This window comes from Gymnoscopelus microlampas, assembly GCF_963454915.1.
Source record: "Gymnoscopelus microlampas genome assembly, chromosome: 3".
Classification (NCBI taxonomy): domain Eukaryota; kingdom Metazoa; phylum Chordata; class Actinopteri; order Myctophiformes; family Myctophidae; genus Gymnoscopelus; species Gymnoscopelus microlampas.
In genome coordinates this window covers 3,975,014-4,119,192 of record NC_139940.1, presented here as the reverse complement: position 1 = coordinate 4,119,192, position 144,179 = coordinate 3,975,014, and the positions used below count along the sequence as shown (strand labels likewise).

The 144,179-nt window shown below is 41.4% G+C and overlaps 4 protein-coding genes across 8 annotated transcripts in view; 3 read left to right on the top strand and 1 right to left on the bottom strand.

The window, feature by feature from the left end:
• LOC311039231 (hyaluronan-binding protein 2-like) overlaps nt 1-2,570 on the top strand; it is a gene marked incomplete at both ends in the record, with an annotated part of 7,527 nt that extends 4,957 nt beyond the window's left edge. Inside the window, 3 exons of the mRNA XM_084048911.1 lie at nt 1,568-1,716; nt 2,340-2,465; nt 2,553-2,570. Coding sequence (XP_083905037.1) covers nt 1,568-1,716; nt 2,340-2,465; nt 2,553-2,570 — 293 coding nt within the window. The remainder of the gene's footprint in view (nt 1-1,567; nt 1,717-2,339; nt 2,466-2,552) is intronic.
• A 25,054-nt stretch (nt 2,571-27,624) lies between these two features.
• Nucleotides 27,625-92,484, bottom strand: LOC311042326 (uncharacterized protein). 5 transcript variants are annotated; one of them, XM_084053002.1, is made up of 14 exons: nt 92,350-92,484; nt 91,001-91,129; nt 58,087-58,218; nt 57,433-57,543; nt 56,692-56,799; nt 51,747-51,861; nt 47,363-47,468; nt 39,539-39,605; nt 37,878-37,976; nt 36,614-36,730; nt 35,663-35,758; nt 28,813-28,976; nt 28,623-28,723; nt 27,625-28,468 (listed from the first exon to the last, which is right to left on the bottom strand). In XM_084053002.1, the coding sequence occupies exons 1-14, from the start codon at nt 92,393-92,395 to the stop codon at nt 28,339-28,341; spliced, it is 1,521 nt and encodes a 506-aa protein (XP_083909128.1). In that variant the 5' UTR covers nt 92,396-92,484; the 3' UTR covers nt 27,625-28,338. The 5 variants fall into 5 exon arrangements, with proteins under 5 accessions (XP_083909128.1, XP_083909127.1, XP_083909126.1 ...); XM_084053001.1 differs by lacking the exons at nt 91,001-91,129; nt 92,350-92,484 and adding exons at nt 59,456-59,584; nt 82,082-82,357 and having other exon boundaries at nt 58,087-58,215; XM_084053000.1 differs by lacking the exons at nt 91,001-91,129; nt 92,350-92,484 and adding exons at nt 59,456-59,584; nt 82,082-82,355 and having other exon boundaries at nt 27,626-28,468.
• A 6,953-nt stretch (nt 92,485-99,437) lies between these two features.
• Nucleotides 99,438-115,322, top strand: LOC311041419 (C-type lectin domain family 6 member A-like). The gene is made up of 7 exons (XM_084051788.1): nt 99,438-99,508; nt 104,542-104,608; nt 110,462-110,572; nt 113,037-113,153; nt 113,529-113,674; nt 113,762-113,862; nt 114,673-115,322. The coding sequence occupies exons 1-7, from the start codon at nt 99,503-99,505 to the stop codon at nt 114,818-114,820; spliced, it is 696 nt and encodes a 231-aa protein (XP_083907914.1). The 5' UTR covers nt 99,438-99,502; the 3' UTR covers nt 114,821-115,322.
• A 16,408-nt stretch (nt 115,323-131,730) lies between these two features.
• On the top strand, nt 131,731-138,723 carry LOC311042294 (uncharacterized protein). The gene is made up of 7 exons (XM_084052941.1): nt 131,731-131,787; nt 132,418-132,540; nt 133,617-133,748; nt 134,901-135,020; nt 135,703-135,813; nt 136,240-136,330; nt 138,596-138,723. The coding sequence occupies exons 1-7, from the start codon at nt 131,736-131,738 to the stop codon at nt 138,648-138,650; spliced, it is 684 nt and encodes a 227-aa protein (XP_083909067.1). The 5' UTR covers nt 131,731-131,735; the 3' UTR covers nt 138,651-138,723.
• Nucleotides 138,724-144,179: the final 5,456 nt, after the last annotated feature.

Here is a 144,179-nt window from a genome sequence, read left to right as displayed (position 1 = left end):
CTAGAGAGTTTTAAAATCACGTAGCAGACTATGGAGTCAGGTCAGTCTCAAAATAAGGTTGGGCATGTGTCTCAGTTTTTCGGTTTAATACGGTTTTATGAAATCTTGACGGTTTGTAAGAAAAATCGTGTCACATGACGTCACGTGATTATTGTTTACGGAAGCAAAAGAGAGAGAGAATATCAGCGAGAACAGCCGGAGACGTCTCAAAAATACATGCTACAGGCCCAACTAGAAAAAGTGCTCCTCGGAGCACAGGTCTCCGCCAGGTCAGTTAGGTTATTGTGGGCCAGCAATGTTGGGAAGTCGCCAATCAGGATGGAATATAAAAAATCGGACAGAACGGTCTTGATCACTTGACTAGAGATAATGTGTACCGATTTGCGTGATGTTTGGACCAAATTTGTAGGAGTTATATGTAAAAAAAGGTTTAGCAATAATAATAGGGCAATGTTAAAAGGGTGGCATTTGTTCCTCAACGTAGTGCAAATGTGTGTGCAAAGTTTCACCGCAATCGGAGGCTTCCATCTAAACTGCTCACAAAATGTAAGGAAACTTGAATTTGGGCCATTATTATTATATCTTATATCCTTTTAATCGTTAAATTCGTCACCTTTACAACGAGGTACAGCTTCTAAACATTGGGAATTCGTGGAATGAGCAACACAGGAAAATGTGTGGGTAGCGCCAAACAAAAATGTGCCAAAATGGCCTGTTAGACTTTTCTGGTGGAATTCACTCTCGTTTTGTCACTGTTCAGTTGGTATTCACCTTTGTTGCTTGGAGCATTTAAGATTGCACTCTCCCACAGTACTAAGGACAAAATAAGGATAAGAAAAAGAAACATGTTGGCCATACACTTCACTAATTTTACACTCAGTTTCAGGGTCCTCAGTGCGGCAAGAGTGAATAACCGGTCTTCCTGGGGTGTTGTCTTCTTGGGGGGCCCACTTTTGGGTCGGTCTTTGACTTCACCAGTCTCACGGAACTTAGTCCTAAGTTTGGATATGGTACCAGGACTGACACCAAATGATGCTGCCACTCTGAATGCTGGAACACCAGCCTCAAGTTGCCCTATCGCACGGGCCCGATCCTGAAGGGACAAACGTGGCATCTTTCCACCAGTTTTGCTTTTTGGAGAATCCACAAACCCAACAACCTGCAGAAATCATGCTCAGGTGCTAATTTTAATTAGGCACACATCTGTGACTGGCACACACCTGAAGCCCATTGAATGTCAGGAATGTCACGACATTGAATGTCAGCAGAAAAGTCTAACAGGCCATTTTGGCACATTTTTGCTCGGCGCTACCCACACGTTTGCCTGTGTTGCTCATTCCATGAATGCCCGATGCTTACAAGCTGTACCTCGTTGTAAAGACTAATCACCGATAAAAATGATATATAACACTTTACTAATTGGTATTAGTAAAGGGGAGATATAATGGCCCAAATTCAAGTTTCCTTACATTTTGTGAGCAGTTTATTTTAGGTTTACATGTATTTCATAAGTAACATCTTGCAGTGTTTCTCTCATTGTCTCTTCTCTGTGTTCTTCACCCTTCAGGGAATAGCAAACTTTCAAACAGGCTGTTGGAAGCCAAGGTTTCTTTGATCTCTAAGCAGAGCTGCATGGCTCCACATGTCTATGGAGACAAACTGGATGATACCATGATCTGTGCAGGAGACCTGGAGGGAGGAGTTGACACCTGCCAAGTATGTGTGCGTGCGTGCGTGTGTGTGCGTGCGTTTGTGCGTGCGTGTGTGTGTGTCAGGGGCGCCTAAGTATGTAGCACTAGCAGTTAAACCATTGCTTCTCAAAATGAGGTGACCTTGAGGTGGTTCCAGGGGACCCTCAGTTAATTGAGTGCCAAACACGTAGATCTACCTGTTTGCAAATACACCCATCGAGTGCCATAACCGTAGATCGTGTTCTCTTTTTTTTCCACATGGGGCGCTCTAACGCAAACTAGGAATAGGATATATATATATATATATATATATATATATATATATATATATATATATATATACACACACACACATATTTTCACAGATCTCACAAAAATTGGTACGCATGGTCTCTGGACCTATGCGGTAAATATATGTAGGCAGAATTTTTTGTTTATTTGTTGCAAAAAACACGATTTTTGAGGGATCAATCCCCTCCGAATTACTCACACTAACAGAACGTCTTCGGGCGGACTCCTCGGGTCCCGATGGGCATCGGTATGATTGAGGCAACCACACTTGCAATTTCCCAGAATTGCACCTTTCTAGTTATTATTATTAATATTATTTTGTAATGACTGTACTAAACTGGTTCTTTGTGCTTCCAGGGTGATTCAGGCGGTCCTCTGATGTGTGAACTGGATGGAATTCACTACATCACTGGTGTAGTGAGCTGGGGAGCTGGATGTGCTCACAGTAACAAGCCTGGTGTCTACGCCAATGTCCTCAGATATGTGTTCTGGATTAATCAAACAATGTCTAATAATCATATAGATTATGATTACTCTAATGATGATTAAATTACCTCCATTCTGTGATAGGTGATAGGCAAGTTGTAAGACAGGTTTAAGGTTCACCTTCCAGCAGAAATGACACGACATACAGAGGTTATCTTGATTGATTGATTGATTGAATACCTTATCAGCAATTTGCAAAAAAAAAAGGACAGGAAAGTACAGTTTATAGGATACCGATAACCTGATGAAGGTCTAACAGACCGACACATGGTTATACTCCCATTAAACGTTTTGTTTTAAAGTTGGTAATAATGCATAATACAATGTTATTAGAGAGATTAAGTTGATCATAATGCATAATACCATGCTACTAGATGGATTAAGTTGATAATAATGCATATTACAATGTTAGAGAGATAGGATATAGGAAATGAATAGTTTTTAGCTTAGTTTTACTCTTTGTAAATCTTCTCAAGGAATACCTTGAATTATAGGAGCTGAAAATAAAGGTTTGCTTTGAACGAGTATCTTCTCACGGTGGCTTCGCTGCTGTTGCGTGCAGATAGGATACTGACAGCAGATAGGATACTGAAGCCAACATGCTGTGTTGTTTACCGTGTGGCCTATAGATATGTGTATGTGTGTGTGTGTGTGTGTGTGTGTGTGTGTGTGTGTGTGTGTGTGTGTGTGTGTGTGTGTGTGTGTGTGTGTGTGTGTGTGTGTGTGTGTGTGTGTGTGTGTGTGTGTGTGTGTGTGTGCGTGCGCGTATATATATATATATACACACACACACACACACACACACATATACACACACACACACACACACACACACACACACACACACACACACACACACACACACACACACACACACACACACACACACACACACACACACACACACGGTGTAGCCTATAGATGCAAGCATATATATATATATAGACACACACACACACACACACACACACACACACACACACACACACACACACACACACACACACACACACACACACACACACACACACACACACACACACACACACACACACACACACACACACACACACACACACACACACACACGGTGTAGCCTATAGATACAAGCCTATACACAAATCCACGGAGCGCTACCCTGTAGGTGGCCATTGCTGCGGTGTCTGTCAGCTGGAGTCACTTTTTACTACACACACACACACACACACACACTTTACAAAGATGTACAGAAAATCGTGACGAGCCACCTACAGTATACGTCAGGTGCCAGTAGTATATGGCTGCTCTGCTAACGTCAACAGACGGACATAACCGCAGCAGCAGCTGACTGACACCGCAGCAATGGCGGCGCCACCTACAGGGCAGCGCTCCGTGGATTTGTGTATAGATGTGAGGAGTGAGGATGCTTTTGCACACACACTAGTGAACCTGTTATGCAAAGCAAGCATTTGAGTAGCTACTTGGCTCATGAACAGTGGTGTTTTGGTCATGAAAACAAGACCAGGAGACCTGGTTCTGCCAGACCCAGAAATAACAAATTCCTAGTAGGCAACGCACCTACAAACCACTTTATAAGTGAAAAGTATAAATCATTTTAGGCATTTTGTGTGTGTGTAGCATTTTGTGTATAGGGGTATTTGGTTGTAGATTTGTGTATAGGCTAGAACAGCAAACCTTCCAGTCTGATTACATTCAGCTGTCCCTTGTCGGGCTCTATGCACAGCAGCCATATTGTGAAGACATTCACACGCGTTACCAATGATACTAATGAAGGCTCTATTCCATTTAGAGTAGCACAATGGTTCTCAGATTTTTCTATTTCCCCGACCCCCAAAACTCTGAGAGTTACGGGTCCATTTGGTTCCATTAGTACACTCTCAGAGTTACACACTCGTAAGGGGCCATTTGGAAACCCCTTAAGGAACCATGAGGGTCCCTGGACCCAAATTGTAGAGCCACTTGGTGTAGGAGAGTGTTTCCGGTGAGCCAACATGCACAATAACAGCACCCTGACTCTGTTTGACCAGAATGGAACAGAGCCTTCATTAGTATCATTGGTAACGCCTGTGAATGTCTTCACAATATGGCTGTTGTGCATAGAGCCTATTTGTTGCCCCTGGTGGTTGTGTTTTGTGAGGTCTACTCCACCAAGTGGTACATTTTTAGAAGAATTAGACGGAGTGCCACTACAGTTCCTGAATGGCTGAGGGAGGAAAAGAGGGACCGACAGACAAAGCCTCCTGTAGGCCGCCCCCCCTGGGTCTGGCAAAAATAACCACTTACACCACTGCTCACGAATTGAATGTGTGCACTAGAGAAGGGGTCTTCAACGTTTTCTGGCCAAGGACCCCCTAGCTGAGAGAGAGATGAAGCAGGGACCCCCCCCTCTATATTGTATAAAATTGTGTTTCAGATTATACTTTTTTTTGTTTACTTGGCCTGCTCTTTTTGCCCTCTACACCTATACCACTTTGCTCACAGCGCCTCGCGCTGCGAGGCGCTGTGAGCTTGTAGATCGGCTATTTTTTGGCTAAAGTTCTCCTCAGAAAAGGGATGCTAGTGTTCGAGTGGTTTAGGTAAAAAAGAAAAGAAATCATATCGCACAAAGATTTGGCGGACCCCCTGTAGTAACTCTGAGGACCCCCTAGGGGTCCCGGACCCCCTGTTGAAGACCCCTGCACTAGAGCGCACACACAGTACCGTGCCGTGAAGAAATTAATGACACCACGTGGTGTCGCCTGAAGCGACCAGTAAACCCCTGTTAAAGGACGACTTCACCGATTTTCAACCTATCTTCATATAATAGGCCACCTCACTAATACTCATGATAAAATGGTACCATTTTTTTCTACTCGGTCTGTGTCTCAGAGGAGGGCTGTGGACACTTCTGAGTCCCGTCTACCAGTGACATCATCGATGGGGAATCCAAGCTAATCAGACCATGAGCCAGAGCCCCAAAATTGAGCAATGATTATCGAAAGAGTGGGCAAAACCATACCTATATTAAATTGTTCATAGGGTCAATACGAGTAAATAAATATATGATAACCTTTCCACAGGAGTAGCTTTTTCATGGTTATCACACATTTTTTTATTTTCCCCATTCGTACATGACAGGTGAAAAAATGACAAAATTTAAAAAAGAGTTATCATAATGAAACTTCCTGAGTTGATTACTTACATGAAGACAATAATTTATCGTATTACACGTTTTCTGAAATTGTATATTTAAATATGCAAATTAGGCATTTAGTCCATGAGCCAGAGCCACAAAATTGAGCCAGATATTGAATATTACCTCGTTAAAAACCTTTGACTCCAACATCTTACCAAAATTATAAGAATGTTGACTCTGGCTTTGTCCAATGTTCCAATGTTGATTCTGGAAAGTTATGCAAATTCGGGCATATTTTCCTAATGCCCAATTTGCATATTTAAATATACAATTTCAGAAAACTTGTAATACGATAAAGCATTGTGTTCATGTAAGTAATCAACTCAGGAAGTTTCATTATGATAACTCTTTTTTAAATTTTGTAATTTTTTCACCTGTCATGTACGTATGGGGAAAATAACAAAATGTGTGATAACCATGAAGAAGCTACTCCTGTAGAAAGGTTATCATATATTTATTTACTCGTATTGACCCTATGAAGTCGTCCTATGAAGTCGTCCTTTAACACAATGCATTGATTGAGTCCTTCTGCTTATGGGTGAATTGTTGGGTAAATGGTGGGTGATCTTGACCTGCCGCTTTATATGTTAAGTGTCATTAGAAAACTGTTTTGATTTGGTATTGCATCAATAAAATTGACTTGATTGACTTCCTTGACTCTTTCACTGCCAGAGTAATAGTGTAATAGTGTGAATAGTGTGACCAGCAAAAACGAGTCCCTGGAACAAGATATTTTGATGTGGATCGGTGGCCAAACACATAATTATGGGGGTCCTTGACATGAAAAAAACACCACTGATATAGCAACAATAGTTTTTTCAGAAAAATTAAGACATTTGTTGAGACATTTGACAGTTACAAATATTCGCTTTAAAATTAAAATATTTTCAAAGATTTGCACACATGTTCACGATATATATATTTTTGCAGATCTACAAGCTCATAGCGCGCACTGAGAGCCGCGCTATGAGCTTGTAGATCTGCTATTTTTGAATAGCCAAAGAAATCTTAAAATGACACAGATGCCTTCCCGATCTTAATGGATTCAATCAGCCATCGCCCACTCTACAGTGATGTAATTGTTGTCGGGCAGAAACCTCTCCATACATCTCCATCCATTTTTTGTATATTAACGCCCGACTTGATGATAGTGTACAGGATCACACAAAAGCATCAAAAGTAGCAGAGCTTGTGTATCTGCTATACTTTTGAATTTGAATTCTGAAAAGTTTGACATATGAGGTTTTATTTAAATGAGATGACTATGTTCATTCCCTGTGTTAACTAAGAAAAGAACACGACCAAGGGATACAACCATGGCCATCATTATATGGTATTGTGTCACTCAATGAGCAATTATCACTTTTGACATCATTGCTAATTTAATTAACATGAATTCCTCCTGATCCTCCTCAGGCACGGAACTGTATTCATATTCAACTTTATTTATATTTAAAGTTAAAGAGTCCATTTCTTTAAATGCAGCTGAAATGACTGAGGACTTTTTTTTTTAATCCAACACAGAGGCATGCATAATAATTCATACTTCAGTGAGATGTGTTTTATTGACTCAAAACATGTCCATGTGGTCAGTCATCAGCATAATGGAGGAAGTGATGCATCCCATGTATAGTGGAACGCAGTGCGCTGGGATTGAACCCGAGGCTCCCACTCGCCAGTCCGACGTGTTACCAGTCATAGGGCATAGCAGTGGCGGCCTTTTTCTGGTTCCACTTCAAAATAATCAATGCATTTTTCCCATTGACATTTCCAAAAATATTTATATCAATTAATGTAAGCCTAGAATCAAGCCATCCAGGGTCCTGGTGAATCATGACCATAAAACTTTTTTTTTTGTTAGATTTTTATTTTATTTTATATTTAATTATATGATATACTATATTTAATAAATACCCTTTGTTTTGCCATTTTCAAAAAAGTTTTTTCACAGAATCAAACATTTTATGGTCTTGATTCACCAGGACCCTGGATGGCTTGATTCTAGGCTTAAAATAATTTATATAAATATTGTTGGAAATGTCAATGGGAAAAATGCATTGACTATTTTGAAGTGGAACCAGAAAATGGCCGCCACTGCTACAGTATGCCCTATAGGGCTGAGCCCGATTGGCAGGTCTGTTGCACGCCAGTTCTGGCTAATTTGACTGTGGGGGCTACACATGCAATGTGTTTGTCTGTTGTATTTGATGAGATTCCCAGCAGGCTACAGACCCCCGTGAAAACCGTCCACCACCCATACAACCTCCTTATATAGAACAAAAACTGACAAAAACGTCTCCTCTGTCTCATTTAAAGGTACTGTATGCAAAAATTGATTTCAGGCACGATGCATTCACCAAAGGCACAGCTTGCCACTGACAAACATGCAGGTACACTGAGGAGAGGATGGGTTGAGTGGTAATTCATTCCTTAAATGTTTAAATGCTCCCCTTCTGAAGAGAGTGACACTCAGGCTCAAACTGTCTATCCTATTGGGATTTGTACATTTACTCAATTTTAAGGTACTTTTACTTTACTGGAGTATTTCCAATTGTCTATACTTTTACTTCTACTCCACTACATCTCAGAGGCAAATATCGTACTTTTACTCCACTACAATTATTTGAAAACTTTAGTTACTAGTTACTTTGCAGATATACATTATTACATTATAACATATATTATTAACCACTTTAGCCCTATTTTATACCTAGGCTATTTGAAAATAGCGGATCTACAAGCTCACAACGCGTCGCATCGCGACACGTTGTGAGCTTGTAGATCTGCAATTTTCAAACATGTTACTACTTTTACTTTTGGTACTTTAAGTACATTTTGATACCAATACTTTTGTACTTTTGCTCAAGTAGATGTTTAATTTGGGACTCTTACTTGTAACAGGGTACTACTACAGTGTATTGCAGTGTTGATACTTTTACTTAAGTAAAACATTTGAGTACTTTTTCCACCACTGTCAGCAGCAGTGGTGTAAACCAAAAGGGCACTTTTGGTCAAGAGGGCAAAGGGCAGGTTCTCTAGCACCACCTAGAGTCTATCTGTGCACGTCCCTGGTCAGCAGGACACCGTCCTAGTGTCTTTTACCTCTTGACTCATTTACAGGTTCAAGAAACCACACTAATTCAAGTCAATAAATATATTATTCAGTTAGGCTTAAACATGAGGAGTTTATGTGAATATTGGAATTATAATTATAAACACTTAGAATAATTTTCTAATTTTTAATTTCTAAAATCGAAGATCTACAAGTGAAAAGCTTCCCTTTTGGCGGCCGGGGGTCCCCGGTCAACGGGGGTCAACGGGGGTCCAGGGGTACACGGGGCCGGGGGTCAACGGGGGTTCGGGAGTACCCTGCCCCCCGTGTACTCCCGGACCCCCGTTGACCCCCGACGGGGGGCCGGGGGTACCACGGGGACCCCCGTGGACCCCCGGCCACCATGGGGACCCCCGTGGACCCCCGGCCGTCACGGGGACCCCCGTGGGCCCCCGGCCGCCATAAGACATTTTTTTTCCGACCTTGTAGATCTTCGATTTTCGCATAAGAATTGAATAAGTGTGGAAAAACTCATTGGTTTACGATTGGAGTCATTGGACTAACAGCTATTTCACAAAAAACTGAAGAACAAGGCACTGGATTAATAAAGCTTGGCTGTTAGCCTGGTCCGGACCAGGCTAAATTCACAGCTAAATTGCCATGGTAACTAAGGCAGGATTGCTTCAATTTTCTTTCGTGAAACTGGATCATGGATAAACATATCCAGGTTTACTGGCTAAGTTAATCTGCCAAGCTAACTCAGCTTTCGTGAAACCGCTTCCTGGATAATTTAAGCCAGGATAGCCGATTAAACCCGGGTTAAACCCGGTTTATCCCTAATCCAGGTTTCGTGGAACGGGCCCCAGGTCCAGGCCCGGATTTACACAGTTCCCCCACCCGGACTTTACACCAGAAAAAAAAGTGACCTTGTGGGACCTACCAAAAAGTGACCTTTCAAATGACCAGGCCTTTTGGACCTTTTCAAATAACCAGGTCCAGGCCCGGATTTACAAAGGCTAAATGTCTAAAAACATATTGAATGCAAATTCTCACAGACACACACACACACACACACACACACACACACACACACACACACACACACACACACACACACACACACACACACACACACACACACACACACACACACACACACATCATTTATTTATGTCCACATAAGAGATACAATACAAGGACACAAATATTACAAGGTGCTGTCAAAAATGTACAGTCAGCAAAACATGGACAAATATCCCCACACCGTTTAGGGGTACAAATAACAGCGTCTTCGCCATATTTGGCGGCTACCGATAGTAGAAGAGATTCCACAGGATTTTGCAAGCCGTTTAGCTGCTTTTTTTGGCATCCCAAGTTGTTGGAAGCCTCTTACAACCAACCTATGTACATGTCCTAGCCTCTTACAACCAACCTATGTACATGTCCTAGGCTGCCAAAGATTACACAAATAGATTGCACCTATAACCTAGCTCTGTGATGGTATGGAGGAGCGGCTGGTATTTAATGACTTTGGTCATAAAAGCTTCCTCTAAACTAGAATCAAAGGTGCAGGCCATTTCAAGAATGGATACTGATCTGTTTCCTTCATTGACAACAACAACATCTGGTGTATTAGCAGAGAGATGTGCAAAGATTTCAGGATTTTCAGTACAGAGTTGAAACAAGGAGGGTTTGACACAGGAATGTTTGTACATTCTCACTGACGGTGTAAAATGTTTAGATATGTCCTTAGTTATGAGATCAACTATTCTGTCGTGGTGTGCTATGTAAAGCCCTTTATAGGCATAGCAGACATTCAGAATGTGTGACATGGTTTCTGTAACAGGCCCTGTGGTGTGATGCAAACAATGAGGTACATGAGTGGTGGGGAAACCAGATGGAAAGGTTGAGTCTGGTGGGAAGGATCTGTAACCTGGCTTTTACTGTAACACACACACACACACACACACACACACACACACACACACACACACACACACACACACACACACACACACACACACACACACACACACACACACACACACACACACACACACACACTAGAACATGAAGGAGAAAACTACCTCGTAGATTCAACCTGAAAACAAAACCTACACTACCAACATAGTCGTAGAGTCAACGTCGGCCTCCACAACCTGAAAAAAAAAACTGAAAAAAAGCAGCGGAGCAACATCTTTAACCACATCAGCACACATACACCACAAGCATCATACACCACAAGCATCATCCAACAGCATACACCACAAGCATCATCCAACAAACTGCAGCATGAAGCAGCTGCAGCATCCAGCAAAGGAGAAGGAAAAATTAGGCCTGTCACGATTATTACATAATCACAATATTTTTTATTTTTTTTGGGGGGGGGGTAATGGTCATTATCGTTTCCATGCTGGAAAATGTTCATATATTTTTGAACATTTAAAAAAGAAAAAGTGGAAACAGCCAATCTACGAGCTCAAAATGCAATTTTGAGCTTGTAGATTGCATGGCTATTTCCACTATTCACGTTTTTTTTAAAGTATAGTTATTGAATTATGCAATATATCTGCATCATATCTGCCCTGTGCAGCTTTTGTTTACGAAGTCTAAAAAAGACAGACAAAGTTGTATTCATAATGTCAGTATGACGCACTTAAATCGTTTATCACAATTACTTGAGCGACAATTAATCGTCAAGTTAAACGTCATAATCGTGACTGCCCTAAAGAGGTTCCTACTTTGAGCAGTCTTCAGAGGAAATCCCCGGAGGACCGAGGTCTTTGGCAGAGACCACCGGCGGAGACCACCGAAGACACATACACACCGTCGTGGAATTCTGCATCAATCAGCAATCGACCACCGGCGGAGACCAACCGAAGGCCAGGGCCATCGGCACGGAGGAATCCCCCATGAAGACAAATCCATGGATAGAGAGAAATCTCCAGATCTCCATCACTAAGGGCATCCTTGGGTTGAGCCTTCCAGTGGTGTCTGGGAGGGTGTTATCATACTGTGAGAACCTCAGTCTTCTGGTGTCTGGGAGGGTGTTAGCCTACTGTAGGTGAGAACCTCAGTCTTCTGGTGTCTGGGAGGGTGTTATCATACTGTAGGTGAGAACCACTCTGTGAAAGAAAAGAGAGAGAGAGAGAGAGAGAGAGAGAGAGAGAGAGAGAGAGAGAGAGAGAGAGAGAGAGAGAGAGAGAGAGAGAGAGAGAGAGAGAGAGAGACAGACAGACAGACAGACAGACAGAAAGGAAACACATTAATTCTATGACCGAGGATATTGTATCCTGTCACAACATACACAGCCTAGTATATCAAATCAAACTTTATTTATAGAGCACATTTAAAAACAACAGAAGCTGGCCAAAGTAATGCACAAGGTTGAGACAAACAAAGCATCAACAGGCAAACACGTTAAGAGGATCAAGTGCAATTAAAAGCCAAAGAGAACAGGTGGGTTTTAAGTAAGGATCTGAAAACCTCAATGGACTGGGCAGATGGGATGGGGAGAGGCCGGTTGTTCCAGAGCGTGGGGGGGTAACTAGTCTTTGGTACGACCAGTAAAAGCTGATCGGCAGACCTCTGAGCCCTGGCTGGGGTGTAATGGTTCCAGGGGCTCAGCGAGGTACAGCGGAGCTATACTAGCCCGTTTACAGATTAAAAAGCAAATAAAAGGACCTTAAAATCTATTCTTAAATGGACAGGGAGCCAGTGAAGTGAGGCTATACGTATACTGTATCCTGTCACAACTATGGATGGGACGCTAATAGTTGTCATTAAAAACGCTCACAATAATCGTATCGCAGAGATTTTAATTTATGGTGAAATTGTCCGCCATCATACACTAGGATGAATTAGCTTTTGTTGAGCTGCAAATTCCATACCACTTAAACCCTCTATACTTGATAAAACAGACGTGTAAAGAGCATATTTCCTACGCTCTTATTTCACTCTACACAAATCGATTCGCCAAAAATAAATAAAGCATCTTCAAGCTCACAACACGTTGCTTGAAGATTGCCTATTTTTGCCGAACGTTCCCCCCAGAATAGGGATGCTGGGGGCTCACGTGAATTAACAAAAGTGGCATTAAGTCTTAAGCTTTTGATTATCTTGGAGAGCTGACAGATATTCAACCACAGTGCCACTAGGGGGCGTCAACATTATTTGTAATTTGTATTTTCAATAGCTTCTAAAAGCAGATGAGATATTGACTCTCAACAAAAGCTATTGTGCAGCTAGGGGCATTTAGATTTATCATAACATGTTTTAAATATTGCATTTTTAAATTTTCTTAAACGTTTCTGTTAGTGTAAATGATTCCATACCACTGTCATAACAGTAGAAAAGCAGTTACAAAATACAATGATAATGCCTAGATTGAATGGCCTTGACACACTGTACACTTATTTAGGCTACTACTATGTTGGTTTGTTTACTGTTGAGTAAGAAAACAATGTTCCACATTAAGCTAATCATCTGGGAACCACTGCTTTACAGCATATAACCTACACATTTAACCACAACAGACAGACACTAACTTATGTGTGTAAAGTGATTGACTATGCCCAGTGGTGCAAAACATACTCAGCATATTTACTTGAGTACTTAAAAGTACCAATACAGCAATTTAGAAATACAGTTATAAGTAAAAGTGTGGTATTAAAAATGTACTTGAGTAAAAGTACGTATTGGTATCAAAATATACTTAAAGTACCAAAAGTAAAAGCACTCATTATGCATCACACGTTTTTAAATGTATAAAATGTATACACATCATTTGAAAATAGCAGATCTACAAACTCACAATGCGTCACATTGTCTGCTTGTAGATAGTCTATTTTCAAACAGTCAAACTATATATATATATATATATATATATATATATATATATATAGGGCTGAAGTGGTTAATGTATGTTTTGTAAAAAATAATCCAAATCTACAAAGTGAAAAGTCACTAAAGTTTAAAAATAATTGTGTAGAGTAGGAGTAAAATAATTGTCTCTGAGATTTACTGGACTAGAAGTAAATATATTGACAATTTAAATTACTACAGTAAAGTAAAAGTGTACTTAAGTACAGTACTTGAGTACATGTACTTAGTTACTTTACACCACCGACTAGGCCCTGCATAGCCTGTCTCAGCATCACACAATCAAACATAGCTCAATAATACAACCTATTCACTCTACATCACACAACATAGGGCTCCTGACTAGTTGCTGCTTTAATAAGGAACATCAAAGTGAAATTACACACAATTCCATCAATTCCTTAATGCTAAGCAACTAATTAGCTAAGCTAACACACCTGCAGAAACTCACCTCAGTTTAATCAGAATGGATATAATTAATTCACTTCCTTTTCCAAAGTCAGTTTGCACCACCCTGGTAAACACTGACAACTGAACTCAACGTTCATGTGGCGTAACGTTACATCATGAGTGGTTTATGTATCTCTTTTCACCCCCAAACAAAGCAGAGCTTTTACCAAACAGTGTGTCTGTGTGTGTTGGTGTGTGTGAGAGAGGGGGCGCGGCCGACAATCGAAGGACTCAAATAGCCCGCCGCCCCCTCCCTGCTTCCTAGGGAGTGTGGAGCAACTACCTGGCTTCTAGGGCAGGGTTTCTCAAAGTGGTGACACACACACACACACACACACACACACACACACACACACACACACACACACACACACACACACACACACACACACACACACACACACACACACACACACACACACACACACACACACACAAAACAATAGACCCTCCACCGCATAATGTATGAGTAAACTTGAGGTGTTGTGACAACCAATTGTTAAATAATTATTGCCAGGGAAAGCTTAATGGAAAATTTGGCCCCAGTAACTGGAGCAACTGGCAAAAAAGGTGATTCTGATTTAGAATGTATAGAATGTAATACAAAAAAAGAGAAAAGGTTTATTGTTGTTGTGTCCATAATAGTGGTGACAATATTGTACATAATGATATTGTCTCTGTCAGGTGGAAACCTCAATATGTCCAAAACTATTACTTTTCAGAAATTCACAAATAGCAAAAGTAACAGATCAGTAAGCTGAAAACGCGAGTGTAGATCTACTAAGTTTGATGATTTTGTGTGACACTGTAGTATGATCAAGTAGGCCCTACTTGTTAGGGCATTCTTTTTTTTGAAAAAACATTAAAATATTATTTAAAATATTGAGATACGATACGTGCGCGTGCGTGCGTGCGTGCGTGCGTGCGTGCGTGCGTGCGTGCGTGCGTGCGTGCGTGCGTGTGTGTGTGTGTGTGTGTGTGAGAGAGTGTGTGTGAGCTCAAACAGCAGGCCTATGTGGAGAAAGTACAGCTCTTATGCCACGACTGCCACAAGAGGGAGCCCTTGGCCAGAATATGTAGCAGTGTCAGGCCCAGACAGAACCATGGAAACACAAGAGGTGAAATACAAATACTGGCAAATGATGAGGACAGTATGAATACTACACTATACTCAATGATGAGGACAGTGAATACTACACTATACTCAATGATGAGGACAGTGAATACTACACTATACTCAATGATGAGGACAGTGAATACTACACTATACTCAATGATGAGGACAGTGAATAATCGCTATCTGGGTGATGAAGAGACAGGGATAAGTTGAAGTTGAAGTTCATCCATGACTGTCACGATAGACAGTCATGTTTCAGGGCTATAAGCTTGTGCATGATCGGATTTGCTGTTCTCAAATAGATCACCCACAATAAATACAATACTGGAGCACTTGGGTCTGCACGTTTTATTACTTTGCAATTGCAGGGGTGATGTTTCAACCAGTGTTTTACTCAGTCAGACTAAGATGCAATGATAAAGGCATTCCATCAACATAATTAAAGGTATTGGCTGTAATTTTATGCGTTATGATCAGATCAGATCAATCAAATTGGATATTAAAGAAAGGAGGCCCACAGTCCGTGTAGTTTGGCAGGTCCGGTGCAGGAGCTGGACAATGAAAACAAAACAAGGCAGTAAGCTACTCAAAGCTTATCTTTTCTAATTTAATTAGAAAAGATTGTAATGAAGATTTCCTTGTTGCAATGAACCGATTTCCAAATGGACGTGGGGGTCATGTAAAAAAAAAAAACTACTACAATTACTAGATCATGACATGCCAGGTGCCATAGAATGACAAAAGAACAAGATGACAAAGTGTACAAATAAATCAAAGGGGGCATGACATAATGTAGCCTTTTTATTCCAAATGTTCAGTTGGAATTGAAGGCTTTTGTGAATCTACAATAGGATAGATGGCAACAGTCAATCAACCTGTCAATCATAATGATGGATACTAGGTGATTGACATGTGGGTGTCATGTGTGTATGATTGTTGTTATGTATCACATACCAGAGCTATTTGTGTTGTTGTTATTGTCATCTGCAGGGGTTGTAGTCCCCTCTCCCTCCTCCCTATCCTGTCTTAGCTTATGTCATTATATATAGTTGCATATAGCTGCAGCCACGTGCACAGACAGGTGATCCTCAGCCCTTTTGCCTGAGGTACCTACAATGACATTGGAATATAATGGAATAAACTCCCATTACACCTAAGACAGGCAGCCTCTGTCGATAGCTTTAAAGCACAGCTCAAGACCTACTTCTTCACTCTTGCTTTTAGCTGATTTTTTGGTTGATTGTTGAATCTCTGTGCTGTTATCCATGTCCTCACTGTATTGCCTGTACCATTCTACTGTGTGACCACATCCTCTCATCTCTGTCTGCTGTCCTCTACAACCTGAACACACACACACACACACACACACACACACACACACACACACACACACACACACACACACACACACACACACACACACACACACACACACACACACACACACACACACACACACACACACACACACACACACACACACACACACACACACACATCATCATCATCATCATCATTTGTCTATAAAATATAAATATAGAAAAAACACTGTTTGACTACAGCAGCAGATGTATGTTAGAGGATGAAGACTAATGTTTGGCATATGTATATTTATTTGCAAACAAAACCAAACAATCAGTGCATGTACACTGGTCATTGTAGGAACCGGTATCACAATCTATGCAATCTACTGTATCTAGGCAATGTATACATGGAGCATAAACAGTTTTACATAATGTGCTGAACAAACGACAAAGCTTTATAGTAACCTTGATATTGACCATTGTGAGAACCTGATCAATCAATGTAATCCTGATTTATAATTCATCGTTTGACAAAATGATTACATTAGACATTTGTCTGACCTGCAAAGCTAACATAGAAGCTTTGAAGCAAGACCTGTCAGCCTTATTGCCTGATAACTGTGTCAACATTCAAACCTGACATTGCTATGACAACTTTCAGCCATTAGATGTCACTCTACACCTCCCCTCTCCACATCTCTCTCTGATCATCTCTGGACAGACGAGACAGTTTCAAGTCAAAATCCTGCTCTCTTCATTCATACACATTTGGAAATGCATGTAATTAAGATTAGTATTCACAATCTACATGAATAGCTTTACATAATGCAGAGTGCATCCTGTGTCGTGTTTTCAAAAAACAATTCAAAATGATTAAAACTTTACACGTCTACGAGTTCTATAACAAAATAAAAGATTACTGTAGATATTCCAGTTATAGCCTATATTAATTATGATAGTAACAATTTACAGTATAAAACATTTCAAAAGGTTTTGGTGTGCTCCACCCCTCTTCTCACATAAATAGAATGAATGGGGAAGCTGACACTCATGTGGCTCAGACTGTAAATAATTTAACATTTTCTACACACACCAACACAACCTCTCTGATTCTATTTCAGGGGCCAGCCCGTAACTATATCAGTGGTGGAAAGTAACTAAGTACATTTACTCAAGTACTGTACTTCAGTACAATTTTGAGGAATTTTTACTCCCATTCCCATTTTCACTACTTTTACTTCTACTCCACTACATCTCAGTGGCAAATATTATACTTTTACTCCACTACAATTATTTGAAAACTTTAGTTACTAGTTAATTTGAGATATAAATGATTATATTATAAAACATACATTAACCACTTCAGCCCTATTTTATACCTAGGCTAAAATAGCCAATCTACAAGCTCACAACGCGTTGCAATGTGACGCGTTGTGAACTTGTAGATCGGCTATTTTCAAACATTTTAGTACTTTTACTTTGGCACTTTGGCTCACAATGCTTGCAGATCGGCTATTTTCAAAATACTTTTACACACTTTATACATTTGAAAACTTATGAGAAATAATTAGTACTTTCTACTTGTGGTACTTTAAGTACATTTTGTACTTAAAGTACCAATACTTTTGTACTTTTACTCAAGTAAATGTTTTATTCCGGACTTCTACGTAACAGAGTATTTCTACATTGCAGTATGAGACAGACAGACAGACAGACAGACAGACAGACAGACAGACAGACAGACAGACAGACAGACAGACAGACAGACAGACAGACAGATAGATAGATAGATAGATAGATAGATAGATAGATAGATAGATAGATAGATAGATAGATGATCTATATGGGAGGGGGAGGCCTGATTAATCCTCCAGGCAAAATTCAGTTTTCAGCTTCACCCTGCTGATGGCTGCTCAGATGGTTCTGATGAGCACTCTTCGGGGTGGAGCAGCAGTTAAGGGGTTAAGTGTCTTGCTCATGGGCCCGTCGACACACAGCAAAGACCCGGGAATCCAAGCTACGATCTTCTGTTTCCCACGCGGCCGCTCTACCCATTCAGCTAGCGAGCCCCATCTTAGACCTTATAATTAGTCCCACAGTTTCAGCTTCACCCAGCTGACGGCTGATCAGGTGATCATATAAACCACTCCGTGGGCAGCAGTTAGGGCTTTAAGTGTCTTGCTCATGGACACCTCGGCTAAGGATGAACGGTTGGGTGGGGGTGGGTGGAGGATGGGGATTCTGTTCCCAGGCGGCCTTCATTCAGAGACCGCCCTAAGATGGATGGATGGATGGATGGATGGATGGATGGAGAACAATATTCAGAGGTCAAAGGTTCTATAACTGCAGTTTATCAACTGCATCAGTGAGGCTCCCTTCAGGTGTACAGTCCAACACAGACCACTGGAGGAGTGTACAGGGAAGGGGTAAGCTGTTGTGGCCCTGCCTGGAACATGTTTAACATTAACATTATCTTTAGCAATAACGGCAGTGCCTGTAGAACTTGTAGCACTAACAGGAGTGCCTGTAGAACGTGTAGCACTAACAGTTAGAACGTGTAGTACTAACAGTGCTTATAGAACTTGTAGCACTAACAAGAGTGCCAGTAGAAAGTGTAGTACTAACTGCTTATAGAATGTGTAGCACTAATGCTTAGGCATTTTGGGGGGAGGCTTTGAGCGGGCAGTCCTGTGAGTCTGTCGATCTGTGAGTACTGTCCAAGGTAGTGCTGTAGTTATCAGCAGTCTGTAATCCCATCATCTGCGTTCACTTTAGCCTTTTAATCCATCTTCTAGCGTTTAATTTCTTTCTTCTGTATTCTGAATGTATTTCTACTCGTGCTATTGAGGCGCAGCCCGAATGTGAACTCAATGCCTTTGTGTGGTGTGACGTGTGTGAATCAATGCATTTGTTTGTCCCTGTAATACTACAAAAAAATCACTCACTCACTCACTCACTCACTCACTCACTCACTCACTCACTCACTCACTCACTCACTCACTCACTCACTCACTCACTCACACACACACACACACACACACACACACACTCTCACACACACACACACACACACACACACACACACACACACACACACACACACACACACACACACACACACACACACACACACACACACACACACACACACACGGAATTTGAAGATATATGTGAATATGACTTCGCAAAATACAAATAAAACATGACACGTTTTTAGATATTGAGATATCCACAATATGTGTACACATTGTGGATTGTCTTGTGTGGATCAAACCTAATATAGTCAATAATTTCAATGAAGCCTTGTAAGTTATAAACATATCTGCTTATAACACTGTATGTTTAGTTATATACCCATAATTATTCATAATGCTTTATAACAATAATCATAAGACATACATCATTTAATAATTACTTATACGGTCAAGTATCATAATACCTCATAATCTCTGGACAGACCTTTTTTGCAAAGATCAAAATGCATTATAATTCTCAGTTGTAATACATCATAATAATTAAATTAAGAGTAATGATAATGCATTATAAAATCATAATAATGTATTACTCATTATTACAACATGAGCATTATAGTGTAGAAAAAGAACAAGAAGGAATACAAAAAAGAGACAAGAACGCATCTACATTTTTACATGTAGATTTTCGAAGAAATAAGGTGCATGAGCATAGCAGCTGGTATCTGTTCCTAGACATTAGTGCAAGAACAGTATCAGTGCATGTACATAAAGATTAAGGTGCAGTTTAATACACTGGAGTCTCATATGACACCGGTGCAGAGTGGTCATTTGTATTTGAAAGCGAAATGCCAGACGCCAGAGGGCAAGGCACTGAGGGTTACAGAGAGGGCTCATCTACCTGTTTGGCCTGGGCTCTGGTCACTGCGACACTTCCAGGATTTCCCAGGCCTCCTGAATTATCCTATACTAAAATTGCCTAGTGGAGGTCAATGTTTAACACTTCAAATGAACATAACTCAGTGACCATTGCTCTGATCAGCGCAATATAGGGCTGATTTGGAGGCAGCGTAGGGACCTGAAAATCTAGTATTATAACATACTTTAAGTGTTCTAATGCTTATGAGTACTTATAACTACATTTTTTTTTGTTATGAGCAGATAGCATATTTTATATGTTTATAAGGCACAGTAGACATGGGCTTCATAGACAGTGTTAACGGACATTCTTCTGAGCTGAGGAATGTGCAATATTTGAGTAAACAGGAGAGGCAGTTGTATGAATTCACCAGCTTATTACCTTTTCCTTTGAAGCAACGATCCTCATCACCAGAACATTGTAGAACGGAGGGTCTGCAAACGAAGGTTGCATTACCTTCGCAAGAGTTGCACATATTCTTTTCATTGTCAGTATGTTTTCTAGGAGCTGTAAGGTAAACATTTTGAAAGTGTCACATTGATTACTTTTTCTATCTCCGAACCCTGAGAAGTTTATTTTATAAACAAAATGGCAGAAATCATGTCCGATCTACCCCCAATTTGAATCACACATTGGGGGGCCTCTAAACAACGCAGAGCCCAAATTATTTCACTTAGGGCGGATTCAGACTATTGTCCAGGGTGCGCACCCCGGACCACTTGGCAGATCTTGTGATAGTGTGACACGTAACGGCAAAAGAACTTCCGAACACACAGCATTTGCAGCGGTAAATAAACCCTATTAATAAGTATGGCGGATTACAATAAGTGTTTTGCCATTACATGGCAGGCACACTTAATAAGCCAAGTGCTTTTATGAGCGATCCAGTTTAGAGGACCTCGTATTGTGAATTGTACTTCCATGTACGTTTACCATCTTTCTAAATTAAGTATTCAATCAATCAATCAAAGTATATTTATAATGATACATTTCTAATCAATGGAGCAATTATTTTTTATTTCTTGGCAAGGTAAATACACAACCCAAACCTCTACCAAAGTGGTCTTGTCCTTTAAATGCATACATGCTACAAATGTCACTGTTTGTTGCAAAAACATGACTATCGTTAAAATTGATAACTTACGTTTGAAGTCGTTGCAGAGGTCGGTGGTGCAACAGTGGATGAATACAATTATACCTACACCTCCACCTTTATAATGCACTGAGCCATTAACACATGGCTGATTATCTGCCAGGCAACTCTTCTTATTCTTGTTTGTGTTTCTCTTTTGATCTAAACAACAAACAAACAAACACACAAACAAGCAAGATATTAGTCTCTGTCAAATAACATCTTAGCAGTGGTGTAAAGTAACTAAGTACATTTACTCAAGTACTGTACTTAAATTTCGGGGTACTTTCACTTTACTGGAGTATTTCCAATTGTCTATACTTTTACTTCTACTCCAATACATCTCAGAGGCAAATATTGTACTTTTACTCCACTACAATTATTTGAAAACTGTAGTTACTGTTACTGCACTTTGCAGATATAAATTATTACATTATAAAACATACATTAACCACTTTAGCCCTATTCAATACATAGGCTATTTGAAAATAGCCGATCTACAAGCTCACAATGCATCACATCTTGACGCGTTGTGAGCTTGTAGATCTGCTATTTTCAATAATTTTAGTACTTTTACTTTTGGTACTTTAAGTACATTTTGATACCAATACTTTTGTACTTTTACTCAAGTAAATGTTTAATTCTGGACTTTTACTTGTAACAGAGTATACTTCTACATTGAAGTATTGATACTTTTACTTAAGTAAAACATTTGAGTACTTTTTCCACCACTGCATCTTAGTCGCACTAGAAAGTGACTGTGATGATAGTTTTACTAGGTTATACCTCTATCACATACCCGGATATGTCCTGAGTGTCCATGCACCACATTTATTGGATCCACATTCCTCCGGCTGTGGTTCAGCGCAGTCTAGTTGACCTGTTGGGATGCACCTGTGACATTTCAAGGCATATCCTAAGACGACAGTTAGAAGACAGGTTACAAATGAAGACTTCTGTAAACATTAAACACATTTCCATCATGCATGTGTATTAGGAGCAGTGTGTTAGTTTAACTTTAACAAACCAGTTAACTTGTCGCATCAACCAGCCTCACTGTGGATCATGTTGATGTGGAGTACAACTCTCTCAATCACTTCTATATGTTTATTCCGTGGATAGTTTAGTGAAATCACACGTTTTTCTTTGCCGACAGTAAATGTTATTTGAAGTTTATCACTCACTGATCTCTAGTGTTTCAGTGTTGTTGGAGCATTCACTTACTAACACAATTAATAATTGATGTGGTGGCTTTTGAGTCGACAGGCTTGTAGTTTGAAAGTGTCTTTCTCCATTCTCCTCAGAACTGGTAAAACTGCAGGGTTCATATATTTATTTATTGAAATTATGTATTTTATTTTAAATGTGTCTACGTGGTATTTCAAAACATTAGTGTGCCCAGAGCACTGCCGTCGCGATCAGGGCTTTTTTCTTTTCTTTTTTTTCAAATTCAAATGTCCTTTTATAATGTGTTTTCTGTGCTTAATGTTTTATATAAAGCACATTGAATTGCCTTGTTATGTATGTACTATACAAACTTGCCTGCCTTTCTCTCACTGGGCTTCTAGTGACTTCTAGTGAAATTAAACATTTTGCTGGGGACACCATGGAACCCGCTCAAGGACCCCTGGTGGTCCCCGGACCCCACTTTGAAAACATACAACTATGTAAACGCTATAAATAGATGCAGATGGAGAATTCTCTGCTTGATGAAATGCATTGAAGTCAATGAGATCCAGCTGGACAAGCGCACGAATAAACACTGACTTTGAATGATTGTGACCGAGATAAATGAAGTCATACCACACATTGTTTACTGATTTCTTCTATTTCAAAGTCTCTTCTCCTCTCCCCTCCCCTCCTCCCCAACAACAGACTGTGGCTCACTGGCACTGAAAAAATGCCCCTCAAGTTTCCGTGCCCTTGAGCCCCTCTGTAACCTGACTCTTGATTGAGTTCACAGGCTGTGAAACAATAAGTGACTGAAGCAAACTTCTGGTAGAGTCAGGTTACCTCGATTGTGTAGCTTAGTGTTTCTCAAACGTTAAGGACCCCAGTTTGATATAGGTTTTGTTTCTTTGCCCCTAATCTACACTGGAAAAATGTTAATGTCAATTTAACTCTGACAAGTTACAAATGTAACCGAATGGACCCGCAAGGGTCAATTTGATTCCATTTGGTTCCTAACTAAAATAAATAATTTAGCTGGCTCCCCCGACTTCCATTTAGTCTTTGCAGTCATGTGCATTTGTTTGATTTAACTGTGCCTTCCTGTGATCTATTCTATTATTTTCTTCTCTATCCCCTCTTCCCCTTTCCTGTAATTGCCATGTCCAGAGCTCATAGACAACATTATTTCACACTCTGTTACATCTGATGGTTTATTATGTTTACCAGCATGTCAGTCAAGACATGCAGTTGAAATCAACTGACGTCCCTTTTCAGTGTATCCATTAAAAGTATGGTTTATTCAAATAAACCCCTACAATTTGTCTTTGTTATATTTACTATTCTCAAATGTATAGCAACAGCATTCTGTTGACATTCTGTTCTGTTCAAATGTTGTGAATAAAGCAGACAGACAGACAGACAGACAGACAGACAGACAGACAGACAGACAGACAGACAGACAGACATGGAGTTTAATACTATGTAGATCATCTAGTGTGAATGTGTGTGGATTTCACTGTCACACTGAAATGACCTCAACATCGTGCCATTCATTCACATTATCATTATCACTTTTCTCAAAGGATAATAAAGTGTTGTGAAAGACAGAAAGAAAACAATAAATAAAACAAAGGAGAAGAAAAAGAAAAGAAAGCATAGAAAGGAAAATAAACATTACACTGCCCAAAAGACAGAAATGTTAATACATAAAAAAAGTCTTACCTTTTGTGAAAAGCATAATCCCAAGTATGAGTATGATCAGATGCATAGTGTTGGACAGAGAGGTTCAAATTACAGGCAGAGCAGAGTTACAGCTTCTTCGTACCACAGGGGGCGTTCCACATCTGCTGGATGTTTACAACAACAGATACTTGAATGCTTGAGGAGGGGAACAAAGGCAGGCGGACGGACCATGTCGTCACACTCATGTCACCAGTGGTGTAAAGTAACTGTGTAAAGTACATTTACTCAAGTACTATATAGTAACCTTTTTACTTTAGTGGAGTATTTCCAGTTTTCAATAAGACTTTTACACATTTTAGGACGGAACATTCTGCATAACTAGTACTTTTACTTTTATTTATATTTTGATGCCAATACTTTTGTACTTTTACTCAAGTAAATTTTGATTACTGGACTTTGACTTGCAAAAGAGTATTTCTGCATTGCAGTATTGATACTTTTATTTAAGTAAACATTTTTTGTATTTTTTTCCACCACTGCATGTCACCATGACTCAGCCGTAAGCATGTAAGGGGGGGGGGGGTCCTGCGGTAGTCGCGCATAAGATGTGATGTTAATATTATAGATTCATTGGATAATAATAATAGGCCGATGTTGGATGCATTTATCCAACACGATAAGTGTGCGGCTTCTGTTACTTCTCACACAGTGCAGTTCAGCCTGTCAATCACTGGGACAGAGCGCAGCTGAGCGGACGGCACATCAGAGGCAGAGGCACGGCTGTAAAGAGCTACTTAATTAATGGTTGCCAATGGAACACAGTTGGAAAGGGAAAGAATCACTTCTGTCGTTGACAATAAACCAATCCTACATTTTGAATTATGTACACACGCACATATGGAGCAAATATATAGCATTTAAAAATATATATAATATATATATTTCTTTTTTATTAAAACTTTTTTTTTTAGACTTTCAACTTCTCCTGACCTGGTGGGAGTCGACTTAAGTCAAAGTCGACTTTTTAGTGATAGTGAATGCCCTAGGGTGTGGTAGCCTATGATGTCAGACTTCGGTACGTTTAAACATGAAGATGGCACATTTTCATTTAAGATATTTGCACATTCACAAATGTCTTCTAAGTTCGTTCATGAGTTATTTTTCCTTTTCAGGAAGTGCAATGTACAGTATCTGGGAATGATTATGTCTAGACCGCTGGCATTCATTACGAAACAGCTCTTAGAAGGGATTGGAGAGTGCTTGTCCGCTACAGCTTGTTCATTGGCAGACAAAAGGAGTGCGTGAGAACAAGCTGAATGGACACTTGGAAACAATTAAAAGTTTAGGTCCCAAGATGTGCAGTGTAAATGCCACCCTTTTCACTTTGGCCTGCTATACTGTAGCACCACCAGCAGGTCTAATTTAGCAATTTTAGGACGGAACATTCTGCATAACTAGTACTTTTACTTTTGGTACTTTAAGTAAGTATATTTTGATGCAGCTAATTTAGCACAAAAAAAAGCCTCAAATCATGAATGCAGTGTCCAATTGAAAGACCTACAGTAAGAAGAAATCGCACCCTGTGGCAGGCAATGTGTTAAAAGTTGATACAAAGAGTACAAATAGTACAAAGAGTACAAAAAAAGAGTACAAGAGTATAAAAAACTTTAATGTGAATAAAGTGAGTAAAAAATACTTTAATGTAAATAAAGTGAGTAAAGAATACTTTAATGTAAATAAAGTGAGTAAAATACTTGAGACTTAAATTGAGTTAAAATGAGTACTTAAAAGTTGATAAAAAAGAGTAACAATACCTCAAAGTAATTAACACTTGTAAAAACAAAATCCACAATTAACAATTTCTAATCAGTGCAAATACAGTAGTAGCCTACCAGCAGCACCCATCAAATAGAGTACCATCTGAAAACCAGCGCACACACATCAAACAGAGTAGGCACCGCTTACTCACACTGGGTGTGAATTTTTATGTCATTGAAGGCACCTCTAGCAGGGCAGCACTTGAAGACCTGAGGGGCCGGTTTGGAACATATCTAGGCAGGCTGTCATAGGGGTAGGAAGGCAATGGTCATTATTGAAAAGTACAAATCATAATGACTGCTGAATTCAGTGATTGACCATTCAGAATCAAGCAGTCATGTATTAATACTATTTTAATTCACAAAGCAGAACAGTTTCTACCCGGCTACCGTCAGACTGCAGAAAAAAAACATGTATAAACACATCAAAGTACCATGGGTATTGGGTATGTATATCCATAATATTGAACCCTTAAACATGCGATACATACAGGTACATGTTTTACAAAGGGAACACATGCATGTGTTCTTGAATCTCATCCAAGTCCTAAAGATGGACAGTTTTGGTAATACATTTTCATGATATTTTTCACTAAAGGATATGTTAAGACCAACAATAATATTTAACAGTTCTACTATAAATGTCACATTAGTGAAGTTACTTTTACATGAAACAAACATTATGTTCTGTATGTTCCTCTTCTACCAAGCAAACAGCACAAGTAGTCAGGGGATATTAAAAATATCTTGGAATACATTCCTTACCAAAAAAAATCTTCACCAATGTGTTTGTAAAGGTTTTGCACCAAAACCACTCCTTGGGCTAAAAACGTCCCAATCTCAATGGGCTCTTTACACAAAAAGTATACCTGGAAAAGGATGGCTATGGCCGTTTTTAGCCCAAGGAGTGGTTTTGGTGCAAAACAAATGCTTGCAATGGATTCAGAATCATAAAAACACCCTAGTTTGACCCCTCAAATGCTACTGTACTTAAAACAGGGATTTTTTTTAACCAAGGTTATGGTGGGTACCCCAACTTTAAGGAGATGTCAAGAATTCTCCTAGGGAAATTGCATTTCAGTCTTTGTGAGATGTGTTACTAGACACCTTTACAAACACATTGGTGAAGATTATTTTTGGTAAGGAATTTATTCCAAGATTGGAAAATATTCTGCTAATATCCCCTGACTAAAGGAGGAGTAGGACTGCTATTTTCAATAGATTGCTATACATTTTAAAAAAAAACTTGTGAAACAGGACATTCTGCATATTGACTACTTCTACTTTTGGTACATTTTGATACCAATACTTTTGTACTTTTCATCAAGTACATTTTGAATTCCGGACTTTCACTTGTAACAGAGTATTTCTACATTGCAGTATTGATACTTTTACTTAAAGACGGGTGCCATGATTTCAGCGATCCCCCCCCCCCCCCCCCCCCCTCCTAAAACATAACCATCAGGTATTATGTATTATGGTTATACTAGGAGGAAGATTTTTTTCAAAAAAGTGTACAGAAATTGTTAAAATTATGTTTTTATGTGGACACGCCTCCAGTTCATTAAGTATACCTGGTTCTCACCTTAGCACCTCCTCCACCACCTTAGCACCACCTACCTGTCCTAGTCCCTCCTCCTCCTCATGCCCACACCTGTTGTGTTATGATAATGAGGGGGGGGGGGGGGGTATGTTTTTACTATGTCACTAAAGGGCTGTTTTTCTATTGGCACGTTTGACCCTCAAGGTTTCAGCCTCCAGGTAGAAACTCAAAATAGTCAGAGAAGACATAACACACCATAAAAACACCACCAGGGGGCTTAATGAAGTTCTATCAACCTCATAGACACATGAAAAACAAAAAAAAGTGCAAAACCATCTCTTTAAGTAAAAAAAAAAGCACCACTGGTTATTTGTTTCTTTTAACAACAGTACAGTACTTTAAGTAAAAAAAAGCACCACTGGTTATTTGTTTCTTTTAGCAAAAGTACAGTATATCCTGTCACAGCCACGTGTGCATCATCAGTATGGTTATCTTTGGGCTTTGTAGCCTACTGTTATTTAGAAGTAGGAGCCATTTATTGTTTTGTGTTAATTGCCTTTCTAATAATTCATTCATCCTGTTTTGGTTATCCTGAAGCTTGGGTGCATCTTTAACAGATAGATCTGCTAAAGATAAATCCAATGTTTATAGAACATCACTTCTTCTCACAGATCGATTTTACAGTAACTGAACAGACCCCACTGCTCCATTTTCCATTGCTGTGCCAGTATCGTGCACAGTTCCAGTTACCTTGGTTCTCGTCAGGATATCCTCTGTCCCAGTACCTGCAGAATAAACAACGCAATGTATTTGAATCACATCCACTCAGTCAGTCAGTCAGTCAGTCAGTCAGTCAGTCAGTCAGTCAGTCAGTCAGTCAGTCACCCACTACAGTGACTTTGATGGAATTACAATATAAAAACGTATAAAATGTCTCACTGTGTTGTCAGTGGAGTTCCATTCAGCCAGGTCCATCTGCCCTGAGTCCTCTTCAGTCCAATCCAGGATGATGATTCATCATTCAATCCTCTGATGAATTCCTGATCGATTGTAAATGGTTGAATCATTAATTCTCTCTAATGTATTCATGTTTTCACTGTAAACACAGAATTATCTCGGATACACTAACCTGTTCTTCTTTACTGTCAATGACCACCAGATCTGCTCCTGGTGTCTTCTGACATTGCTGTCTGCTTTCCTCCCAGGTTTTCCATGTTGTAGATCTGTAATAACAGCTGCCTCCAAACTGCTGCCATCCACTGGGACACGACTTCACTGACTCACACAACAGATCTGGGAAAGAGGAAAATATGTTTTGTTTTATATGGAGTTGGTACAACTGAGGTTCAGGAGGTTGACCAAGGAGAAGACAACCAATCACTTCTCTGCCCATGCCAACCAGTGCCAGCCACTCACCTATCTCCAACCAAGCAGACAACCACTCCCCTGCCAACTACCGGGGTATTTAAACCCAGCTTTCAAAAATGGCGGCGTGCTAGTTTCTTGTAAACAAGCACACTCTACGTTACGTGAGAGCTAGTTGCTACTTTCTCTCATTTATACTAGTTGAATACTCCAGCTACTTGCTACAATGGCACACATTATCAGTGTAAACGCCTCCGACGACGAGGATTTATTCATCGGGGCCGGCCAGGCGGCCGCCCTAGTACCGGTAACAACTCACCAGATCCATCTACCCCAAGACGCGGATCCCGTCTTCCCGGACTCGGCCCAGTATGTTCCAGAAACGCCACCAAACAGACGCCAGGTCAGATCCACCATCGCCATCCCTCCTCCCGGCTCCGCATCTTCGCTCACCAGAACACCACGGGAGTTCCGCATCACCCCACCTCACAACCGGACCAGCCGCAGGCTCACCCCACATCAGCGGGAACCGTCACAATCCACCCACCGATCCGGAAAACCCGTCGCCACCCTCCAACTCCTGCTTTCTGACTGGAATAAAACCGGAATCCAGAGGGCTTTGCTAGCCAAAGGGGTCAGGTTCTCCCGTTCTGCCTCTAAACAGGCGCTGTTTAACCTGCTTGAAACCACCACTACACAGCCGGACCGGAGCAGCAGCACCACAGCACAAAACAGCAACAGTAACAACAACAACAACAACAACGCCGGTCCGTCGCGTGGCCGTGACGTCGCGCAGCCAGCTGCTTCGTCGCGTAGCGGTGACGTGGCACAGCTGGTTGCTCCATCGCGCGGCGTCAACGCGGCGCGGCGGGCCGTTTCACCGACAACAAGCGGTAGAGCCACAGAGCGGGAGGTCGCTCCGTCGCGTGGTGGTGACATCGCGCGGCGGGTGGTCTTGTCGCGAGGCGGTAACGCTGCGCGACGGGCCACTTCGTCGCGCGGTGGTGACGTCACGCGGCCAGCGGCTCCGTCGCGGGCCGATGACACCACCTTCCAACGCCAGGCTTTCCTACCAAGCCATCCAGCCACACCGTTGGTGGTAACAAGCGTCTTACCAACCAAAACAGGGACGGGTAGTATCAATCCATTTATTAATTATTCTACTCACGTTCCATATGTGTCTGCTCCCATCCCCACTGCTCCCCTCCCTAATGTGTCGTTTGTCCCTGTTTCCCACCACCCGCAGCAAGCTGCACCTCCCTCCCACCCCCCCCACCCATCTCACGTGCCCCACATGCCTGCTCCTCTCTCTTCTGCTTCGGTTATCCCTCCATCTCATTACCTACAGCAGGCGGCACCTCCTCCCCACTTCCCCCCGCTTTATTCAGCGTACCAACCCCACCAAACCGGTGTTTTCCAGAATTTTCCACTTTTCGGGGGCCACCCCCACGATGCACTTGGTGCCCCTGTACCTAACCCCACTGTGACGTCTTGTCCTCCCAACCCAGTGTTTTCCAACCCCCCTCCCCCCTCCCCCCGCCCCCCTTTTTGTCTTGCTACAGCCACGCCAGCACCCATGCCTCCATCAGCCGTCGCCCTTAACGCCCCCATGGTCTCCTCTACACTCAGAAACCAGATCCTGTTAGGTATGGACGTCGACCTATCTTCACTCATCCGCCCATCCGCCAGCAGTTTCCACCCACGGTCCGTAGAAGTAGGAGGAGTGACAATAACCCTCCGCGACCTCACCCCATCCACTTCATCCATCCTCACCCCAACCGAATTCATTCTGGCATTCTCCATTTTTCGTGATACCCTCTGCTCCACCTACCCATCTCGGCGCCAGGAATTAGATGACTACCTTTATCTATGCATGGACCTCTCCGCCCGGTTCGGAGGAACCCTTTTCTACGAGTACCACAGGCAATTCTCCGCCAGAGCAGCATCACGATTACAATTACTCAACGCATCTACATACTGGGGCAGCATGGATTTAGAGCTATATTGCCGTATATTTGCAGGGAAAACCGCCACAGCTTGCAGCCTGTGCAATTGCCCCGCCCATCCAACCACCCTCTGCACTTACATCGCACCCGCTCCAAGCAATCCCACTCCACGCCCTTCCACTTCACACCAAACCAGCCCCGCCATTCCGTCACTGTTCAGCATTCCCAGTCACCCTCCAAAATCCAACAGCAACAACTACCCCGCGGCTACAAAGGCCAAGGACAGACGTGGCCGTCCTCTGGTCTTCCTGGGAAACAGGATGTTGTGCAACAACTTTAACGAGGGCGGCTGCGAACTGTCATCTTGCAAGTTACTCCACGTGTGCACTTTCTGCGGCGGCGCCCACTCCCGCCCCACCTGCCCCCAGAAACCTGCTAAGCCATCCCGGAGTTGACTGTCCAACCACCTCAATACACCCGTCATAATTCCCGCTTTAGCCAAGGAACTCTCCAATCATCCCAATCCCCCATTCATCCGTTTTTTCATTGACGGTCTCAACTTCGGTTTTTCTCCCGGACTCATCACCTCACCCTCATCCAACCACACCTGCAAGAACCTCCTTTCAGCCACCACCGACCCAGAGACAGTCACAACCCTCCTCCAAAAAGAGGTTAAAAACAGCTTCATGATCGGTCCATTCTCTTCTCCTCCCTTCCCCACCTGCCGCATCAGCCCCATCGGCGTAGCCACCCGCAAATACTCCGGAAAGAAAAGACTGATCATCGACCTCTCCTCACCCCATGGCACTTCCGTCCCCAGCATAAACAGTCTCATCCCCAGCGATGTTTACTCTCTCCAGTACGCCACCGTGGACAATGCAATAACCCTCATCCGCCTCGCAGGCCGCGGGGCCTGGCTATCTAAAGCCGATATCACCTCCGCTTTCAAAGTTTTGCCCCTCCATCCCGACTCATGGCACCTCTTCGGAGTCCTCTGGGAGGAAGCTTATTATTTTGCAGTGCGCCTCACGTTCGGCTGCAAAAGCAGTCCAAAACTGTTTGACAATCTATCCGAACTCCTCTGCTGGATCCTCACTAACAATTACAAACTCCCTCACCTGGTCCACCTCCTCGACGACTTCTTCACGGTCGATCCCCCATCAGCACCACCAGCAAGGAGCCTCACAATACTAAAAACTGTTTTCCAGCAGCTTGGAATACCACTCGCGGCCGAGAAAACGGAAGGTCCCTCCACCACCCTTGAGTTCCTTGGCATCACCCTCAACTCTACTACTTTCCAAGCATCACTTCCCCCGGACAAACTCAACCGGTTATCTCTGCTCATCTCCAACTATCTAGACGTCCCCCAGTGCACAAAGCAGCTTTTACTCTCTCTCCTCGGGCATCTCAACTATGCAATCCGAATCATTCCCCAAGGCCGCTCTTTCATTTCCCACCTCCTCCTCCTGGCATCTTCAGTCCCATCACTTCACCACCAAGTCACATTCACACCCGCTTGCCTTTCTGAGCTGAGACTGTGGCACCAGCTCCTTTCTCATTGGAATGGCATTTCATTTTTCTACCATGATTACTCATCTTCACCAGAGGACTTACAGCTTTTCACGGACGCAGCACCTTCCGTCGGGTACGGCGGCTACTACGGTGGTCGTTGGTTTGCCGCCGAGTGGCCAGAGGAGTTGAATTCTCTATCAACGGACGACGTCCACTCCTCGGCGCTCTACGAACTTTACCCCATTGTGGTGGCGGCGTCCCTTTGGGGCTCAGAATGGACAAGCCGCTCCGTCCTAATCCATTCAGACAACCTCACCACAGTGCACATAATCAATAAAGGCCGTTCTTCCTCACTCCCCATCATGGCCCTTCTCCGTAGACTAACTTGGATCACCGTCACCAAAAACTTCATTTTACGTGCAGCTCACATTCCCGGCCTCCACAACACAATTGCTGACTCTCTTTCCCGTTTCCAATTTCAGAAATTCAGAGGATTGGCCCCCCTAGCAGACCAGACACCAACCCCGGTTCCACCCTATTCGGAGATGATCTTCAATTAAATCACCCACTCCACCACTTCGTCACCATATCCCGGCATACCATTCTGCAAGGCGTCGCCCCTTCCACCCTCTCCTCCTACTGGACAGCATGGAACAGCTATAAATCTTTCCACACACTTTTCAACATCTATTTTCCATCCATGGACCTCATCACCCTCTCCTCTTATGTCAGTTACCTCCACACAACGGCCATCAGGACATCAACCATCAGAGTCTACTTGTGTGGTATCAACTTCTTCGTCAAACTGATAACCGGCACTTCACATCCATTCATCCAACACCCCCAGATCACCCTGCTTCTCAAAGGGCTCCAGAGGAACGAACCAAAGATTACCCCACAACGCCAACCTCTCACCGTGGAAATCCTAACAAGTTGCATCCACATCTTACGCTCCGGATACTCAGATCCACATACAGACACGACGCTCGAAGCCATGTTCCTCCTGGCCTTTTTTGGCTTTTTAAGATGTTCGGAGTTCACTGCCTCCAACTCCAGGTTCGACCCGGCTCTCCATCCTCGACTGGCCGACCTGACGATACACACATCATCCTCCCTCATATTCACCATCAAATACAGTAAAACTGACCAGTTCGGTAACACCACCCCTATCTACATCTACAAACTCAACTCCTACCTCAGCCCCTACGAGCCCCTCCTCAACTACACTCTCTCCCGACGCGCCCAGCACGCGGCTACATCGGACCCCCTCTTCACCACTAACACCGGTTCCGTAGCCACCCGCACCTGGTTCCATTCCCACCTCCGACTGGTCCTCACCAAAGCCGGATACTCCCCAGAACGCTTCTCCGGCCATTCTTTCCGAATCGGAGCAGCTTCCACGGCATCTAGCAAGGGAGTACCGGACCACACCATCCAAATACTTGGCCGTTGGTCCTCTCAAGCCTACCACAGCTACATCCGTACAAACTCCGTGGACCTCCATAACGCCCACTTCTCCATGATCTCGTAACACAATTCCGATACTTTTGGGGTCCCTAATCTACCTCTGCACGGCTAACGCCTCGGACCCCTAAGCCAAAGTATCTGGGTCCACGACCCCCCGGAACCTCCTCCCAATCACGCCTGCCTTCCCATGACCAATGCTCTTGACCATCTAAGCCGCACACTACACGCTTGCGTGTAGTGATGACCTTAGATGATCACGCCAGCACCCTAATGCCATTCTCGGGCCCTTGACCATCTAAGCCGCACACTCCACGCTTGCGTGTTGTGATGACCTTAGATGACCACGTGCTCCAGAACGTCATATCCCCGCCCGTTGCCATCTAAGCCGCACACTCCACGCTTGCGTGTAGTGATGACCTTAGATGACCACGCTGGCCCCCCATGCTGTTCGTGCTCTTGGCCACCTAAGCCACACACTCCACGCTTGCGTGGAGTGATGACCTTAGATGACCATTTCGCACTCAGCTTATTGGCCGTTTATGCCGCACATCCCATACTGCCCGTGCGACGCTCACATAAACAACAATACCACAACAGCGTAAGATGTTGTTCGTGCCCGTGGCCATCTAAGCCGCACACTCCACGCTTGCGTGTAGTGATGACCTTAGATGACCATTCCGCACTCTGCATCCATGACCGTTTATGCCGCACGTCCCATGCAACGCATGCGACGCGCCCATAAACGATCATACTCCTGGGTTTTCAATAAACAACCTAAACCTATTTTTGTCTTATGTTTGGTCTTTCCTAGTGAAACACCTACTGCATGGAACACACCGCATGGTTCTGTGTACACATGTTATATCTGATTGACCTCAGTGAGACAAACTCATTAAGTAAGGATTCAAAAGGAGATTTAGTGACGGATTTGCAATGCACTGATAATCAATTCTAACACGTAGACTAGAGTATTTATACGAATAGTAATAATAGTAGTCAGGGAGGTAGAGGAGGGTAAACATATTTATTTAATATATAAATAGTGTTTCTGCACCTCATTTAGAAGATATTTGTTTAGCATCATGTAAACTCTAAATGACACTCAGACTCATTGCCCCAGAACTCTGCTACTCATGCTTTCATGATAAACAGTTAAACACTGCCCCCTTGTGTCTCAACATGACACGACAGGAGTGAAAAAAACAAGCATTACTTTATGTGACACTGATCGTGTCCAGGGCCGCATTAAGACCCCTCAGGGCCGTGGAACACCACAAAATCAAAGGCCCCCCCAGCGTTTCACGTGTTAATTGCCTTTCTAATAATTCATTTATCCTGTTTTGGTTATCCTGAAGCTTGGGTGCATCTTTAACAGATAGATCTGCTAAAGATAAATCCAATATTTATAGAACATAACTCACATTGAACTTGTTTCTACCTCTCTCCTTCCCTTCTGCTCTCTTCTTTATAACTGTAAACATGTGATGTAACTAATTAAACTCATTCTGATGAAGTTAAGAGAAACAGTCAGTCAGTCACCCACTACACTGCTGCCCCCTTGCGTGCACAACCTGCCACGCACCAGCGAGATTTTTTTCGGGTCTAATTCGGGTCTATTTGACCAATATAAATCAACTTTTTCTCTTTTTTTTGCTGTAAAAATATTCTAATGGTGGGCATTTTACTTACTTGGGGATCGGGGGAGTTGGATGTCTGCCTGGACGACGACCGTCTCAGACTCCGCCTCGCCGCTGGCATCAGCACCACCGCCGGCGGCTAGAAATTCTGTTGTTGTTTTGCGGGTAAAATATGTTGTAAGTCTAGGTATACTTTCTTTAAGCTCCTGTTCTCTTTTAAGTTTTTCAGCCCTTTGCTTCCTTTTTGCATGGCCACTGTCGCCTTTCTTGTACATTCTGTAGCGATATTAGTCTAACGAAACAACAGTGTGCCAAAAATAAACAGCCGACTCATTCTCCCCCGTCGTGTTTGTTTGTTAACCTACACAGCTGCTGAGGTCTTAACTACTGAAGGACTCTCTATGCGTCATGACGTCACTGACTTCAGAAAAGACGAAGGAATGTATTGGACCTAAATAAACAACCCTAATCATCTCATTGTTCCTTTTTTATAGCGTATCGCAACACATGAGCAACGATATATATATATATATATACATATATATATATATATATACATATATATATATATATATATATATATATACATATATATATATATATACATATATATATATATATATATACATATATATATATATATATATACATATATATATACATATATATATATACATATATATATATACATATATATATATATATATATATATATATATATATATATATATATATATATATATATATATATATATATATATAACATTATTATAATGAAATACAAATTTAAATTTTTATTTTTTTTATTTAAAAAAATATATAATAATAGATACAATTCTCACAGGGCCCTGCAGGCTGCGGGCCGTGGAACACAAGTTCCACTACGTTCCACGGTTAATGCGGCCCTGATCGTGTCTGTCTGTCTGTCTGTCTGTCTGTCTGTATGTCTGTCTGTCTGTCAACACATTCTGGCAATGATGGCAAAAGGTTTGTAACGTCTCACCTTTCTCTTTCTTAAGTTCATGTTGTAGTTGGTTTCGTTGGAGCATCAGGTTGGTGTAGTCGGCCTTCAACAGATTAATCTCCAGGGTCAGGGCGGTCCGGTTATTGGCTGAATGATCTGTAAAGAACCAAAAGTAAAAAATAAACACAGCTGTTGTTACTGTCCAATGATGAGATCAAACATCTGTGTGAAAATAACATAAAAATAGAAAAAGTGCTCCTCGGAGCACAGGTCTCCGCCAGGTCAGGTAGGTTATTGTGGGCCAGCAATATTTGCAATTCGCCATTCGGCATGGAATATGAAAAATCGGAGGGAACCATCTTGTTCACTTGACTATAGAAATAATGTGTACCGATTTGCATGATGTTTGGACAAAGTAATATAAAAAAGAAAAGTGTTGCAAAAATCGGCCTCCTGGTGGCGCTATTGTAGGGCAATGTTAAAAGGGTGGCATTTGTACCTCAACGTAGTGCGAATGTGCGTGCAAAGTTTCACCACAATCGGACGCTGCGTTTATGATTTGCGGCATTTTGTTCAAGACAGGCCACTCCTGCATACTTCAGATGTCAATTTTAGCCAATCAGGATGGAATATGAAAAATCAAAGACATCCGTTTTGATTATATGATGCGCGAGAAATTTTTCGGGTCTAATTCGGTCTAATTCGGGTCTAATTCGGTTCTATTTGACCAATATAAATCAACTTTTTCTCTTTTTTTTGCTGTAAAAATATTTTACTTACTTGGGGATCGGGGGAGTTGGATGTCTGCCTGGACGACGACCGTCGGAATGTGAAAAATCAAAGACATCCGTTTTGATTACATGACTATAGACATCATGTGTACCGATTTGCGTGAAATTTGGATAAAATCTGAAGGCTTAATAAATATATATATTTCTTTACATAAGTCGTTCTCCTGGTGGCGCTATAACAGGCCCATGTGAAAAATATGGGACAGAGGTTCTGAATTGGCATCCAGGGAGTGTGTGGCAACAGTGCGGGTGATTAGCTGTTCACAGCCAGGCGGACGGACACATACGGACACACGGACGGACGGACAGGGTGTAAAACATACTCTCGCCATGCATTTCGGCCTGGCGGAGACAATTAACTCAATGTTCCTGATCAGGTATGTTTTAATGTGAATAGTTCTCAACATGTATAATACAGTACTAGATAACCCAGACACTAGATAACCCAGACACAAACTGGTCTCAGTTTGTTGATGTAAGTGCATGAATTTGACCTTTGAGCTGGTACTCACAATACAGGGTTATCAACACCAGTAGAAAACACAGCAGCACCAGACACACTGCAGCCGCACTGAGGGTGGATCTCTGGATGTTCAGCTCTCTGTGGACACCTGGAGGTGATTGACATCTTTATTGATGACTCCCAACACATACTGTATGCAACAATAACATCTACAGTAGGTCTATGCATGGCCCATACATGCATATACTTCACAACATGAAGAACCAGAATACGACCCAAAAAAAGCATGAAAAGCCAATAAGAAAGAGTTTCCCCCGCTCGCCTCGCCACAGACGCGCACGCACGCACGCACGCACGCACGCACGCACGCACGCACGCACACACACACACACACACACACACACACACACACACACACACACACACACACACACACACACACACACACACACACACACACACACACACACACACACACACACACACACACACACACACACACACACACACACACACACACACACACTTATTTAACCCATACCGAGCAGTGTATGTTCGAGTTACACTAAATAAAGCAGTCATGAGACTCGGGCAGAATGCAGTGATCCCGTGCCGACACGTTAATATTGGAGCGTCGGGTTTATATCCTTAACCCAGCCAGGTTGTGTAGCCTACATAACTCTCTATGACATAACTCCATAACAAGCTACTGTAAGTTTGTACACCTCACTGTCCATGAAAAGATGGTCGGGAGTCCCGAATATGCACTCGCAGAAGTGCTCGTATATTTTGAAAATAGCAGATCTACAAGCTCACAACGTGTTGTGATGCGACCCGTTTTGAGCTTGCAGATCTGCTATTTTCAAATAGCCAATGCAGCCAGATCTGCAAGCTTAACCGAATGACTGTTAAATCAGTTTGTTTAAATTACTTAATAAAATGTTACATTTTCACAGGGATTATTTATTAGTGTAGATATACATTTAGGAGTGGTTTATGTGTCCAGATGCCTGTCAGACAGTCAGACAATGTTGCTTTGCTGGTCTAGAATGGAATAAACGGGCGCAGCCTAAGTCAACAACTGGTTTCTACCAGACGTGAGATCTCAGCGTATGGTAGGATGAATCCAACGTCAGGATGTATAGATAAATGCCGAAAGTTGCAGTGATCTCGCCGTACGCCCATTATTTTGTCTGCACCGCATTGATAAATGAAGGCCGATGTGTTCATTTAAAAAATGCTATTCCGTGCGAAAAATCGCAAACTGTCTGCAAAGGCCTTAAGACTAAACAATTTCGGAAGACTAACATAGGACTAAAACTAAATGGTGTGTTATTCAAAAGACTAAGACTAAATCAGAATTTGCTGTTAAAATTAACACTGTTACAGAACCACTGTACTATGATAATGGGTATTATATAACCCTTCTCAACATCTGGCCTGGGGTCCGCCAGGGGTCCAAATGGACCTTTACGGGTCTGTAACTCCATTTTCTCACACTGATTTAAATTAACACTTTTTTTCAGTGTAGATTAGGCTCCCAAAGATGACAAAAAAAGGTTCCTATTAGTACACTAATGAACTCTAACGTTCATAATTTACTATCATCATTATTATCATCATCATCATCACCCTTATTATTATTATTACTATTATTATTATTATTATTATTATTATTATTATTATTATTATTATTATTATTATTATTACCTTGATCTCCTGTAGTCTCCTGTGAGCCAGAGCCTTGGTCTCTGGAAACTCCTTTAGTCATGACTGGCTGAAATGACACAAACACTCAAGTTAATCAGTACAAGTTAATATACATATATTATGCATTAACCGACTACACAGTAAGTACTGTATAAATATACTTAAATATTATTGTCTCCGCCAGGCCGAAAGGCATGGCGAGAGAGTATGTTTTGCCCCCTGTCCGTCCGTCTGTCCGTCTGTGTGTGTGTGTGTGTGTTTGTCCATCCTGTCTGTGTGTTAGCAGCTAATCTCCGGCACCGTTGGCCCGGTCGCTCTGAAACTGTGCACACCACCTGATTCGGACGCTATCAATGCATTGAATGGGACATTATCACCTTTTATTAGACCATTGAATGGGCGAAGTAGGCGACCTACAGGGTTGGGAAGTAACGGATTACATGTAACGCCGTTACGTAACGGAGTAAAAAAAAACGGAACGGTAACGTCCTAGAGTACATTTTAAAATGTGTAATCTGGATTACAGTAACGGGGGTGTTGTAACGGGCGTTACAGGAGGGTTACATTCTCCCCTTCCCCTCATTCATTTTACAAACAAGTTATATTATAACACCAAACAACCAACCACCTGCAAGAGTGCACACTAGTCCGCACAGACCGCAATGGATTGGAGTTGAGCACAGCGAGCCGCGCAGCTCTCTGTGTAAAATCACAGTGAGACTGTTGTTGCGTCAAGAGCGGTGTTGCCAGACTTTGCGAGAGAAATAAGCAAATAGGTCTATGAAAACAAGCCCAAAAGAAGCGACTATAAAAGGCCACATGAGCACTTCAAAGCTATATATGTCGTCCATTAAACAATGTACATATTTATATATGTTGGCTATTTGGAAATAGACGATCTACAAGCTCACAACCGTTCTACCATTATTTACAAGCAACTTCAGAAAAATAAGCCCAATGTGGCTTATAATAATCAGACCAGGCAACACTGCAAACGGGGAGATAGATAGGAGAGCATACAGTATATTGGATTGGGGATAAATAATCGGTAGCACAGTCTTCTTTTAGGTCAAATAAAATGAGGCTTTTTATTTAAAGAGTAGCCTATGGGGTATGAATATAATTTTATAGGGCCGAGTTCTTTGTAGACTATATAAATAAAATAAGTCTTTACTGTCTAGTCAATGTTTACAGGGTCACAGGCAGATTACATTCTTCCCTTCCCCTCATCAATTTAAAATAAAAACAAGTTATACATTATTATATCACCGTCACCAAACAATAAAATAATAATAAGTCGAAATAACAGCATGCATGTCGCATGCGACGACCCGTAGGGTGCCTGCGCTGTGTCGCTTCCTAGTGGCTGCTTCAAAAATCTTCCTTGGTGGCTGCCCACTGGAACTGTGCACTGACGGTGAGCAGCACTGAACATGTAAGGGAAACTTCCAGAAGCACAACAATTTTCATCGTGATGGCAGAGACACCGGTGCCAGTGCCACAAATTCCACAATGTGCATTTAAAAAGTGGAAGTATCAGAAGTTTTTCACGTTCCAGGCGGAGAACGTGAAAAACGTCACAGTCCTGTGTAAACTTTGCCTCCCTGCCCAGAAAAGTTTCTCCACAGCCAAAGATTCAACGGCGAATCTGAAAAAGCATCTCCAGGTAACTTCTTCCTAGTTAACGACCACGTTTGCAAGCTAAAACTTGTTTAAAATGTTTGCACTACGTTAGTAAGTGTGCTCACATTTATATGATATATCCTCCATGAGGTTGGAGGTGGTATTGCATAAACATTACCACAAGTGCAGTGTATTGATTGATACGTTTACTTAAGTAAAACATTTGAGTACTTTTTCCACCACTGCACGAGTGTTTCTTGTGGTAACTTGGCGCCCTCTATAGGACAGTCAAATTGCACCTCAATGGCAAAATAAATTAATAATAATAATGATAATAATAATAATAATAATAAAACGAATACATTGCTGCTGATTTTACTACATAATAATGGACTATTTCACAAAACCACACGCATACATCAGAGACAAGATTTATGGCTCTGATGTGAGTTGTTTATGGTGTATGTATGTGTGAGTGAATGTGTGATGTTCACTCAAAAAAGATAATTTAAATATGTGAATATATAATTATTTATTATGAAATGGCTTAGGGTGTCTGAAAAATAAATTATAAAAGTGCTATATAAATGCAAATAATAATTAGTTCATTTTGTATTTTTATTTGCTCTATTTTTAATTTGCTTTATATTTCTCAGAGGAAGCATCAACGTCATCTGCAGATTGAAGATGCAAAGGGAAAAAGAGCCAATGATGATGACACCACCACCGGAAGTGACAGTGGGCAGACGAGTACAGCTGAGCAAGGGTAGCCTCGCGTAGCCAGACAATATCACACGACACACTGCGTGGATATTAGTCTGGTCCCTATCAACGGTAGATTTTCTTCCAAGGGGCGGTTACAAAAAGATCCAAACGGACTCTATTGGTTAGACCTAAACCAATCAGAGCAGTGCTTCCTTGAACGAACCAATCAGAGCAGTGCTTCCTTGTACGTCATTGCTCCAAATAAGGTGATAGGCCCGCCCACATTTGGATACTGGGCCCTGGTTGGTTCCGCGCAACTGCGGAGGGAGAGAATTTAAATCTCTATGGAGGGGGGCCAGACCTAATCTGCCGAGGGCTAAAGTGCATGCAATTTTGCAAAGGCAGATTCGTCTGGAACCAGGCTAGAGCAAGGGGCCACCGCTCATCGATCTCCCACCAAACAACCAAAGCTCCAGCTTGGGCAAGGCGTGTCCCAAAAAAAAGTCAGCCAACTTATATGTGAATTTGTGATCGATACTGTTCAGCCATTTTCCTTGGTTGAGGAACCTTCCTTTAAGAAGCTTATAGAGGGAGTCAGTGGAGGGAAAAAAGCCATGTGCAGAAAGACACTCACCAGTCGCATTGAGAGGGAATTTGGCAAGTTGAAACAAAGCTTAACCACAACATTTCAGAAAGCTACATATGTGTGCACAACAGCAGACCTATGGTCTGCACAACATCGAAGTTTTTTCGGCATGACATGCCACTGGATTGACGAAACCACATTGGAGAGGAGGTCTGCAGCACTGGCCTGTGCAGGAATGCGTGGACAGCATACTTATGATGTCCTTGCTAAGAAGATCACTGAAGTCCATGCAGCCTACAAACTGGAACACAAGGTACGAGCCACGGTTACCGACAATGGGAGCAACTTTGTTAAAGCTTTCCGGGAATTCAGCACACCAGAAGAGCAGGCAGAAGCAGGTGATCAGGATGATGGAGTAAGGTAAGACGCAGCCGCTTTTATAAGCCAGTCAATCTTTTGTTTATTGTGTTCAGTGTGTTGTTACACTCAAAGCCTGTAGCTGTAGTGTAGCCTATAGGAAAGATGTAGCCTTTACACTATTAATTTTACTTGTTGTGTCATTTGTTGCAAGGTTCTTGGATATGGAAGCAGCACTGACAATGGAGGGAGGCGAAGAGGGAGATGATGAGGAAGAGGATGTACCTCAATATCTCCTACCAGCTCATCAAAGATGTGCGGCCCACACAGCAAACCTGGTTGCCACTAATGAAGTGCCAAAGGCTGCAGCTCAAGGTGCATCCAGAAAAGTGTACCGAAGTGCAATGGGAAAGTGTGCCTCTATATGGAACAAGGCACACCGTTCAACTTTAGCTTCAGAAAAAGTGAAAGAAATTGCTGGCATGATGCTTGATGTTCCGTGTGTCACAAGATGGAGCTCTGAATTTAGAGCTATCACTAAACTGACTTCCCTTAAAGACGATCAGCTAAGTGATATCTGTGAACAACTCGGTGTGCCCAGGCTACACACACAGGAGATGACTTTTCTCAGGGAATATGTTGATGTGTTAGAGCCACTTGCTAAGGCTATTGATATGCTACAGGGGGAGAAGAACTGCTATCTCGGCTTCCTCAATCCAACCATCACAAGTCTCAAGACCCTTCTGTCTAACAAATTGGCACATGTCACCTATACTGCTCACATCATTAATGCAGTCATTACGGCACTGGACCGTCGCTTTGGTCAGATGCTGAGCAGCCATGAGGCAGAAATGGCAGCAACCACTACCCCGAAATTCCGGTTGACTTGGCTCCCTCAGGAGAGGAAAGAGCAAATGCTCCTGACCATGATCCGAGAGGCAGAGGAGCTACAGGAACCTCAAAGCACACCGTCTGCAGAAGAATCTCCTAGCCCAAGCTCTGAATTGGAGGACGAGGATTTTTTTGTGTGTGTGAAGAAAACGAGCAAAGGACCAGGAACAGCAGAGGAGGAGATGCGGAAGTTCCTTGATGAAACAACGCTCAAGACCATGGATAGCCTACATGACTTCCCTTTGGCTAAGCGACTTTTCATCAAATATAACACAACCCTCCCCTCTAGTGCTCCTGTTGAGCGTCTCTTTAGTTATGCTGGAACCATTCTAACTTCATCTCGCAACAGGCTGTCTGATGAGCACATGGAGCAACTTCTCCTTCTTCGTTACAACAGAAAGTTTTGCCCAGACTGCCCACAGCTTACTTTTGATTGACTTTTTCTAATATTATTTGTGGCTCTCTTTTTCGTCCTCTTTACAGTGATGTTGTTCCTGCATAAAAGCCTTTACTCTTAACCTTAAACTGATCAGATGGTTTGGTTAAAGGGACTATAATCTAAAGTGTCTTTCTTTCGTTCTGATTGTTACTAGGTTCTGATAGTAACTTGGTATATTCTATTTATTTTATCTAGCCTGCCTATGTATAGCCGTAGGGAATATAGTCTGTGCCTGTAATTTTATTTATTTTGTCTTATCTATTTTATTGGTTTTATTTATTTTTTGTAAAGGTCAAGTTAAAATGAGGATTTCTATTTAAAGAGTAGCCTACGATATAAATATAATTGTATAGAGCTGAGTTCTTTGTAGACTATAATGAGTCTTTACTGTCTAGTCAATGTTTTAAACTCATGCCATGTCTATCTAAATGAGTGTCAGCCAGGAATGTCAAAAAGAGATTTTATTTGCCACTTTGACCACACATGGATGGAGTTGTTGGTTGTCAAAGTTGTTGGTTGTCTAACAATCAAAATGGTTCTGTAGGTTAAGATGCATTTTCTTATGATCTTATCTATTACTAGTTGACACAATGAGTCAATGACTAATGTAACTGTTCAGAGAGGTCAAATTCTTAACAATTAAATGACCTTAACCATATTTCTGTTGTCCTTATCTTAATTTCATAGGCTCAACATTCTTGTCTATCAATGGTAAAACTTGTATTATCTAATTAAATAGAGTTTTGCTTAAAAGTAATCCAAAAGTAACTTAAAGTAACTATTAGTTACTTTTTAAATTGAGTAACGGGATTACGTTACTGACTACATTTTTTAGCAAGTAACTTGTAACTGTAGGGGATTCCTTTTTAAAAGTAACCTTCCCAACCCTGGCGACCTACTTACCTACCCACGATGTATCAGACCATTGGGTGTTATCAAGACATACTGACCTACCAACGGAGATGACTTAAATAGTTCAGTTTCGGTTTTGGTTTTGGTTGTTTTGGTTTCGGACCATGACAGAGGCGCGCAGTCTCAGGCGAGCTGGAGCTCGCCTGAGACTGCGCGCCTGAGCCTACTCAGCGCCGTTGGAGTTATGTACCGATAGGCACAGAATCGTAAATATTGTTGTGGGGACTGCTCCGCCTCCAAAGTAGGTCAGTAGCTCCTGATTACGCCCAATGAATGGTCTGACAAATCGTGGGTAGGTCCATGTATCGCCTACTCGTCACCATTCAATGGTCTGATAAAACGTGATAATCTCCCATTCAATGCATTGATAGCATTCGAAGCCGGTGTGCACACACACTCCCTGAATGCCAATTCAGAACCTCTGCCCCAATCTTTCCCATGGGCCTGTTATAGCGCCACCAGGAGGCCGATTTGTGCAAAACCCATTTTTTCACATTACTTCTACAGATTATATCCAAATCGGTACACAGTATCTCTATAGTCATGTGATCAACACGGATCTGTCCGATTTCCCATATGCCATCCTCATTGCCTATGGTTGGCTTCCAAAGTTTGCAGGATTGGTCCGTTTTGAACAAAGACCCTCAAATTATGCACGCAGCTTGCGATTTCTGTGACATTTCACACTCACATTCCCACTAAGCCGAGGAAGAAATGACACCTTTTTCACATTGGCCTGTTATAGCGCCACCAGCAGGTCTAATTTAGCAAAACACATTTTTGGAAAAAATACCATGTCCAATATCCGTGTGGTCCTACATCGCTCTTCACCGTTGGCGTTGCACAATAGATTCTGAACTGTGGTCTGTTTTAAGATGACTTTAACTTGTTGTCTCCGCCAGGCAGAAAGGCATGGCGAGAGAGTATGTTTTGCCCCCTGTCCGTCTGTCCGCGTGTGTGTGTCCGTCCGTGTGTGTATCCGTCCTGTCTTTGTGTTAGCAGCTAATCTCCGGCACCTTTGGCCCGGTCGCTGCAAAACTGTGCACACCCAGTCCCTGGATGCCAATTCAGAACCTCTGCCCCACATTTTTCACATGGGTCTGTTATAGCGCCACCTGGAGGCCGATGTGTGCAAACCCATTTTTTTCCTATTACTCCTACAGCTTTTAACTAAACGTCATGCAAATCGGTACACAGCATCTCTATAGTCATGTGATCAACCCGGATCTGTTCAATTTCCATATTCCATCCTCATTGGCTAAGGTTGGCTTCCAAAGTTTGCAGGATTGGTGAGTTTTGAACAAACTGCCTCAAATCATGAACGCAGCTTCTTGCCATTTCCATAAAATTGCACACGCGCATTCCCACTGGGCCGAGGAAGAAATGCCACTTAAAACCTTTCAAATGAGCTTCATGGTGGCTCTATAACAGGCTGATTTGCATTTTAACTATAACTGCACCGATCTGCGTGAAACTTTGCACGCACATGCATGTGTTGATGTTACTGGCACGCACTTACAGAGACCTGAAGTGCGTGTGCATTTGTGTGTGCATATGCACTGTTTCGACCTGTATGAAATTGATTTTTTGCAATTGTTTTGCATTGTTACAATAGACACAGGGAGCTGTGTCTATTGTAACAATGAACAGAGAACAATGCCTCACAGGAAGTCTGTTTTTATGTCCTGCAAACAACTTCCTGCAGCCACATATCATTGTTGCCGGGCAGAAACCTCATATCTCCATATTTCAACTCTTTACGTTTAGTCTTTTTGTAAATGAATGCCCTACTTCATCACACTACAGCGTCACATGAAAGTGGCCAAAATATCTGATCTACAAGCTCATAGTGCGTCATGATGCGACGCGTTATGAGCTTGTGGATCGGCTGTTTTAGATTTTTTTTGCGCGTGTGCGTGCGTGTGCGTGTGCGTGTGTGTTAGTAACAATTTTGGATTTACAAGGTTTCCACCCATCAGCAAAAATATGCTCATGACTAGAAATTGCATGTTCACGAATTGACTTTGACTGAGCTGTTAACTAAAGATCCTCCAGCCATAATGAACCTCTTTAAAATTAAGTCATTTAATATTATCCTCAGCAGACCTTATGAATGTCATATATCTCAAAAAGTCATTTAGTGCATTCTATAAATGTAATGATTTGACAATAAGATGTGTTCATGCTTCAGTATCAGAACATAATACCAGAGCATTACAAGTACCCTATCACTGTCTCTCATTAAATCTTATCTTATTAAATCTGGATGTTGTGTGGGTATATTCAAGTGTTAAAAATGTGACTCACTGACCTGCATGTCACTGACCTGCATATCTTTATATGTGTGAGGGAGGATGTATTCTGGAGGGAACTTCTTCTCGTTGTCGTTGTTGAAGAGGTGGTCCAGAATGGAGCGGCTAAAGAAACAGAAAATAAAGTCACATAAACCTGAAGAGGTTATACATTTTAAATGACTTCTTGTTACGACCCTTTAGGTCTAGGGTAAAGATCGCAACATAATTATGGAAACAACAGCACTTTGATGCATAAATTGTATTTATTATCCCAACGTGGCAGGAATAATGAGGATGCAATCGTTTTTAGTGAGTAACAATAAGAATAAATAACAAAAGGAATGAATTATCCAAAACAATAGTACAAATGGCTTAGCAAATAATCAAACAAAACAAAAGACAACGGACAAAGCAGGCTAACCAATAACAGAACTATAACTAAACATAAAGGAAGATTCCCCGAAGGGTTCTCAAGGCACCATAGTCATTGGTTTGTTCTTAGAGTAAGTGGCGGGGCAAAGGCGGGACAGAACTCCGCTCGCACTAGTGAGTGCTTGTTGTTTCCCCACCGGCTGTCAGAGGTGGACTGAGGCTTTATAGACAAGCACCGGCAGCTCAGCTGATCGTTGTCATGGCGACGGGTGAGAAGACCAATCCGTGTGGGCGATCACTTGACACGTGACCCCACGTGACGACCTGATGACAGACCACGCCCCCATGCCGAGGATGAAATGAATGGGGCAATCAAGCCAGCGCCCAGCGCTGAGCGCTCCCATTCATGATGCTGAGACCTTATATAGAATGTAGTAGACAGACAGACATAGTGACAGCACAGTACCTTAATCCAAATAATAAACTAATAACAATTATAATAACAATACCAACGGCCACCGGCCGTAACACTTCTACAGACAAAATGATTCATACATAAATAAACACATGCATAAGAAAGAGGCTGTAGTATGCCTGCTGTGGCCAGTAATGCATGGCTGTACACACAACACTTATTCAGTGATAAACAAGTGAAATTGGATGTGATGGCACACAAAGAAATGAGGAGACAAAATTGGAATTGGAATACTATAGAATCAAAGCTGATAAATGGGCACTTTCTCCTGATTGGCTGAAATCTGTGCTAAATCTGGCACTATTGAGACCTTCTACAGCTACCTTTGAGATGTTGATCATCTCTCTCTCTCTCTCTCTCTCTCTCTCTCTCTCTCTCTCTCTCTCTCTCTCTCTCTCTCTCTCTCTCTCTCTCTCTCTCTCTCTCTCCAAATTTTTGGCTGACCTTCTCCTTTAAGTCTCGAGCTATACAGTATATTGTTGTACAGTATATTTCTATACAGTATATTGCTATAAATAGACTCTTGCCACATGTGAATGTGAATCCTGTTTTGCTCAGGGTTTATGTAATGAAAATGTCATTAATATGACCCTTTCAACATGTCATTGTTCTACACTAACACAGCAAACTACTGTTTATAATGCAGGACTTGTTTCTCTATTTCTAAACTAGATCTGGGCCCTGTGTCAAAGTAGACCTCAGATTATATAGGTTATGTATGTACACATACACCAAAGAGTGGGTTACTGAGAAGTCTGGTCACCTCAATGTTAAGTTGACTATTTTCTCCCAAAATGTAAACAAATTAAGAACTAAATGTGAGCTTTGGGAAATGGTCTGAAATAAGGTAAAGTGGGCTACACGTGATTCAAGGTCTAATATTTCAACAATTGCTACAAAACGAAACCTGTCAATATCCGGTCATTATGTGTATATAAACAAGTTGAGGGGTAAAATTAGGTCTGATGTACCGTCCGTGTTAAATCGCATAGAGTATACTTTACATTATTTCAGACCATTTTCCAATGATGCTTTTATTCTTTACGTTTTCAATGTGTTGAAAATAAATACATACTGATAATATTCAGCATACACACACACGCGTGCACGCACGCAAGCGCACACACAGGGGCGGATTAACCCTTCGTGGTGCCCAGTGCTTGGACCCGGTTCGGTGCCCCCTCGGGACCATTTTGTCACCGGGGGGGGGGGGGTGCTGCACGGAAGAAACGGACGCTTCAACGGCGCGTTTCAATGTTGTAGCGCTCCTTTAGCAGCCATGCTTCTAAATTTCGCTGTTTTCCGCCGTTTCTTTTTTTTTCTTCACGCCGTTTGGTACCCCCCCCCCCCCAAGGTTGGTGACCTGTGCTTCAGCACCTCAAGCCTGTTGGATAAGCCACCACTGCACACACACACACACACACACACACACACACCGAGTCATTAAGCCACGCCCAGTTCTGTGACGGCCTCTCAAACGAGCGGACACATTTTTTTGTTTTTTGTTTCTACAACTTTGTTCTCAACCTTTGTAATCAAGGACCTCCAGTTTAATATCCATTAGGCCATGGACCCCCATTTTATACCTGGGACCCTTCACCTACACTGGAACAAACATGATATTCATATACGTCCCTGGACCCCACTTTGAGAACAAGTGCTATACAGGGCCGTTTGCTGATGAGGCCATTACACTTACTGACACGTGACACATAATCATCTTTACACATAATTCTTTATTTCAGACTCGTGGGTCCATATAAAAGAAGACGGCACATGTATAAAAAGAGACAGCAGTATATCAATATATACTATATATATATATATATATATATATATATATATATATATATGGATCTTGCAACAGCGCCGTGTCTTCTTCTCTTCTTCCTACTGAGAACCAACACACTTGATCTTGTGTGTATTCTGATTGGTCTAATTCCACACCCTTACATGTTCTGTTTATTGTTTTCATTGTTGTTACTGTGAGGTGACTACACATCAGGACTAGATCTTTGCTTTAACTACAATGACGTGTGATAGCTTTATTTTTCCTAGTAAATACCGGTCTATATCTATCGGTGAGATAAGAATTAATTACATCAATAAACGGAGGAAAGAAATGTTTTACAATAATATTTGGGTTTATTCCAGAGAAGAGATCTTACAAGCGTCGGAAAAGCATGGTTCCAGATATATTCTTCTGACGTTAAAACAGAGATACAGAGTAATTATACACATAACGTGGGGTAACTCCTTTCGTCATCATGTCAGCCGTCAGTAAACTGACGCGGCCAGATCCAAGAAGCTTGCTTCACACATTTGTTTCGCTGTCTTGGGGAACCTGGTTACTCAATACCGCCGCCATCTTGCAGAGGCAGGTTAACCATTTCCTGGGTAACCAAGGTTGGGGTATCATTTATGCACAGTGGCGTACGCAACATAGAGGCAGGGCAGGCGGCCACCTGCCCAACTAAGATGTTGCTCCCCTAGAAAATAAAGTAAAAGACTGACTGAGAAACAGGCAGTGAAAAAAGATCCAAACAAAAAACTGGCCGTCGGGCCATTAGCCCGCCAGACAGTCAATACACTATCCATTCAGCAGAACGACCCTCGCCTATAGTGATGCAAATGTCTTCATGGGGTGCCAGGGGTGGGGGTCTGGGCCATCACCTGTACTCACCTGCATTAAAAGGGGCTCTGAGAGCAGCTTGAGCCATTCATTACTAAACTACAACATGAAGAGACCACCGCTGAAGAAGAGATTCATCCAGAGGAAGCTACCTTTCACCACCGCTGCCAAGACCTTGGCGGCGCCAGGGCTAGCGCAATACAGACATTGATTATATTTGCATATTGTTTTTATTAGCATTTTTCAGTTTTGTAGTCAGTGTAGTGTTGTTGTTAACTTTGTTTGTTAACCTGCGATTTTTCCCCGAGTCCCCGAATTCCTGGGAACGCCACTGTTTATGCACAGAGTTTATAACAACAAATCCGTGTGGCAACAAAGTTAACCCGCTATCTAATATTGTTGACATAGCTGAAGGAGCCCATCAGACCAAAACAACGTCGCAGGCTGCCTGAGAAGCTGAGACACTTTTAACCATATTAACACATACAAATGGAAAATGGTACACTTTAGATCCATAAGAAAATGGTACAAAATTACACTCATCAACGTGATATTTCTGTCATAAAGTGGTTCATGTGTTGCTGAATTGACACATTTGAGTATGTTTAATTACTGTATTGTTTCTGTATTGCTCTCATAGTGTGATTGTTTTCTTTGACTATTTTCTAGTACATTGATTGAAGGAAATTCCTACTTGTGGCAGGAGAATACTGTTAGCATACATTATGTTCCTTTATTTCACTTTCACTATTTTCTTTTTACATTTACATGTGTATCATTTTAGTTGTTTTTCAGGCCTAACAGTTGTTTGTTCCTTTTTATGGAGAGTTGCTCAGTGATTGTAATCTAGATGTAATCAGTCCAATATAGTAGTACTTTGTATCTAGAGGTGATCCTATCCATCTAATGTGGTAGTACTCACCTCAGGTAGTAGGCGATCCCAATCCCAATCCCAATCACTGCAATGATCACAGCCAGTATCAGAGACACACGCAGCGCCACATTCCGCCCGGATGTGTCTCCAGTGGGGTGTATTCCTGAAACAAAGATCAACAAACATGTACTAAGGTATCACACCAGTGTATGTAAATAAAGTAAAAGGCTTTTATTTGTATTTGCAGAGCAGTCAGATCACACAACTAATGACATGATCAAACCATTATAGTCATCAATTTCATACTACAACCTCATTGAATTTATAGGCTTACTGTATGTATAGACTTGTATATATTGTTAATAGGCTACTACTGTTGGGCAGCAGTCTGCTTGAGAATGATGCAAGTTGTGAATGCCCCACCCGGTTGTGGAGTACCCTGTGCGTAGCACGCTGATGCTGTTGTGATTGACTATAGTGCTATTTATCTTTTTACCCAATCATCAACATTAGATAAAAATAAATACACAAACCAAAATAGTCTAAATAGCATTTAGATAACTTGTACAGTATACAGTAGCTTTGTGTGCCTCTGTCCTTTAAGCCCTATGTGCTGTGTAGGGGTCATCTGTGTGTTTTGTGATGATTTCTAAAATGATTAGATTTCATGTGTATGTACAGTATCCATGCTTGTAAGCCCTGTAGCTAAGCATGCAGGCATATTCATGTGTTTGCTGTTAAACCAACATCTAGCTCATCTATGTTTTGCAGTATAGTGTCATGCATTACATGACATGCCTAAAGTTAACATAATGTATAACTAAATGCATTTGAAATTACATTTAAAAAAAACTTTTCAGGATTCCAATTCAAAAATAGCAAAAAATAGCAGATATACAAGCTCAAAACGTGTCACACTACGTTTTGAGCTTGTAGATCTGCTATTTTTGCTACTTGTGTGTGACATAGAATGGCCTGAGAGTATATGGAATGTGGCCCTCTGCAGTGAGTGTGGAAATATAGGGTAACGTGGCACTGGTTCGACCTCCCATTAGTTCGACCTCCCATTAGTTCGACCTCCCATTAGTTCGACCTCAGACCGGGTCGTACTATAGAGACGTCCTACAAGTCACAATAATCCGACATCTCTTTAGTTCGACCCATCAAACTTTCAGACTAAAGGGAGGTCCTGCTGGTTCAACCTCCCGTTATTTCAACCACTGTCTGTATTATGAATAAGGGGGAAAACTTATTAAAGTTATTATTATCATTATTATTAGTATTAGTATTAGTAGTAGTATTAGTATTATTAGTATTATTATTATAACCATGTTAATTGCCCGCAGTACTCAACGCAAATCTTGCGGTATTTAAATACCCGCGGTCGGGAATGGGTGGTCAAAATAAAACCTATGGCCCCGCAAAATCTTGCATCCTACCACAATAAACCAGATATAGAGCTTATACTTCTAGCAAGATATGAATATGTCTACATGCAGGGGAGAACCTAATTTCCTACTGTGCTGCTGCGACAAGTTACAACGCAAGCGGTCTCTCTCTCTCTCTCTCTCTATCTCTCTCTCTCTCTCTCTCTCTCTCTCTGCACGTGTGTGCAACTGGTCACGGTGTCACAATATAATATAATACAATATACCTTTATAAGCGGTGTTAGTTACAACACAAGTTACAACGCAAGCGGGGTGTCTCTCTCTCTCTCTCTCTCTCTCTCTATCTCTCTCTCTCTCTCTCTCTCTCTCTCTCTCTCTCTCTCTCTCTCTCTCTCTGCACGTGTGTGCAACTGGTCACAGTGTCACAATATAATATAATACAATATACCTTTATAAGCGGTGTTAGTTACAACACAAGTTACAACGCAAGCGGGGTGTCTCTCTCTCTCTCTCTCTCTCTCTCTATCTCTCTCTCTCTCTCTCTCTCTCTCTCTCTCTCTCTCTCTCTCTCTCTCTCTCTGCACGTGTGTGCAACTGGTCACAGTGTCACAATATAATATAATACAATATACCTTTATAAGCGGTGTTAGTTACAACACAAGTTACAACACAAGTTACAACGCAAGCGGTGTCTCTCTCTCTCTCTCTCTCTCTCTCTCTCTCTCTCTCTCTCTCTCTCTCTCTCTCTCTCTCTCTCTCTCTCTCTCTCTCTCTCTCTCTCTCTCTCTCTCTCTCTGTCTCCCGTCGCAATAGAAACACTTTCCCTATATCTGTGAGAAACTCCTCCTCAGAAATAAATAGACCCTCTCTCTCGCATGGGAGTTCCGTGGGCTCCACATGACCTATATTATTATTATCATTATTATTATTATTATTATTATTATTATTATTATTACTATTATTATGCTATCATATTCTGCGCATTCACATACAATAGAAGAGTATGCTCACAGTGTTTCAGCTACTGTAGGCATAGGCCTATCCATTGCACCAACTGACAGACAAGGACAAAACGATAATAATAATCCTTCAATAGCATCAATTTCTTCACCATAATAAAGAATACGATGAACGCACACATGCTACCATTGTGGTGTCGCGCCCCGAGTTTATCTGATCTACAAGCTCACAACACGGCGATCAGCAACACCTTTGCTGTGAGCTTGTAGATCTGTAACACTCGCCTATTATAGCTAATGATGCTGTTGATACTCAAATGACAGCTGTGACTGACGGCTGTCATTTGGGTATAAAGCCCACCGTACCGCTGGAACTACTTTTGACCTGGAGGTGTTATTTGCTGTGGCACAGCGACCCGACCGTCAGAACACTATAATAGCAGCAGCAGCTGTGCCACATGTGGCCCATGATCAGAACACACAATACAGTAAATGCTATTAAACTATCCCAATGTGCTCTTGCGCTCTGGAGTTATGGTGAGGAATTCCCTCATCAGAGCATGTGTCCAAGGTGTCCAGCTCCAGAATGTCACTAATATTAGTTTCTGAGCCATGCTCTAACTAGACAACCTGCATGTCTGACTGTTCAGAGCGTGCGCGCCCCGCGCGTAAAGTATAAACACGGGAAACAGGTTGGGAAACAGGTCGCAGACGCTGACGCTGATTCGTGATGACAATAAAAAATAAAATGTTATTTTTATAAATAGGCCTATTTTATTTTATTCCCCAACCCAGTCACAAACTTTAAAATTAACTAGTTCAGTTTTTAGTTAATAATTCAAAGTTTTGAACTAAATGAAGTTTAGGCTAGTTATTTTTCTTTAATACGCTGCTGCAAGCTATTATTTATCAAAATGATTTCTACAGCCTACAGCCCATATAGAACCACAGACAGCAATGATTTTAACCGTTTTAACACTGAAACTATGCAAGTGTCAGATTCATCTTTGCTATCTGAGGAGGAGTTTCTCACAGATATAGGGAAAGTGTTTCTATTGCGAGGGACATACTATGAAGGAATATTATATTAATTTGTGACGAGAGATCAGAGAGAGAGAGAGAGAGAGAGAGAGAGAGAGAGAGAGAGAGAGAGAGAGAGAGACCGCTTGCGTTGTAACTTGTGTTGTAACTAACACCGCTTATAAAGGTATATTATATTATATTGTGACACCGTGACGAGCTGCACACACGTGCAGAGAGAGAGAGAGAGAGAGAGAGAGAGAGAGAGAGAGAGAGAGAGAGAGCGAGCGAGAGAGCGAGAGAGAGAGAGAAACCGACCGCTTGCGTTGTAACTCCGCAGCAGCACACTAGGAAATTACGTTCTCCCCTGCATGTAGACATATTCATATCTTGCTAGAAGTAGGCCTATAAGCTCTATATCTGGTCTATTGTGGTAGGATGCAAGATTTTGCGGGGCCATAGGTTTTATTTTGACCACCTATTCCCGACCGCGGGTCTTTAAATACGCAAGATTTGCGTTGGGTACTGCGGGCAATTAACATGGTTATAATAATACTACTAGTACTACTACTAATAATACTAATAATAATAATAATACTAATACTAATAATAATAAGTTAATTAAGTTTTCCCCCTTATTCAGAATACAGACAGTGGTTGAAATAACGGGAGGTTGAACCAGCAGGACCTCCCTTTAGTCTGAAAGTTTGATGGGTCGAACTAAAGAGATGTCGGATTATTGTGACTTGTAGGACGTCTCTATAGTACGACCCGGTCTGAGGTCGAACTAATGGGAGGTCGAACTAATGGGCAGTCCCCGAAATATAGTGGCCCTCTCCATAATCAAAGTTGTATCACCCCTGCTCTACACATACCTACAAAGCATGTTTTATTCAATTGAAAATGCAAATGTTAAAGTACATGCGGAAAATCAGTCAGATGGAGAAAGGAGTGCTCGATTTCCGGCGGGCGCGTGGCGGAGCGAGCGGGAGACTTCGATGTTGTCGCCCGTGCTACAAACGGGCGCTCCCCGACCGTTCTCTCGTGAGCGCACCACAGCAACTGTCCCCCGAACGCCAACGGCGAAATAAAATAGACCGCGGATCTGCGAGCTCTTAATGTTTGATTTTCCTCCATACTCTCCCACTCCCTGTCCCCCTTCCTATTCCCTCTTCTCCCTTCCTGAAAGAAATACAACAAAATGATGGAGCTTGCGCAAAAGCAAATTCCACTAAAGTTGTTGAACCCAAAGTGTCCCACTGAGCATTTTTCGGGCTATTAGACGTCAAAAATACGTCTACGGGCTAGGCTAAAACGGGGTTATAATTGGTCTAACAGTGAAAGTTTTTTAGCGGTCTAGGCTTAGCCTAGACGTTGATTAGCTGTTTTTTAAGCGTCTATTTGTAGACCGTCTATCTATATTATAGCCGTTGAAATGACGTCTATAATATAGACGGTCTAAACATAGACGTTTAAAAAACAGCTAATCAACATCTAGGCTAAGCCTTTCACTGTTAGACCAATTATAACCCGGTTTTAGACGGAGGTCTAATAGCCGACTATGGCTCAGTGGGGTAGAGATAATCCTACCAAAGGTGTAAAGAACAACAACAATGTTTTACTTACTCTCACCGTTGCACCAGTTCTCTTTACAGCAGGTTGCTCCATTTAGATCTACACACATGTTCTCAGAGGCACAGCCCTTCCCTGTCAGCACCACGCCTCCGATTTTCACTGTGAACACAAATACATAGAACAGTCATGGCTGCTCCATTCATCATTTAACCCATTAAGACCTGAGGCCGATTCTACAGTTTATGAAAAACTATTGTTTCTATATCAGTGGTGCTCAAAGTTTTTGAATGTCAAGAACCACCAAAAATTACATGTATTTGACACGGACCCCCATCTCAAAATATTTTGTTCCAGGGACCCCCAGAAGCAAAGATTTGAGTTAAAAATGTTCGCTTTAAAAATATATATTCAAAGATTTGCACAAATGTTCATTTCATTTCAGCATAGTTAGTAAATACCATAACGGGGGAGGGAAGTCAGATTTCACCTCTGAGAGGTCAAATCCAAGATGGCCGCCAGTCCACTGGGTCTAAATGTTAAAAACATATCATTTTGGAACTAAATACTGCAGAAAAACATATAAGGAGTTCTTTACAACTAAGTTGGGGTTGCCCATTCATTTGATGATACTTTGGAGATTGCCATAACCTTGAAGGCCAAGTTTGAATCAGCAGGAGAACAGAGGACTCCACTTCCATTGGTTGCCAAAAAATTGATGACCAGCGGACCGGTAGGCAGTGGTTCCAGTAGTAGACACAAAGGAGTAACAGGTAATAAAAATATGTTTATTACCTGTTCCATTGATGCAGTGATCGTCATGCCCAGTACATTGTAGAACGTTGGTGCAGTTGTTGTCTTTGCAAGTGTAGCACTCCAGCCCGTTGGCAGGAAGCTTGTCAGGAGCTGTAAGGTACATCAAGTTCATATTGAACATGCTCAAAACTCGTGTACATAAACAAAAAACATTCATAAAGTTTATAAAAATATTTCCAAACTTTTCACCTGCGTATAATGACATGCCCAAATGGCCATTAATTTGATTAAATTAATTGTTTTAATTATTATAATGCGCTTATAAGGAATTACAGCACTCGTTATGAATGTTTATAATTATGCATAACAACCTATAACAAAGACACTTTATAACTAGCTAATTTAAGGTAGAAAATGTGCTGTTCCATAGAGCTTATAATGCATCATGACCAGAACTTATAATAATATTATAAAAAATATATACGTTGTTATAAGTTGTCATACATGATTATAAACATTTATATCAAGTGTTATAATGTCTTATAAGCTGACTATAATGCATTATAAATGTGATAATAATGAATTATAGACCCAATCTTTAAGTAAAGTGTTATCATATTATTAATGATCAATTCAATCTATTAGTTTGATTAACTGTTGCAGCCCTACACAACACACGGTACAGATACTTACGTTGGGTGAAATTGAGATTGCATTTGTCAGTGCTGCAGCAGTCTTCTCTGTAATATATCACTCCCATGTTCACTGACCCACATGGTTCATCTGCGTCGATGCAGTACTTAGAACATTCCATCTCTTTTGCTTCTGAAATCAAACAAGACAATGTCTTAGTCATACTAGAAAGCGACTAATCTATGACAGTTTTACATAACAATCTGTTTGTATTAGGGCTGGGACTCGATTAAAAAAAAAATCTAATTAATTATAGGCTTTGTAATCAATTAATCGCAATCGCAACCCCCCTCGTAGGTGTGTGTGTGTGTGATGCTTGATAATGTTGGCTGGGCAAATCAGAAAACTACTATAAAACAATAGTAACAACACACTCTACCAGCCTCCATTGGTGGAAAATAGCAGATCTACAAGCTCACAATGCCTTGCGCTTGTAGATCTGCTATTTTCACATGGTTACTGTATGTTTTATAATTATAATCGAAATCTACAAAGTAACTAGTAACTACAAATAATTGTAGTGGAGTAAAAGTACAATATTTGGCTCTGAGATATAGTGGAGTTACTGCAGTAGAAGTAAAAGTATTAGAAATTGTAAATACTCGAGAGTCAAGTGCAAATACCTCAAAATTGTACTTTAGTACAGTTCTTGAGTACATGTACTTAAATTAATTAGATTATTTTTTATATCGAGTCCCATCATATATATATATATATATATATATATATATATATATATATATATATATATATATATATATATATATATATATATATATATATATATATATATATATATATATATATATGAATCAACTAGCTTTTTAGGACCAAAGGAACATTCTTGGCTGAAATTAGGCCAAAAATATAATACCAAAACATTGAATGTGATTTGTTTTATTACCATTGCCATGTCTATGACTCTGTTGTGTGTTAACTAACCTAACAGTCACTGTTGTCCAACCAGCAATGTCACGTTTTTGTCGCATTCCTGAGACAATAATTTGATGACCAGTGGTGGCTCCGGTATAGGAGACATTAGCATTTTTCCGTCGATCATCAAATTATTGGCTCAGGAATGCGACAAAAACGGAGAAAAAATCTTTATGAATTCAAGGCTTCATGGCGTTTGTAATTGATAGAAAATAAGTAGTTTTGGGTGAACTATCCCTTTAAGTTGTCCACCGAACAGCCATACATTTATATAAAATACATTTTGATGCCATATTAACTTATTTTGCTGGGGATCCCCTGGGAACCCCTCAAGGACCCCTGCGGGTCCTCTGAACCCAGTTTGGGAACCACTGACATGTGTACTGAGTTTTATATCACAAATATTAAATGCTGAGGTTATACCTCTATCACATACCCAACTTGACTGTTAGTGCATGACACTTCTGCTGTTCATCACATGAAATTAATTCACAATTATTGCAGTCCGAGCGCTCTCCTGTTTGGCCCATCTCTGGATGGCACCCGTAACAGACCAAGGCATGGCCTAAGACAGGAGATAACATACAGTCAGGTTACAGGTACAATAGAAAACTAATGTAAACCTTAAACACATACATATACAATACACATGCATGATGCATGTGTATTAGGAGCATGTGCAGTTTAACTCTTCATCATGTTGCCAACGTCTGATTTATCAAACCAAACAAGTTGTAGCATCAACCAGCCTCACTGTGGATCAGGTTGACAGTAGAGGTGTTTGTGTAAATAGAAGTAAAACCCTCATCACTTCTAAGGAGCAATTTGTTGATCCTGTGTGGATGGTGCAGTGAAATCGCTAATGTCAAATCAGTGCATCCTGGACGTTGTCCTGTATACAGATGTGCCACTTCAAAACTTCACACGTTACTGTTCTTTCCCTGAAAGTGGCCTGAAAGTGCCCTGTTTCTTCCCTGTTTTGCCCTTGAAACTGCACTGTTTTGCCCCTGAAAAGACATTGTCACTCCTCGACACTACCAGCAGAGGTGCTCATGTTCAGAGAATGGGTGAACACTAACTAAAAGAGAGAGAGGGAGAGATAGAGAGAGAGAGATGTGGGGACAGACCAGATAGACAGACAGAGACAGACAGAGACAGACAGACAGACAGACAGACAGACAGACAGACAGACAGACAGACAGACAGACAGACAGACAGACAGACAGACAGGGATTGAGAGAGAAAGGGAGACAGACAGAGAGAGGGGGGGGGGGGCAGACAGACAGACAGACAGACAGACAGACAGACAGACAGACAGACAGACAGACAGGGATTGAGAGAGAAAGGGAGACAGACAGAGAGAGGGGGGGCAGACAGACAGACAGACAGACAGACAGACAGACAGACAGACAGACAGACAGACAGACAGACAGACAGGGATTGAGAGAGAAAGGGAGACAGACAGAGAGAGGGGGGGCAGACAGACAGACAGACAGACAGACAGACAGACAGACAGACAGACAGACAGACAGACAGACAGACATACAGGGATTGAGAGAGAAATGGAGACACAGGGAGAGAGAGGGGGGGGGTCAGACAGACAGGCAGACAGACAGACAGACAGACAGGGATTGAGAGAGAAAGGGAGACACAGGGAGAGAGGGGGGGGGGGGGGGGTCAGACAGACAGACAGAGAGGGGAGATTTACCTTTTAAATTTATAATGTAAAATCTATGTCAATTTAGCTCTGAGAGTGTACAAATGGAACCAAATGGACCCCAACGGGTCCATTTGGTTCCATTTGTACACTCTCAGAGTTACAGACCCATAAGGGTCCATTTGGTGCCTAATCTATCATTTAGCTGGGGACCCCCTGGAACTCCCTCAAGGACCCCTGGGGGTCCCCGGACCCCACTTTGAGAACCAATGATATAGAGGAGAGAAGAGGAGAGGAGAGGAGAGGAACACTGTTCTTCTCCTGACATGCAAATTCACTGGTTTAACACCGTGGCCAGGGTCTTTTGTCTGTCTCTAGCCAAACTTCACGTCATCACAATGGACTCAGGAGCGGAGTTGCGCCCTACCCCCACACACACACCCAAGCACACCTTTATTTTGCAGTTGGTTTTCATTAGATTTTTAAGTGGATTTGCTAGTTTAGTTTTTAGTTTGTGAAAAGGCCTAGTTTTAGTTGAGGTTTTTGAAATTAGTTTCAGTGTTAATTTTACTTGTATTATTGTAAGGGTATTCAGGGGCAATATTCAACAAACTCAGAATAGTGAGAGAGAGAGAGAGAGAGAGAGAGAGAGAGAGAGAGAGAGAGAGAGAGAGAGAGAGAGAGAGAGAGAGAGAGAGAGAGAGAGAGAGAGAGAGAGAGAGAATGACTTAAATCAGGGGTCTTCGGCAGGAGGTCCGAGACCCCTAGAGGGTCCTCAGAGTTACTGCCAGGGGTCCGGCAGTAACGTGTGGTTCCACCGTGTGGTGGGAACAGAGGTACTGTAGGGGGGAGGGGAACCTGATAGCAGAGTTCCTCAGCTTATTTGGAATACTGTAGTGTAGGCTACACAGTATATCATTAACATAACCGGTTTTGCTAGCAGGTTCCCTCCCCCCCTACAGTCTGTCTGTCACACACACACACACACACACACACACACACACACGCGCGCTACCTGGTCTACCTGCACAGCCTTTGTGATCTACTGGCAGCAGCTAAGCTAGTGTCCCTTAACAAAGAGAAGAGAGTACATTTCTCTTAACAATGTTACCAGTTAGGTGAAATGTTCTTCTCTTTAATGGGGAAAACCACCCATTTTAACTTTGAACTATGTCATTAATATACCTTAGAGTTGTTGTGTAGAGTTGTATTGTATTTGTATTGTTGATGTTTTGTCAATGAAGAAAAATAAATAAAAATAAGGAGAAGATTCTCTTTGGCTTGCAGAGTACATCTTAATGGTGTCACTGTGATGTGATGACCCCACAATACATTTTTATTTCCACACAACAACTCTAAGGTATATTAATGACATAGTTCAAAGTTGAAAATGGGTGATATTCCCCTTTAACAACAAGAAACAAAGGTTATTATTGTTTCCATCATTAGTTTCCCATTTTCATCCCATTTTTCATAAGTAAGGCAAGTCAGAATCAGTTTGACCTTTTATTTATTTATTTATATATATAGAGACAGGAGTTTCAAGGAGAGGTCCTTATTTCCCCCACACCCATAACCCAGGTGTATCAAGTTGGCCTGATGGCCTGCTCCACTCCACTCCAGCTTCTCCTTCGCCACATGCTCCTCGTGCTCGGGACCGGGTGCGGCACCAGACAGCGTCACCCAGACTTACTGACATACCTTTTGAGACAGTTCATGCAGATGTGGAGAAAAAGGTGTATGATTCTTGTCGTGGCAAAGACACTCAGCCACGTTCCAGTGACTATGCTGCTAAGATGTTCTTGTTGATGGTGGATTTTGTGACATTCACAAGATGGGCTAGAACTGTAAGCTGGAAGGGGGGTGATGGCAAACAGGCTCTGCCAGAAAACATTATCATTGAGCTGAAAAAACATATAAGTATTCGCTTTGGTGATATCGGTTCAAATGGTTGGAAAGGAGTTCGTAATCGAATCAATGACTTGTTGAGAAATCCAAGAATGACAGATATAAGACTTGATGGGGATTACCTGAGTCACTATTAGAAATTATTAGTTAGGTTAAATGGACTATTGCACTAGCCTACTGATAATTGGTGGTTGTTTTTCTTGACAACACTGGTACTGATACTGCATGATACTGCATGGTTGTCTTATTTTGTACATAATATAGTTTTACCTTGAGTTGTGTGTGTGTGTGTGTGTGTGTGTGTGTGTGTGCAACACATTCTCACTCCCAACTAGTCACTTAATGAAGAACCGTCAGTAGCCCCTAAACGTCCGATTATGAAGGTCCTGGTTCCCCTAAAAGTCCGATTTTGCAGTCCTGGTTATTTCTCCCTAACGCCCTAAAAAGTCCAAACGGGACTATGTCGTTTGCGCATGCGCAAATGAACGTTCAACATAGTGGTGGATTGCTCCATTTACAACGCTAACGTCCAGGTCATAAACGATCAGATTTCAAATATGAAGTGCTTAACTAAAGGCCACGGATGTTATAATTGTGTACGTTCCAGCTTGAGTACCCATATCTTCCGTATTGTTCAATAAAAAGCCTTTTAATCCGATCGACGGCCATTTTCTCCGTCTTTTCATCAGCTTTCAACTATGCGATCCTATCGGTCGGGAGGTGTATTGCACATTATAACTCTATGCGAAAATGGCCGACAATCGGATTAAAATGCTTTTTATCCAAAAATACGGAAGATATGGGTACTCATGCTGAAACGTCGGCATGTATAACATCCTGGGCATTTAGGTAAGCACTTCATATTTGAAATCTGAACGTTTGTGTAGACGTTACAGTTGTAAATTGAGCAATTCATCACACCAGGTTGAAGAATGTCCATGACCGTCATCTTTCAGGCCTACCGCTGATAACCATTAGCACATTGGTTCTCAAAGTGGGGTCCGGGGACCCCCAGGGGTACTTGAGGGGGTTCCAGGGGGTCCCCAGCTAAATGATGGACAGGGACCAAATGGACCCTTATGGGTCTGTAACTCTGAGAGTGTACAAATGTAACCAAATGGACCCTAACAGGTCCATTTGGTTCCATTTGTACACTCTCAGAGTTAAATTAACATTGATTTTACAATATGAATGTGGGTCCCAGAGACCTACATGCCATTAAATGGGGGTCCGTAGCCTAATGCATGTCAAACTGGGGGTCCTTGAAATTAAAATGGTTGAAATCACTGCTAGAGAGCCGTAAAAATCTTCTCTTATGGGGGTCCCTGGCTTATCTTTTGAAATGGGGGTCCGCGGTCTAATAAGTGTCTATTTGGGGGTCCTTGGCACGAAAAAGTTTGAGAACCATTGCATTAGCACATGAAGTCAATTCATTGTTTAATTTCAAATAAGTTTAATTTCACTTATACCACTTCATTCTGTTGATGTTTCTATTTTACTGCTACAGCAATTCATCACAAGGCTTTTTCTTTACTATTTAGCATAAATATAGTCCTGGTTATTTCTCCCTGGTTATTTGCCCCCCCCCCTCCCCCTTTTTTGTACATACTTTTTATTTTATTTTGATCATGTTTTGTTTTGTATATATTTCATTATTTTCTCATGACCTTTTTTGTACATAATGGTATATATATTTTTTCCCCCTCTGTATTCTTATGTTGATTTTTGAACTGTTTGGTTGCTACTATATATGTCTATGAAATTAATTCAAGGACCCCAATGGAAACAAGCCCGCAAGGACTTTTTTGGCCGGACCTTTAAGACAAAAGCATTATAAATGTAACTGTGTTGTTTTACATTCTTTTGCCTAATAAAAATTTCAATCAATCAATTCAATCAATCAATCCCTAACGCCCTAAAAAGTCCAAACGGGACTATGTGGTTTGCGCATGTGCAAAGGAACGTTCAACATGGTGTGGTGGGTGTGGTGGGGATTGCTCCATTTACAACGCTAACGTCCAGGTCATAAACGATCAGATTTCAAATATGAAGTGCTTAACTAAAGGCCATGGATGTTAAAATGGTGTACGTTCCAGCTTGAGTACCCATATCTTCAGTATTGTTCAATAAAAAGCCTTTTAATCCGATCGACGGCCATTTTCTCCGTCTTTTCATCAGCTTTCAACTATGCGATCCTATCGGTTGGGAGGTGTATTGCACATTATAATTCTATACGAAAATGGCAGCCAATCGGATTAAAATGCTTTTTATTGAACAACACGGAATATACGGGTATTTTTGAGGGATCGTACATAATTTTAACGTCCGTGGCCATGGGGTAAGCACTTTATAGTTGAAATCTAGACGTTTATGTAGATGTACGGGCCGTAAATGGAAAAAGTGCAAACATCAGGTTGAAGTGTCATGATATGAAATCTATCTATCTACATTGGACTGACACAACGTGAGCTAAGAGACGTGGTTTAAATGCAACATAACACACATCACCACCCAAACAAACCTGGAAATATTCTGTGCATTTTCATATTTTGTTGATCATTTTTCGATAAGTGTTTGTTGAGAACGAGAGATTTGTTTAACTTTTCCAACCCCGTGACGTCACGTCAGATTACTTCCGCATTCCGCGTGTTCGTACTCATGTCTCTGTCAGTGTCAATAAAGATCTGACAAAACAAATGTTTTATGATCTATCTAAACGTTCAAATGTTTTAAAAAGGTGCTGACCCTATGGCCACGGATGTTACAATTATGTGCGGGCCCTTAAAAGTACCCGTATCTTCCGTATTGTTTAATAAAAAGCATTTTAATCTGATTGGTGGCCATTTTATCAGAGAGTTGTAATGTTGCGTGAGTGCAGTACACCTTTCAACCCATAGGGTCAGGTGAAAACATATGGAGAAAATGGCCAGCAATTGGATTAAAAGGCTTTTTATTGAACATTACAAAAGATAGAGGTACTTTTGAGAACCCATACATGATTTTAACATCTGTGGCCATGAGTTAATAATTTTATATTTAAAGTGTGAAGATTTATGTTGATGTACAGGCTGTAAATGCAGAAGTGCAAACACCAGGTTAAAGTTTCGCCATGACTGCCATAATGTATTATGGTTTCCAAGTGCTATACTGCCACCGGACATAAACATTACAACATTAAAACAGATCAAATAATTGCTGTTTGTGGTTCTATAGGGCGTTGGTGTAAAGTAACTAAGTACATTTACTCAAATACTGTACTTAAGTACAATTTTGAGGTATTTTTACTTTACTGGAGTATTTCCCAATTCTCAGTACTTTAAACGAAATGATGCAACGCTGATATCGCTTTTGTAATTCATTTTATAATATTTAAGGCACCCCGTGTGTATTGTATTCCAATAATAATAATAATAATAATAAGGGTAATAATAATCATAATAATAATAATAATAATGTAATTATAGAGCAGTAACACACTGAAATAATAAGGGTAATAATAATAATAATAAGGGTAATAATTGAATGTAGAGCAGTAACACACTGGAATAATAATGTAATGTATAGAGCAGTAACACACTGGAATAATAATAATAATAATAATAATAATAAGGGTAATAATAATAATAAGGGTAATAATAATAATAATAATAATAATAATAATAACATGTGTGAGGAAAGTTATATTGGCGCGTTTGAGCTGAAGAGCTGATAAATAATCCATGGTCCGATTCGGCGCCCCCTAGTGGCCAAGTTATTCTAGAAGGACCGTAACCCTAATTTTCAGAACCACATGTCTGTGTGAGAGGAAATTTATATTGGCGCGTTCGTGCTGAAGAGCTGATAAATAATCCATTGTCCGATCGTGTTCTCGCCCCCTAGTGGCCAAGTTAATCAACAAAGCACGTAACCCTAGCTTTCGCAACCACATGTCCGTGTGAGAGGAAACTTATATTGGCGCGTTCGCGCTGAAGAGCTGATAAATAATCCATTGTCCGATCGTGTTTTCGCCCCCTAGTGGCCAAGTTAATCGAGAAAGCGCGTAACCCTAGCTTTCGCAACCACATGTCCTCGTGTGAGGAAACTTATATTGGCGCGTTTGGGCTGATTAACAGATACGGAATCCGTTGTCCGATTGTGTTTTCGCCCCCTAGTGGCTGAGATAATAGCGAAAAACTGTTCAAAAATAGTAAAAACAAAATCGGACACCAGTATATGCATCAGCGCGCCACCCCGAACGTGCTCGTATAACTCTTCTCGCACACGGCCTTACCGTTCTCCTTAAATGGCTGGGGACTAATCTCAACTTATTTCGCAAAATAACACGACATATCTCCTTAACGATAAGTTTTTAGAATCCGTCGTTCGGATATGTTGTACAGCTCGCCGAGACGCACGTATGGATGTCTTGTTTGTGCCGCTACGACACTTCTAACGTTTGCTTCTGACAATGACATAAGGTATATGGAGTCGTAGAACGTTCACCCGTACTGAGAGCCAAATTCAGAAATTGGTAAAAATGTCGGTTAGGGACAAACAAGATATCCATGCGTGCGTCTTGGCAAGTTGAACAACATATCCAAACATTGGACTATAAGTCCTTATCGTATTTGAGATATTAAAACAAATGCAATTGTTTCGGCCGCGTCGACCTTTGCAGTCTTTTCGGTGAACTTTTGAACTTATCAGTGTCAAAAAAAATCAGGATTGGTTCCAATAAATCCGGCTTACTCTCAACATGGATGGAGAGAAGTTTCAGATTTTTAAAAAATATCTCCATTGATTTATCACAGATTAGGTGCTCGATACCGCACGTACAAATCAATGTTTGACAAAACCACTTTCCCAAAGTTTACAAAAATCGAGACCTATCTCATTCGATTCAGCGTCCTTTTTTTAGTCTGAAAAGGTGTTTTTTAATATAAAAAAAAAATATTTTAAAAAAAATGTGAGAAAAGTTAAACCTTGAACTATTTCAAAAATCGATAACTTCTTATTAAAGAATTCTAGACCATTGATGTAACCTACCATTCGACTCGAAATCATCTCAGTAAGCGGTTGGAAGGGTCAAAAAAAAAAATATATATATATATATTTTTGTGAAAAAAGCCTCACGTTTATGACAATTTAACGCTTGTTTAAACCACTTTCCCAAAAGTTAAAACAAATCGAGACCTATCCCATTCAATTCAACGTCCTTTTCTGAGTCTGAAAATGTGTTTTTTAATAAAAAAAAAGAATATTTTTGAAAAATGTGAGAAAAGCTTAACTTTATATTTCAAAAATCTATAACTTCTAATTGAAAAATTGTAGACTATTGATGTAACCCACGATTCGACTCAGCGTCATCCAATTAGTGAGGGAGGGTGTTAAAAAACAATAAAAAAAGATTTTAATTATTTGATCTGTTTTAATGTTTATGTCCGGTGGCAGTATAGCACTTGGAAACCATAATACATTATGGCAGTCATGGCGAAACTTTAACCTGGTGTTTGCACTTCTGCATTTACAGCCTGTACATCAACATAACTCTTCACACTTTAAATATAAAATTATTAACTCATGGCCACAGATGTTAAAATCATGTATGGGTTCTCAAAAGTACCTTTATCTTTTGTAATGTTCAATAAAAAGCCTTTTAATCCAATTGCTGGCCATTTTCTCCATATGTTTTCACCTGACCCTATGGGTTGAAAGGTGTACTGCACTCACGCAACATTACAACTCTCTGATAAAATGGCCACCAATCAGATTAAAATGCTTTTTATTAAACAATACGGAAGATACGGGTACTTTTAAGGGCCCGCACATAATTGTAACATCCGTGGCCATAGGGTCAGCACCTTTTTAAAACATTTGAACGTTTAGATAGATCATAAAACATTTGTTTTGTCAGATCTTTATTGACACTGACAGAGACATGAGTACGAACACGCGGAATGCGGAAGTAATCTGACGTGACGTCACGGGGTTGGAAAAGTTAAACAAATCTCTCGTTCTCAACAAACACTTATCGAAAAATGATCAACAAAATATGAAAATGCACAGAATATTTCCAGGTTTGTTTGGGTGGTGATGTGTGTTATGTTGCATTTAAACCACGTCTCTTAGCTCACGTTGTGTCAGTCCAATGTAGATAGATAGATTTCATATCATGACACTTCAACCTGATGTTTGCACTTTTTCCATTTACGGCCCGTACATCTACATAAACGTCTAGATTTCAACTATAAAGTGCTTACCCCATGGCCACGGACGTTAAAATTATGTACGATCCCTCAAAAATACCCGTATATTCCGTGTTGTTCAATAAAAAGCATTTTAATCCGATTGGCTGCCATTTTCGTATAGAGTTATAATGTGCAATACACCTCCCAACCGATAGGATCGCATAGTTGAAAGCTGATGAAAAGACGGAGAAAATGGCCGTCAATCGGATTAAAAGGCTTTTTATTGAACAATACTGAAGATATGGGTACTCAAGCTGGAACGTACACCATTTTAACATCCATGGCCTTTAGTTAAGCACTTCATATTTGAAATCTGATCGTTTATGACCTGGACGTTAGCGTTGTAAATGGAGCAATCCCCACCACACCCACCACACCATGTTGAACGTTCCTTTGCACATGCGCAAACCACATAGTCCCGTTTGGACTTTTTAGGGCGTTAGGGATTGATTGATTGAATTGATTGATTGAAATTTTTATTAGGCAAAAGAATGTAAAACAACACAGTTACATTTATAATGCTTTTGTCTAAAAGGTCCGGCCAAAAAAGTCCTTGCGGGCTTGTTTCCATTGGGGTCCTTGAATTAATTTCATAGACATATATAGTAGCAACCAAACAGTTCAAAAATCAACATAAGAATACAGAGGGGAAAAAAAAATATATACCATTATGTACAAAAAAGGTCATGAGAAAATAATGAAATATATACAAAACAAAACATGATCAAAATAAAATAAAAAGTATGTACAAAAAAGGGGGAGGGGGGGGGCAAATAACCAGGGAGAAATAACCAGGACTATATTTATGCTAAATAGTAAAGAAAAAGCCTTGTGATGAATTGCTGTAGCAGTAAAATAGAAACATCAACAGAATGAAGTGGTATAAGTGAAATTAAACTTATTTGAAATTAAACAATGAATTGACTTCATGTGCTAATGCAATGGTTCTCAAACTTTTTCGTGCCAAGGACCCCCAAATAGACACTTATTAGACCGCGGACCCCCATTTCAAAAGATAAGCCAGGGACCCCCATAAGAGAAGATTTTTACGGCTCTCTAGCAGTGATTTCAACCATTTTAATTTCAAGGACCCCCAGTTTGACATGCATTAGGCTACGGACCCCCATTTAATGGCATGTAGGTCTCTGGGACCCACATTCATATTGTAAAATCAATGTTAATTTAACTCTGAGTGTGTACAAATGGAACCAAATGGACCTGTTAGGGTCCATTTGGTTACATTTGTACACTCTCAGAGTTACAGACCCATAAGGGTCCATTTGGTCCCTGTCCATCATTTAGCTGGGGACCCCCTGGAACCCCCTCAAGTACCCCTGGGGGTCCCCGGACCCCACTTTGAGAACCAATGTGCTAATGGTTATCAGCGGTAGGCCTGAAAGATGACGGTCATGGACATTCTTCAACCTGGTGTGATGAATTGCTCAATTTACAACTGTAACGTCTACACAAACGTTCAGATTTCAAATATGAAGTGCTTACCTAAATGCCCAGGATGTTATACATGCCGACGTTTCAATATGAGTACCCATATCTTCCGTATTGTTGGATAAAAAGCATTTTAATCCGATTGTCGGCCATTTTCGCATAGAGTTATAATGTGCAATACACCTCCCGACCGATAGGATCGCATAGTTGAAAGCTGATGAAAAGACGGAGAAAATGGCCGTCGATCGGATTAAAAGGCTTTTTATTGAACAATACGGAAGATATGGGTACTCAAGCTGGAACGTACACAATTATAACATCCGTGGCCTTTAGTTAAGCACTTCATATTTGAAATCTGATCGTTTATGACCTGGACGTTAGCGTTGTAAATGGAGCAATCCACCACTATGTTGAACGTTCATTTGCGCATGTGTGACGGTGGCCAGGTTGTCACATGTAACTTGCCACTTCTTTTTAGAATGCTGACACTCTTTACTTTGTCTCAATAATAAATAAATAACAATACACATTAAACTCACAACAATAAAATATCAGTTGCACGGTAAAGTGCGGGGTGCGTAATTACTGTGAGAATAATACTGTTTGTTAGGTACTGCAAGACTACGCCACCTTTTTATTTAAGAGGTAGGGTCCTCTGTAACACTCTTTCTTAGGCTATTCACAGGTTCGAGTTTACCCAGGTAAGTACAATACTTTTAAATGAGAACAACACTTCAACACATATCCCTTGGAGAAAGCTGGACGGAAACAGGTTTGTATAAAAAGGTAATCTATTTTATTAAGCTAATACAGTGGCGTCTATAAGCCATAAAATATTGAAAAGCATAAACAAAATATAACACTAATTCTAAAACCTCAACCTCCTAATGCGCCCACTAACTAACTAAAATACAGGAATACAGACAATCACCAAACACTAAAAACAGACAGGGCTTGTGCAAACTATAGCAAATAAATAATGAATTTAGCGTTAAAGTGCCAACTATTACTGAAGCAGTAAAGTGCCAAGTGCCAATTCAATTGCTATATATCATATACTCATCACGGTTCAATGCAAAAGGTGGGAATGTCCTTATATGGGGTTTAACTGGAGCGGGGGTTTAGGCCAGGAATCACTGTCTCTTCTTGTCTTCGTGCGTATTGCCTGCAATCATAGAAACTAGAACCAGTTCATCTGTTCAGGTATATTTCACATATGAGGTTTAGGACCGTGGGTTTATAAAGGTAACGTTGCATAGAAGGACACTTACTCGCCCGCCAGACTGTACGTCTGGCTTTGAGGGTGTGAAGCGCGCAACGTTATCGCCACTGGACCTCTCCTCCGTTCCTTGGTTCGTCTGTCTGTCCTCCCCGTCTCTGCTGCTACTGCGCCGTCTGCTCACCGTCCGCTGCTGGTGGCTTGGTACGTGCCGCGATCACTGTATTCCCCACCTCTGCTCCGTGGTATGTCTGCTCCTCCTGTGCACAACCGTCCCTTCTGGCTGTCACTTCCACACTGCCCTGTATGCCTGTCTCTCTGCTGTCCAAGTGGCTCGCGCTCACTTTTGAATAAGGTGGGCCACACCCTACTCCGCCCTCATTCGCTCTGCCACCAGCGTGACCTGGGGACATTGGCCGTCCGCTGTCACAAGGCCAATGTCACACAGCCTATAGGGGAGTCCAATGTCAAGTGGCTCGGGGACCGGGGGGAAATACATTGTCAACCATAAAACATGCAGTGCAGAAATATAGTTAAGAGAATGATGTTTTTAAGTGCGTAATACAGGTTTTTCATCATCAATAAAAAATGTTACAATTTGGTTTCACCCCCCTGCTTTGACCCTGTCACATCCCCCCCCACTTTTCCGTTGCCAGTCCCTGCAACTGTCCCTAATCATGTCCATACCTCTGGGGTGGCTGGCCTATATTTGCTCTTCCCGAGCGCCGTGGCTCATCTGGTGCTCTCGGGACGGAGAGAAACCCATAATACTGCGGCGTTGTTGCTTCTACCTGCTCGGGCTGCACTACAGCTGGGGGGTCCTCGTGGGGCGACCTGGGGGCTACACACACTTTCAACGCATTTCTATGTATGGTCTTTTCTCGCCCCCCCTTCTCGGGTCTGACTCGGTACACCAACCCCGTAGCTCCCACCTGTTCCATCACTGCGTAAGGCTCGGGGTCCCACCACGTACTCAATTTCCCCTGGCCATCTCTCTTCCTATTTCGAATCCACACTCTCTCTCCTGGTAATAGGGGTGTAATACCGGCCCTACGGTCATAAACCTGCTTTCTCCTCTTGGCCGTTTCTCCCATCCTCTCCCCTGCGGTCCTATAAGCTGTCGCCATTCTCTGTTGGTGGTCCTGTACCCAGCCACCCACTCCCATGCGCTCTTGCGCTGACTGCACTCCTAACTGGACATCTATAGGGCGCCTCAAATGTCGGCCAAACATTAAGTAGGCGGGGGCATAACCCGTAGCACTATGGATCGTGTTGTTATAAGCATGAACTAACTCGGGTAAGTGCTCATTCCATCTTCCTTGTTTATCAGTGTCTAGTGATCGCAACATGTTCAGTAATGTCTGATTAAATCGTTCCACTCCACCGTTCCCAGCCGGGTGGTACGGAGTGGTGCGACTTTTTGCAATACCATAAGTCTGACATAAATGGTGCATTAACTCGGACTCGAAGTTGGGGCCTCGATCTGAGTGGAACCGGGCCGGACAGCCGAACGGCTGGATAATATGCGTCCATAACGCACGGACAGTGGTGTGCGCAGTCTGGTCTCGGGTGGCAATAGCCCAACTATAACGGGTGAATAAGTCAGTAGCTACCAGAATGTTTTGCCACGCATCAGCAGGCCTACCTAATGTGAGGAAATCAATGGCTATTACTTCTAGTGGATATGAGACTTCAAAGGGTTGTAAGGGGGCCCGAGGCTCTGACCTGTTCCTCTGCAGGCTGCAGGCGACACAACCCTGTTGTAACTGACGCACCGCTCCCTCCATGCCTGGCCAATAGAACCGACGTCGCAGCTGGGCCAAGGTCCTCTCCAACCCAGCATGCGCCGCGGCCGTGTGGATTCCTCTCCATACCTCCTCTCTGCGTGAACCTGGACAAATGATCTGTGAGTATTGTTCTTTGGTATAAGGATCGGTCACCTTCCTATATAACACATGATTTCGTATAATCAGTTTGTTCCACTGGCGTAACAGTTGCCGCGCTCCCCGAGTCCAATTCTTCCTCTCCACCATATTAGGGGCTCTCCCCCGTTCCACGCACCTCTTCACCACCTGCACATCTGGATCCCGATCCTGCGTCTCTCTCCACTCATCCTCCCGGGCTGCTGGCGTCGATTGTACAGCCGCCACATCTACAGGCTGCACTGGGAACCGCGATAGGGCATCAGCGTTGGCGTTGTTTTTGCCCGGTCGATACTTGATGTCGAAAGTAAACGACGCAAGTTGAGCAGCCCACCGTTGTTCCACAGCTCCCAATCTAGCCGTTTGGAGATGCGCAACAGGGTTATTGTCCGTGAATATTGTGAATCGAGCGCCAGTGAGATAATCTTTAAACTTCTCGGTCACGGCCCATTTAAGGGCCAAAAGCTCCAATTTGAACGAGCTATAATTTGCGTCATTCTGCTCGGTCGGGTGGAGACTGCGGCTTGCATAAGCTATTACACGTTCGTGACCGTCTTGGACCTGGGCTAGAACCGCTCCCAACCCACGGCCACTCGCATCAGTGTAAACCACAAAAGGCTGTGTATAATCCGCATACGCTAACACCGGGGCTTGTGTGAGGGCACTCTTTAACGCATCAAACGCCCGCTGGCACTCCGAAGTCCACTCGACTTTACACTGGTGGGATTTTACGTCATTTGGGATTCCTATCAATAAGTTGTTTAAGGGTCGTGCTATAGCAGCAAAAGAGGACACGAAACGCCTATAGTAACCCGCTAGACCTAGAAACGCGCGGACCTCGCGGACCGTTGAGGGTGGTGTCCAGTCCCGCACTGCCACCACTTTCTCCGGATCGGGCCGCACTCCCTCTTTGTCCACGACATGGCCCAGAAATTGCACTTCCCTCCGCAGAAGTTTGCATTTGTCTAACCGCAGCTTCAGTCCATGTCTCCACAGGCGTTGGAAGACGAGCTCGAGGTGCTGTAGATGAGAGGAGAAGTCAGGTGAATATACTATAATGTCATCAAGATATACCAGCAAGGATTCTGTCACCTGACCACTCAGACACTGCTGCATCAGCCTCTGGAACGTCGCGGGCGCATTACAAAGCCCGAACGGCATGCGTTGAAACTCGAACAGGCCCAGCGGGGTCGTAAAGGCGGTCTTCTCCCGGTCCCGGGGATCCATTCCTACTTGCCAATACCCGCTGGCCAGGTCTAACGTGGAGAACCATTGCGCCTTCGTCAGGCTGGTGAGCGTCTCTTCTATCCTGGGTAGGGGGAAGGCGTCCTTGTGCGTCACGGCGTTAAGTTTCCTGTAGTCGACGCAGAACCTCCAGCTGCCATCTTTCTTCTTGACCAGTACGATAGGTGCCGCCCACGGACTGCAACTCTCCTTGATGACTCCCTTCTCCAGCATCTCATTCAGGAGGGTCTTCATCTCCCGGTACATGGAGGGCGGCAACGGCCGGTGTTGCTCTCGTATGGGTGCCGCGTCTCCGGTCGGTATCTGGTGTTGCACGACGTCCGTCCGTCCGAAATCCTCGTCATGGATGGCGAACACCTTCTTCCACCGACACAACATCTCGTGTAACTCTCTCTTCTGCGCCTCCGGCAGGTCATCACGCTCCGTCAACACTTCCATCTCTTCGGGCAGGGTCTTCAGTGGTCCATCATCTTCCACACTGATTACGGCCACTTCCACCTCTCCGTCGGTCCCCAGGGACAGGCTCAGGTCCCTGCCGCCTCGGACATCCGCTTCTTCCACCGGGTACAGCCTCCCCAGCTTCTGGTGGCGGTCCAGGACCAGACTATATGCGTGTGGGTTGCACACTCGTATGGGAACACGTCCGTGGCGCACCGTGACGAGGGCACGGGCCACTCCCAAATCTTTTCCATCCGGCAAGGCTTCCATCAAGGCCTCGTAGTCCGCTCCATTTGGTCCTCTCCAAGCGCGGCCCCAGATCATCACTTCACTCTGCGCGGGGATTCGAATCCTCCGCCGGCCGACCGGCCACACATAACCGATGGACCCATCTTCGTTCGTCACTGCCTCCACCCTCCTACAGGTGGCGAATGCGTCCTTCCACAGCGTCCTTCCCTGCTGACATGGAAACACAGGCCTCCCAGGCCATTTAAAGAGGGCATGCCATACAGCGTTCACGACATTCATCCCAATAATCAGCGGTTGAGTACAATGTTCATCTTTCACGATTACAACTCCTCTCCCTGGGATCTTCATTCCCTCCAGCTCTAGGTCCAATATGGCATAGCCAGTGTACGGTAAGTCAAGACCATTAGCGGCGCGTAATTTAAAAACAAGGGGCCCATTTCCCAACGTTAGGTGTGAGAATTTTTCCTCAAATAAGCTTTGCTGCATTAATGTGACTTGTGACCCAGTATCCAGTAACCCCCTTAAGTGGACTCCTCCCATAGTGATCCCAATAGTCGGACAGTCCCCAATAAACACTTCATTAGCCCTTGATCTGGCGAGTGCGCGCTGCACCCCTGTCTCCCGGACCTCGGCGACAGGGCGTACTAGTTTAAATGATTGGGGTCAGATTTACAAAAGCGAGCAATGTGCCCAGACTGCCTACAGCTCCTACAGATCGGCCTACCTCCCTCATCCCACTCGTTGCGTTGGTACGGCTCCCGGCGTCGTTCAGATGGAGGCGAACCGCGAGGTCGTGTATCGGTGGTGTTGGGTCGAAGGAGCGGTCTGATCTCTTTCATGAGCTCCTGCGTAAACCCCTGCATTTGCGATTTGACGTCTTCCATAATCTCCTGTTTCAGTTTCTCTCTCCATTCAGATTCCTGTGAGGGTGTTGGGATAGAGACAGGTTTAACAGCATGGCACAAGATTTCAGCAGTCCCTTCTCTTCTATGTTCAGTGTCTAGTAGGAAGGCCTCATTTTTTAGGGCGGCGAAGTCTTCTGTGGGGTTTCGACGGGCATATATTCTTAAGGCTTGACCCAGAGGGCCTTCAGACAGTCCTACAAGTAACTGCTCTCGCAGAATGGCATCGGAGGGAGCGGTGTCTGGGTCGAGCCGCCGCAGCCCGCAGAACAACTCTCTAAGCCTCAAAATATAAGCCTGCACACTTTCGCCTGCGCGTTGCGCACAGCCATAGAACAAGGCACGAGCTTGGGAAGCAGAAACAGATGTTTTATACAACGTGTCTAAACATTTAAAGACTTTGGCCACTGTATTGCGATCTTCCTTGTCAATTACACTAATTTGTCGCTTAGCTTCCTCAGTAAGGGTCTGTACTACAAAAGCAACTTTTTTCTCCTCTGTTAAATCCTGAGTGCCCAATAATCCTTTAATCTGTTCTCTCCATTCCCTGTATTTCTCCTCACCTTCTATGCCCGAAAACTTAGGTAGCCACGGTGCCCCTGGATACACTGGCATCATCATCATTACTTTCTTGATTCAACCAAACAAAACAAAACAAAAAGCAGCAAAACAGCAAAATTTCAATACAGTTTCTCTTAGGGATTTTGTGTTGTTCTCTACCCAGTCCTGCCGCGCTACGCCAAATATGTGACGGTGGCCAGGTTGTCACATGTAACTTGCCACTTCTTTTTAGAATGCTGACACTCTTTACTTTGTCTCAATAATAAATAAATAACAATACACATTAAACTCACAACAATAAAATATCAGTTGCACGGTAAAGTGCGGGGTGCGTAATTACTGTGAGAATAATACTGTTTGTTAGGTACTGCAAGACTACGCCACCTTTTTATTTAAGAGGTAGGGTCCTCTGTAACACTCTTTCTTAGGCTATTCACAGGTTCGAGTTTACCCAGGTAAGTACAATACTTTTAAATGAGAACAACACTTCAACACATATCCCTTGGAGAAAGCTGGACGGAAACAGGTTTGTATAAAAAGGTAATCTATTTTATTAAGCTAATACAGTGGCGTCTATAAGCCATAAAATATTGAAAAGCATAAACAAAATATAACACTAATTCTAAAACCTCAACCTCCTAATGCGCCCACTAACTAACTAAAATACAGGAATACAGACAATCACCAAACACTAAAAACAGACAGGGCTTGTGCAAACTATAGCAAATAAATAATGAATTTAGCGTTAAAGTGCCAACTATTACTGAAGCAGTAAAGTGCCAAGTGCCAATTCAATTGCTATATATCATATACTCATCACGGTTCAATGCAAAAGGTGGGAATGTCCTTATATGGGGTTTAACTGGAGCGGGGGTTTAGGCCAGGAATCACTGTCTCTTCTTGTCTTCGTGCGTATTGCCTGCAATCATAGAAACTAGAACCAGTTCATCTGTTCAGGTATATTTCACATATGAGGTTTAGGACCGTGGGTTTATAAAGGTAACGTTGCATAGAAGGACACTTACTCGCCCGCCAGACTGTACGTCTGGCTTTGAGGGTGTGAAGCGCGCAACGTTATCGCCACTGGACCTCTCCTCCGTTCCTTGGTTCGTCTGTCTGTCCTCCCCGTCTCTGCTGCTACTGCGCCGTCTGCTCACCGTCCGCTGCTGGTGGCTTGGTACGTGCCGCGATCACTGTATTCCCCACCTCTGCTCCGTGGTATGTCTGCTCCTCCTGTGCACAACCGTCCCTTCTGGCTGTCACTTCCACACTGCCCTGTATGCCTGTCTCTCTGCTGTCCAAGTGGCTCGCGCTCACTTTTGAATAAGGTGGGCCACACCCTACTCCGCCCTCATTCGCTCTGCCACCAGCGTGACCTGGGGACATTGGCCGTCCGCTGTCACAAGGCCAATGTCACACAGCCTATAGGGGAGTCCAATGTCAAGTGGCTCGGGGACCGGGGGGAAATACATTGTCAACCATAAAACATGCAGTGCAGAAATATAGTTAAGAGAATGATGTTTTTAAGTGCGTAATACAGGTTTTTCATCATCAATAAAAAATGTTACAATTTGGTTTCACCCCCCTGCTTTGACCCTGTCACACATGCGCAAACGACATAGTCCCGTTTGGACTTTTTAGGGCGTTAGGGAGAAATAACCAGGACTGCAAAATCGGACTTTTAGGGGAACCAGGACCTTCATAATCGGACGTTTAGGGGCTACTGACGGTTCTTCATTAAGTGACTAGTTGGGAGTGAGAATGTGTTGGTGTGTGTGTGTGTGTGTGTGTGTGTGTGTGTGTGTGTGTGTGTGTGTGTGTGTGTGTGTGTGTGTGTACATGTATCTTGTGTTTTATTTTTCTTATTTTTATTTGCATCTGTTCAATATTGCATGTTTATTATGTATTCTGTGAGTAAAATAAATATATCAATTCTACCTTTCCATTGTTTATCATTACTATTACTCTTGTTGCTGCCCTTATAATACCTGTGACTGCTTAGCAGTCACATGTATATTCTGCCCTGTTTGTTGTAAAATAAAAGGTAAAACTGATTCTGACTTCCCTAATATTATAGGTGGCCAGTAGCCGCAAATTGCAACACTAGATTGTTTTTTAATTTGACGAATCTAGGGTTGCAATACCTCCCATAAAATCTCTACAGTGGATTTTTAGGAAACAAACACTTGCAGATAGAAAGAGGATAATTCAAGCTTTCCATAGAGCCGCAATGTTGGTGAGTTTAACGTTGTTTAATACAATCAGATAGCAAACCCCTTTTTTTGCATTGGCTGCCTATGGGAGGTATCGCAACCCTAGATTCAACAAATGTAAAAATCTTGTGTTGCAATTTGCAGTTAGGTGGCCAGTGTCATGAAGAGGTAATTTTGATTTCCTCATTCACACTCTGTTCAAGAGCTGAATGGCTGAAGCAACTTTACATATCAAAAGCCCCCCAAAGAGTTGACTACTGAAAGTCTGAAAGCCTGACCCCCCCCCCTCTTTGTCTGTCTGCCTGCCCTGTCTGTCTGCCCTGTCTTGTCTGTCTGTCTGTCTGTCTGTCTGTCTGTCTGTCTGCCCCCTCTGTCTGTCTGCCCCCTCTTGTCTGCCCTGTCTGCCTGCCCCCTGTCTGTCTGTCTGTCTGTCTGTCTGTCTGTCTGTCTGTCTGCTTGCGTCTGTCTGTCTGTCTGTCTGTCTGTCTGTCTGTCTGCTTGGCCCCTCTGTCTGTCGGTCTGTCTGCTTGGCCCCTCTGATTGTGTCCCTGTCCCCCTCTCTCCCCCTCTCTCACTCCCTCTCCCTCTCTTTCTCTCTCATTAAAATCAAATATGCTTTATAGGCATGACAAGCATTCTTATATAGCCAAAGCGTTACATACAGTATGACACTAAATAATAATACATATTCAGAATAAGAAAAATAATACAAGGGAACAAGGACAAAATGATCAAAATGATCATTATAGAGAGAGAGAGAGAACTTGTAAACTTGCTACCCCTTGTGGCAGCAAAGGGAATCATAGATTTCAAAATAATTCAGCATTTTAAATGCCCTTTTTTGTCCCTCTTATTGCCCTGGGAATCCCCTGAAAATGTACTGTTTTGCCGATGGCAGGACATGTTAAGTTTTGAAGTGGCACATCTGTATGTAGTCCTGTCAGGACTGGTTTTAAATGTACACAACCATGGGCATATTAAGTCGTAGCTCGTTCTTTGTGAGGTTTTGATATTTGATATTTTATTATTCCACATAAGTGTCCATTACCGGCTGGTGGGGATTTTGGGTGGGGGGGGGCTATAAGACATCCATTATACTATATGAAACCCATAGTTCACCCTGCAGCAACAGCATTTTGATTGATTGATTGACATTTTTATTAGGCAAAAGAATGTAAAACAACACAGTTACATTTATAATGCTTTTGTCTAAAAGGTCCGGCCAAAAAAGTCCTTGCGGACTTGTTTCTGTTGGGGTCCTTGAATTAATTTCATAGACATATATAGTAGCAACCAAACAGTTCAAAAATCAACATAAGAATACAGAGGAAAAAAGCATCACATTCCAGATAGCAAGTTACAGCAATGACACTACTGTAGGCTATCTATACTTTGTCATAGGAAATGCTCCACAACAACAACACAAGTACCACGTAACCCACAACAAAACAGAGCTTCCACTGCTCCAGTGAACGTTGTTTGTATGTGCATATAGTTGCTCTTATATCATGATTATTGGTGGTGGTGGCAATACTAATAATTTGAGCCTGGAATGATCAAACCTGTGTTGAGGGCCACACAAGAATAGCATGCACTTTATAAACAAAATAAGACCAAAAACAGACAATTAATTCAAAGGTTAAATTATTTAAGTCTGCTTGAGGTGTAATGCAGCTTTAAACATAGCAGCCGGTGGTAGGCTTATGTATAAACTGAAACTCATCTCCTCCTACAGTAGACCTCTTCCCATGTTCCTTATCACTGCTTTTAAAGCCATACACACGCACGCACGCACGCACGCACGCACACACAAATCATCAGTGAGTGGGGCTTGATGGCGGTGTGGCGAGGATGAGCAGACTGCTAAACATATCATTACCACCTGGTTTCCTATACGAACCACCCGCATAAGCCTGCCTCTTCCACGTAGGACCAGAGACGAGGACATGGCTACGTGATGTTAAGCTGTTAAGCCCAACAGAAGCAACCAAATAAGCCCAACATTGCTTATAATAAGCAGACCTGGCAACACTGATTCTACCAGGTTCCAGTGTTGCCGCAGGCACAGACATAATACTATACGTCACGCTTTTGCAAAACAGATCTACAAGCGTGTCACGAGCAGAGAAACAAAAACACGGCCGGATCAATGGCAGTTTATGGTCTAATGTGCAAACATAACATGGTGGACAACTGGACATCAAACGACAACATCACGGACACAATTAACTTCAAGTTTCACCACGCTCTGTTGTTCTCAACAGGTAATCATTTAATTCTGTTGCTAACAAATCACGCTCATTACAGCCTGTTGCATGTGTGTGTGTGTGTGTGTGTGTGTGTGTGTGTGTGTGTGTGTGTGTGTGTGTGTGTGTGTGTGTGTGTGTGTGTGTGTGTGTGTGTGTGTGTGTGGACATATTATGACAGACTGTGGCCAGGTTAGAGAGAGAGAGAGAGAGAGAGAGAGAGAGGGGGAGAGAGAGATAGAAGCATCACTACTGGCTGGGGTAACCGGAACAGTGGGCACCTGAAAACACTGCCCACCATGTCTTTTATGTATTTCTTTTTGCTTTTACATTTCATTTCATACATATGTAGGCTAGATTTCCTTCAAAGGTTAAATACATATAATACTCTCCCCCCCCCCCTTAATTACAGGGAGGGGGGGGGGGGGGGGAGTGCTTTTCTTCAGGTAATTTTCCAATGACAGCTCTAATTTAATAACTTCTTTTTTCTGTTTGACTATTAATGTTTTCGGATTTTGCTTTGTTGATTGCTCTTTTTTAACATTCTTGTTCTGCAAAAACTCTTTGAAACTTCTGTTTGGAAAAGCGTTTAACAAATTTAAGTTGTTATCATCAGTTGTTATCATCATTATTGTGACAATCACATCTATTCTTGTTTATACAATAATAATAATAATAATGATAATAATAATATTAAAATCATAATCAATATTATGATTAAAATGTATACACAAAATCTCAAAATCTGCCTGGAAATAAGACAAAGAAAGAAAGATAAATGAAAAAAATGAAACCCAAAAATATGAGGGCATTAATACAAATCACTGACCTTTGGTGACGAGCGTAATCCAGGGGATAATAAGGATTCCTGTGAGCAGATGCATTGTGTTGATCTTCTCTCATTTCCCTGTCTGAGGTTCAGACGCGGGTCTGCGCGGGTTAACCAGGGTTACAGCTTCTAATACTGTACGTCTGTGAAGGAGGCGTGGCGTCTGAATGGGAGTCAGTGTGGTAATATGTGGCATTTGTCAGGTGGTGTAAAGTACATTTACTCAAGTACTGTACTTGAGTAAAATGGAGTATTTCCAATTTTCAATACTTTTACTTCTACTCCGCTACATCTCAGAGGCAAATGTTGTACTTGTACTCCACTACAATTAGTTGAAAACTTTAGTTACTTTTTAGATTTAGGTTTTCTATTTCTAAACATACATTAACCACTTAAGGTCTACGGTACATATATTTTGTCTATTCGAAAATAGCCGATCTACAAGCTCGCAATGCGTCGCGATGCGACGCATTGTGAGCTTGTAGATCTGCTGTTTTCAAACAATTTTTATACATTTGAAAACGTGTGAAATGGGACATTCTGCACAATGAGTACTTTTACTTTTGGTACTGCATTTGTCCAATGTGGATTATAGTTTTTTGACTTTGACCATTTTGTTACACAATCATGCTCCCATTATTACACAATACACGGGCAAATGTGACTTTATATATCGTCTCTGTCGGGTGAAAACCTCACCGTATACAGAAACTGTATACTTTTCAGGATTCAAATTGAAAAAGCATCAAAAGTAGCAGATCTACAAGCTCACGGCTTCGCGCCGTGTTTGTAGCTTGTGGATTTGCTACTCTGTTATGCTTTTGTGTGACGCTGTAGTATCATCAAGTAAGGCGTTCATTTACGGAAAAAAAACACGAAAAGTTCAAACAGGGAGATAAGAGGTTTCTGCCTGACAGCAGCGATATCCTACAGTATGTGTTTAAACGTCGTGGTATGAAGGGAAGCGACAGGAACATGTCCATGCCTGCAGGAGTATTCAAACTGTGGCTTCATAATAAGCATGAACGCTCTACAGGAAATCCCCAACAAATGAGTGGGGCAGTGTGGATTAACACATGGATTGACCCTGGCAGCATATCAATGGTACAGATGTGTTACCTGTTTATTAAGCTAATAGTATTGTTTCAACCACATCTAATGTCTCATTAGATGTGGTTGTGGTGGTTAGATGTCTCATTCATATATATCAGTAGAACACAGCTATGTGTTTGAATAGAGCTCACCTGAGACGCACTCAGCCGAGCGTAACCAAAGCCCTGCGTGTGTTGCGTGTTCATGCTTGCAGTAGTGGAAGAAATACTTGGATTAGTAGGCTACTCAGATTTTACTTGAATAAAAGTACATAAGTATTGGCATTAGATATATATATTTAAGTACCAAATGTAAAATAAGTCATTATGAAAGGCCCATTTAACTTCTTTTTTTGGGTTTTGGTTCAAAATAACTTCAATAATAGGTAATCCACAAGCGTATAACGTGTTGCAATGTGACACATTATGAGCTTGTATATCGGCTATTTTGGAATATACAGAGTATAAAATAGAGCTTAACTCTGTGATTCATATAAATAAGGAACAAAGTCCGTCCCTAATCAGTTCATTACGTGACAAATACTGTACGGGACGATTCCGTATTTCAAGGGACGGTTGGCAACCCTAAATTGTAGTGGAGAAAAAAGTACAATATTTGCCTCTGAGATGTAGAGGAGTAGAAGTATAGTATTGAAACATTGGCATACTCAAGCAAAGTAAGAGTAAATAAATTGTATTTATGCTGGTCGCTCTCATCAGCTCCCCTGAGGAACTCATTTCACCCACATGGTGTTTTCTGTTGGAAAGGATCCAAACAACAACCCAGTGTTTAAGAGTGAATCCACAAACAGGTTGAATGCTGTTGAAAGATGACAATCTACAAACAACAGCTTGGCATGAGTTGTACGTTTTATTGCCCTGAAGGTCTTTGAGGCATGTAGCATCGTGTGCATGTGCTCATATGCAAACTGAAACGGAACTAAAAGGTGATGTCCCACAAGTTCCTGTTTTAAGAATAATTATTGAAGATCTTTATGATTAGGGCAACTGACCTGCAGTCATTCAGGATGTGTGTGTGTGTGTGTGTGTGTGTGTGTGTGTGTGTGTGTGTGTGTGTGTGTGTGTGTGTGTGTGTGTGTGTGTGTGTGTGTGTGTGTGTGGTAGCTCGAAGGTGCTGTGGGTGGTGATTGGCCCACCATGTTGGAAAGCCCCGAACCAATCGGATGGACGGATGGAAAGAGAGCTGGATGACATAGGATCTGGACCTATCAGAGCTGGATCTCTGTACGGGCCCAGGGGCCCAAAGGTCAGGGGGGCCCTCTAGAAAGCTGGTCCAACTGAGACCCATTGTTCCAGAGTCTGACCCTGCATTTCAGAAGATTAACCACCAAAAGACTTCACATTTAAAGATATGTTTTATGAACAGGCAATATAGGCAAGTACCTGAGGCCCATAGGAATACATGGCTCATTCAAGATGGACAGGGCCCTATGGGATTTTATAGCAAGGGTCCTGCAACAGTTTCAAGAATCGCCTGTGATGTTTGATTGCTGCTTTCTTGGACAGAGCTCTTGTATCTTAACAAGATTTAAATAGAGGTTTAATTCACCTGACAGTGAAAATCACCACCGCTTCTATATCTTATCATAGGCTGCTAATTCAAATTAAGTAAACATAAGTCAGTGATTTAAGAACAAAAAAACTAAACAGAAAATTATATAGCTTACTATGAATATTAAGGGTAAGAAATTCAAACATTGAATAAAATGTTATGCATATCAAACAATAATGCAAATGAGGAGAGGACTTGATCCAGTTTCATAGTTGAGATTTCAGTTCCTTCTTTCTTTCTCATTTATGGGCTGGAAAAGTCTAGACTGAGTGATTTTGAGGTTTGTCCGAAACTGTCTTTTCCAAGTTCCTTTTCTTTGCCATCACTGCGCTTGCATTTAAAATGCTGATTCATATATACTATGGTACACAATCATACATTTATGGCTGAGATTTCAGTTTTTTCTTCTCCCTTTTCCTGTGAGAAGGAGTCTAGTCACAGGATTTGTGGTTTGTCAGAAACTGTCTTTCCAAGTTCACGTACACACTCTACACATTTTGGGTTCATTTTTGCATCACAACGCGTTGTGAGCTTGTAGATATTTTCTTGACATTATTAAAGCTTGTTGTCTATAATGACACGCCCAAAATATTATCATTATTAATGAATGATTTTATAAACACATCAATTATTTTAGTTTGATTAACTGTTCTGTGGATAATGCAGCTTCTACATGCATACTCGCTATCCCAGCTGTCCCAATGCGTATTCATTTCTTCAACAAAATCATTGTCAGGGGAACTCTTATTTTCATAGCTCAGTTGTCACTGAATCGAGCATTTATGAAAAAGTGATGAATATTTGTTTTGGATCTTCTTTCCAACACAAGGTTGGTCATGAAAACAAAATGCTGTGTCAGGTTTTGTAAGGTTACATATCATCAGAATGTGCTTTGAAGTCGTTCATGTCAGAGGTTCTCAAACTTGTTCATGTCGAATTGATGTACAATTTTGGCAGCGGACCCCCATCTGAAAATGTTTTGTGCTAGAGAGCCCCAGAAGATTTTACATTTTTTTTACATTTTTCAAAAATATATTTTCGAAAATATATTTTTGAATAGTTAACTTATAAATGGATAAATAAAGTGGTTAGAATTATTGTGATGCTGTATTAACTGCTTTTGCTGTGGACCCCCTGGATCCCGAAATGATTTTCAGTGGTGGATATATAACGTAATACTGAAGTACTATACTTAGGTACAATGGGAAGATTAGCAGTCTGGTTAAAATGTTGAATATATATGTATGTAGGACTACTGTATAGTGTACTGTCTACAGCAGGGCTTCTGAAACCTTTTCAAGTCAAGGACCCCCAAATTAATATGTACATATATGGCGGTGGACCCTCATCTGAGAATATATTCTGCCAGGGACCCCCACACAAGATTTGTATAATGTAATGCTGGAAAAATATTTGTTTTAAATCTAGATGTGTTCTAATATGGCTGATGTGTATAGGGTTAAAGTGCCCAGCCCCCCCTCCTCCTGATGATTTCACAACGTGACAAATAGGAGGTATAGCGTGTGAAGAGCTTCATTTACTTTACTTTCTCTCTCATTGCGTGACAATAAGCAGACATGTACCAGTCTATTGTGACCACATCCTCTCCTCTCTGTCTGCTGTCCTCATACCCACACTCTGAACCCACACACACACACACACACACACACACACACGCAAACACACACGAGTGTGTTTGCGCGCGTGCACAAACACACTCATCTTTTCTAAGTCACGTGAGCAGCTTCTATAGGAAGTTAAGCTGACCACTCTGTCAGGGTACATAGAGTCACTTCAGCTTTCTTCACAATGAAGAAACCACACCGCTCGAGTAAAGCACAAGCCTTTCACACCAATGCATGATTGGTTACTGGCACGCAATTACAGACGGACGGACAAGCATGTGCATTTGCGCGTGGCGTGCACATGCACTGTTTAGACCTGCATGAAGTAGAATTTTTGCACAATCAGGCCCCTGACCCAAAATGAGTTTGACCCCTCTGTGTCTATTGTAACAATGAACAGAGAACTATGCCACACAGGAAGTCTGTTTTTATGGCCTGCAAACAACTGCCTGCAGATCATGTGTGGCTGCAGGAAGCTGCAGGAAGTTATCATTGTTGCCGGGCAGAAACCTCATATCTCATATCTATGGCCTACTTTGTAATAAAATTAAGAAATAAATGTGTGCTTTGGGAAATGGTCTGAAATAAGGTAAAGTGGGCTACACATGATTCAAGGTCTAATATTTCAACAATTGCTACAAATAGCTGCAAAACCTGTCAATATCCAGTCATTATGAGCATATAAAAGTGGAGGGGTCCATTTTGGTCTGATAATGATGTACCGTCCGTGTTAACATCACATAGCGTATACTTTACATTATTTCAGACCATTTTCCAAAGGATGCTTTTATTCTTTACGTTTTCACATTTTTGAAAATAAATAAATAAATAATAATAATAGTAGGAACACACACACACACACACACACACACACACACACACACACACACACACACACACACACACACACACACACACACACACACACACACACACACACACACACACACACCAATACCAATACTAGAGGTCGAGCTTTGGCAAGTTTTCATTTGTAGCTCCATAGCCTATCCATATATTATCCCATAGCCTAGAGGGACAACATGACAGTTGTTCAGCACCGTGTTCAGATTCAAAGAACGTTCAGGATTATCACAACATATGAACAAACTGAAGCACACATCATTCTGAAAATAAAAATAAAGCTTTATTAATGTATTTACTGTATTTCACATACTTTGAAAAACATATGTTTAGCCTATTTGAACCAGTTAAAGCCCCAGCATGTTCTCCCCTTGTTTGCTGGATGGATAGTGTTAGAGTTGATAGAGTTGGTCCTCGAGCGCTGCACGGTGGCTGCTCACCGCTCCTGAAGCTGGGTTAAATGCAGAGGACACATTTCACTAAGGGGACAATAATGTTAAATTACTTTGCATTTGTGTGGCTACGTATTTGTAGAAAATGTTAGGCTGCATGTGGTGTCATTCACCTCCATTAGCGGTGGATCATGGATCAGCGCTGTGTACAGGGAACCATCTTCTTCTTCCTATAGTGACACTTCCTATAGTCACGCACACACACGCGCACACACACACACACACACACACACACACACACACACACACACACACACACACACAGTCTTGTGTGTGTTCTGATTGGCCTAATTCCACACCCTCACATGTTCTGTTTATTGTTTTCATTGTTGTTAGTGTGAGGTGACTCTACACATCAGAACTAGATCTGTGATATTTCTGTCATAAAGTGGTTCATGTGTTGCTGAATCGATACATTTGATTATGTTTAATTACTGTATTGTTTCTGTATTGCTCTCATTGTGTGATTTTTTTTTTATTACTATGTTCAGGTAAATTGATTGAAATGAGGACATTTCTACTTGTGGAGAATACTGTTACCTTAGTTAATACTGTTACCATGAGAATATTGTTACCTTAGTTAATGTACACATTATGTTCATTTACTTCACGTCTGTCTGTCTGTCTGTCTATGATGGCTGTCAATGATACTGAACTGTGTGTGTGTGTGTGTGTGTGTGTGTGTGTGTGTGTGTGTGTGTGTGTGTGTGTGTGTGTGTGTGTGTGTGTGTGTGTGTGTGTGTGTGTGTGTGTGTGTGTGTGTGTGTGTTGGTTCTTGATGCATCCAAAGTATACCAAAGGTATGATGAAGAACAACAACAATGTTTTACTTACTCTCACCGTTGCACCAGTTCCCTTTACAGCAGGTTGCTTCAGTTAGATCTGCACACATGTTCTCAGAGGCACAGCCCTTCCCTGTCAGCACCACGCCTCCGATTGTCACTGTGAACACAAATACATAAAACATTCATAATTCATAATTTAACCCATTAAAGGGGAAGAACAAGAATCAAGAAGGTCACTGCTCATACAGGTGTCATACAGTGAAATAGTGAAATGCACAGTGTGTGTGTGTGTGTGTGTGTGTGTGTGTGTGTGTGTGTGTGTGTGTGTGTGTGTGTGTGTGTGTGTGTGTGTGTGTGTGTGTGTGTGTGTGTGTGTGCGCGCGCGCGCGCTTGTGTGTGTGTGTGCGTGTGTGTGGGTGGGTGTGTGTTCAGAGTGTGTGTATGACGACAGCAGACAGAGAGGAGAGGATGTGGTCACAGTAGACTGGTACATGTCTGTCACACAATGAGAGAAAAAGGAAATGACGCTACACGCTACACCTCCTGTTTCTCACACTGTGAAATCATCAGGAGGAGGGGGGGGGGGGCACTTTAACCCTATACATCAGCCATTTTTTAACAAATATATGTTTGCAATATTACATTATATAAATCTTGTGCGGGGGTCCCTGGCAGAATATATTCTCAGATGAGGGTCCACCGCCATATACAGTATGTATGTTCATTTGGAGGTCCTTGACATGAAAAGGTTTCAGAAGCCCTGCTGTAGACAGTAGTACACTGTATACAGTAGGCCTACATACACACATACATTCAACATTTCAACACACACACAGAGAGAGAGAGAGAGAGAGAGAGAGAGAGAGAGAGAGAGAGAGAGAGAGAGAGAGAGAGAGAGAGAGAGAGAGAGAGAGAGAGAGAGAGAGAGAGAGAGAGAGAGAGAGAGAGAGAGAGAGAGAAAGAGAGAGAGAGAGAGAGAGAGAGAGAGAGAGAGACAGACAGACAGACAGACAGACAGACAGACAGACAGACACCAGCAGAATGATCTAATACTGTTGATAGCAGTATTGCTGGAAGTGGGAGGGAGAGAGAACCTTCTCCCTGGTTACTGTGAATGTCATTTATACCTGAAGCTCAACCTTTCCTTTTAGGCCACAGTGACCGACGTCCGCGACCGGCCTCTCCTAGTTCTTTCCTCGCAGTGACACATTTCATTGTAGGCCTCTCTCTCAGTGATGAAACGGTCTTCTCTGGGCCACTCACACAGCTACCCTGTGTGTCTACAAACAGTTTAACGTGCGATCTTAAGGTAATTAGCGAGGTCTGTGGCCGTGAAAAATAAATAAATAAATAAATAAAATCGCTGGCACTGGTGAGTACATTATGATATTAAACTCTGGCATGGAATGTGTTAATACAGAGCTGAGGAATGTGTAATATGTGGTAGATAGCAGGATATAAAGTATAAACAATATGTTTATTACCTGTTCCATTGATGCAGTGATCCTCATACTCAGTACATTGTAGAACGTTGGTGCAGTCGTTGTCTTTGCCAGTGCAGCACACCAGCCCGTTGGCAGGAAGCTCGTCAGGAGCTGTAAGGTTTACATTACATTAAGTTCATATTGAACATACTCGTGTACAGAAAAACAACATTCACAGTTGTTTCACCTACGTATAATAACATGCCCAAATGCCCATTAATTTGATTCATTTTATTATTTTAATACATTATGAATATTGTAAGTAAAGTGTTACCATATCTTTTAATGATCAATTAAATCTATTAGTTTGATTTTAACTGTTCCAGCCTTACACAGCAACAGACGGTACAGATACTTACTTTTGGGGAAATTGAGATTGCATTTGTCAGTGCTGCAGCACTCCTCTCTGTAATAGTTCACTCCCATGTTCACTGACCCACATGGTTGATCTGGGTTGATGCAGTACTTCAAAAATGTCTCTTTTGCTTCTGAAATCAAACAAGATAATGTCTTAGTCATACTAGAAAGCGAGTTTTACATAACAATTTGTTTATATATATATGGTTTTAGTTGATTCACCTTACCGATCGATCATTGATTAATTTATAAGCGATGCTTTTTAGGACCAAAGGAAAATTCTTGGCCAAAAATGAGGAAACACATATAATACCAAAACACTGAGTGTGATTTGTTTTATTACCATTGCTGTCATGTCTATGACTCTCCTGTGTGTTTACTAACCTAACAGTCACTGTTGTCCAACCAGCAATGTCACTAAAACTCTGCAATAGGTGTACAGTTGTCCAAATCTCAAAAGTCAGTTAAACTCCGTAATAGCTTTTAGTTGTCCACTGAACAGCGGTAAACGTATATAAAATATATTTTGATGCTATATTAACTTATTTTGCTGGGGATTCCCTGGAAACCCCTCAAGGACCCTTGCCGGTCGTCTGACCCCAGTTTGAGAACCACTGAAATATGTACAAGAAACTGAGTTTTATATCACAAAAATTGAATGCTGAGGTTATACCTCTATATCACATACCCAACTTGACTGTGTGTGCAGCACACATCTGGTCTTCATCACATGTTATTAATTCACTCTCATTGCAGTCCGAGGGCTCTCCTGTGTTGCCCATCTCGGGCATGCACCCGTTACAGTCCAAGGCGTGGCCTAAGAGAGGAGATAACATACAGTCAGGTTACAATAGAAAACTAATGTAAACATTAAACAAATTCCACCATGCAGGTGTGGAATGTGTAACTTTTACAGTAATTCTACTGGATCTCTTCTCCACTTAAAGTCCCTCCATAACATGTGAGTCTAGTTTTTATCCAGCAGCTGTCAGGCTGCTGAACAAAACCTAAGACTCTCTCCTATGCTGAACTGATTTGTACTATTCTGATGCACTTTTAATGTGTTTAGGACTTCCATTGGGACTTCTAAGCAACATGATGCTGGCTGGCTTGCACTATAATGAATGCAATGTGATTTAGGACCTGATGCTGATTTTAACATTCTTTCTCAGGCTTGTTGTGCTCATCTTGTTTTCCTTCCTTTACTGATAATTATTTTCTTTTGCTCCTTGAATCGGTTCTGAAAACACCTCTATGTTAAGTGTTTTTCTTCAGGTCATTTTGCTTTGCTAAATGCTCTTTTTAACATTCTTGTTCTGCAAAAACCCTTTGAAACTTTGTTTGGAAAAGCGTTTAACAAATTAGGTCGTTTCCATCATTATTGTGACATTCACATCTATTATTGTTTATACAATAATAATAGTAATAATAATATTAATGATCAGGCTAATGTGTTTGTTTAACTTTTTAAACGTCTTCTTAACTGTGTTTAGCTGACCTTTGATCTGAATTGTATTGTTTATTTTTAGGTATTTGTAGTACATTACATTATATTTCCAATTTCCAATACTTTTACTTCTACTCCACTACATCTCAGTGGAAAATATTGTACTTTTACTCCACTACATTTACTAGAAAACTTCAGTTACTAGTTACTTTTCAGATATAAACTATGATATAATTAAACATACATTAACCACTTTAGCCCTATTTTATACCTAGGCTATTTGACAATAGCCGATCTACAAGCTCACAACGTGTCGCATCGCGACCACGTGGTAACATATTGGTAGGCCCACAAGCTTTGGATCCAGAGCTACAAACACCCCATTGCTACTATTGAATTCCTTTTTTTTTTAACATGTAGCACTTTGAGATTTGGTTCAAATATAAAGTGCGTTACAAATACATTTTTTTATTTTTATTAATCATGATAAAAATGATGATTTAGATTAAAAGGTATATGTCTCAAAATCTGTGTGGAAATGAAGAAAATAAAAACCCCAAAAGATGAAAGCATTAATACAAATCACTAACCTTTGGTGACGAGCGTAATCCAAAGGATTGCCGTGAGCAGATGCATCGTGTTGGACTGAAAAGTCGATCTTCTCTCATGTATCTGTCTCAGTTTCAGATATGGTTCTGCGAGGTTTAACGGGTTTTACAGCTTCTAATACGTCACACACACACACACACACACACACACACACACACACACACACACACACACACACACACACACACACACACACACACACACACTTTTTCTTTTTTATCTTTTCTAGGGAGCAGCTACAGGAAGCTACAGGAAGCTAAGGTGAGCACAATCTCAGTGCTGCAGTACAAAGTGACTGCAGGTTTCTTCAAAAGGAAGAAACCACACCGCTCGAGTAAAGCACACGCCTTTCACACCAATGCATGTTTTGATGTTACTGGCACGCACTATACAGAGACCTGAATGCAAGAACGAAGGCAACGCGTGCTTGCACAAAGGCAGCGTGCACGGACACGCACGTGCATTTGCGCGTGGTGTGCACATGCACTGTTTAGACCTGCATGAAGTCGAATGTGTGATCAGCATATGCCAGGCAATTAATAATATAGACAGACAGACGCAACAGGTACACTGACAACAGGGTGTTCCACAACCGGGTGGGGCATGCATTCACAACTTGTATCATTCCAAGCAGACTGGTGCCCAATGGTAGTAGCCTATTAACACATCGGGTGCCAGCGTTTTTTCATAACAACTTACGTTGGGTGCCAGCATTCTCCCCATTGACTGCGCTTTACTGTTTAAATCTGTAGACTCCGCGACGAGCAAATCCACACGAAAAAAAGCATCCATTCATGTTGAGCGATGACCCTGGCTACACCCTGGAACCATAACATTTCACTTGCGAGTTACAACGGGGGGGGATCGCGCTTCGCGCATGACCAGTTTTCCCCACAGGAAACAGATTCGGAGATATAGGCGTTTCAAAGTAGGAAATAGACAGGAAACGGATGGGGGGAAAAAAAGTGTTTCCGGTGAGCGATCTGGCACTTCCTTCGCAGGATTACAATGGGAGCTCCCAGGGCTGCTCTAGCCCCACCCGCGCGGAGAAAAACGAAAAAAACAAAAAGACTGAAATCACGGTTCAGACCGTGAACGGCACCGGAGCGCCACTATGTAAACACACGGTTCAGACCGTGATTGGCACCCGATGTGTTAACAATAATATACAAGCCTATAAATACAGGTTGTAGTATGAAATTGATGACTATAATGGTTTTCTCATGTCATTAGTTGTGTGATCTGACTGCTCTGCAAATACAAATAAAAGCCTTTTCCTTTATTTACATACACTGGTGTGATACCTTAGTACATGTTTGTTGTTCTTTGTTTCAGGAATACACCCCACTGGAAAGCCGCCTGTAGACACATTCGGGTTGGGGCCTTGGCCTATCGCCGGGATTGTGATTGGGATTTTGACCGTGATCTTGAGCGTGATCGGCTGCGTGTGGTGAGTACTACCACATTAGATGGATAGGATCACCTCTAGATACAAAGTACTATATCGGACTGATTACATCTAGATTACAATCACAGAGCAACTCTCTATGAAAAGGAACAAACAACTCTTAAGATCCTTACACACCGGGCGACACCGGCGAAAATAGCGAATATACGCAAAATTCGGACTCGTTCCGAATAATTAAAATACGCTTTTTCGCTTCGCTTTTTCGCTCCATGTACGGAGCCATTGACTTTATAAGGTTTTAAAAAAAAACGCATTATTCGCACGAAAAAATCGCCCCGGTGTGTAACAACCTTTAGGCCTGAAAAACAACTAAAATGATACACATGTAAATGTAAAAAGAAAATAGTTAAAGTCAAGTAAACGTACATAATGTGTACATTAACTAACTAAGGTAACAGTGTTCTCCTGTTAAAGTGAAGTAAATGAACATAATGTGTACATTAACTAAGGTAACAGTATTCTCCACAAGTAGAAATGTCCTCATTTCAATCAATTTACTAGAACATAGTCAGAGAAAACAATCACACTATGAGAGCAATACAGAAACAATAATTAAACATAATCAAATGTATCGATTCAGCAACACATGAACCACTTTATGACAGAAATATCAAAGATCTAGTCCTGATGTGTAGAGTCACCTCACACTAACAACAATGAAAACAATAAACAGAACATGTGAGAGTGTGGAATTAGGCCAATCAGAGCACATACAAGACCGTGTGTGTGTGTGTGTGTGTGTGTGTGTGTGTGTGTGTGTGTGTGTGTGTGTGTGTGTGTGTGTGTGTGTGTGTGTGTGTGTGTGTGTGTGTGTGTGTGTTGGTTCTCACTAGGCAGAGAAGAATATTGCTGACATGGTTCTGCAATCTTCTGAGCCCCAGCTGAGCAGGATCCATCGATGATGGAGGTGAATGACGCCACATACAGCCTAACATTTCCTACAAATACGTAGCCACACATGTCGTATCTGGCCATAGCGACCGGCAGAAATTAGGGTCCATTTCCGGGGAGGGAATACGTCACAGCTCAGAGTCCGAGGTTTTCTTTCTCAACAATTGACTTTATTGTCAGAGTCCTTTAGCAATCCATACATTTGGGTCAAATCAATATATACTGTAGCGCATCTTTGTTCACAGACTGTACTTTATTCTGTTGAACGTGGCATCCGCTTGCATGTCAAACACGGAGCCCTGTCCACCTCAAAAACATGCCATTATATATCAAAGCATTTATTACACATAAGACTACCTACTTCTATGTCAGTCAATCACCAGTGAGCTTTGTCAGAACAATTTACTTGGGCCAGCCCCTTCTCAAGCAATGAAAAAACACAGAATGATCATATTATCCCACTGAAGGGTTCAACTATATTTTACTAAAGCTCATATCTATCTGTGAATTTAGAAAAGACTAGTAAAACTTTTATAATTAATTCTGTACTCTAATTTACTTCTGTCAGTCTGCTAGTTGAGGGAGCAGCTGTCTTAGTGTCAACAAGCACTCTTGCATTATTAAAATGATCTCCGTCTGAACTAAAGAACTCGGCCGGATCCCGTGTTTAGGTTCACAGCCACCACCCGCTTTATAACATCTAAGACAAAGGCCATAAAACCCTAGGTATTGTTTTAGCTGAGTAACTCAACGCAAATGGTCGGGGAGCTCAGCTAAAATCCCCCAAGCCTGTTTTAATGACCTTAGCATCGTCCTGTTGGTCTCGTTCTGACATGAAACACTCTAACAGTTCCTGTGTTATAATGTATTAATAAAGTAATTTTGGTCCATATTCTATAAGACCCGAGATACGACACACACAAATGCAAAGCAGTTTAACATTATTGTCCTCTTGGTGAAATGTGTCCTTTGCAGTTAACCCTAGCCTGGGTGCCAGCCTGCTTCGCTGCGTTCGGCGGACTTTTTTTCTCTCTCCGCTTCTCAGTCTGGAATGCCTCCTATCTCCAGGAGGCGGGACACAGCAGCCAAGGTTCCAAACCTACCGTGGCTTCTGATTGGTCTGTGGTGCGGGGCGGGACAAAAAAAACGGTGTGATCGTTTTGATTCGTCATTCGTTTGAACAACATCCAATCAGCAACGACGTTGCCGAACGTAACATATGTAGTTCCTGTGTACTTCCTGTGTAGTTCTGAAAGACGAGTCAATCGGGTGCATTCCAGACTGAGAAGCGCAGAGAGAAAAAAAAATCCGCCGAACGTAGCGAAGCAGGCTGGCACCCAGGCTAAGTTAACCCAGCTTCAGGACAGTGAGCAGCCCCGTGCAGCGCTTGGGGACCAACTCCAGTTATGATGCCAGTATCTTGCTTAGGGCACCGGTATAGCCTACTGTAGAACAGGGGTCTTCAACGTTTTCAGGCCAAGGACCCCTTAACTGAGAGAGAGATGAAGCGGGGACCCCCAACTACATGTTTTATAAAATCATGTTGCATATTACATAGCATAACATTTTCATAGATAGCTTCATACTATTCATAGACGTGTGTATTTTCAGACAGTTAATCACTTGAACCCTCAATACTTAGAAAACTTGTACTTGGTCTGCTCTTTTTTTCCCCCAACCCCAAACTTCTTTGCTGAAAATAGCCGATCTACAGGCTCACAACGCCTCGCAGCGTTGGTTAATGTAAAAAAAAAGTTCCTATCACACAAAGATTTGGCGGACCCCCTGTAGTAACTCTGAGGACCCCCTAGGGGTCCCGGACCCCCTGTTGTAGACCCCTGCTGTAGAAGTATCCATCCAGCAAACAAGGGGAGAACATTCAAATTCCACACAGAAAAAAAACACCATGCACTACTGGGGTTTTAACTGGTTCAAATAGGCTAAACGTATGTTTTCAAAGTATGTGAAATACAGTAAATACATTAATAAAGCTTTATTTTTATTTTCAGAACGATGTGTGCTTCAGTTTGTTCATATGTTGTGATAATCCTGAATGTTCTTTGAATCTGAACAAGGTGCTGAACAACTGTCATGTTGTCCCTCTAGGCTATGGGATAAGATATGGATAGGCTATGGAGCTACACATGACAACTTGCCAAAGCTCACAAAAGCTCGACTTCTAGTATAGGTGTGTGTGTGTGTGTGTGTGTGTGTGTGTGTGTGTGTGTGTGTATTCCTAATATTATTATTATTTATTTATTTTCAAATATGTGAAAATGTAAAGAATAAGAGCATCCTTGGGAAAATGGTCTGAAATAATGTAAAGCATACTCTATGTGATGTTTACACGGACGGTCCATCATTATCAGACCAAAATGGACCCCTCCACTTGTTTACTGTATATGCTCATTATGACTGGATATTGACAGGTTTTGCAGCCATTTGTAGCAATTGTTGAAATATTAGACCTTGAATCATGTGTAGCCCACTTTACCTTATTTCCCAAAGCACACATTTATTTCTTAATTTTATTACAAAGTAGGGCATAGATATGATAATATGAGGTTTCTGCCCGGCAACAATAATAACTTCCTGCAGCTTCCAGCAGCCACATATGATGTGGCTGCAGGACGTTGTTTGCAGGCCATAAAAACAGACTTCCTGTGAGGCATAGTTCTCTGTTCATCGTTACAATAGACACAGAGGCTCCTTAGAGGCTATTCATGAGATCAGTGCAGATATGCAAAAAAAATGATAAGGGGGGTGGGGGGTATGTGTAGCGATGGCCGTGGTGTGAGTGACATGACCAAAGTCGTCAAAATGAAAACGCAGCATATACTTGCTAGTCAAAATAATCTCCAAACTAAAATGCATCCATCCTCCCCAGTGATCTATCATAAAGATCAGCTGCGGTTCAGAGTGCTGTGCCATGACGTGCTGATTGTAACTTGACACCCCAGCGGGCCCCACGTGTTAGCCTCAGCTATACTTAGTTGTGTGCCGGTGTCATCCGCAGTAAATAGCAGATCTACAAGCTCAAAACACATCATGAATAGGATGCGTTGTGAGCTTGTAGATCTGTTATTTACAGCAAGCAACACCAGTTTGCAATTAATTATGTTGTGCTCCGTTCCCCCTCTCATTAATGTATGACTTAAAGTAGCACGGATTTACCACTGTGAAGTTATGGAAGGCGGACGGTTTCCAAAAGATGAAATCCCAGGAATATGGAAGACAATAGAGTTTTAAATCTAAAGCGGATTATGCTACGTAACAGGTACAATTATTTGTTGACACGGAAGACCAGCAGTAATTAACAATAAACGTATGCTTACGTTCATGCATTAAAATAAGCAGCGGAACAATTGCTATGTTTACCAATGGGAGATTCGAGAGGATATATTAGTCTGACTCACTCATACAGTCAGGTGCTATTGCAAACACTGCAGTGTTTCATTTGGGACGGTAATGGTATCATGATAGGTTTTCAAAGCAGCAGTCGGAGGTTTATCCAGCAGCCTCTATATTAAACATGACTGGAGATGAGCTTGGCTGAATGAAAAAGTCATGGTGCCGATCCTGTGGGTGCTCGGGAGCTCATGCACCACCCACGGGAGACAGCGAGCACCCACTGGGAATGCGCCGGTCGGACGGTTAAAATGCTTTGTAAGGATGCATGATACCCAGTCAGACTTGTATCAGAGGAACGCGTTGTGCACTTCCATAAAGCTCTAATAGTTGCGCCAAAACTGGTTCCAGAAACGGGCGAATGACACAGTTTTATTTTTTCGGGATACCAATTTTATCCAATCAGAATAAATAACTCAGACAGGGTACAGATTAAACAAGTGAAATTGGAAGTGATGACACAAAGAAATGAGTAGACACATTTGTAACTGGAACACTATAAAAATGAAGCTGATAAATGGGTACTCTCTCCTGGTTGGCTGAGATTTTGTCACCTACCTGAAAACGTATTTTATGTTTAATAAAGGGCTGGATAAACATGGAGACCCCTGTTACTAAACAAACACTCTATAGTAATGATTCCTATCAGAATATTTAGCTTTAACCTTTTAACAAAAAGCTTTTTGTTTTAACCCAAAGAATATCACTACCTATGTTGAATTGCTTATTAACAATGCTTATTAAACTTGACCTTTGGCTCTGTACTTGTTTCTGCTCTTTTTCCACTCTACACTCTATGCCAAAAGAAGCAGATCTACAAGCTCATAGTGAGCTTGTAGATCTGGCAAATTTAGGGATGCTAGGGATCAAATGGTTTATGTAAAATGTATCATGCATGGGGTGTGTAATTGATAGGAAATAAGTCATTCTTTGGAGGGGAAATACTTATTAAGAGAGCAACAACTTACACAGCACACCCAGTACCCATTTATCAGACCATTTGTTCCAGTTCCAATTTGTTCTCCTCATGTATTTGTGTGCCATCAATTCCAATTTCACTTGTTTATCAGGCATCCTGAATAAGTGTTCTGTGTACAGCCATGCATTACTGGCCACAGCAGGAATAATACAGCATTCAATATATTCCAGTGCACAAAAGCCCCCCCCCCCCCCCCTCTCCATTTTATTATTTATGTATTTATTTATGTATGAATCATTTTGTCCGTAGAAGTCATTTAAATTGCACAACCTCTTCAGGTTTATGTGACTTTTATTATTATTGTCTTCGGCCTTTCCATTTTGGACCAGCTCTTCAACAACGAGAAGACGTTTTCCTCCAGAATACCCTCCCTCACACATATAAAGACATGCAGGTCAGTGATTAGCCTGCAGAGGGCAGTGTGGTTAAATACACTAGTAGGTTGGTATGCAGATCGTATACAGATCTCTCTCTCTCTCTCTCTCTCTCTCTCTCTCTCTCTCTCTCTCTCTCTCTCTCTCTCTCTCTCTCTCTCTCTCTCTCTCTCTCTTCTCTCTCTCTCTCTCTCTCTCTCTCTCTCTCTCCTCTCTCTCTCTCTCTCTCTCTCTCTCTCTCTCTCTCTCTCTCTCTCAAGTAGGCAACCTAAGTACATTACAGTCATTTAGCAGACGCTTTTATCCAAAGTGACTTACAATAAGTGCATTAAACATAGGTAGGGAACGAAAACTACTAATCACCAGAAGTTCTTAAGTGCATTTCCTGCAAAAACAAGCAACCAAGAGTATACCTAGCGCTAAGGTAAAAGTGCAATATATCAGCTACCTATTTCCTTAAACAGATGAGACAAAATAGCTAAATCAAATGAGCGGGAGCTAAAACAAATAATTGTATCGACTAAACAAGATCCAATAAAACAATACAACAATAAAACAAGCGTTCGTACAACTAGTTAACAACAAGTAGGCAAGGCAAAGAGGAAGGGTAGTGTTTCCTGAAGAGGTGGGTTTTCAGCCTGCGGCGAAAGATGGGCAGTGACTCTGCTGTCCTGACATCAGTGGGGAGTTCATTCCACCACTGTGGGATCAGAACAGAAAAAAAGTCGTGACCGTGTGGATCATCCAGGAGGACCCTTGAGTGACGAGCCAATCAGTCACCCCGAGGTGGCAGACCGAAGTGGTCGGGCAGGGGTGTAGGCATCAACCATAGGCCGGAGGTAAGAAGGAGCTGTTCCTTTCACTGCCCTATAGGCTAGCACCAAGGTTTTAAACTGGATGCGAGCCGCTACGGGGAGCCAGTGTAGAGAACGAGGCGAAGAGGAAGGGTAGTGTTTCCTGAAGAGGTGGGTTTTCAGCCTGCGGCGAAAGATGGGCAGTGACTCTGCTGTCCTGACATCAGTGGGGAGTTCATTCCACCACTGTGGGGCCAGAACAGAAAAAAGTCGTGACCGTGTCGATCGACCAGGAGGACCCTTGAGTGAGGAGCCAATCAGTCACCCCGAGGTGGCAGACCGAAGTGGTCGGGCAGGGGTGTAGGCATCAACCATAGGCCGGAGGTAAGAAGGAGCTGTTCCTTTCACTGCCCTATAGGCTAGCACCAGGGTTTTAAACTGGATGCGAGCCGCTACGGGGAGCCAGTGTAGAGAACGGAGAAGGGTAGTTGTGTGGGAGAACTTGGGGCGGTTGAACACCAGACGAGCCGCAGCTTTCTGAACAAGCTCCAGAGGTCTGATGGCAGATGCCGGAGCACCAGCAAGGAGGGAGTTGCAGTAGTCCAGGCGGGAGATGACAAGTAATGTAGAGAAATGGTAATGTAGAGAAATGGAAAGACAGTAAGCTATGCTGAACTAATAGTGGGGGCTGTTAGTGACACGATACTTCACTTTGTGATACAAGCGCCAAATTTTCCACAAAGTTTCTTCTGGACCTACTTTTTCACAAAAGCCCGTTAGCCACCCAAAAAAAAACAATATGGCTGCCATTTTCCAAAATGGCTGCCGGCGAAAGACATGCTATGTGGTTTTTGACCTGGATTGTGATTGGATAATCCAAGTTTGATTATTTTGGCATCAGAATATAGTTTTGACTCCCTCCACCCCATCCCCCCGTTAGCCACCCAAAAAAACCCAATATGGCTGCCATTTTCCAAAATGGCTGCCGGCAAAAGACATGCTATGTGCTTTTTGACCTGAATTGTGATTGGATAATCCAATTTTGATTATTTTGGCATCAGAATATAGTTTTGACTCCCCCCTACCCCCTCCCCCCGTTAGCCACACAAAAAAAAAACAATATGGCTGCCATTTTCCAAAATGGCTGCCAGCTAAAGACATTATATGTGTTTTTTTTTTACCTGGATTGAAATTATTTTGGCATCAGAATATAGTTTTGACTCCCCCCCGCCCCTCCCCCCATTAGCCAAGCAAAAACATATATATGACTGCCATTTTTTTAAATGGCTGCCGGCGAAAGACATTTCATGTGGTTTTTGACCTGGATCGGGATTCGATAATCCAAATGTTTTCTAAGGGTGTACTGTAAAAAGGTTGTGCAGAATGCGCACCACTGAGTTAAGGGACTAACGGGACACAGGTGGAGAAATAAAACTAATCACAAGGCAGGAAACGTTACGACAAAATAAAACAAACACAACAGTAAAGTAAAAACTAAGTAACCACTTAAAACAGGACAAACTAACACATTCCAAAACAGTATTGTACTGTTATTATACAGCACTGTACTTTACTCTACTGTACTGTTCTGTTATTGTACAGCACAGTACTGTACTGTTTTGTTATTGTATAGCACAGTACTGTACTGTGCTCTACTGTATTGTTATTGAACAGCACTGTACTGTACTGTACTGTACTGTATTGTTGTTGGTTACCAGTTCACGATTTAGTGAAGAATCTAGGCCCTGAAAAATCCATTGGCCTCCTTTTCTTTCACACTTTCACTGGATGTGATGTCGTGTCAGCCTTTCGTGGGAAAAGGCAAAAAGACAGCATGGCAAACCCGGCAAGTGTGGCCTGAAGTGTCTCATGTCTTCCAGAAGCTCAGTCAATACCCACCAGTAACAGTGCATGACAAGAACAGCACTGGTAATGGGGTTGATGATGCAAGATTTTACCTGTTTGCATGGAAGCAGAGGTCCTGTGATGCCATTCCACCTACAAGGGCATCTCTTGCACATCATGTGAAGCATGCCACTTATCAAGTTGCCCCTGTCTGAAGCCAGGTAACTGTATGGCAAATGTCATACAGAGAGCCCTGCCAGCTGGGGATGGCGAGCAGAAGATGACATTTGGCAAGTAGCGTGGATGACACTCTACCAATTGCCCAGATTTGTGAACAACTGACAAAAGCCGGTGCAAGACTGAACGTCGTGGTAGATGCAAGTGCTACCGCTTTGGCGTTCAGTGCACACAGCTGAGTGCCTGCAAATGTGACGATTACAACAATTTGTGATCCAGACATGGTGGGGGGGGGGGGGGGGGGGGGGGGGGGGGAACTCATATGTTGATACTAAAATAATCAAAATCCAATCACAATCCAGGTCAAAATACACATAAAATGTCTTTCGCCAGCAGCCATTTTGGAAAATGGCAGCCATATTGTTTTTTTTTGCGTGGCTAACGGGCTTTTCTGCAAAAGTAGGTCCTTGGCATTGTTCATGCCAAATTTGGCGCTTGTATCACAAAGTGAACTATTGTAACATAAAAATGGACTTAGTGGCCCGCACTATAAACTAGTGTTATACTACAGTATTCACACTCCTTTAAATTGATGGCCCACTCTCATCTCAAACATAAAAGTTACTGCCACTGTTTACTGTAGTATTTACCAAAATCCGCCTAACTTTTCTTTTGCCTGGAAACCAGACGAATCTGCCAGTGCAAGAAAAAAAACACTTGCATATTAAATTATGTTCTGATACTGAAGCATGAACACATCTTATTGTCAAATCATCACATTTATAGAATGCACTAAATTACTTTTTGAGATACATGACATTCACAAGGTCAGCAGAGGATATTATTATTATGACTTCATTTTATAGAGGTTCCTTATGGCTGGAGGATCTTTAGTTAACTCTTTAAGGCCGGGAAGGGAACGCATGTGTGTCATTTTAAGATTTGTTTGGCTATTCAAAAATGGCAGATATACAAGCTCATAGCGCGGCACCGAGTGCCACGCTATGAGCTTGTAAATCTGCTATTTTTCGAAAAAAAATGTTTTAGAAGACATTTGTAAAATCCCCAGAAGCAAAGATTTCAGTAAAAAAAATCGCTTTAAAAAAGTGTTCAAACTAAAGATTTGCACACATTTTCACGATTTAAAAAAGAGATAGCAGATCTACAAGCTCATAGCGCGGCACTCGGTGCCGCGCTATGAGCTTGTAGATCTGCTACACACACACACACACACACACACACACACACACACACACACACACACACACACACACACACACACACACACACACACACACACACACACACACACACACACACACACACACTTTCACAAAAAAAAAAAAAAAAAAAATCTAAAACAGCCGATCCACAAGGTCATAACGCACTGTGAGCTTGTAGATCAGCTAATTTGGCCACTTTCATGTGACGCTGACGAAGTAGGGCATAGATATGAGATATGAGGTTTCTGCCCGGCAACAATGATAACTGCAAACAGCTTCCAGCAGCCACACATGATGAGGCTGCAGGAAGCTGTTTGCAGGCCATAAAAACAGACTTCCTGTGAGGCACAGTTCTCTGTTCATAGTTACAATAGACACAGAGGGGTCAAACTCATTTTGGGTCAGGGGCCTGATTGTGCAAAAAATCGACTTCATGCAGGTCTAAGCGGTGCATGTGCACGCGCAAATGCACATGCACTGTTCATGCACGCTGCCTTTGTTCTTGCATTCAGGTCTCTGTAAGTGCGTGCCAGTAACATCAACACATGCATTGCTGTGAATAAGGCTTGTGCTTTACTTGAGCCGTGTGGTTTCTTCCTTTTGAAGAGACCTGAAGTGGCTCCATGTACCCTCACTGACATTGTGGTCAGCTTAGAGCTTCCCTTCGTAGAAGCCGCTCACGTGACTTAGACAAGATGAGAGAGTGTGTGTGTGTGTGTGTGTGTGTGTGTGTGTGTGTGTGTGTGTGTGTGTGTGTGTGTGTGTGTGTGAGAGAGAGAGGGCGTGTGTGTGCGTGCAACATGAACAAGTTAAAGTAAAAAAAAAAAAAGACCAAAGTTCAGAGTCTATTGTGCAACGCCAACGGTGAAGAGCGATGTAGGACCACACGGGTATTCGACAAAAAGTAAAATAATATGTACGTATATTTATATAGTATTTATTGTGTAATCGGTTAATGCATAATATATGTATATTAACTTGTACTGATTAACTTGAGTGTTTGCGTCATTTCAGCCAGTCATGACTAAAGGAGTTTCCAGAGACCAAGGCTCTGGCTCACAGGAGACTACAGGAGATCAAGGTAATAATAATAAGGGTAATAATAATAATAATAATAATAATGAAACATTATGAACGTTAGAGTTCATTAGTGTACTAAAGGGAGCCCTTTTTTTTTAAATCTTCGGAAGCCTAATCTACACTGAAAATTCTAAGTGTTAATTTAACTCTGAGTGTGAAAATGGAGTTACAGACCTGTAAAGGTCCATTTGGACCCCTGGTGGGCCCCAGGCCAGATGTTGAGAAGGGTTATATAATACCCATTATCATAGTACAGTGGTTCTCAAACCCTTCAGGCGCGACCACCCAAAACCTCTCTCTTCTTTTTGGACAGGTGTTGAAAACTAGCAATTGTGCTGCAGTATATATACACACTAAGCAATGCATCTGGTTCATCAATGTGATTGTGATGTCCATGTCAAATAAATATACATACTGTAACATAGTATAGTTTGTTGATTACTTTTGACACAGTAATAGTGTTATTATTTATAGATTTTTTTCTGTTCATCAAAAGAAAATGGTGTCTATGTATTTATTTGTATGTATTTTACACGCCAAGTATCCCACCCCACACCCCTCCCCTTTGCGTGGGAGGAACACTCACAGAGACTTTGTGATGTGTGCCCTTACTCACACACACACACACACACACACACACACACACACACACACACACACACACACACACACACACACACACACACACACACACACACACACACACACACACACACACACACACACACACACACACACACACGGCAACGGAAACAAGCTGTCAGCTTTTTTCTGTGTTTCTCCTTTTGCTTGTGGTGGGCCTGTATGGGCCATGCAGGTCTACTGTAGATGTTATTGTTGCATATGATACAGTATGTGTTGGAAGTCATCAATAAAGATGACAACTTAAAGATGCACAATATTGTTTTTTTGAAACCGATACCGATAACTTCCTGCTTCTCAAGACCGATACCCAATAATACAAATATATATATATATATATATATTTAAAAAAAATCATAAATATATTTTTTCAAATATATATGAATCTGTAGTAGGCTACCTTATGGTAAGGAACACTAGTAGTGGGCAAAGGTGGATTTCACATAGCTTTGACTAATAGAATACATTTAATCATAGAACCTTTTAATCATTATTATTATTTTATTGTGTATTATTTATGAATGTATAATTTATTTGTTCTATTTATTGTGTAGCAATACAAGACTCAAAACACTGATTTACAGTTGAATTATTGGCAACTAAAGACATAGGAAACCAAGAAATAATGAAGACAAATACTGACAATGTCTATGAACATTGGCTTGCAGTTATTGCACATAGCCAAAATGCAATAATAATGTTAGGCTTGTCATTGAGAAAGGAAAATAAAGTTGTCTTTTTGAGCTGAAGTGGAACCTTAGAAGTCACTTTAAGTTTAGCATGAGGGAGAGGGTCGACCCTCTTCAGGAAATTACTTGATACCTCTAGGCCAGGGATCTTCAACGTTTTCAGGCCAATGACCCCCTAGCTGAGAGAGAGATGAACCAGGGACCCCCTACTCTATATTGTATAAAATTGTGTTACACATTAAAGAAGGAGTTCACCCAAAAAAATACTTATTTTCTATCAATTGCACACCCCATGAAGCCTTGAATCCATGGATTTATTTTTGTTTTTGTGGCATTCCTAAGCCAATAATTTGATGACCGGGTGTGTATCCGGTAGGAGACACAAATGATCTACTTTGTGTCTCCTACCGAATACATTAGCCGGTAGGAGACAGGAATCAAATTATTGGCTTAGGAATGCCACAAAAAAAAAAAAAAATCCATGGATTCAAGGCTTCATGGGGTGTGCAATTGATAGAAAATAAGTCATTTTTTGGGTGAACTACTCCTTTAAACTTTTCTTGTTTACTTGGTCTGCTCTTTTCCCCCCTCTACACCTATACCTCTTAGCCAAAAACAGCCAATCTGCAAGCTCACAAAGGCATTGTGAGCTTTTAGATCTGTTATTTTTGGCTCAAGTTCTCCTCAGAAAAAGGGATGCTAGGGTTCAAGTGGTTAATGCAAAAAAAGAAAAATCATATCACAAAAGGATTTCAGGCGGACCCCCTGTAGTAACTCTGAGGACCCCCTAGAGGTCCCGGACCCTCTGTTGAAGCTTGCTCTAGGCTACAGAAAACATTCAGTTGGCTATTAACACAAGACACAGACGATAGACAAGACAACCGGTTACTTACAGCTGCCATTAATTAGTGCTTTTGATTGCCTGTGTGGTCAAATCAGGGTCAAATGCATAGGCTCAACGAGCCATCGTCCACCACATCACTCTGATCTCCTAACAAGTTGGAGAACACTCTAGGCCAAATCCACACGGAGACGTTTTAGGTGAATCCGCATAACTTTTCGTCCACAGGGAGCCGGCGATTTAGGTCCGCAATACGCTTCTTTTTGAAAACTGGGTCCAGCGTGAATTAATCTGAATACACTACCCTTGCGTCTCCGTGTGTACACCTAAAGACGCATCTTTCCTGAAACCGATGACGCCACAGCCCCCCCCCCCCCCCCCCCCCCACCCCAACAGCAACAACAAACATGGCGGCCCCCGTCGACGCCTTATTGATCAAACTACAGCGTCACAAAAAAGTATCAAAAGTAGCAGAACTACAAGCTTGTATATCGCGTCGCACAAAATTATCAAAAGTAGCAGATCTACAAGCTCGTAGATCAGCAGAAGCTACTTAACGTAACTAGTAGAGGTGTAACAATATAGTAACTGCATTGAAAAATCGTTTTGAATTTCTCTACCTTCTACTATATCGATATTAGGCCTGTCAAAAAAAATCGATTCATGAATAAATCGCGATTCTTAATGCCACGATTTTAAAAATCGAATAAAAATATTAAAATCGATTTTTTTATTTAAAAAAAATATATATATATATATATATTTTTTTTTTTTTTGATTTTTTTTTTTATAAGTTAGTACCTTTTTCACTGCACTTTGTCTGAAATCAATGTCAGAAAGACTGACTGACATGATCTGGCTGCATTGAAGTGTATGATTCAACTTTTCATGGTTTATATTATATCAAAATGTTCTAGTATAATTAAAGCAAAGTGATTTGGGGTAGAAAATCGCAATAAATCGCAGAATCGAATATCAATTAATCGCAGAATCGAAATTTTAATCGAATCGGCACCCTAGAAAATCGCAATAAATCGCAGAATCGAATCGAATATCAATTAATCGCAGAATCGCAATTTTAATCGAATCGGCACCCTAGGAATCGATTTTGAATCGAATCGTGAGGTAAGTGAATCGTGACACCCCTAATCGATATGCAAACAGCTAAATATCGTATCGTTTGACTTTGTATCGTATCGAATCGTTTTGCAATGAAATGAATCGTATCAAATCGTTCTGCAATGCAAATAATCAATTACATCAATACTAAGTACTTTTAAGAAGAAAAAAAGAGAAAGAGGGGTTTATATCCAGTATCCAGGTATGTATTTTTCACACAGAATGTTTGGGTAAATAAATAGTTACTATATCGATTTTAAATCGTTGAATCGAATCATATCGTTCTAAATTAACCTGTCCTGTATCGTTCATGTATCGTATCGACTAAATCACTGAATTGAAACGTGTCGTATCGTTCTAAATGAACCTGTATCGTTCATGTATCGTATCGACAACCAAGTATCGTGATACGTATCGAATCGTTGTTAAAACATATCGTTACACCCCTAGTAACTAGTAAGGCTACTTCTTGGCCTCAATCACAAAACCCATCTAACCCCTGCTCATTTTGATAGGATTGGATGGCTTAGGGTTGAGGACAGAGTACAGCAACTTGCTATGGGCCTGGTCTTCAATATACACCACAACATTGGGATCCCCCTGTATTTGTCAAAATACCTCCAAAATGTTAATGAAGTCCACGATCATAACACCAGGGGCAGCTCCACGAATCATGTTCAACCCATATTTGGCTCAACAAAGGGAATGAACTCGTTCTCATGCTATTCATCAAAAATGTGGAATGCCCTACCAAAATGGAGTAAAGGAGTGTAAAACCCTACTCACTTTCAAAACTGCCCTAAAGATACACCTTCAGGAGGCTGCAATTCAAAAATGGCCCCTGTCTAAGTCTTAACCTACCCCCCCTACCCTACCCCCCCCCCTTTTCTTTGTTCTTCTCTTGTACATATGTTTCACTCTTCAGTAACCTGTAAGCTGATTGTATGACATTCTGTATACTGTAGTAGTGTGTATATCTGTCTGTCTCTTATATGTCATCATGATTTGTGTGCATGGGGATCTCATCTTAAACAAGCTCAGTGCTTAATGAGTCTTCCAGTTTAGTAGACCTTGTATTGTGAATTTGTACTTCCATGTAGGCCTACTGTTGTTCTCATGTCTTACTAAATAAAGCCATGGATGGATCACATGACGGTCGTCTGTTACGACGGTCATGGATGAACTTCAACCTGGTGTTTGCATTTTCTCTATTTACAATCCGTACATCTACATAAACGTTCATATTTCTAATATAAAGTGCTGACCCATGGCCACGGATGTTACAATTATGTACGGGCCCGCATAAGTACCCGTATATTCCGTATTGTTCAATAAAAAGCATTTTAATCCGATTGGTGGCCATTGTCTCCATTTGCTTGCATTTACGCGACCCTATCGGTTGGGAGGTGTATTACACTCTGATACATTATAACTATGAGAAAATGGCCGCTGATCGGATTAAAATGCTTTTTTTATTGAAAAATACGGAATATACGAGTAATTATACCCACCCGAAGTGAATTGTAACATCCATGGCCATGAGGTAAGCACTTTATATTTGAAATCTGAACGTTTATGTAGATGTACAGGGTATAAATGAAGAAAGTGCAAACACCAGGTTGAGTTCAGCCAGGACGCTCGTGACAACGCTCGCAATATGCCGTGCCCCAGCGCATCTTTATTATTATGGGTCAAATTCAGTGGTGGAAGAAGTACTCGGATATTTTACTTAAGTAGCAATACCACAATATAAAAATACTCTGTTACAATTAAAGGCCTGTGCTCAAAATGTTACTTCATGGTACAAAAGTATTGGCATCAAAATATCCTTAAAGTACCAAAAGTAAAAGTACTAAAATGTTTGAAAATAACTGATCGACAAGCTCACATTGCGTCGCGATGCGCTTTGTGAGCTTGTAGATCGGCTATTTTCAAATAGTCTATGTATAAAATAGGGCTAAAGTGGTTAATGTATGTTTTGTAATGTAATACTGTATATCTGCAAAGTAACTAGTAATCGTGGATTTTACTTTGGCTGGTCAATTTAAGATGACAACAGCAACAAAGGTTAGTAGTAGACCTGTATGTATGATGATCAGTTATTATTCCAGACAGTGGTCTATCCAAGGGATTTTAACACGTTTGAGACCAGGTCTCAACCAGTTCCTCATGCCGTCTCACTCTCTCTCTCTCTCTCTCTCTCTCTGTAGCGTAGCCAGAGTGTGTGTGTGTGTGTGTGGGGGTGGGGGCAGGGGGGGGGGGGGGGGGGGGGGGGCTGTGCTGCTGCTGCTGCTACAACGTGTGCGAGAGAGTCTCCACACAACGGTGTCTAACCGAGTTATACTTCTCCAGTACAACGGTGTCTAACCAAGAGTTATACTTCTCCACACAACGGTGTCTAACCGAGAGAGTCCATGCAGATCACAGCTGACAAATATTATATATTATCGGAGCTATTATTAATGTTATCGGTTTTATTGGGATGACGTCATAATTCCTGATATCGGACCGATAATTATCGGGCCGATACTTATCGTGCACCACTAATGTCAATCACCTCCAGGTGACCAGAGAGAGCTGATCATCCAGAGATCCATCCTCAAAGCGGCTGCAGTGTGTCTGGTGCTGCTGTGTTTCCTACTGGCGTTGAGAACCACAGACATGGCCCTGTACTGTGAGTATCTAGCCTGGCTCCAGCCCGTGAATCGCTAGCCACGTCCATTAAAAAAATATGTTCAGGCGATTCTGGTCTGGTGACGCTCTCATAGGAGGTCTCAGCCTCGGTTGAAAATCTGTTCGACGAATCGGGATCGGGATAATCCAGTACGAACCAATCGCCAAAGAGTCTTTGAAAAAAAAAAACTTTGGCCACGCCCCCATCTCAGCAATCGGCTGCATTGAGAGGGCTTTCAGACTGAATAATGGAGTGAAACGAAATGAAAATTCAGGCTGAGTGTCAGGCTAGTGAGTATCAGCTCAAAGGTCAAATCCATGCACTTACATCAACAAACAGAGACTCAGTGGTGTAAAGTAACTAAGTACATTTACTCAAGTACAGTACTTAAGTACAGTTTTGAGGTATTTTTTACTTTACTGCAGTATTTCCAATTTTCAGTAGGCCTACTTTTACTTCAACTCCACTACACCTCAGAGGCAAATATTGTATTTTTACTCCACTACAATTATTTGAAAACTTTATTTACTAGTTACTTTGCAGTTATAAATGATTATATTATAAAACATACATTAACCACTTCAGCTCTATTTTATACCTCGGCTATTTAAAAAAACCCGATCTACAAGCTCACAACGTTGTGAGCTTGTAGATCTGCTATTTTCAAACATTGTTATTACTTTTACTTTTGGTACTTTAAGTACATTTTGATCAGGGTTTCCGCTAGGCATTTTTTTGGGCCGGCCACCATAGCCGACAGGATTATATTTTATCGGCCAGAGAATACATTTACCGGCCATATTATAATTAACGTCACATGCGTGTTTGCACACATGCACCAACCAACTGATCATTACACCTCGTTACGTTAGCGCTGCGCTTCTTTCCACTTTATCACAGATGCAATATGTTCCTGTTTTTATAGATAACTGAATGATATGATCTATTATATCATGCAGAGATGTCGCTTGCCAAAAATGAAATGAATAAACTGGGCATGAGTGAACTGCTGCGGGACGAATACCAAAACGCGCGCTCGCCCAAAAACAATCCGGCGGTATTGACCTGGTATTCCTAAACGTAACATCAGTAAACTATGCCTAAACCTAACCTTATGGCTTATTCCTAAACTTAACCTCAGCAAAACAGTGCCATAACCTTGTTCCTAATCTTAATCTCAGTAAAACTATTCCTAATCCTGAACCTATTTCTACCCTTATCCTCAGTAAAACAAATACAATAATACAAGAACCGCTGGTCCGCCTTAAAAATGGGGGCGAGGGTGTTTTGGGGCGAGTCCTCCGGTTACCCTGCGCCAGAGCCTTGCCCTGCGCGACACCGTCGCACATTATAAACAAATTAATATATATATATGTTGGGCTTTACATCTCATTCAACCTTAATATGCAAAAGTAGGTTTTGTTTTGTTAACGTTAATTATATATGTCATGATATATGTGGGAGCAAGGGAGGTTGTCAGGTTGATTACTTGCCTCTAGTTCCCTGCTGCAATCAGTGTCATCAGCTTTCACCAACTTTCACCACTTTATCCATTGCAGGCAGACAGTCACTGTGCTTGCATAATATCCACGACCCACACAAGTTCGGGTCCCTGTTTTATTATCGACAATTGGGTCCGGCTTGGTTCAGATTCTATCACCTCGGAACCCCAGTTCTGTTTATCAACACCTGAGCGAACCACCCGTAGGCCTGTGCAGCGCTGATTAGGAAGAGACACAGCTGTGTAAAGAGCTTTGTGCTTCACCCTGACGGTGTTGTGGCGTTTAGAAAATAGCAGACATACAAGCTCACAACGCGGCGTTTTGCAATGTGCTGTGAGCTTGTAGGTCTGATACTTTCAACGTAAGTCACCATCGTACAACGAATAGGCTAATCTACAACTGCAGCGCACAGCAGCAGGCTGTCGGGAATTAAACCACAGTGTAAGATTATATGATGATTTTTTTTAAATGATTATGATTTTAATGGTTGTAGCCAACTACTGTATCCAAATAATAATATTAATAACAGGCTTAAATGATAAAATAGCCTAATAACAGCATTTTCCCAACCGGCCACGGTGGCCGGTGGTGTTTATGAATAGCGGCCAATTAAACATTTTATCGGTCAATGGCCGGTAAATACCGGCTAACGAAATCCCTGATGCCAATACTTTTGTACTTTTACTGAAGTAACATTTGATTTCCGGAATTTTACTTGTAACAGAGTACTTTTAAGTTGCATACTTTTCTTTTACTTAAGTAAAACATTTGAGTATTCTTTTTCTACCACTGTGTATTATACATGTTATGTATAATACACATACATGTTAACTATTCACATTAAAACACACCTGATCAGGAACATTGAGTTTATTTTATGTTATTTTCAAGCATTATGTTTGATCTCATCATTTGAACAGTAACAACAGCTGTGTTTATGGTTATCTTTTGGTTCTTTACAGATCATTCAGCCAATACCCTGACCACCCTGACCCTGGAGATTATCCTGTTGAAGACCGAGTACACCAACCTGATGCTCAAACGAAACCAACTACAACATGAACTTGAGAAAGAGAAAGGTGAGAGACGTTACAAACCTTTTGCCATCATTGCCGGAATGTGTTGATAGACAGACAGACACACACAAGGGGGCAGTGTTTAGCTGTTTATCATGAAAGTATGAGTAGCAGAGTTTATGAGACGCTAGTTAAACAAATATCTTCTGACTCCCTACCTCCCTGACTACTATTATTACTATTATTATAAATACTCTAGTCTACGTGTTAGAATTGATTATCAGTGCATTGCAAATCCCTCACTAAATATCCTTTTGCAGTTCGTCCCACTGAGGTCAATCAGATATAACATTTGTACACAGAAAACCATGCAGTGTGTTCCATACAGCAGGTGTATAAAACCAAACATATTTTCCTCTTTCCCAAATCTGTGTTCAGTGAAGTTGTGTCCAAGTGGATGGCAGCAGTTTGGATGCAGCTGTTATAACAGATCTACAACATGGAAAACCTGGGAGGAAAGCAGACAGCAATGTCTGGAGACACCAGGAGCAAATCTGGTGGTCATTGACAATAAAGAAGAACAGGTTAGTGTATTTGAGATAATTCTGTGTTTACGGTGAAAACATGAATATATTAGATTAATGATGGTTCAATCATGTACAAATGATCAGGATTTCATCAGAGGATTGAACGATGAATCATCATCCTGGATTGGACTGAAGAGGACTTTGGGAATTTGGACCTGGCTGAATGGAACTCCACTTACAACACCGTGAGACATTTTACACATTTTTATTAGGGCTCAGGAACTGATTAATTTCGATTAAATAATTACAGAAAATTAACATGATTAAAATAATTAACGTAACATTTTAATCGCTTAGTTTTTGCCTTTCTCACTGAACGACTTTCATGCGTACTGATCATACCGGTGCACCAAGACCAGTGGTCTGTTTAATATTTTGGCCAAGGATATTGAGGGAGAGTTGGACTGAAGGGGTCTATATTATTATTATTTTTTTAATCAATATGGACTAAATTGTTGGTAGTGTTATGGCCTTTGAAGCAACGGAGAGTTTCGTTTGTGTTGGTTGGTTGGTTGGTTGGTTGGATGGTTTGTTCATACAGGATATTGGACAATAAGGTCAATCAAGACATCTTTATTTGTATTTCTCCTAATTAGCTACAGAAGGTCCTTGAATTTATATAGGCTACCTGAATCTCTGAATATATTCCTAAAATTGCTGCACTTGATGGTAAAACTTGCACTGATCTGTTGGTCTGTTTAGTACCACCTTGATATAAAACTATATTTTGTTGCTTAAACTTATGTATTCACTCATCGATTCACTCATATACCAAAATCTGTTTTAACTGAAAATAAATCGCTTCTCAGGTCAAATATTGATATGCGATTAATTTCGATTAATTAATTACAAAGCCTCCAATTAATTAGACACTATTTTTTAATCGAGTCTCAGCTCTACAGTAGTTTTTGTATTGAAATTCCATCAAAGTCACTGTATGTGGGTGACTGACTGACTGGATGTGATTAAAATGCATTGTGTTGTTTATTCTACAGGTACTGGGACAGTGGATATCCTGATGAGAACCAAGGTGACTGGAACTGTGCACGATACTGGCACAGCAATGGGAAATGGAGTAATGGGGTCTGTTCAGATACTGTCAAATCGATTTGTGAGAAGAAGATTCTCTTAACTTCAGAATAAAAAAGAAAAAATAAAACTCATCAGAATGAGTTTTATTAGTCACAGTCACATCACATGTTTACAGTTGTAAAGAAGAGAGCAGAAGGGAAGGAGAGAGAGAGAACAAGTTAAATGTGCGTGACGTTCTATAAACATTGGATTTATAATTTGGTATCATGTGCATAAAGATCTATCTGTTAAAGATGCACCCAAGCTTCAGGATAAACACAACAAAGTACTTTGTTTTTACTCAAGTAAAAGTATCAATACTGCAGTGTAGAAACACTCTATTACAAGTAAAAGTCCGGAATAAAAAATGTACTTGGGTAAAAGTACAAAAAGCATTGGTATCAAAATGCACTTAAAGTACCATTTTAAAGTTTTTACAATGTATAACAATCTATTGAAAATAGCAGATATACGGATCTTGTAGATCGGCTATTTTCAAATGGCTGAAATGTATATAGGCTGTATGTTTTGTGATGATAATCAAAAATCTACAAAGTAACTAGTAACCATAGTTTACATCAAAAACTACATCACACATGCAGGCGTAGTGAGAAGCTGCGCTACAGCTACCCAATCAAACATCATGTGGAGTAACGCAACAATTAAACTCTCTCCAGAGAGAAAATGTGTCAGAATTCAATTTGGATACAAAAACTTTTGCACACCTCAATCAACCCATTGAGACCTGGAACGTATCTGTGTCACATTTTGATTGGAGCTAAAAAGCATTATTTTACACTTTGGCTATTCAAAAATAGCAGATATACAAGCTCATAGCACGGCACCAAGAGCTTGTAGATCTGCAATTTTTTTTTAAATCGTGAAAATGTGTGCAAATCTTTGAATATATTGTTTCAAAGCGAACATTTTTAACTCAAATCTTTGCTTCTGGGGGTCCCTGGAACTAAATATTTTGAGATGGGGATCCGTGGCCAAATACATATACATTTTGAGGTCCTTGACAACCGATACCGATAACCGATGATAATTATATATATATATATATATATATATATATATATATATATATATATATGTATATATATATATATATATATATATGTATATATATGTATATATATATATATATATATATATATATATATATGTATATATATATATATATATGTATATATATATATATATATATGTATATATATATATATATATATATATATATATATATATATATATATATATATATATATATATATATATATATATATATATATATGTATATATATATATATATATATATATATATATATATATATATATATATATATATATTAAATGTACCTGTAGTTTTTGCACACCTGGTGGTAAAAAAAGACTAGTAGTGAGCAAATGACATGAACAAAACAAAGCCAAGAACAGTTTTGACTCTTCAATTAAAGTGACCATATTTATTTTCCCAAATAAAGATAATTGAGTCAATCAGTCAATGTCAATGACACTGTGTTTCCCTGAACAATGAGTGGTCCATATCAAGAAATGGAAACAACTATTACCTGGCATTTACAGGACAGCAAGCCTATCAAACATTTGCCAAAAGAAATCAAACAAAAAACATTTGACAACCTGTCAAATAGATTGTAAAATGTAAACATTTGCCATAGTAAGGTGCATCACTCAGTGATATAAACATAAAGGCCTCTTCTCCTCTAGAAGGGATGCTGCAAAAGTGCAAATCTTTGCATAAGGATTCAAATTAAATACTGACAAGTCAAATCAGTCTCTGTAAACAAACTGAAAAGGTGCATTCCTCACAGTAACAAAAAAGAAATAAGGTAATGAAACAAGTTAGACATGTACTGTATATGTAAACACAAACTGAAAAAGTGCATTCCACACAGTAACAAACAGTCATTTTAAGCGATAATTATCGGGCCGATAATTATCGTGCACCACTAGTTAGTGTTGAAAGCAGGTGCGTAGGCTAAAAGCAGCAGGCCACATCAGAGCAGGTGCGTAGGCTAAAAGCAGCAGGCCAGTGAGGCCACATCAGAGCAGGTGCGTAGGCTAAAAGCAGCAGGCCACATCAGAGCAGGTGCGTAGACTAAAAGCAGCAGACCAGTGAGGCCACATCAGAGCAGGTGCGTAGGCTAAAAGCAGCAGGCCACATCAGAGCAGGTGCGTAGGCTAAGAGCAGCAGGCCACATGAGAGCAGGTGTGTAGGCTAAAAGCAGCAGGCCACATCAGAGCAGGTGCGTAGGCTAGAAGCAGCAGGCCACATCAGAGCAGGTGCGTAGGCTAAAAGCAGCAGGCCACATCAGAGCAGGTGCGTAGGCTAAAAGCAGCAGGCCACATCAGAGAAGGAAGTACCGTGCACGCCGGGCAGTGTGCGGGTTCCTTCCTCCCTTCTCAGAATTCCATGTAATGTTAAATTACATGGAATTCCTCCAAATATGTAAAACCTGTACAAATGGCAGCTTGTCCCTATACTCCTCCTTGTGCTGTCTGTTTGGTAGAAGAGGACACAGAACATAATATGTTTGTTTCATGTAAAAGTAACTTTTGAGACAACGTTGATGCTGTCATGCCTCAGTCAGCTCAAGGTGAATTTTATAGTAAAACTGAAATATTATGTTTGGTCTCAAACACATCCTTTAGTGAAACATATCATGTAAATGTAAAACCAAAACTGATTCAACAACTCATGCATGTGTTCCATTTGTAAAACTTGTACCTGTATGTATTGCATGTTTAAGCATTCAGTATTATACGTACCCAATACACATGGTACTTTGATGTGTTTCTCCATGTTTTTTTTTTTCTAAATGGCCTTGCAATGTAAAAGCTAAATAAAATCAATAAAAATACACCTCAGGGGAGGCTCATTTCAATCCGTGGTGGTTCTTGGTTCTTGCCATACCCAACATGGTGGTGTACATACTAGCAAACAAACATACGGTGTCATTTACTGCCACATGATTGGTCCAGAGCTGTGGTTTTCAACCCTTTTCATATCAAGGTATTTATTCGGCATTTGAGCCACAGACCCACCGTTAGATGAGATTTAGACTCTCAGACCAAAAACATAGAATATTTATTTTGTTGTCGCTGTATAAGATTGTGTCCACAATTCCGTGCTGTATTGATGTGGTGCCATAGGAGAGATGACAGGCAAACATTGATCAAAATAACAATTCTTCTACATTCTCTAATTGTGTTGACTTCTTGTAAATTAAAGAATCCACATGTTTAACAATAATGTAACTCTTGAGAGCGTAAAATGAAACCAAATGGACCCGTAAGGGTCCATTTTAGTGCCACTGGACGTGCCACTGGACATCTAAGACGTAAAAAAAAAAAAAAAAAAAAAAAAAAAAAAATATATATATATATATATATATATATATATATATATATATATATATATATATACATTTAAAAAAAAAACATTTTTCAGAACCCAAGATATGATGATTTGAACATGTTCTGCTCCATTCACTTCTTGTTTAACTTCTTACTGAAAAAGGCTGTATCTCAGCTCCTAAGCACTTTTTTTTTTTACCTTGAATTTTGGCTCTGGCACCCAAACTGCCAGAAATAAGTCAGGCACTGAATGACTTAATAGTTTTAAAAACAAAGCACAGAAAGTGCAGGAATGTGCTCTCCCACATTGGGAGACCACAGATCTAAAGCTGGGTCAGGGGAGGTATTACACTCCCCCACGGTCTAGCAGGGGGACGACCGATGTGAAGAAAGTTTTGTTCTGAATGTATGATCATTATATTGAACTTATAGTGGTATGTAGTGACCTACATGTTGTTCTGTTCTGCTTTCAACTGACACAAGGGGCAATACTTATATTTTAGTTTTTGACTGTTTGGGGGTGGGTTACTGTGGACAGTAACTCATCTTATATTGTTATACTGTATGTTGTATTGTGTACGCTTTTGTTTTCATATAGGTATTCTGTTTTTGCATTTGCTGCAGCACAAACTGCACATCTTGGGACCAAAACTTTGAACTGTTTCCAAGTGTTCAACTTGTTCTCACGCACTCCTTTTGCCTGCCAATGAACACGTTGTAGCGGACAAGCACTCTCCAATCCCCTCTTAATAGTCAGGGGATATTAGCAGAAAGATGTCCAATATTGGAATACATTCCTTACCGAAAAAGTACTTGGGCTAAAAACAGCCCAACCTCAATGGGCTTTTTACACAAAAAGTATACCTGGAAAACTATGTCCGTTTTTAGCCCAAGGAGTGGTTTTGGTGCAAAACAAATGCTTGCAATGGATTCAGAATCATAAAAACACCCTAGTGTGACCCCTCACATGCTACTTAAAACAGAATTAAATTTTGATTTGTTTTCCCCCCCACACATAAGGTTATGGTGGGTACCCCAACTTTAAGAAGCTGTCAAAAATTCGCCTAGGGAAACTGCATTTCAGTCTTTGTGAGATGTGTTACTAGACACTTTTACAAACACATTGGTGAAGATTTTTTTTGGTAAGGAATTTATTCCAAGATGTTTTTAATATCCCCTGACTACAGTATAAGAGCTGTTTTGTAATGAAAGGCAGCGGTCCCAGACATAATCATTCCCAGATGTTCTACATTGCACTTCCTGAAAAGTCAAAAATAGCTCCTGAACAAACTTAGAAGATCTGTTGTGAATGTGCAAATATCTTAAATAAAAATGTGCCATGTTCACGTTCAAACATACCGAAGTCTGACATCATATAGGCTACCACACACCCACTGGGTCATAAAGAAATTGATTACATAGATTAGCGTTGGTTGAAAAATCTGCTGTCGTCTGCAACTAACCAGCTTCATCACAGATCTCGCAGATCTCTGTATAGATGTCAGCCCTTTAAAAAAAAAGTACAAAGTAAAAGTACAAAAGTATTGGCACTGGTTATGCGGAATGTTCCGTCCTAGAATATGTAAAAGCCTTTTGAAAATAGCAGATCTACAAGCTCACAACGTGTCGCATCGCGACGCGTTGTGAGCTTGTAGATCTGCTATTTTCAAATGGCCGAAATATATATAGGGCTGACGTGGTTAGTGTATGTTTTGTAATAATATATATTTTTAAAAGTAACTAGTAACTAAAGTTTTTAAATCATTGTAGTGGAGTAAAAGTACAATATTTGCCTCTGAGATGTAGTGGAGTAGAAGTAAAAGTATTGAAAATTGGAAATACTCCACTAAAGTAAAAATACCTAAACATTTTACTACTTTTTAAGTGCTGTACTTGAGGAAATGTACTTAGTTACTTTACACCACTGGTGACATGAGTGGGACGACATGGTCCGTCCACCCGCCTTTTTTCTCTCCTCAAGAATTCAAGCATCAATTATCCAGCAGATGCAGAACGCTGTGTGGGACGATCATTAAAACTCTGCTCAGCCTGTCATTTGAACCTCTCTATCCAACACTATGCATCTGATCATCCTTATCCTTGGGATTATGCTTTTCACAAAAGGTACGTCTTTTTTTTTGTATTAACATTTCTGTCTTTTGGGGTGGGGGGTGTTCCTGTTCTTTTTCTTCCTTCTCTTTTCTTTAGTTTTTTTGAAACGCGCCCCCAGTATTGGATCATGTAAGAATCTATGTCATTACAGCAACGATAAATACAATTTTAAATGTGAAAAAAAAAATGAAAAAACATTGTTAACCCATTAAGACCTGTCACTTTTTTAATGTGAGCTAAAAAGCATTATTTTACACTTTGGCTATTCAAAACTATACAGATATACAAGCTCATAGCGCTTGCTATTTTAAAAAAAATCGTCAACATTTGTGCAAATATTTGAATATATATATTTTTAAAGCGAACATTTCTAACACAAATTGCTTCTGGGGATTCTACAAATGTCTTCTAAATCAGTTTAAAACCGTTTTCTGAAACACTTATGTTGCTATAATATCAGTGGTTCTCAAACTTTATCATGTCAAGGAGCCCCACAACGATATGTATTTGGCTGCGGACCCCCGTCTCAAAATATTTTGTTCCAGGGACCCCCAGAAGCAAAGACTTGAGTAAAAAAAACAATTGCTTTAGAGATATATATTCAAAGATTTGCACACAAAAAAAAATCTCGATTTAAACCAAAAATAGCAAATCTACAAGCTCATAGCGCGGCACTCAGTGCCGCGCTATGAGCTTGTATATCTGCTATTTTTGAAAAGCCAAAGTATAAAATATGGATAAAGTGGTTACACAGATGCGAGGGTTAATTTCCAAATCAGGTTTTCTATAGCTACAGGGAGCCAAAAGGGAAAGGCTAAAGAGCCACATGTGGCTCCTGAGCCGCAGGTTGCAGACCGCCGAGCTAGTGTCAGCTATAAGGTTGACCACAGTAAAGAATGGAATATGTCTATAGACCTTCAATGGTAATATGCATTGGTTACAGTGTAATATGAGTGCATTGCAATATGGGGGCTGGTATATTAGTGTATAATGGTATATGATATTATATATGGATGCATGTACAGATGTGCCATTTCAAAACTTCACATGTCCTGCCATCGCCAAGACAGTACATTTTCAGGGGATTCCCAGGGCAATAAGAGGGACAAAGAAGGGCATTTAAAATGCTGAATTATTTTGATGATCACTGCTTTTATGATGCTAATTAATTTGAGCAACTGGTCAAGGACCTCTTCAAATCACCTTTCGCCTCATAATGAGTCTGACACCTTCTTCAACACACATTCTTTTGTTCTCATGTATATGGATGTCTGTTGAAGGGAAAAACGGGGGTGTGTAGTGACAACTTCTTTTCAGGGGCAAAACAGTGCAATTTTAAGGGCAGAACAGGGAGGAAAAAATGCCTTTTCAGGGCACATTCAGGGAAAGAACAGTAACGTGTGAAGTTTTGAAGTGGCACATCTGTATGCATGCAAGTACAAAGACCATGTGCTGTTTAAATGACTGTTCCTCATTAACCATCAGAGATTTCTGCGTGTGACATCCTGCGGGGGATGAGTGTCTCTAGGGGCAGATACACACTGTAGGACTTTTAAAGTCCTTGCGGGCTTGTTTCCGTTGGGGTCTTGGCAGTGGCGGCCTTTCCTATGTTTCACCCGTTTCAATTGAAACGGGCCCCGAACCTCAGGGGCCCCCAATTTTTCTGGGGAAAAAAAATAAAAATAAAAAATATTTTATTTTTTTTTCAAAAAAAAAAAAAATGATTTTTTTTTCAAATGTTATTATCATTATATATATTTTTTCAAATATTATTAGTTTTTTTTTAATTGCATGATCGGATCGCATCGCATCCGCATCCCAGTCCGGGGCCCCTGTTCAGCCTGACAGCCTCAGGCCACTAGTTGGCAGCAGCTAATAATCACTGGTGTTTGTTTTGACCGGCTGTCAACCTGTCAGTCAAGGACGGTGTTGATGTGTGTTGTTGTTTTGTTGCGGAACTTGCGGTGAATGGTGACAGTGAGCAGCAAAATGAAACGCACATATGCAAGTGGTGCTTCAAAGCGTAAACTCGTACAAAAGAGAGAAAAACAAAAAGATAGCCTCCCAAAGTTAACCTCGTTTTTTGGTCCAGCTGCTTCAAAATCACGAAAAAAAGACTTGCCAACGGCTGCTGTTACAACAACAGCAACACCCGGTCCTTCAGTATCATCACAGCATGGTGAATCTAGCGATGATGATAGCCATAGCCAACAAATAACTGTGCAGTCTCAGTCTGTGCCTACTACTACTACAGATAGCCAAACAACTTCTATCCTCCTGCCTAACAGTGCAAGCGAACCAGAAGATGTAGCTGTCAATCAAAAAGAATTAAATGAGAATCCTACTACTGAAAGTGAAACAGATGGCGGCGATAAGGAACCCGAACCCGCCGAACCCCATCATGATGATGACAATGAAACTGAGAGTGACTGTGAGACAGGTGAGGAAGACGACACCACCACCACCACTCCAAACAGGGAGAAAATCCCCTTTACAGAGACCGACCTGGCGCTCTGGCCAATGTATATTACCAGTGACCAACGGGCCGATATTGTTAGGAGAGGTCCCGTCCAGTTAGAGGATATTGATTTTCCACAGAGCCGTGGTGGTGGAGAGAATGATGGAGATGGCGCCGGCGGTGGTGATAAAAGCAAATCACGCCGTCGTTTTACCAAGGACAGATATTATATGCATATGCAAAACGGAGAAACCATTCGCAGGTCATGGTTAGTTTATTCACAATCATCCGATTCAGTATTCTGTTTCTGCTGTACCCTATTTGGCAAGCGAAGTAATAGTCTCACATGCGGGGGTTTTAGAACATGGGAGAGACTCACTCTCACTCTCAAAGACCATGAGAAGTCCAATGCGCACCGTGCCCATATGGAGAGCTGGCGAGAGCTTGAGAGGCGCCTGAAGACGCACAGCACAATTGACAATCAATACCTAGAATTATACCTGTTAGAAAAGGCACACTGGAATGAAGTAATGAAGAGGCTACTTGCCATAGTATTTCACCTTGCCAAAAGTAACCTTGCCTTCCGTGGCCATAATTCCAATCTACATGAGCCAAATAATGGGAACTTTTTAGGTATAGTGGAGCTGATTTCTGAGTTCGACCCAGTGATGAGTGAACACATCAGGCGAGCAGAGAGCAGAGAGATAGCTGACCACTACCTGGGAAAAACAATTCAAAACGAGTTAATCACACTCATTGCAGACCAGACACTGAAAGAAGTAACAAAGAGAGTGAAAAAGTCACATTACTACTCTGTGATAATGGACTGCACCCCCGATGTTTCACACACAGAGCAGCTCTCTGTGTCACTGCGCATCGTGACATGTGAAGATGATGTCGGAGCTACTATCAACGAGCATTTTACAGGATTCTTACCAGTGCTTGACACCACAGGTGCAGGCCTAACAGATGTCTTCTTAAAGCATATGGATAATTTGGGATTGGATATCTCACAATGCAGGGGACAAGCATATGATAACGGAAGCAATATGCGGGGGGAAAATAGTGGCGTGCAGAAGAGGGTGATTGATATTAATAAAAAGGCACTGTTCATGCCGTGTGCCAGCCACACTCTAAATCTAGTCATCGTAGATGCTGCCAAATCAACGATAGAATCTGTGAGCTTCTTTGGAGTGCTCCAACGCCTATACACACTATTCAGCGCATCAGTACAAAGATGGGACATTTTCAAGGAGAACGTCCCAAGTTTGACACTCAAGGCCATATCCAATACACGATGGGAATGCCGTGTGGACAGCGTAAAAGTACTGCGTTACCACCTTGGTGATGTTGGCAATGTCTCACTGGTTGATCTTGCCACAAAGAAAGGCGACGGCGTAACCGCGTCTGCAGCCAGAGGCCTAGAAAAGGAGATCATATCATGGAAATTCCTGGTGACCATTATAATATGGTACAACGTTTTATACGAGGTGAATCGCGTCAGTAAGCTGCTCCAGAGCCCAGACGTGGGAATCGAAGTGCTACAGGGCGAGACAGAACATGTTCTAAAATTCCTCAAGGAATACAAAGAGAATGGCTTCTCATCTGCCCAAACAGATGCCAGAGACATAGCTGAAGAGTTACAGATTCCAATGGACTTCCCCACTGTACGAATCCGAAAACCAAAACGCCAGTTCCCATATGAGTCCCAAAATGTGGACCCTTCTAGCCTCACTGTGACACCTGCTGAACGGTTCAAGAGAGATGTTTTCCTCCCCATGCTGGATTCTGCCATTACAGGCGTTAGCGAGCGCTTCAAGCTGATGGAGTCGTTTCATAGTCTATTCGGCTTTATTTATGGAAGACAGGGAATGAAAAAGGCCATAGAAAGCCATACACTGAAAGACAGCTGCGCAAACATGGAGAGGACACTTGGCGATGTGGATGCTGAGGACCTTGCGCGCGAGGTGTCGGCTGCAGTCAGTGCTGTTCCAAAGAACGAAAAGACCGGCATGGAGTTTCTTAACTACATATACAAAAACAATTTAGTTGAAAATTATCCCAACCTCAGCATTGCTCTGCGACTCATGATGACAGTTCCTGTGACAGTAGCGAGTGGAGAGAGAAGTTTCTCACGTTTAAAGCTGATCAAAACACATCTGAGATCAACCATGCTCCAGGAGCGTCTGACAGCTCTTGCTCAGATTTCAATTGAGCACGAAGTAACGGCCACACTGAAAAAAGACGAACTTATCAGTGTATTCGCAGCACTGAAGAATAGGAAGGTGGCGTTCTACTAGAGACTAGGAGGAGAGAAGGATCACATCACAGATTGAATCAACGGTAAGTCTATTTTTTTGTTATTTATTACAATTATAAACTACTCATTTAACACCTCGCTCTCAATCTCTTTAGAAGCCGACATATTATACTCCCACTAATTGTAATCTCCCATTCACTCCTCCTTTGTCTCTCGCTTTCTTTCTCTCCAGGCCGTCATTTGAGCAAGCCACCATATACCTTTGTTGTCTTGTAGTTGAGAGCTCTCCAAGGTGCTGAAAAGAACGCGTTTTTTCGTGTGCATCCATCATCATTACATTGCATACTGTGCTGCTGCCAGCCTGCCACTAAAGACAGTAAAATAATTGTTTAATTCAGCTGCTGTTGTGTTTTCTTTATTATACTTGGCTGTTGAATGTGCTGTGGTGGTGATGATTCTAAATGTAAATGGAATAGAATTTAGCTTTAGATTATTGCTTGTTAACTGTTAACTAGGCTCCATCGCAGACAGAGTCAGACGTTCTGGGAATCTCCGCCGACTCCGCGATGATGTGGTGGTGTATAATAATCAATTTACCTCGCCCCAAAACACAGTCGCCCCCGGGCAAATCCGGCGGTATTCACCTGTTATTCCTAAACTTAACCTCAGTAAACTATGCCTAACCTAACCTTATTCCTAAACTTAACCTCAGTAAACTATGCCTAACCTAACCTTATTCCTAAACGTAACCTCAGTAAAACTATGCCTAAAACTAAACTTATTTATAACCTTATCCTCAATAACAACACAAAATAAGTAACACAAAAACAATAATACATACTAAGAACCACTGGTCGGCTGGTCCGCAAACAAAATCGGGGCGACCGTGTTTTGGGGCGAGTTTTTTTTTTTTTTGTACAGAGAAAAAATACCACTATGTACAAAAAAAGCATGAAAAAAATAAATAATATATATATATACAAAAAAGGGGAGGGGGGGTCGTCTGTCTACCGGGAAACTGGTACTACCTCCTCTTTTGGCCTCCAGAAAGATGAGTTTTTAGGGCTGTTTTAAAAGAGCCCAGCGAACTGCCCAGAGATGATCAGATGAGGTGTAGAGTGACATCTAGTGGCTGAAAGTTGCCATAGCATTGTCAGGTTTGAATGTTGACACAGTTGTCAGGAAAGGCCGACAGGTCTTGCTTCAAAGTCTGTGTTAGCTTTGCAGGTCAGACAAACGTCTAATTTATTCCTTTTTGTCCAACAATGAAATAGGTTACCATAAAAGCTTTGTCGTTTGTTCAGCACATTCTGTAAAACTGTGCACGCATGCCAACGCTTAACTCAAAGCATCATAATTATGCTCCATGTATACACATTGCCTGGATAGATCACATAGATTGTGCTACCGGTTCGGCGGCGGTTCCTATAAATTACCATTGTACATGCACTGATTGTTTTTTGTTTGTTTTTTCGCAAATAAATATACATATGCCAACCATGAGTCTTTATTCTCTAACATACATCGGCTGCTGTAGTCAAACAGTGTGTTTTATATATTTATAGACAAATGATATTATATTTCATATAAAATGATGTGTGTGTGTGTTCAGGTTGTAGAGGACAGCAGATAGAGAGGAGAGGATGTGGTCACACAGTAGAATGGTACATGTCTGCCTACTGTCACCCAATGAGAGAGACACACACACACACACATGAAGCTCTTCACTCGCTCTCACTCCTCCACACCTCCACTTTGTCACGCTGACACACATCATTCTCTGCACATGATTTGGTTGACGGTATCAATGTAATTAATGTAGGTATGTAACAACATCAGTATTATGGTGGGCCTGGCTGTGACAGCATCTACCATAGCAGTGTTTACTATTAATTGACTAAACCCGGCATAAACTCGCTATAGACTCATTTGTCCCACAACCGAGTCAAACTAAATGTAATGCCTTAACTCCTACAATTCCATGTGCGTGTCAGGGTTCAAATATGATTATTTTGGGGGGTCCCCAGTTTGAATATGATTATTTTGGGCGGTCGTGATCTGAAAAGGTTCAAAACCACTGGTCTACTAGAATGGTCAAGTCAAGTCTCGTACCCCCCACACACATGGGAATGAACTATTCAGCCCATCAAACTTTACGATCCCTATCCTCATTCAAAACCATCTTAAAAGAGCAACTGTCTGCAATTTACAACAAGACCTAGATAACCGTCAGAGAGCAACCACCCCCACACACACACACACACACACACACACACACACACACACACACACACACACACACACACACACACACACACACACACACACACACACACACACACACACACACACACACACACACACACACACACACTGAAGATAACACACTAGATAACATAGTAGATAACCATCAAAGAGTAACCCCACCCCCACAGAACAGACACACACTGAAGGGCACTCTTAGGAACATTTGAGTGCTCATATGTTAGCGCATAATAATTGTTTCTTTTGTTTTCTTCAATTCAACAATTGTATAATATAGGATTTAAATTGCAATAATATATGTTTTATATCATATCTGTATAAGCAGTGGTTCTCAAAGTGGGGTCTGTGGGGACCCCCAGGGGTCCTTGAGGGGGTTCCAGGGGGTCCACCGCAAAACGAGGAACAATTCACAGACTTAAACCCTATTGTATACTTTATTTGAAAATAGCCGATCTACAAGCTCACAACACATCCCACTGCTGCCCCGTTTTGAGCTTATAGGTCGTTTATTTTCGAAGAAATTGTGAAAAATGCACAAATCTTCTCCTATGGGAGTCCGTAGAAGAAAATATGTTCAGATGTGGGTCTGCAGCCAAATAGTCTATTGTTGTTTAGACATGGTTATTAGATTGTGGATTATGCTGTGTAACAGGTGTAATTCTATGAGACATTTACAATTGAGGCATTTAGCAGACGAGGTGCACCAGACTCACAGCAGGAAATGTTATTTGGCAGGAAGCAAACAGAGAGGAGAGGAAGTGGTCTGCCTGCTGTCACACAACGAGCAAGAGACACAAGCAAATTCAGCTCTTCAAACGCTCTCACGCCACACCTCCTATTTGTCACACTGTGAAATCATTCTCTGCAAATGTTTTTTTGTTGAAAATATAAAAAATGCAAACTCAGTGTCAGTATTATGGTGGGCCTGTGACAGCATCTACCGTAGACAGCAGTGTTTCCTATTAATTGACTAAATAACCCTGGCTGAGTCTGATAACAGACCGATTTATTATTATTATCGTCTCTGCCAGGCCGAAGGCAGACTACGTGTTCGCCCCTGTCCGTCCACGTGTCTATCTGTCTATCTGTCTGTCTGTAAAGTGGTTTAACCTTCAGACACACACAAGGGTGAAGAACAGTCAGACATATTAAAGTATATTGACTCACACTTCTATCAAGAGCAAGTGGCAACGTGAAGAGTGAGAGCGAGAGAGATTATCAGTCTCTCAGTGTGTTTGCTTTCGGCCGCCACCGTTATTTTATCCAGCATGCCCTCACAACGCTTATCGACATTCTCTGGAACAGGGGTCTTCAACGTTTTCAGGCCAAGGACGCCCTAGCCGAGAGAGAGATGAAGCAGGGACCCCCTCTATATTGTATACAATTGTGTTTTAGATTGAACTTTTTTTGTTTACGTTTACTGCCCTTGTTTCCCTCTACACCTATACCTATTTGCCAAAAATAGCCGATCTACAAGCTCACAACGCCTCGCTGTGCGCTTGTAAATCTGCTATTTTTGGCTAAAGTTCTCCGCAGAAAATGGATGCCAGGGTTCAAGTGGTTAAGGTCAAATAAAAAATCCTATCACACAAAGATTTGGCGGACCCCCTGTAGTAACTCTGAGGACCCCCTAGGGGTCCCGGACCCCCTGTTGAAGACCCCTGCTCTGGAATGTTTTGGCAAAAACCCAACACAACACAGCAAAAGGGCCGGGGCTCATCTATCTGTGCACATGCCTGCAGCTATATGCAACTAATGATAACCAGCAGACAGCTAAGACAGGATTGAGGGAGAGGGGACTACCACCCCTGCAGATGACAATAATAACAACAACACAAATACCTCTGGTATGTAATACATATAAATAATCATACACACATGACACCCACATGTCAATCGCCTAGTATCCATCATTCTGATTGACAGGTTTCTGACTGTCGCCACATATCCTCTAATGCAAGGCTTCTCAACCTTTTCAGGCAGCGACCCCCCAAAATATCAAATCATATTTGAACTGGGGACCCCCCCCACCCCAGGGGTGCAGATTTTGCACAAAAAAAAAGTTGGAAATGTTTTATTTTTTTATAATTATTTTTTTGATTAAAAGAAATCAGTAAAATCAGGCAAAAATAAGAATTAAATAACATAACCCTAACCCAACCCTAATCCTGACCCTAAAACCGCGCAAGCACTTTTTCCAGTTCTCTCTCTTTTTTTAAGCACTTTTGCTAAGAAAGAAATTGATAGTTGCAGCCCTAGTTTACATTAGTTTTCAATTGTAACCTGACTCTCTAGTGTTGTCTTGTAGGCTATGGATTGACATGTTACAGGAGCATGCATGACATATTACAGGTCTCGGACTGTAATAAAACTACCGTACAATGCAAAGAAAACCAAACATGTGGCGCACGGACAACCATGTCAGGTATGATACAGAGGGATAACCAGTGGTGGAAGTAGTATTCAGATTTTGCTCCTGCCTAGGCCCAGCCTATACTAGCGTTCTGGCTGCACCACTGCCTCACCCTGACAAGCACTTGGAGTTGTAGCAGTTGAGGTTTTACATTTAGTTTGACTCGGTTCCACAGATACACTTTGTAAAAAACTAGCTGAACTACAAGCTCAACAGGCCTTGCAATGCGAGGTAATATTTGACAATTTGGCCAATGTTGATGACCATCTTTATAGTATAGTCTGTTGGCTCCATCAGGCTGATCAGGCTGTTAAGGATGGGGGATGTAGGACTCACATCGAACTCTTTAGTAGTGTTTGGTCTGTACATTTTTAATATTGTAGGTTGACTATATGCTTAGATGCGTATTTTAGATGTTTTTAATATTATAATGTGCTTTTATTGATGTCTCTATGAGAGTTGCTGTAACACCTTAATTCCCCCTCGGGGATGAATGAAGTACCTACCTACCTAGTTAATTTATTTCAATTTAGAAGTATTAAAAAAGGTCTTAAAAGTCCTTAAATTGTGACTTTAGAAATGTCCACATACCCTGTATCCACTTATACTGTATGTTTACTGTTGAGTGAGAAAACAATGATACACATTAAGCTCATCATTTGGGGGCCCCCCTGGGAATCATCGCTCTAATGGGCAGCTATTGAGCACATGCACTCTACTATTATTACTACTATAATGAATATAATATAAAATGATGAATTTGTGGATGAAATGAGGTTGAAAGCAATCTGAGAACCCATTTGGTAAAAAAACAAGACTGACATTTAAATGTAATTTACAGGTTGGCTACATATATAAAGAAAATGAGTGCACCTGTGTGTGTGTGTGTGTGTGTGTGTGTGTGTGTGTGTGTGTGTGTGTGTGTGTGTGAGACAGAGAAAGTGAAATCTGACACCGCTCCTCTCTCCCTCTCTCTCTCCCTCTCCCTCTCCCTCTCCCTCTCCCTCTCTCTCTCTCTCTCTCTCTCTCTCTCTCTCTCTCTCTCTCTCTCTCTCTCTCTCTCTCTCTCTCTCTCTCTCTCTCTCTCTCTCTCTCTCTCTCTCTCTCTCTCTCTCTCTCTCTCTCTCTCTCTCTGAGTGGTTAGTGAGCCCGCCTGAGGCCGCCAGAGGCCCTGGTTGTCACAGGTTCGATTCCAGGCCAGGCCAGCAACGTGTCGAGATGTCCCGGAGCAAGACTCTTAACCCTTAACTGTAACTGCTCCCTGAGCGCAGCACAATGGCTGCTCACTGCTCCTAGTTGTCATAGGATGGGTATAAATGCAGAGGACAAGATATGTGCAGATATACAGTGACACCAAAAAAAGAAAACACCCCAAGGAGTGGAGACTCTTCTGTCTACTATTCTATGCAGGGACGTGCACAGATAGACTCTAGGTAGTGCTAGAGCACCTGCCCTTTGCCCTCTTGACCAGAAAAAAAGGGCACAGTTTACAGCAGGGGTCTTCAACAGGGGGTCCGGGACCCCTAGGGGTCCTCAGAGTTACTACAGGGGGTCCGCCACATCTTTGTGATTATGATTTTTCTTTTTACCATAACCATTCGAAACCTAGCATCCCTTTTCTGAGGAGAACTTAAGCCAAAAATAGCCGATCTACAAGCTCACAACGCCTCGCAGCGCGAGGCGTTGTGGGCTTGTAGATCTGCTATTTTTGGCAAAGAGGTATAGGCGTAGAGGGAAAAAAGAGCAGACCAAGTAAACAAAAAAAGTATAATTTACTTGAGCACCTGCCTCTCAAAATGTCTGTGCACGCCACTGATTCTATTCTAGCTTGAGACTACAGCTGAAAACCAAATGGTAAAAAAAATGGTAAAAGATTGTTAAAAAAAAAAAAACGCATTTGCATGTTTTCAAACAAACAGCGTAGTTCAAAAACTATGAATCACATTGGCTTGTGAGAAATGACATGTTCATAACACTACAATATGACCACACTGACTCCCCATCCAGACACCGCACTTCCTTTACAGGCGTAGTATAAGCTGTAACGCTGGTTAACCCATGCAGATGTCTGAACCTCAGTTCATCTTCTCCGTCACACACAATGCATCTGCTCATATGCCTACTTATTGCTTGGATTACGCTCGTCACCAAAGGTTAGTGATATTGTGTTTTATTACTGTGTGTTATTATTAGTAGTATTGTTATTATTGTTTTATCGTTTGGGGTTTGGGATACATTTTTCTTACATTTGTCTGTATTTATTTATTTGTTATTCCCCACACAGATTTGGACACATGTATCTTTTCATCTAAATACTAATAATATTAATAATACATGTGCATGGCACAGTGTTGAGGTAATTTCAGCGCTAGTTAAACATTGTTGTCAGATTATAGACATTAAATCAGTTCTACTCAACTTGACCTAACTTTACTTAGGAGCCACACAGCAAAACACAGCTGTCCTTGTTTAAGGTTATATAATAAACTATGTTGTAGTATGATTTCAAGCCACATGGATATGAAAGGATTAACAGATCAAATGACAGAATGTTTAGGCTTTATTCATAAAATGTGAACAGAACACATTCACTGTTGTCACTCTGCGCTCCAAGCAGTGCACTTTTCTTTTTTTCCCCTATCTTTTTTTGAAACACTTCTTGATTATTTGATCAATAAAAAAGATATCGAGATAGAATAATCGCTAAGAAAGAAATGAATAGTTGCAGCCCTAGTTTACATTAGTTTTCAATTGTGACCTGACTCTCTAGTGTTGTGTTGTAGGCTATGGATTGACATGTTACAGGAGCATGCATGACATATTACAGATCTCGGACCGTAATAAAACTACTGTGCAACACACATGCAAAGAAAACCAAACATGTGGCGCACGGACAACCATGTCAGGTATGTTGATACAGAGGGATAACCAGTGGTGGAAGTAGTACTCAGATTTTGCAATATCGCAATATAAAAGCACGTTTTAAAGTAAATTAAAAGGCCTGTGTTCATTTTACTTGAGTAAAGTACAAAAGTATTGACATCAAAATATATTTACCGTGCCAAAGTAAAAGCACAAAATATTGTTCAATTATATTTTTTTGAAGCTTACAAGGCATGGCATCGGGACACGTTGTGCGCTTGTAGATCTGCTATTTTCAAATAGTATAGATTAGCGATTAATTGGTTAATGTATGTTTTAAAATAGAATCTAAAGGGGGCTTCTCCTCCGCATCATCAGCGCCCATACCCTAGATGGGGTTGGTGAAAGGGCCTTTCTGTGTGGAGTTTGCATGTTCTCCCCGTGTCTCCTAGGGTAGTTAATACCCTCACAAAAACATGTAGTAATCCTGGTCGCTATACCGCCCCCCCCCCCCCCCCCCATGACAGCCGGGGCGCCTGATGGAGGGCAAGGGAACTGGTTGGAATAACGTGTTCCTTCCACTCGCTACGTCCTACCGGGGAAACTCCTCCCTGTCATGTGACAAGAAGGTCAGTTGGCTCTCATGCATTGAAGGAGGCATGAGCTCGGCCCTGGCCTCCCTAGCTGTGGGGGGCTGGTGTAGGGCTGGTGTAGCGCCCAGGATCACTTAGAAAAGTGTCACCGGGTGAAAAAAAAAGTTTGGAAAAATTGAAAATAGAAATATATAAAATACATAAAAAAAGAAAATAGAATATATTTTGTAACTTAAGTTGTCCAATAATTGTAGTGGAGTAAAAAGTCAAAATGTACATCTGGGATGTAGTGGAGTAGAAGTATGAAGTATATACAAATGGTATGAAGACAGTATAACCGTATAAACCTTATTTTCGGGATGTAAAACTGTCATAGATAACAATGACTTTCTATTATGATTCAGGGTGGTGCGGTCACACCGAACTTTAATTCTGCCTATAGCGGCCAATGTTTTTGAATGGGAACGGGAAGTTTGGTGTGACCAACATTATTTTGGCAGAGACCGCAACATCTTGTTTGTTTTCAGAAAAACACGTAATGGAGTATTATAAGTATTGCGTCAACGTAAACGATACCTGTGGCTCAGTGAACTTTGGATTCAGCCTTAACAGAGATGAGTGCTGCAACAAACATCTCTGCAATGAACACTTTCCCCCATGTAAGTATCTACACCAGTCTTCAACAGGGGGTCCGAAAATAGCAGATCTACAAGCTTGTAAATCGGCTACTTTTTGGCAAAGAGGTATAGGTGTATAGAGGGAAAGAAGAGCAGACCAAGTAAAAAAAAAAAAAGTTTAATCTGAAACACTATTTATCTCAGCTAAGGGGTCTGAAATTTTTGAAGACACCTATCTATAGTATACCTCCTGCAGGGGTGAAATGGTGATTTTAGTTTTACGGCGGAACGCTATTTTAATGATGTCACGCGCCAACACACAAGCACATCGCACACATTTTATTTTACCTTAAGGTAGGAAACATGTTTATATAGGAAATGATTAGTTTTTAGCTTAGTTTTAGTCTTTTTAAACTAATAAAAATAATTCAAGGATTGCCTTGAATTATAGGAGCTGAAACTAAAAGTTTGCTTTGAACGAGTATCTGTCTCTTCTTTGATGGTGGCTGAGACATTGCTGCGTGCAGATAGGATACTGGCAGCAGCGGCTACTGAAGCCATTCAGCCAAAATGCTGTGTTGCTTACTGTGTATAATGCGAGTGAGGATACATTTGCACACTCACTTGTAAACCTGTTATGCAAAGCAGCCATTTGGGTACTTGGCAGTGGCTCATGAATCGATGGGGGGCGCGTTCTAGCGTGGACACGCGTGCACATCCGTACCGTACCTATACGCGTGCGCGTGAAAACAATAATAACCTCACACTGTGGTGTTGCGTGAAGCAACCATAGTGCACCACTGCTTCTGTGGTATAGGGCTGAGCTATAGAAATCAATATCACATCATTTTTGCCTTGATTATGATTACTGAGCGACAACGCATTGCATCGCATTCTGAGCTTGTTGATCTGCTATTTTCACTACTTTAGCCCCCCCCTCCACACAGCATATAGGTTGCAGAATTTAAAACATATAATAGATATTTAAAAATCTTTATAGGATTGAGAGACTACCCACGGCCGAACAGCCGTTGCCAGAGGACAACTGACATACAATAAACTTGTGGTTGAACTAACTAGACAGAGCATGCATGTGAAAGTTGTTTTGTTGTACATGAGGTTCAGGGTTGAACACCTCATTAATTGATGATGATGTCTACAGCCCTGAACATTTTCTAAATGTAAACCTTACAGCTCCTGACAAGAGTCAGCCCAATGGTTTGCAGTGCTTCACTTGCAAAGACGACAAAGACAAAAACTGCACCACCAGCCTAACATGTATTGGGCTTGAAGATCGCTGCATCAATGGAACAGGTACAGTAATACACAGATGGTTTGTATGACTGTGTCTCTTGCTATTTACACAAATAGTTGGCCTTAGTTTGGGGGTGCATTGTGTGTTGCAGGGTGGGGGGTTCAGGTAGCCTGGTTCCAGACGAATCTGCCTTTGCAAAATAGCATGCACTTTAGCCCTCGGCAGATTAGGTCGGCCCCCCTCCATAGAGAATTTATTTCTCTCCCGCAGAGGTTGTGCGGGACCAACCAGGGCCCAGTATTCAAATGTGGGCGGGCTTATCAACAAGGAAGCGGCGAACAGTCGACACCAGCGTCCTCACCTTTCCCACATTTACACACCAATGGTGGCAAGCGAGCGCCGACCGAATCATTGGAGGCAATGTAGGGTTCAGTGTCTTGCCCAAGGACACTTCGACATGTGGACAGGAGGAGCCGGGATTCGAACCGCCGACCCACAGATCATTGGACGTCCTGCTCTATCTCCTGAGCCACAGCCGCCCCCATGGGGAAGCTTCTCTGTCATTCTGTGACCGGAATGCTACCAAGAGAATTAGATTGTTGTTCTTTGAGTTGGATATAACCAAACAATACCCAGAGATAGCGCTGGTTCCAGATAATAAAGTTGAGCAACATCAAGGAAGTGTGAACATTAAATGATTAATGGAGCAGACATTAGAGTTTTATGTGTTTGTGTTCACAGTGATAATCGGAGGTCCAGCAGGCGTACATCTGACAGGGTATGGCTGTGCCTCCGAGAACATGTGTGTCAATCAACCTACCGCAACCTGCTGTAAAGAAAGCTTTTGCAACGGTGAGAGAAAGTAAAACATGCTGTGCTTCATACCTTTGGTAGGATTATCTCTATACTTTGGGTGCATCAAGAATCAACAAGAGGGTTTTTTGGCTAAGTATTGTTTTTGTTTTGTTTTTTTGCACACACGCACGCACGCACGCACGCACGCACGCACACGCACACACGCACACACGCACACACGCACACACACACACACACACACACACACACACACACACACCAATAAGCCTGCAATAAGGTGTAGTCAGGAATTAATAACCATCATGTTTTGCTCACTTCATTAGTTGTGTCCGTCTTTGACTAAAACACAAACTACTCTGGTGATATGACTGTACAGTCAATTTATACAAATACAAACCTTTCCATTCATTTAAATACACTGGTGTGATATCTTACTGCATGTTCGTTTGATTTTTGTTTAAGGAATACAAACTCCTGACAACCAGTGGCTGGCTTTCGGGCTGGGACTGTTCATCTGTGTGATCATCATTGCTGCTTTGATTTATAACAGATGGTGAGTACTACTATATTAGATGGAGTACCTTTAGATTACAGAGTACTATACATTAGAAGGATTACATCTAGATTACAGAGTACTACTACTACATTAGATAGATTACCTTTAGATTACAGAGTACTACATTAGATAGATAACATCTAGATTACAGAGTACTACTACATTAGATGATTACCTTTAGATTACAGAGTTAGATCAGTGGTTCTCAAACTTTTTCATGCCAGGGACCCCCAAATTGACACTTATTAGCCCACGGACCCCCATTTGAAAAGATACGCCAGGGACCCCCCATAATAGAAGATCTTTTACGGCTCTAGCATTGATTCTCAACCATTTTAATTTCAAGGACCCCCAGTTTGACATGCATTAGCCTACGGACCCCCATTTAATGGCATTTATATCTCTGGGACCCCAATTCATATCGTAAAATCAATGTTAATTTAACTCTGAGAGTGTACAAATGGTGTAACAAAAGGAACCAAATGGACCCTGACGGGTCCATTTGGTTCCTTTTGTTACACTATCAGAGTTACAGACCCATAAGGGTCCATTTGGTTCCTATCCATCATTTAGCTGGGGACCCCCTGGAACCCCCTCAAGTACTCCTGGGGGTCCCCGGACCCCACTTTGAGAACCAATGCATTAGATAGATTACATCTTGATTACAGAGTACTACTGCATTAGATAGATTACAATCACACAACTCTCCATAAAAAGGAACCAACAAACAGAGTTAGGCAAGGAGACCTGAAAAACCACTTAAATGTTATTACCTGTGTAATAACATTTGTAATTTACATAATAACAATGTATATAAAACAACAGTTAAAGTGGAGTAAATGAACATACTATAAATGTGTACGTTAACTAAGGTAAACATGCATCTTCTGCATACATTTTCATGTTGGTTGCCAATTTAATCCAATCAGAAGACCGTACCTGTTTAGAAGCTTACAGTGTTCCAATTTTGTTGGCTCATTATTTTGTGTCATCACTTCTAATTTAACTTTTTCTGATCCTGTATTGTATTATGTATGAGTTCTCTCTCCTGATTGGATTAATTTGGTTTCCCAACCTAAAAATGCATGTTCTGTTTACTAAAGAGCTTGTGAGATGGGGAAACCTCATGCTACTGAACAAACACTCTATACTAATGATTACTACAGAATATACAGCTATTTACTGTAACAAAAGCCGTTCTACAAGCTCACAACGTTTCACAGAGTGACGCGTTGTGAGCTTGTAGATGCAGATCAGATGATGTAAAACAACACCAGAATCACGTCACAGGTTTACAGGTGGAAAGAAGTGGGTGAAATAATGTTTTTCAGGATGCTCATGTGGCGCAGTGGAAAGTCCCTGCCCACCACCACAAAGGTTGTGGGTTCAAATCCACCGTGGTGCATCCGGCTTTGTCGAGCGTCTACTACACGAACACAATTGGCCCGTGTTCTGGGGAGGGAAGCCGGGCGGGGAGGAGGGTGATATCTGTCATTGCACATACTCCTACAGGAGGAGTAGTACGGCTCTGTACGTCCTCCTGGTGGGGGCTCCTCACTGGCAGGTGAGTCAGTATAGGATATAGCAGTGGTTCTCAAACTTTTTCATGCCAGGGACCCCCAAATTGACACTTATTAGCCCGCGGACGCCCATTTGAAAAGATACGCCAGGGACCCCCCATAAGAGAAGATCTTTTACGGCTCTAGGATTGATTCTCAACCATTTTAATTTCAAGGACCCCCAGTTTGACATGCATTAGCCTACGGACCCCCATTTAATGGCATTTATAACTCTGGGACCCCAATTCATATCGTAAAAATCAATGTTAATTTAACTCTGAGAGTGTACAAATGGAACCAAATGGACCTGTTAGGGTCCATTTGGTTCCATTTGTTACACTCTCAGAGTTATAGACCCATAAGGGTCCATTTGGTTCCTATCCATCATTTAGCTGGGGACCCCCTGGAACCCCCTCAAGTACCCCTGGGGGTCCCCGGACCCCACTTTGAGAACCAATGGGATATACCATACAGTTTAGTGTGTGGGGAGGAATTAATTGGCATAACGACTAAATTGGGGAGAAAAAGGGGGGGAAAATTATTGGCTGCTCAAACTGTTGAAGCCGTTTTATAGCTCCCCCCCCCCCCCCCCCCCCATCCCCCCCGCTGTTGTAGAACAACATGAGGATGCGGGGGGCCCACCCCACTCTGAACTTCTTCAGACGAGGGAATATGAATTGGAATCTGTCACTCATGTTCTCAGGTACCAGAGACGCGAGCCAGGAGTTGAGATGTACCACAACAACACAATGAGGTGAATGAAGGCAGATGGATCTTCTTGTGCACGATAACATTCACCGTGCACTCACGCGCACGCGCACACGCACACACACACACACACACACACACACACACACACACACACACACACACACACACACACACTTGTATTACTATACTTGTGAGGACATCAACGCTTCAGGACAGCCATTTTATGAATGTCATTTAAAAATATATATATTATTTTGCCATTTTTAACCTTAGGCCTAAAGCCGAAAAACAGCAGATCTATAAGCCCACAATTATAGATCGGCTGTTTTTCGGTGCATGACACTGGCGCGCAACTAAGTATAAATCATGTTTGACTCTAATTCCAATCCCTAAACCTAACCTCTAAATGTCTAATCCTGACCTGAATGTTTTTCTAATTGTAAACGTATCTCTAAAAAATGTTTTTTTTAACAATAAAACAACCATTTGTCTTTGTGAGGACCAGGAGAACGGTCCTCACAATGTATATTTCTTCAAATTCTACTATACTTGGTCCTCGCAAGTATAGTAATACAAACACACACACACACACACACACACACACACACACGCAGGATTGTACAGTCTAAAACTATGATGTACTGTTGAAGTGTCAATCAATATATCCAAGATGTGTTGCCCATAGGGCATGCTGTGTTGTCCTTTTAACAATCATTGTAACAATCATGCCACTGTACTATTTACAAACTGTTAATAAAGTTTCTACTGGCACCCCCTAGGGACCCTTTGGTATCACTACACCCCATTCAGCAAAACAGTTTTCTCCTACATTTTTAAGCTCTCTCTCTGTGTGTGTGTGTGTGTGTGTGTGTGTGTGTGTGTGTGTGTGTGTGTGTGTGTGTGTGTGTGTGTGTGTGTGTGTGTGTGTGTGTGTGTGTGTGTGTGTGTGTGTGTGCGTGCGTGCGTGCGTGCGTGCGTGCGTGCGTGCGTGCGTGCGTGCGTGCGTGCGTGCGTGCGTGCGTGCGTGCGTGCGTGCGTGCGTGCGTGCGTGCGTGCGTGCGCGCGTGCGAAAAGCAAGCAGTGGAGCACCTCAGCTGTGCCTATAATATTGAATAATTAAACAAAGACAAACATATATGTTTATAAATGTCACCTGAGGCCCACTTTACAAACGGGCCCAGTTTTATTTCAAATGTTTGTGGTCATTTGAACGTCTACTCAGGCTTGTATGAACACCCCAGACAGTTTTAAAGTTTTTTGATTCAGTATTTAGATATTTGATAATCATTTTATCAGACCCCTTCCTATACAAACCCATCCCATTGTAACTTCAAACTTAATCTTATGCACATTGTAAAGTGTTCCAATAAAAGTGTTTTAAAGTGACACGCGGGTTTGAATGTACCGTTTAGCTTTTTAAACATATTTTTTTGAATCATGATGTTTTTTTACATTTTGCTGATAGGATGTGCAATTTATTTAATGCAGTTAACAGTCAAAAGTTTGCTCAAAACATGTATTACGCTACTAAAGCATTTTGACCTTAATTTACTGATGCCTGAAACTATTACGATGTTGAGATGATCATTGACGATAAGCCTTCTTCAGACATGTCATGTGTTTGTAGCCTATATTAATTAGATGAATGAATGCGACCCATCCACGTATGAGCAGCAGAGTGACTCTCAGAGCCTCTGCCTGATGTTCAAACGCCTAATATCTCCCCATACACCATGTTACATAACATGGTGTAATGGTCCGGTGACGACCTCCAGGTCATGTGACAGAATGATGTCATTCCCAGTGCAACGTGATGCTCTCTCCACTCCAGTCAACCAAGAGTCCAGTCCAGGTGTTCTAATCCTCCCTCTGTCTGTGAATATAACACTGTTTCCTCAACGTCCTACCATTAACTTTAACATCATCATTCAGTGGTCAACTTACATAAAGTTAACACACTGAATGTACATTATTAGCCCAGTGGTTCTCAAAGTGAGGTCCGGGGACAACCTCAGGGGTCCTTGAGAAGGTTCCTGGGGGTCCCCAGCAAAATGTGTTATTATAGCATCAAAATCAGTTTTAACCCTATATTATACACACGTGGGCTATTTGAAAATAACCAACGTAGAAGCTCACAACAGTTGTGAGCTTCTAGATCAGGGGTCTTCAACAGGGGGCCCGGGACCCCTAGGGGGTCCTCAGGGTTACTACAGGGGGTCCGCCAAATCTTTGTGTGATAGCAGCTTTTTTTTTTTTTTTAACCTTAACCACTTGAACCCTAGCATCCCTATTCTGAGGAGAACTTTAGCCAAAAATAGCAGATCTACAAGCTCACAACGCCTCGCGCTGCGAGGCGTTGTGAGCTTGTAGATCGGCTATTTTTGGCAGAGTTATAGGTGTAGAGGGGAAAAAGAGCAGCAAAAGTTTATCTGAAACACAATTTTATACAATATAGAGGGGGTCCCTAATTCAACTCTCTCTCAGCTAGGGGGTCCTTGGCCTGAAAACGTTGAAGACCCCTGTTCTATAGATCAATCTTTTTTTAAGTGGAATATTTTTTGTATGGGGGTCCCTGGCACAGATGCATTTTCAAATGGAGGTCAAATACATATTACGTGACGTGAAAAAGTTGCAGTACCAGTGCAGCAGCCAAATCCAACTAGCTGATACATATTAACTGAATTCAAGCCTTTATTTTACCGTTATTGTCAAATGATTTAACATGAATTATTTACATTTCATCTAGTAGTGTGTGTGGTGGGATAAAGCACTGCTTCTCAAACATTTTCCTGCCAAGAATCCCTGAATTGACATGTGTTTGGCCGCGTACCCCCAATCTGAAAATAATTTGTGCCAGGGCCAGTTGTGTGAAGCACTGTAGGCCTACTTAAGTACAGTTTTGAGGTATTTTGACTTAACTGGAGTATTTCCAATTTTCTATACTTTTACTTCTACTCTACATACATCTCAGAGGCAAATATTATACTTTTACTCCACTACAATTATTAGAAAACTTTAGGTAGGCCTACTAGTTACTTAATTAGATTAGATGTACCCACACGGAAAGGAAATATATGAACATATATGCCAATATATGGCAGGTATATGCAGAATATATGCTGCATATATGTCATATTCAGGTTCATATATGTGCATATATGTTGATATATAGGGAATATATGTCTCATATATAGCTCATATATGTTCACATATATGCCACAATCAGGTTCATATATGTGCATATATGTTGATATATAGGGAATATATGTCTTATATGTAGCTCATATATGTTCACATATATGCCACAATCAAGCTCATATATTTGCATATGTGTCATAAATGCCTACATATATGCCTATATATATAGCTCATATCTCCCTTTTTTATTTGCAAAAAAATGAATTCATTATTGTACGTATTTCCATCCAATGTAGATTTTGGTTTGTGGATTGTGGAAGATATAATATAAAGACAATATTGTTTAATTAGGTCTGCATGCTGCCACTCTTATTTATTTTAAAACACAACTAAAGACCTTTCTGTTTTCCACTGCCTTCTAGAGGCACAACAATTTAAAATGTTTTACATGATGTGAACATCATCATCATTATCAGTTATTATCATCATTAGTTTTATCCTTCAACTTCTTGTGTATACCCCAAAATGACTGCTATACAGGTTTTGTAGCAATTTGTAGCAATTATAGAAATATTAGAGCTTAATTGTCGAATGTTTAATGTTCTAATCATGTATACTTTATTTTACATTTTGGACAAAATAGCCAATTTTACATTGAGTGCAGATATCCCATGCAGTGCCCACTTACAGCAGTGGTTCTCAACCTTTTCAGGCCACAACCCCCCAAAATAATCATATTTGAACTGGGGACCCCAACCCTAATATGTACTTGTAATGTAGGAGTTGAGGCATTTAGTTTTAATTGACTCAGTTCCACAGATCAATATTTTGAAAATAGCCGATCAACAAGCTCACAACGCCTTGATGGGCTATTTTGCCTCTTTCTTATATTATTTTGCAATTTGGCCAACATTTGACCAGTTTTTTAGTATAGTTTGTTGATTACTTTTGATGCAGTAATTATTTTATTTGTATTATTATTTTTATTTTTTTGGAATTAAAAAGGTTACTTAAATTGTCACTTCACCCCCCCCCCCCCCCCACCACACACACTCCCCAATCATGTGGGGATCCCCCTGGGGGTCCCGACCCACAGGTTGAGAACCACTGTGCGACATTACGTCACGCAGCTAAGGGCGGAGCTTATTAGAATTTGAACAGAGGCGGAGAAAGTGAAACTAACGTCTGACGGCTGAGCGAACATTTATTTACAAACAGCTTGATTCCATGCTTCTACTCTACTAGATAACAGGTAAGTTTAATTCGTTTATGGAATTCAAATGTTATCCAACTTGTTAGTATCGTAAACGTGCAGTTTTTATTAGCCATGTATCACATGACGCTCGTCCGTCACGAGCGTCATGGCTGATCTTAATCCTGTTTTTTGCACGTTCTCCATTTAGAACCTGTACATCTACATAAACGTTCAGATTTTAAATATAAAGTGCTTACTCTATGGCCATGGATGTTACAAGTCTACTCGGGCACTCAGAAATACCCGTATTGTCTGTATTGTTCAATAAAAAGCATTTTAATTTGATCGGTGGCCATTTTCTCCGTATTTCCTTATGCGTTCAACTACGTGACCCTATTGGTTGGGAGGTGTACTGCACTCTGATACATTGTAAATCTATGACACAATGGCCACCGGTCGGATTAAAATGCTTTTTTTATGAACAATCTGGAATATACGGATACTTACACCCACCCGAAGTGAATTGTAACATCCGTGGCCATGAGGTAAGCACTTTATATTTGAAATATGAACGTTTATGTAGATGTAGGGCCGTAAATGGAGAAATAGCAAGAAACGGGTTGAAGTTTCCTCATGACTGTCATGATACAGTGATTCGCTCAAGCTTAAATTATGTTTCGTCGTAAGACACTGTTGCACGCCCAAAAATCACTGATCTACAAGCTCACAGCGACACATTGTGAGCTTGTAGATAAGGTTTTTGGGGCGTGTAACACAGTCTTAGACATGATATTAGCATATTAATTTCCATGTGGTGCATGTCAGTGTTTATCAGGTATAAATCAGTCCACAACACAAGCTAATGTTGGACTCATTTATTTTGACTGTAATTAATTATTATTATCATATCTATGAATTTTGTTTGAAACCTACAGTACAAAGTACAATCATTTAATTAAAAAGAGTACAAATAGTAATGGATCAAACAAAACAAAAAATACTTAGTTTTGTTTTGCACACAGCTAGCTAACAAAGCAGGTTATGTTTATCAGTGGTTCTCAAAGTGGGCTCCAGGGAGCCCCAGGGGTCATTGGGGGGTTTCCAGGTGGTCCCCAGGTAAATGAGGTTATATAGCATCAAAATCAGTTTAACCACTTAAACCCTATAAATTGCCTATTTGAAAATAGCAGATCTACAAGCTCACAGTGCAGCGCATGGTGATGCGTTGTGAGCTTGTAGATCA

Bases quoted from the DNA above. Each gene is read 5' to 3' on its own strand.
- LOC311042294 (XM_084052941.1), top strand. From the start codon at position 131,736: ATGCATCTGCTCATATGCCTACTTATTGCTTGGATTACGCTCGTCACC. The intron at 131,788-132,417 runs GTTAGTGATATT...GTTGTGTTGTAG, and splicing joins GATTACGCTCGTCACCAAAG to GCTATGGATTGACATGTTAC. The intron at 132,541-133,616 runs GTATGTTGATAC...GTTTGTTTTCAG, and splicing joins CGCACGGACAACCATGTCAG to AAAAACACGTAATGGAGTAT.
- LOC311042326 (XM_084053000.1), bottom strand. From the start codon at position 82,136: ATGCATCTGCTCACAGGAATCCTTATTATCCCCTGGATTACGCTCGTC. The intron at 56,800-57,432 runs GTAATAAACATA...TTGTGTTCACAG, and splicing joins TCACTGCATCAATGGAACAG to TGAAAATCGGAGGCGTGGTG. The intron at 28,977-35,662 runs GTAAGTAAAATG...CCTCTTTCCCAG, and splicing joins CCAACTCCCCCGATCCCCAA to ATCTGTTGTGTGAGTCAGTG.
- LOC311041419 (XM_084051788.1), top strand. The intron at 104,609-110,461 runs GTAATAATAATA...AATCACCTCCAG, and splicing joins GGAGACTACAGGAGATCAAG to GTGACCAGAGAGAGCTGATC. The intron at 113,863-114,672 runs GTGAGACATTTT...TTTATTCTACAG, and splicing joins GGAACTCCACTTACAACACC to GTACTGGGACAGTGGATATC.